Source organism: Malania oleifera, chromosome 7 (assembly GCF_029873635.1).
Source record: "Malania oleifera isolate guangnan ecotype guangnan chromosome 7, ASM2987363v1, whole genome shotgun sequence".
Lineage (NCBI taxonomy): Eukaryota > Viridiplantae > Streptophyta > Magnoliopsida > Santalales > Ximeniaceae > Malania > Malania oleifera.
The window spans coordinates 90,404,210-90,530,203 of NC_080423.1; the positions used below are offsets into that span (position 1 = coordinate 90,404,210).

The following is a 125,994-nucleotide window of genomic DNA, read 5'->3' on the forward strand; positions in this document are numbered from 1 at the left end:
CATAATAATAGCTGAAAACTTCCCTGGATGGATAACTGTATGTCATGATTTAACCCCTCACGACAGGGTTATCTGGCCCGTAGGCGGGATCTACCCTCACTGGCTGACCAGGATAAACCACTATACTCCATCAGTCTGATCAGCCCTCCTCAACCCATATCCAATGGGGAGCCTGTCCACTCGTGGGCATTTGATCGACCTACTTACCACGTATTATCTAAATAGGTGGTTGCACTTTATACTGTATGTAGCAACGGTACTGTGCTCCGTAATCTATAATGGTCCATCAGGGTCTAATACTATATAATACATCTCTATATACAACTATCTATTTTACCATGATTCTGTGATAACTGTATTAACCATGACGCTGTAATAAACTGTATCTATATCAATTGTATTTCTAAAATGAACTGAAAAATTGTATGTCATGGTACTAAAAATTGTATAATCATGGTATTTTGAAAATATTATAAAACATATTCACTATCTGTATATTCTGTAAAACATAACTCTGAAAAATATTGTAAAGCATGTTTCTGTACTATATCTATATTCTCAAGCCACACAATAATTTAAAACATATTATTCATAATCGATAAACTGTATAAAGTTCTGCTGTGAATAATAACCTGGTAAAAATACACATTTCATACTAAAAATCATTTTAAAACTTCCTAACATAGCATATTTCCCTTACCTGATTTCTACTAAAATCCCCCTACTGTGACGGGTCCTACACCCGCAGGGTCCTCCACTCAACACCCTGAAAATCATATATCCCAGAACAAAATATTACTATTTCTATGTCTAGAGCATTTCCTACAACTGTTAGAAAGTCAAATTTCAACAAAAAGGTCTTACCCTGAATCTAGGATGAAATCCAACTTCGTCCCACCGACAATCTGCTCCGACAGACTTGGAGAGAACTTTCCCAGGTGCATCGTGGTGGCCTCAGATCGTTGATCCAGCGACTAACGGGGCCGAAATCGAAGAGAGAAAAGGGAAAGACCGTAGAGAGAGGAGAGAGAGACAGAGAGAGTGTTTCTGCAAATTTGCTACGTAAAAATCCAAGTTTCAGCTATTTATAGAATCGGATTCGTCAACGAGATACGTCACCTCATCGACGAGTCCTGTAGAAAATTCGTCAATGAACCTGCACCCTCATCGATGAATTTCAGACTTCCAAAAATCCTCTCTTGGTATCTTCTCGTCGACGAAACTTGTCTTCGTCGATGAGGTCCTATTGCACCCTCTTCGGCGAATCCCCTGTGTTCGTCAACGAGGACCTGATAAATTCTCTTGGGTCATTACATCCCAAAGTGCAACATCATCAACGAACGTGCGTTCGTCGACGAAATCGACTGCCTCCGTCTGTTACTATTTCCATTTTCCTCCCTTTTTATTATTTAAATACCATTATTCTTCGAGTCAATACATTTATGATTTCCGCAATATATGAGAGTATAGATCATTATAAAATACACGTATATCCCTGTTTAGGGTGGATAGATATGTATGTTATCAGGATTTGTACAAATTATGTATGTATAGTAGCACTCTGGGGTCGTATTAAGGGTCGGGGCATTACAATTTGGTATCAAAGCCTATAGCCAACTGGAAGTGTGATATGAATTGCATTGCCTGGTTATGGATATACTATGATTTCAAAGGTTGTTTCAAAAACCGACCGTTCAAAAATGGATTTTATAAATATAGGATATATGATACGATATTTTGAATAAAATGAACAATGGAAATATACTATGAGGTACTGGTTGGTTATTTATGGATTATGTTTAAATACTGAAATCGTGTGGCAGGTGAATAATTGGTAAGGTTATTGTGTAACCAGATTTGGGGTATGGTTGTGAAAATATTAAACAGTTTGTGAAATATACTGGAACTGCCTTTGCAAAAGACTGGAATTTGATATGATGGTCGAGGGCCGGGTTTTATTTAACAGCTGGGGGCCAAGTTTTATTTAAAGGCTATGAGCCAGGTTTTATTTAATGGTCGAGGCCGAGTTTATTTAAATGGCAGGTTCTATATGAAATGAGATTTATATTACAGTTTTTATTACCAAAATTTCATGATATGGTTTAAGAACCCTGAGGACCAGTTGTATTGTGAGCATGGTACCGTTACTAGGGAATTATTATTGAGACCGTGTGCGCCCACACTATACTGAGAGGTGTAGGGTGGTCTCTTCCTTTTAGCCTACGTAAGGATGAAGTACCGTTCCTAAGGACCCGTGCTAGGAAATGGTAAGGCTAGCGAACCTGCAACTGAGTTGTAAATGCCTGCAAATGTACTTGCAGATGGTTACTTTGACTGTGTATGGGCTGATCCCCCAGGGTATAAGTCCAGCCTTCGGGCCGCACAACCTGTACCATGGGGGAAGTAAATAGTGTGTTAGTCTCAGGAAGTGTCTTCTATGCATATCTATTTATTTATCTAAATGATGTTATTATTTATTGAACTGGTTTATACTAAGAAAACAAAATGCATATTTTTTAACTGTAAAGGTGCGAGTGTAATGACCTGAATAATAATGGTATTTAAATAATAAAGGAAGGGAAATGGAAACCGAAAACATAAGGAGGCCATATACTTCATCGACGAACGCTCCGCATTCGTCAACGACATCACATTTTGGGGGATAACCATAATTTCAAGGAAATGGTCAGGACTCGTCAACGAGTGCATAAGAAAATTCATCGACGAACACAAGGCCTCGTCAACGAGAAAATACCGAGAGAGGTTCTGGGGCAGCCTAAATTTCGTCGACGAATACAGGGTCTCGTCGATGAATTTAATGAAGGACTCATCGCCGAGGTTACGTGTCTCGTCAACGAAATCCCCCGTCTATAAATAGAAAAATTCGGATTTTTAAGCTTCTCTAAGAAGCTAACTCTCTCTCTCTCTCTCTCTCTCTCTCTCTCTCTCTCTCTCTCTCTCTCTTCTTTAGTTCTCCCTCTTTCTTTCGTCGATTTCAGGCCAGATCTTCACCGGATGGACAATCCAAAGTCACCACGACGCTCCTGGGGAAGTTCTCTCCAAATCTGCTGAAGCGGATCATTGGTGAAAGTTAGGTGGAAACCATCCCAAATCCAGCGTAATGCCTTTTACTCAATATTTGGATTTGTGACAGTTGAGAAAAGTGTTATACACTTAGAAATACTAAACTTTAATACTGAGAGTTTTCATTTCCAGGGGTGTTGAATTGGGAACGTTGGAAATCATCCCTAAGTTGAGGTAAGGCTTTTTAAGCCGAATTTGACTAATGGCAGTTATAAGAAGTGTTATACATGTAGAAATATTGAAGTTTAATACTGGAGGTTTTCATTTTCAGGGTGTTGAGTTAGGAACCCTGCGGGTGCGGGGCAGTTTTATTAGGGGCTTTCCAGGAATCAGGTAAGGGGATAAACTAAGTTAGTTTTTTTTTTTAGAAAATACATGCATATATATATATATATATATATATTCCTGAAACCATATGCTATATATATATATATATATATATATATATATATATATATAGCATATGGTTTCAGGAAAAATAAATATATTTACATATATGATTTATATTTGGAAAATACTGTGAAAATGATCGTATGTTGAATATGTGAAAAATCTATTGTGTGGCATGAGTATAAAATGATAGGAAATACTGTTTCTGGGAATGTGATTATGATACTGATTTTTATGATGGAAAACCGGCGTACGGGCCGAGGTTTTTATATGTTTGCCGGCGTACGAGCCGTGCTATGTGATTGTGATTTGCTAGCGTACGGGCTGTGCTATGTTTGCCGACATACGGGTCGTGTTATGTGACTGTGATTTGTCAGCGTACGGGCTGTACTATGTTTGCCAGCGTACGGGCCGTGCTATATGACTGTGATTTGCCAGCGTACGAGCTGTGTTATGTTTTTGCCGGTGTACGGGCCGAGCTATGATAAAATGTGTAATACCTGCGCACGGGCCGATGATTTTCATGATATACGTATATGTGCAAAATGATATGATTGATGTGAGAATAAATTATATGAAATATCTATGTATCACAGTTTTATTATATACTATATGATATCAGAACCTGGTTGGCTTGGTCTAGGCTAGCACTTGCACGGTACCGTTGCTATGTGTCCATGGTTTTCGTGATCATGTTATCTGTGTTAACGCCGCTGTACAGAGTGGTGTGAGATTGGGTGGTCGATGTGGTTTTTAAGAAGTGTGCTGATTGCCCCTGGTATACGAACTAGGTCTGGCAGACCCATCGGACCTACAGACTACTGTTTGACTTGGCAGTGGTCAGCCAACCATTGTCAGGTCCCATCTTCGGGCCACACAACCCATTTATGTAGGGGTAATACATGACAACAGCCAGCTAACCTACCAGGAATGTTTTTATGTTATTACTATTATGATATGAGATGAGATATGCTTATAAAATGCAGTATGTTCTGCCATATTTTGACATACATATGTTTTCCCATATTTGATAAACAGTACTGAATATGTTATATATGATATATGTAGAACACAGAATACTCATGTGGCCACACACTGGTATTAGTTTATTTCCCTTACTGAGAGATGTCTCACCCCTAAATCTTATAAACTTTTCAGGAGCCCCAGATAGGAGAGCGGGAAAAGCCCCGCTGAGCTAGTGCTGTGTATCTGCCTTTTTTGAAGGGTAAGTTTTGTAGGGACAGTTAGATTTTGTGGGGAATATCCCTAAACATGATTTTTGGGATGTATATATTGAGATACAGTGATTGTAGTAACTCTGGTATTGTAATGCATGTTATCATGAGATGTATATGATTATATGCTTTCTGCTGCTTAGGCTTCTTCTAAGTATATTCTATTATATCCGTGGTACCCACGGGTCCAGGTGGATGGTGACCTGCTGAGCTGGAATATATGATGTTGATATTATTATTAAAAAAAATGTGGAAAAATGAGCAGGTAGTGATAGTGAGTATAAGTGATTTAAAATGCATAAATATTTATGGCAAAGTAAACTCTCTACCTGAGGGCTTGCTGAGAAATGTGAGTACCCTGATAAGTATCAGTTCTAGCCATACCAGGTTGCATAACGTGTTAGAGCATAGGGGAGCTACATGTATGGGCGTGTAATCTCCCCTATCCTCGGGAACTTTCGCCTATAAATAATTGTGTGTGTGTGTGTGTGTGTGTGTGTGTGTGTGTGTGTGTGTGTGAGTGAGTATGGTTTGGGGAATGATTTTTATAACTATGGTTAATTAACAACTTATGATATATTGTATACACAAAAATTCATGGTGACCACACACTGATATTAACTTAATCTGCCTTATTGAGAAGTGTCTCACCCCAATATACAAATCATCTTTTTAGGACCATCTCAAAATAGAGCTTAGCAAGCTCCAGGGTAGGGTGATAGCTAGTTTTAGTTTTTATGAGTATCTGTAAGAACTCTAATATATTTAAGTTATGTTTGAAGTCTCAGGATGTGTATGAAGGTGGTATGAACTTAGTTGGTTTTGTACTGTATTATGGTTTGTAATATGGATATTTGGAGACATTTATTTGTAAAGGTAGGTTAGAACTCTGGTAATGTATTTCAGAGAATGTATCATTTATTTCCGCTGCATTTATATAATGAATATAGTATCAAGTACATAGACGTCACTAAAGTAGCACCCCAAGCCCCATGTGGCGGGTCGGGGCATTACATTGTCAATCGGTCAACAACCACCCAAATGGCATTTTGCCCATACAATGCTGGTGGCAACCCTGTAACGAAGTCCATAGAGATGTGCTCCCACTTCCACTTAGGAATGTGAAGTGGTTACAATGGTCCTGCTGGTCCTGATGCTCAGCCTTCACTTGTTGACATGTCAAGCACTACTCCACTAACCGGGCAATTTCTCTCTTCATATTATTCCACCAGAAAGATTTTCATAGATCTCTATACATCTTAGTGCTTCCTAGATGCACTGTATAAAGAGAATGATGTACCTTTTCCAAAATGATTCTTTTAATCTCAATATCATCAGGTACACATAGTCTAGTGTGGAACCTCAAAACTCCATCATTTGAAATATTAATATCTGTCCTCAATCCACTCCACACTTTATCCATAATTTTCATTAGCTCTGTATCTTTCATATAAGCGGTCTTAATCCTCTCCAGTAGCATTGGTTGAATTATCAGATTAGCAATGAATGCTTGGTGAATCCCGTCCACCGATTTCACACCAAATCTTTTTAGATCTATCCTGATATGATGTTGAACTACCACTGTGATACTGATGCACTCACTGACTTTTGACTCAATGCATCATCTACCACATTAGCTTTCCTTGGGTGATAACTGATGGTACAGTCATAATCCTTTATTAGTTCCAGCTATCTCCTCTATCTCATATTCAGTTCCTTCTGCGTGAAGAAGTACTTAAGGCTTTTGTGGTTCGTAAAGATCTCGCACCTTCTACCGTATAGGTAGTGCCTCCAAATTTTTAACGCATATACCACTACTGCCAACTCCAAATCATGCGTGAGATAATTCTTCTCATACTCCTTGAGTTGTCGAGAAGCATATGCAATAACTTTCCCCTGTTGCATCAATACGTACCCAAGCCTTTCTAGGACGCATTACTATAGATCACGAATCCACCATCTTCTGATGGAATGGTCAAAACCGACGTAGTGACGAGTCGTTGTTTCAATTCTTGAAAACTCTACTCGCTATCATTAGTCCACTCATACTTCACATTTTTTCCTCGTCAACCGTGTCAAATGACCTGACCCCTCCACTAACCGATGATAATATCCTGCCAAGCCCAAGAAACTTCTAACTTTGTGAATATTCTTCGGTCTCGCCCAGTCCACCACCGCCTCTATTTTACTCGCGTTTACAAAAACACCATCCTCGGATATTACGTGCCCTAAGAATGCAACCTTCTCCAGCCAAAATTCACATTTCTTGAATTTAGTATAAAGCTTCTTTTCATGTAGCACCTGGAGTACCAACCTCAAATGATTCTCATGCTTCTCAAGACTCTTCGAATAAACTAGAATATCATCAATGAATACTACCACAAATTGTTCTAGATATTCATGGAAAACCCTATTCATGAGGTCCATAAATGTCGCAAGAGCATTTGTCAATCTGAATGGCATAACTAGAGCTCATAATGGCCATACCTGGTTTGGAAAGCAGTCTTTGGAACATCTTCTACCTTGATTTTCACCTGATAATACCCTAATCAAAGATCAATCTTAGAATAGACTTGTGTTCCCTAAAGCTGGTCAAACAGATCATCAATATAGGGAAGTGGATACTTATTTTTAACTATCACTGTTTTATCTCCTAGTAATCGATACACATTCTCATTGACTCATCTTTCTTTCTAACAAACAAAACTGGTGCTCCCCAAGATGATACATGGGGTTGGATAAATCCCCTGTCCAATAACTCTTGTAACAGTTCCTTTAACTCTTTCAACTCTGTTGGGACCATTCTGTAGGGAGCAGTAGAGATTAGTGTCGTCCCTGGGAGTATATCAATAGCGAACTTGATTTCACGGTCAGGAGGCAACCCGAGTAAATCCTCTAGGAATAAATCAAAGAATTCTCTCACTACTAGGATATCTTCAAACTTTAATTCTCTCTCATGTGCTTCCTTCACGCAAGCTAGGTACCCATGACATCCATCCAAGAGTAACATTTTTTCCTGTATAGTTGATAACATCTGTGGTGAGGAACGCACGCACGACCCAACAAACATATACTCCTGCTCCCCAGGAGGTTTGAACACTACCCCTTTCTTATAATAGTCAATACTGGCATGATTGGAAGCTAGCCAATCCATTCCCAAAATTACTTCAAATCTGTGCATATCAAAGATCACTAAATTGGCGGGTAGCATTCTCCCTTGAATACAGATTGGATAGTTTCTAAGTACTTTTCTATATACTACTATTGTTCCTGTTGGTGTGACTATTGATAAATTGACATTTAACAGTTGAGTTTCTACCCCTCAAAATTTGATATATTCCCGAGATATGAAAGAATTTGTTGCTCCTGAATCAAACAAAATAACAGCTTTAATTGAAAACATAGAAATAGTACCTGCCACTACATCACCTACATTCTCTACGTCTCCCGGTGTAAATGCATAAACCTGTGCCTAGGCGGTGTTCCTCTGCTGGGAACCTTGGGGTGTCTGGTTATTTCCCTGGTAATGATTAGGAGTGGGTGCATTGCCTAGCGGCATACAACAGTCTCGTGCAATATAGTTGGGTCTACCGCACCGATAACAAGAATTCACTCCAACTCGGCATTCCCCCATGTCTTTTGTTACATCTAGGACAAGTAGGGTATGATTAAGTATTATGATACTCTCGACTCCCCATCTCCTGTCTCTACCCCCCATTGTTATTATTTCTCCTCCATAGGCCCCAACTTGTACCTACTTGAAATCCAGGAGGCGTGGGCCTCTTCCCTTGACTCTACACCCCTACGCTTCTCTGTAGACTTGTCTCTATTATTGTGGTTTTATCCACTAACTCAGAGAAATCCTGCACCTGGAATGCCACTACCTACTCATAAATCCCCTGTCTTAAACCTCTCTCAAACCTTCTTGCCTTCTTTGCCTCATCTGGAACCATATACGGAGCGAAGTGGGACAACTCGACAAATTTAGCTGCATACTGCTGGACTGCCAAGTGCCCCTAAGTCAAGTTTAAGAATTCCTCTGCCTTAGTATCTCTAGTGGTAGCGGGGAAGTATCGATCGAAGAAAATTTCTTTAAAACGACTCCAGGTCAGAGCTACAAGTCCTAGTCTCTGACCCTCTAATAGCCTCACTAATCTCCACCAACGTTTAGCCTCCTTACTAGGGGTGTATACAGTTCGGTTTAGTTTGGTTTTTGCCAAAACCGCCAACTGAACCGAACTCCTCGATTTTCAAAATGACTGAACCAAAACCAAACCATATATCGTCGGTTTATGAACAAACCAAACCGTGAACTTTGCAGTTCGGTTTGGTTATTTTCGGTTTTACCGAATTTTGAATAATCAAAACAACACTAATACAGAGCCTGGGCTGCATCAACAGCCATAGCCCATTATGTCATTTTATAACTCTTAGGCCAAGGCTTTAGTTGCAAAGCCCAAAACATGAGATAAAATATATAAGGTGGGGATATAGTTCTCTTCCCATTTCCAACCGATGTGGGATGGCTACTTGGCTAGCATGTGGTTCCTGCATGTGCCTTGCCCTCTTTGTAGTTCGCCGGTGGCCTCTCTCTCTCTCTCTCTCTCTCTCTCTCTCTCTCTCTCTCTCTCTCTCTCTCTCTCTCTCTCTCTCTCTCTCTCTCTCTCTCTCTCTCTCTCTCGCAAACACACACACAGAGAGAGACAGAGATGGGACATGTGCACTACACACAAAGAAGACGATGAAGAAATCTCCTGCCACCATCGCTGTGCCGCCTCGCACGCCGGCTGCTTCCACCTCCGCCTCCACCTCCGCTGCCACCCTTGCCACTTGATGGATAGCTCTCGAATTCCCCTTTGTCGTACACTGGAGGCAGCTCCGTCTGCCATCTCTCTCTCACAAACACACACACACACAGAGACAGAGATGGGGCGTGTGCATTGCACAGTCTGCACACCAAGGCGATGAAGAAATCTCCCGCCGTTGTCGCTGTGCTGCCTCGCACACCGGCTGCTTCCACCTCCGCCTCCGCCGCCGCCCTTGCCGCTTGACGGATAGCTCTCAAATTCCCCCTTGTCGTACACCAGAGGCAGCTCCGTCTGCCATCTCTCCATGCTCCAGCTTCAACCTCAGCCCTTCCTCAGTTCCACACTTCCGTCCAAGCTCCACTTGTCCAAATTCCGCATATGTTACAGGCTCTCTCAATTGGGCCAAGATGTCCGGCCCGCTCGTTTTCGGTTTAATCATTATTATATTTTATTAATTCGATTTTCAGTTTTTTCGATTCGATTTTGGTCCAAAATCGAAACCCAAACCGAAACTGAATTTTTTTATATTTCAAAATCGAAATCGAAACGGCAAACCAAAAAACCGAACCGAAATGTGTTTCGGTCCGATTTTTGGTTTTTTGGTAAATTTTGTACACTCCTACTCCCTAGTCAATTTAAAGGTGGTATACTAGACTTTCTATTCATCAGTGCAGGGAAGGACTACTAGTATTTCCTCGATCTTCTAAACCCAGTTTTCTGCAATGAATGGGTCGGCTCCTCGTGAGAAAGTAGGGGGATTCATATGGGTAAATTTCTCTATAGTACATCCCTGGTCAGCAAGTGGTCAATTCTATTCTCTTGAGTTTCTCACAATCTCCGCCATGACCTACTGGGCTACACTACGCAGCATTGAAGTAGAATCAATGTCGTCCCCGCTGGAGGCTCCTACATTGTTACTACCTCCAGCATTTGCATTATTACCCCTAAGGTCCATCTTGAAAGTAGGATAGAAAACAATGTAAGAATCCTATATCATAACATGACCGGTACAATCATTTAACTAAAAAACAATATAAAATATATTATATCCTCATACAACCAACCAACTTAACGTCCATATTCCAAATTTAAGGTTCAGTCTTACCACACAGAAACAAAAATCGATGATGGTTTACCATGACTTTCCTGAAACCGTCGTGTTGACCCTATGGGTCATACCCTGTTTTGATTATGACAAATAATCAGGTACTTAATGTCTGTCGAGTTGATGTGCAGGTTTATCTTGGCAATGTCATAATAATGGCACAAGGAATTGAAGCGGAAGACCCAATAGATGTTGTACTTTATTTCAATATTATTTAAAGGGTCTATAATAGTAAATATGGCTTTAATTGTAATAACTGCATGCATCACCTGCATGATACGATAAATAAGCTCAAAATGAAAATGACCTTAGAAAGACCTTAGGGATTACCCTTCGGTTGACTGATGTTGGATTTTTTCGGTGTCTTCGAAAGGACCTAAAAAAAACCTTAGGACACTCACCATTGCACTCGTATGTATTAGGCACTTGAATAAGGTGAATGTGTATTGAAATAGGATTGAAATGCACAAGTTATGCACTTTCGGCCGACCAACCTGTACAAGTCATTTTGCCTCCGGTCAACCGAACCCGATCTGGCTCAACGGGTTGACTACTATCCGGTCAACTGAGCCATGATAGTTCATTTGACCCTGGTCAACTGAAACCCCTTGAAGTCAACAGTTTGACTTCCTGATCGATCGAGACATTTTTGTACTGCACCAATTTGGTCGACCAAGTTCCCATGTGTGGGATCGAATGGTCTGGTTGACCAACCAACTTAGTTCATTCTAGCCCTGGTCGACCGAACCGCGCTGATTTTGAAAAATCGCCTCAGACATACCATCCTGGCCGACCTACCCTGAAGTCCAAATTTGGCCCAGTCGACCGAAAGTCTTCTGGTCAACCAGTGCTCTCGAATTGCTCTGAATTTTTACCGTGGTTAAGTATTTTAAACGGGGTTAATTAGGGTTAAAATGATTTAAAACAAAATTAATAATACCCTACATGTCCTAATGACTAAAATTCTTCCTATTTCTATAAATAGCCCATCATTTGCAAAGATTAATACAAATTAGCTATTTTGATTAGGAGAGATTCTCTAAAATTCCAAAAATCTATAATACTCATTTCTAAGCCCCAACCACTCATACTTACCTTCTCTTATTTCCAAAAGTCTCTTGTAAGTTGATTGATTGATTGTTTTAAATAGGTTTGCTCTCATTGTTTGTGTGATTGAATCGATTTTCAACGAGAGTTAAACCTAAGTGCTCGTTGGAGGCTTTGCTCATAAGCCTATCCTGAGAAGACTTGTATTTAGCTTCTAAGTATTGCATTTGTATTGCAATATCTTAGGAAGCTTGTATTTGTTTTTGGGTTGCAAAACGTTTTCAAAACTTACTCAAATATCTTGTGGGATTTACATTGACATATTTGTGAAAAGATATTTATGTTTGTGATATTGATCTTTGTTGCAATATTTATTTGAATACATATCATTTGCTGAATACAAAGATTACATATCTTTTGCAAACCAAGCATATACACTATTTACGTGATTGATATATTCTGCTCTTTGGAATATTTGAAACCTGAGTGATATCTTTGTTTGAGCACCTTGATTGAGATTATCTTGATATACAAAGATTGCTTGCTGAATCTCTCACGCACTCATTACATAGATAGAAAATATATTTGAGAATTAAAATATTAGACCACACTGAGCTTACATATTAAATCACTTGTGGTGTATGTGACTGCACGCATTTGGGTACATATCTACCTTACACGAAGGCACAATCACTGTATTGATATTATTTGATTGTAAAATCTGTTGCATTTCCAGGCGTGGCCTGAAGAGGGAGACTAGCCCTTTGAAATAGTCCCGGTTAGGAAAGCTAGGTGCACCATCCTATTAAGGTGTAGGTCGAGGTCAGCCCTGCTAATTGACCTAGTTGTAAAGGTTGAGATCAGCCCTGTGCTAATTAACCTGGTTGTAATCGGTGCCGCTCCACCCGTTAAGTGAGCCTTTAGTGCAATCTTCAGGCTTGCGAGCTAGAGGCGGGGACGTAGACACAGTTGGCCAAACCCCGATAACATATCGTGTGCCTTGTTTATATTTCTGTACTTTATATTTACCACACATGTATGTTATGGTGTGAATGATGTGCTTAATTTAAATTTTTGCATGTTATATTATTGGCACATTTGGAACTGCTTAGAAAGACCCTAGGTTGTATTATACGGGTATTTCATTTAACCTAGGAGATAAATTTTAAAATTCCAATTCACCCCCTCCCCTCTTAGGAATACACCAATTCCAACACATCGTCTCAGGAAAATTGCTGAAGACCATCACAGAATTTCTACCTCCAGACTACGAGATAAAACCCGTAATTTCTATCTAATCTCCAATAATGACTTACTAAAATCCTGATCTACTGATTTCCTACCCTCATCAAAATTCATTCCTATACTCTAGTATTGTTATCCGCTAATGTCTATAGAACCTAGCAGTTTAGGCTCTTATATCACAATTGTGGCACCCCAAGCTCGGTGGGGTTCAGAGTTCTATTCTCCATACATATATCCCTGTGATAATCTCTAATACCATAACCATAACAACCGGAACCCGAAGTGGGGTACCGGGTACACCTGTCCATAATTCATTTAAAACATGCAGCAGAAATACTTTATACCACAAAAACTATACCAGAGTACTAAATCTTTTCATATTTACCCATGTATCTCCAAGCATCCATAATACATCACAAATAAAAAAAACGTATCTATAGACACATATACACACACACAACACACGCACGCACACACATGTACACGCGCACACGCGTGCACACACACACACACACACACACACACACACACACACACACACACATATATATATACATGCTAGTGTCTCACATGCACTTACTTTAAACAACACTATCTAATCCCCACACCCCCCCCCCCCCCAGAGCTCTCTAGGCTTGATTCCTTGTATTCCCTAAAATGTTGAAATTATTGGAGTGAGACACTTCTCAGTAAGACAGAATAGATTATCACCAATGTATGGTAACATGAGTTTTAATGAAGTAAAAACTTATTCATTAAATAATTAACTTTAACTGAGAAATCATGTAAAACTGTACTCACACCTATATATTTGAAAATACATACTTTCTTTTCAAAAACATGCTTTGTCGTAATAAATTTCTCTATGTATGTAAATCACCATACATATACATAAAGCATTTTCCCTGATTGGACATCATATATCATCATGTAATAACCCCACATGATCGGGTTATGCAATCCGAAGATTGGACTTAGTCATGCCTGGCCTACCACCAAGCTAAGTCAAACATAAAAGTCTTTAAGTACGATTGCCCTACCCAGCCTCGTTCGAACTCTAGGGGGTACTTTACTCTTCTTAGGCCCAATCGACTATCCATCTGCATCCACTCTTAGAATAGTGTGGTTGCACTAACATATCATACTAGCAACAGTACCGTGCTCTTAACATAATTGGCCAATCAAGGTTTGTATGTCATATAGTACTATTTATAACATAAAATAGTAACATGATCTCATTTCACAATTCAGTATAAAACATGCCTTATCCACAAGTTCGTATAAATCCTATCATAACTATCATTTCATATCTCAATAAAAAACTATTATATCATAATCAGTATGAAATTGTCATATCATAACTGTCATATCATAATTGGTATAAAATCGTCATATCATAATTGGTATAAAACTGTCATATCATAATCGGTATAAAACCATCATATCATAATTGTCATATTGTGTTTTAGAATAAAAATGTTGTATCATAATTATTCCTCATGCCACATAATTTGAGTGATAAATCATAATATAATTAACTGCTTAAGAAAAGCATATTTTTGCTGAAAACAAGGGTATGATAATCTCCATAATTTTATGTAACTTTAAAACACATGTTTAATAAGAAAAGTGAGATGTTTACCCTACTCACTTTAGTTTTCCCCAAATACATATATAATCATCCAAATCACCATATCCATATGTCTGAGTATTTAGAAAAATCATATATAATGTTCATGTAATCACATACACCTTTTTAAACGGTTAAATTTATAAAAGTAGCTGACATAATCTATTCCCCTTACCTTATCCTTAGAGTGATGCCTAGGATGTCCAAACAACAATTCCGCTCCGGTTAAAGTGCTGAGGATCGGAGCTAGGATCCTGAAATGGGGTTTGTTTTTCAATCTAGCCTAGAAATGGAGAAAAATTGAGGAGAGATAGAGAGAGGATTTAAAGCCCTAGGAAGAAGAGAGAGAATTTCCAAAAACAAAAGAACTAAAGCCCTATTTATAAGTTACTGTCCCAGACAAAATCGTCGATGGTTTCCCTAAAATCATCAATGGTTTGGTCTTTAACCAAACCATTTTTACCGTGCTTTTATTTTAACGGCTCTCGGTAAATCAAAATCGTTGACGATTTTCCTGAACTCCACCAAACTATCGACAGTTTCGTCTGCACCAAACCAAATATATATATATATATATATATATATATATATATATATATATGGATTTCGGTTCTATAAACTAAAAATGGCTTCAACTCCATCTGTGATGCACTTAATGTCCTAATTTTTTTTCATACACAGCTGGTCCCAAGCCAGGGTAAAGGAGGAGGGTTGCGTTAGGTAACTGACAGCCAGCGTAAAATTTGTTAGATCACTATGAAATAAATCCTTACCGAATATTTGTTAGGGCGTCCCCTATGATTGATGTGTTGCACTTGAACCACCCGGGTGTTGTGAAAAGTGGGCGAGCGTGGGCTAGGTCGTCGCCCCGAAGCGACGCACCGTGTCGATGCCCAGGTACGATTTCAAATATGCGAGGGTTCCTGCATCATTCTGGACGTGAGCAGGTAAAGACGTTAGTTCAGGAAATTAGGATTAGATTAGCAACTTAGAATATAGAGACACTTACAAGTAAAAGCACGGAAATTATGGATACAATGATCAGAAGAATAATTAATATAATTTGCCTTCAAGAAACTAAGTGGGTGGGGGAGTAAGTTAGAGAAATTGATAAATCGGGATTTAAATTTTGGTACACTAGAAAAGAAAAACATAAGAATGGAGTAGGCATTATTATAGACAAAAACTTAAAAGATAACGTTGTGGATGTAACTAGAGTAGGAAATAGAATTATAAAAATCAAGATGGTATTAGGACAAGAGATACTAAATATCATTAGTATTTATGCTCCTCAAGTCAACTTAGCAAAAATTCTTAAGAGACAATTTTGGGAAGATATGGATAGTATTATACAAGGCATACCTGGGACTGAGAAAATATTTATAGGAGGAAATTTGAACGGACACATTGGAAGAGATAATAAAAATAATGAGATGATACATAAAGGATATGGATATGGAGACAAAAATGAGTCTGAGGAGATGATCTTAGACTTCGCTATGTCATATGATTTTAGTATAATGAATAATTGCTTTAAGAAGAGAGAAAAACACTTAATAACCTTTATATATGGACAAAATAGAAGTCAAATAGATTTATTTTTAACTAGGAGGGTTGACGGTTTATCATGCAAGGATAGTAAAGTTATTTCAGGTGAAAACCTAATCACACAACGTAGAGTCTTAGTGTTAGATATATGTATTAAAAAATAGAAGAAAAAGGATAAAATAAATCAATGTAAAAGAACTAGATGGTGGAACCTAAAAGGAGAAAATATAATAAAATTTAAGGGATTGGACCATAAAGGATGGGATAGATATAAATACTCTTTAGAATACATTAGCTAGCTCTATTAAAAAGATAGTAAAAGAGATTTTAGGTGAATCAAGGGGAAGATTCTCGAATAGCAAAGAGAGTTGGTGGTGGGATAAAATGTACAAAAAATCATAAAGGTAAAAAGAATTTGGTATAAAACGTGGAAAAATTGTAGAAACGGAGATAACTTTGAAAAATAGAAGGAGGCAAGAAAAGATGCAAAAATTGTTGTTAGTAAAGTTAAATATAGATCATTTAATAGTTTGTATGATAGATTAGGTACAAAAGAAGGGGAAAGAGATATATTTAAACTTGCTAAAGCAAGAGAAAGGAATAGCAAGGACTTAGGAAATGTAAAATGTATAAAAAGTGAGGATGACATTGTCTTGGTTAAGGATGAAGACATTAAAGAAAGATGGCGAAGTTATTTTAGTAAGTTGTTTAATGAAAAACCAAATAGAAGGTTTAAACTTAGAATTGTCAAATGAGGAAAATACTAAAAATATAAGATTTATTTGCAAAACTAGAGTTAAAGAAGTTAAATTTGCACTAAAAAAAATGAAAAATGGGAAAGTTATGGGACTAGATAACATCTCAATTGAAGTTTGGAAATGCTTAGGTGATAACAGAATTATTTGGTTAACTAATTTATTTAATACGATTATAAAAACTAAGAAAATGTTAGATGAATGGAGGAAAAGTACTTTAATATCTATATATAAAAATAAAGGAGATATTCAAAATTGTAATAACTATCGTGGAATTAAACTTATGAGTCATACAATGAAACTATGGGAAATGGTAGTTGAACAAATATTAAGGTTAGAAACAAAGATCTCAAAAAATCAATTTGATTTTATGCCTGGGAGATCTACCACTAAAACTATTTATCTTTTAAGAAGATTAATGGAAAAGTTTAAGGAAAAGAAGAGGGACATGCATATGATATTTATTGACATTGAGAAAGCATATGATAGGATATCTAGGGAAGTTCTATGGTAGGTTTTAGAAAGAAAAAAAAATGGTGTATGTAATAGGTATACTGATGTCATTAAGGATATGTACGATGAAGTAATGACTAGTGTAAGGACTATAGATGAAGAAACTAGAGAATTTCTAGTCACCATAAGTGTATATCAAGGATCTACTTTGAGTCCTTATTTTTTTGCTTTAATGATGAACCAATTGACTAAGAGTATTCAAAAGGAGGTTCCATGGTGTAAGTTGTTTGCAGATGATATTATATTAATTGATGAAACTAGGGACGGAGTAGAGGCTAAGTTAGAATTATGGAGAGAAGCTTTTGAATCTAAAGGCTTTAGGATAAGTAGAAATAAGACATAATATATGAAATGTAATTTTAGTAATGATAGGAGGAATATTGGAGATAAAGTCAAACTTGATGATAAAGAAATAAATAGCAATTGTAGATTTCGATACCTTGGATCTATTATGCAAGCTGAAGGAGAAATTGAAGATTATGTAATGCATAGAGTTAAAGCATATTGGATAAAATAGAGAAGTGCTTTAAGTGTGCTCTGTGATTGTAGAATACTCTTAAAATTGAAAGGGAAGTTTTATAGGACAGCTATAAGATCAACTATATTATATGGATTGAAATGTTAAATGACAAAGAAACATAATATCCAAAAAGTAAAAGTTTCCGAAATGAGAATGCTTAGATGGATGAGTGGTATAACATTGAAGGATAAATTAAGGAATGAACATATTCGTGGTAAGTTAGGTGTAGCTCCTATAGAAAATAAGATGAGAGAGGAATGACTCAGATGGTATAGACACTTGCAACGTAGGCTACATAGTGCACCTGTAAAGAAGAGTGACTTAATTACTATGGAGGGTAGTAGAAGGGATAGGGATACATCTAAAATAATTTGGGAGGAGATAATGAGTAAGGATTTAATATTCTTGAATCTATCAAAAGAAATGGTTCATGATTGCATAAATTGACGAAAATGAATTTATATAACCGACCCACTTAGTGGGACTAAGGCTTGATTTTATTGTTATTGTTGTTCTTGTACTCTAATAATGGCTTCATTGCCAACAAAATTTAATATAATTGCATTGCCTACAACACCATCATTGTCCATATTTTTCCTTCCCTACAATTTTATATTTTTATAAAATTCAAATTAAGTTGAATGTTGGACGTTGCAGAATATTAAAATTAAAAGATTGTAATTATAATTGATGGTCCTATTTTGTATTGAACTTTGTGTACCAATGCAGTTAAATTAATGTGGGTCTTATGAGCACGTGGATAATGGTTAGTAGGATTTCACTTAGAACTCTTTATAAATACAAGAAGTCCCTACCCTCATCCTTGCACTATAGTAGTTTTCCATAAATCATGACTGAAGGAAAGAGAATAGTCCACTCTCTACAAACATAGAGAATCTCAAGCTCAAGACAAGCACGTTTAATTGTATATTTGGTGTTCATATGTCTATGAATTAATAGAGATATCAATATTGATGCTTATTAGGTATAATGGAAGTTCATCATATATAGCTTAAATATTAATTTGCCAATGAGGTCTACTAAGAGATAGTGAAATTCTTTCTTTCCAAGGGAAAAAAAAAATTTAATTCTTTACAATTAATTAAACTATCAAATAAGAAATATGTAACAATTTATGAGAAATATTTAAATGATCAAATGTTTGGTCTAATAAAGAAGTTGAGTAGTATATTTTTAACCTTATGTTTTGAAGTCTAGGATTTATATTTAGACAAAAAGCAACATAAAAATGTAAAAAATAAAATAAATAAAATAAACTTCTGCAACTTGTTAAAGTATCAAATAAGAAATATGTAGATATTTATCACAAAAATTTAATTATTTAATATATGAAATGATAAAAAAGTTTATCAATTGTTGCAGACAAAAATTGAACTACTTTTACGATCCTTGATCACAACCACCTGAAAAAAGATAAATAAGTAAGGCTTGGAGGCTCGAGGTGTATTCCGGGGAATCTCTCATATGTCTAAGTCAGGGATTGACTTGAGAGATTTTTATGTAACAGTAAAGTAGAGTTTAAAATAAGATATCTTAACCTCCTCTTCGAGTTCCTATTTATAGGAGTTTGACCCGAGGGTGATACACCATTTATTGGTGAGTTATGGCGTGGGCGTGAATCGCTTCGGTTATTACCCCGTTACGTGGATCGTTCTGGCCATTATAAGGTGGGCGTCAATCGTTCCGGCATGGCGGTTGACTTGGACGGTAACTTCCTTCCTTCATTAATGTTGCGCTCTGGTCTCCTCTAGGTAGGTGATATATTTTAGATATATCAGTAATATTTTTTTAACTTTTCTCTTTAGAGTTCAACTTGAATTAAAATTTAGATAAAAAGAGTGCAATGTAAAATTACATTAAGCTATATATAAATACACATATATCTGAATTTCATATTCAAAATCCATGACCAAACCCAATATGATGAATAATTTGTTGAAATAATGAGCAAACTATAATGAAAATGAGGCCAAATTTTGTGACTTTGGTGATCCCAATGTCACAGGTTTGATTTTCCCTTGAGAGTTTATTTAAGTAAATTACCAAGAGTGCGTTAATGGACAAAAGATTTTCATTTCCCGGATTTGGTGTTGCACCATAATATCCAAAGTAACGCAATATTGGTTGGAGCCCCGAATTATCAACAAAAAAAAAAAAAGAATTAGGTTGCATTAAATGTGTCATGGCTGATTACAGAATTTTTATCTTCAGATCATCAATAATTGAAATAAATATTAAATGAAAGCTGGTTCGGTAGGCAATAATGAGCAGTGCATAGGCATTATAATTAATTTGTACTCATTCCCTTCCACACTCCGACAGCGGATGGCTTTTTAAAAGAAATTTAAAAAAAGAAAAGTTGACCACGCAAATGTTGCACGTCCCTTTGAATTTTTTGTTTGGATCAAAATTTTTCTTGAGAAAATAAAGAGGGAAAATTAAATTTTCTCTTTCAAAGTAAATGAAATATTTTTTTATATTTTTTGACGTTAATGTTCTATTTGGATCAAGGGTTTTATTTGTAAAAAGGAAAAAATAAAAATAAAATCTATTTTTCTTGATATTAAGACCTAATGTTGAATTATGTTCTAAAATTATAAATTGGAATTAGAATGGAAGTAAACCTTTATGAATAATTTAGGTCATTTTGATAATAAAAAATTATGGATATTTATATACATTCTTTTTATCATTTTAATTCCTAGGACATTTTTGTGAGAACTGAATGTATATTTAATATATTTCTTATTAGGTAACCTTATTTGATTCTCTGAAAATTAAAAAAGATACCTGAAATTTTGTAATCTCATATGAATACTTGACAACATAAATATATATATATATATAAAACAGAAAACCAATATGAATGAACAAAAAAAATGCATTTTATATATTCCAAAACAAAAAGGAAAATATAAAAGAAATATAGAGAAAAATATATCCTAGAAACCATTGGAAAATTTGATTTTCCTAGATCATAACAAAAAAATAAATGTCACACTTCTTTTTGTGTATTGGAGGAACCCAAGACAATAGAGAAAAAAATAAACAAAAAAAATAAAATTTCAAACTATTTTACCACCCATTGCCCCAAAAAACAATTAGAAAATTGAGGTCCTTTATCTTTTTTCTTCTTCAATCAAGTTATGGAAAAATAAAAATAAAGCAAAAAAAGTTCTAGAAATGGTCATAACAAAGTTCTTCATTGAGAGAGAGAGAGAGAGAGAGAGAGAGAGAGAGAGAGAGAGAGAGAGAGAGAGAGAGAGAGAGAGAGAGAGAGAGAGAGAGAGAGAGAGAGAGAGAGAGAGATGAACAAAGGAAAGAAGTAGACATTGTCAAATATGACTCTATGTTGAACTGGTCCTAAAAGGAGAGGGGAAGTTATACCTAGTTCTTGTGTGGGTGATTATTAAGAGAGAAGTGGAGAGAGATGAACATCAGAGATAAGTAAGAAAAAAGAATTATATGAACAAAGGGTTATTGACCTTATAGGTTACACCTAGTTTTGATAATGACAAATACTCAGGTATTTGATGTCGCTTTCAAGTGTATGTGCAGGTTTATTTTAGCAGATCAAGTAATGGCACATGAAAGTAAAGCATAAAGACCCCGAAGTTTAGTTTCATATTGTAAATTCAATTTATGTAATATGGGTCTGTAATAGTAAATAGAAATATGGTCTGTAATAATCTCTGCATGTCATGCATGTAGATTGTGTAAACTCAACATGACCATAGTATGATCATAGGGACTGAATGACCTTAGGGCACCCTTCGGTCGATCAACGCCTAATTTTTGAGACTATCTCAAAACGGCCTTCGAAAAGACCCTAGTATGACTATAGGTCCCAACACTCATGCACATATATCATACAAAATACAAGAGTATTAAATCTGTGCTTAATCGAACACTATTAAGAAAGTTGAGAGAGCTCGGGCGACCAAACCCTTGGAGTTCAAAACTCCTAGGGCGCTCGAACTATTGCCAAGTCAACAGTTGACCATGCTTCGGGCGACCGAACATATTTTGAGCGTGTCTCCTCAAGCACCCGAACCTGTGTCAAGTTCCTTTTCAACTACCCGGGTGCCTGAACGATCACATTCAAAATAGGAGTCAAACAACCAAATTGGCTAGTTCGGTTAACCGAACCTAGGACCGGGCACCCGAACCTACGAACAAATGCTACTGACTTTGATTCGGGCTGCCGAACCAAGACACGGGCGACCGAACTCATTTAAATTACTTTTATCACTGTGTCTGTTCGGGCGACCGAACCTCGGTTCAGCCACCCGAACCTCGGCAGGTTAAAATTAATTTAACCGCGGTAAAATCAAGTTAATTTGGGTTAAATGTACTTAAGCGTTTTTGAACATTTCTAATAATACCCAATAGGTCCCACACGATTATATTTTTTACCTAGCCTATAAATATGGGTTCATTTGTGTGGATTAGAAATAGATGAAGGAAAAATCATTAGCCAAAATTCTCTCAAACCCAAAATCCCATTGTGCCTATAATACTTCCAAACACTCTCACACCTTCACTCCATTGATTAATCTTGGCTTTGTGAGAGTTCTTGCTTGGGTTATTGCCTAGTAGTATTGCTAATACTCCCAATGTGCTTGTGTGATTGAGATATTATTTTTGGGGAGTTTAGTTTAGCTTTATCCCACATATTTCCATTCTATAAATCTTGTGTTGGGATAACCTAGTAAGGTTAAGATATTTGCATTATTATTGTAAGTGTCCAATAGTTTAGATTTTTGTTGTGCAAATATTTTTCAAACAAGTAAAACATTTTCAAACTAGTATTGTGCATATTTCATTGAGGAAAACTCTTTTGAACTGGTTTGATTATCTGATTCATGTCTTTGGAATATTAATCTGCTATTGAAGTACTTTGTTTAAATTCCAAGATACTGCTTGTTTTGAACACTCTTGAGCGTATCACTGATTATACCATATTGAGTGTTAATAGCACAACTACTTGCATCACTAAGCTTACATGACATACATTGTTAATGTGTATGTGATTGATTAAGTATACTGTGCGTATTAGGGTACATATCTGCTTTACTTGAGAAGCATAATCACTGTACCATTTAAGTGAATATATTGTTGTATTTCCAGGCGTGGCCTGAGGGAACGGTAATCCAACCCAGAAGGATTGTGTAAAGGTTGGGGTCAACCCTGTGAATTTGACCTAGGGCCTTCTCCACCCCACAAGGAGAGTTTGTAAAGGTTGAGGTCAGCTCTATGCTAATTGACCTGGTTGTATTAGGTGCCGCTCCACCCGTTAAGTGAGCAATTAATGGAATCCTCTGACTTGCAAGCTAGCGGCGGGGACGTAAGCATAGTTGGCCGAACCCCGATAACATATCTTGTGTGCACTGTTTATCTTTCTGCAATTTACATTCCTGCACATGTATGTTATAGTTGGTGAATGCTGCGTATGATTTAAATTTTGCATATTATACTTATCTGCGCATTTCGGTAGATAGTCCTAGGTTGTGAATGTACTGCTGCTATTTAGGTCAAACCTAGGAAAAAGTTTCAAATTCCAATTCACCTCCCCCCCCCCCCCCCTCCCCCCTATTGGGAATACACCAAAGCTCACAAGGGTATTACCTTGGAATGATATTAAGCATCATTCTTGATGTTCACCATTTTGGAGGCAATGAAAGAAGAAGATTGTATGTCCAATCAAACATAATCAATCTCTTAATAGAAAATTTATTCAGTAAATCAACTATTTATAGTTCTCTCAATGCAAACAAACACCTCCTAAAACTAGATTCTTCTCTTCTTTTAAATAAACACTACACAAATATAATCCCTAAATCCAAATATCTTGTCAAATGGGAATCAAACACCAAAAAAGTAAGCCACCAAGTTTTTATCATACAATTTGTGCTTCGGATCATAACAGAATGAAATATTTGTCATATTAGAAGACTAATGTACAGAAGAAAAGATGATATTATTCTAAAATAAACTTCAAAGAAATGATCATTTTCAAATCTCACCTGAAAAAGCAACAAAAGGGAAGAAGAATTGACTAATAAAAGTTTATTACCTTACCTTGGTACTTCTCTTTCAACCCTGTACGAGGTTGTATTAGGTAATCTTTTGAATCACACTATTATGCTTGGTGTCTAGATGGAACCTTTATGATCACTCATTTACGAGCTTCTTTGGGCTTCTTTAGAACTTCAACCTTCACACAATAGTGTTTAAGTGGAATAAAATACTTAAAGAGAGAGAAGTTTGGAACTGAATAAAATTTCTATTAATGTATCATAATTTTTCTTCCCCGAACAAAGGATCGGAGGTTCCTTTAAATAGACTTCAAGGGATAAGCACAAGCACTTTGCTTTCTCCTTGATAGACATAAAGAAAAAGAAAAGACAGATGGCATCAAAATGATTATCCACCTTTTGACTAAGTTGCTAAAAAAACAAAACACCAACAACTTTATCAAAAGTAACTTAAATAAAAGCAACTTTAATAAAGTGTAATAATACTGATATGACCCAATGAATTGTCTGTTTGTCAAGGCCTGGGATATGACATAGTTTAGGACAAACGTCTGCATCTCATATTTGGCAAAGATGTCGTCCATCTTTAGAGATCTTTTAATGCTTCGATGATTTCTTCATCATGTTCCTTTCTTGCTAGCTTGCTAGAACAATCTAGAGATCACTTTTGATAGTCTGTGTTGAAGGAAGATGACACTCTCAATTTTTAATTTGATTAATTAATTTATTTGCCTCAATCGCAAGTTTTGCTAGACTAGCTTCTTCAAATTTATGGAGGTATTTTCCTTCAATAGCAATCAGAGTTTCATGATCTACAAAGAAAATACAATATAAAGTCATTCTTGCTTCAAGAAGATAAATTCCTCATAAATTTTGAACCAATTCATTGAATTTCCTTTGTTTCTAGAAATCTTCCCAATCTAGTTCTTCTTAATGAAATTCTAATACTACTCCTTCTTTCTAATCTTCTAGAAAAAATTCCTAAACAAAACTTTTCATGTTTTCAATTCAATTGGTTCAATGTACCCAATCCACCATAACCTTCCTGGATTAGTGAAATTTAATACATATTTTACCACTAATGGCAGGAAATTAAAAGTCTGCCCTATTTTGCTGAATCCAAAAAACTGAATATCACATATTCTTAAAGCTTTTCTAAATTGAAATTACATACTCAAGGTTTATATTCCCGAGAATATGTAGTTTTGGAATACACAATCTGCTTCTCATCCAAAACTGTTTTAATTCTAGGTACTCCGAAATTACAATTACTACTCGGGTAGTAAATTTGTATTTTTGAAGTTGAATATCCATCTCTACCTTGAGCTTGATCTGCTGATGAATGAGTTATGTTATATTTTCCCTGTTAACTACTCTGAAGTTTTCTAAAATACTAGCTTCAAATTCCTCCATTATTTCAATTACTTCTTTTAAACAGACTGAAAAATATACATTTGCTAGAATTGTTGGATTATTAATTATCCCTTCTAGCAAATTTCTATTTTCTTTAGAGATTTCTAGAGTCCTTCTGTAACGACCCGAAGAACAATGGTATTTAAATAATAAAGAGGGAGGGAAATGGAAACAAAAACAAAAGGAGGCGGCAGACTTCAGCGTTCGTCGACGACGTTGCACTTTGGGATGTAATAACCCAAGGAATTAACTCATGGCCTTGTCAACGAACACAGGGGATTCACCAACCAGGGAACAAGAGGGCCTCGTCGACGAAGACAAGTTTCGTCGATGAGAAGATACTGAGAGACTGTGTTCAAGTTCTAAATTTCATCGATGAGATGATGGTGTTTGTCGACGAACCATCTTCTTGGCCTCATCGATGAGGTGACGCGGCCCGTCGATGAAGCTCGCAATATAAATAGTGTTAAACGAATATTTTTACACAGAAAATTCGCCGACACTCTCTCTCTCTTCTCTCCTATGGTTCTTCCTCCTCCTTTCTTCGATTTCAGCCCCGTCGACCACCAAATCGATGATCTGAGGCCACCACGATGCTCCTGGAGAAGCTCTCCCTAAGTCTGTCGGAGCGGATCGTAGGTGGGACGAAGTTGGATTTCATTCTAGATTCAGGGTAAGACTTTTTTGTTGAAATTTGACTTTCCAACAATTGTAGGAAATGCTGTAGACGTAGAAATAGTAATATTTTGTTTTGGAATATAAGGTTTTCAGGGTGTTGAGTGGAGAACCCTGCGGGTGTAGGACCCGTCATAGTAGGGGATTTTTAGCAGGAATCAGGTAAGGGAAATATGTTATGTTAGGCAACTCTAGTATGTTTTCAGTATAAATTATACGTTATTACCAGATTAATATTCACAACAGAAATTTATACAGTTTATCAAGTATGTTTAATATGTTTCAAATTACTATGTGCCTTGGGAATATAGATATAGTACAGAAACATGTTTTACAGTATTTTTTTAGAGTTATATTATACAGAATATACAGACAGTAAATATGTTTTGCAGCATTTTCATAATACTATGATTATACAGTTTTACAATACCATGACATACAGATTTACAGTTAATCTCAAAAACACAGTTGATATAGATACAGTTTACTACAGCGTCATGGTTAATACAGTTATTACATAATCATGGTAAAACAGATAGTTGTATATAAATATGTATTATATAATATCAGACCCTAATGGACCATTACAAATACAGTTTACAGAGCACGGTATATACAGCATAGAGTGCAACCACCTATTTAGATAATACGTGGTAGATAAGTCGATCGTGCCCACGTGTGGACAGGCTCCCCATCAGATATGAGTTGAAGAAAGCCGATCTAACTGACGGAGTATTGTGGTTTGCCCTGGTCGCCCAGCTAGGATAGATCCCACCTACAAGCAACACAACCCTGTCATGAGGGGTTAAATCATGACATACAGTTATCCATCCAAGGAAGTTTTTAGTTATTATTATGTATGTACAGTTTCACAGAAATAGGGAATATACTTATATATATTAAAAGTATTATGTATAGAAACCTAAAATATAGATATGTTAAGCAACATGGGAGATGGTGGTGGTTTATATTACTTGTACTGCATTTACAGATTCAGCTATACATAATTATATAAAAACAGATTTCCATAGTATTGTAACTCATTTGCCACACACTAGCAATAGCATATTTCGTCTTATTGAGCGTCGTCTCATCCCATTAAATTAATATTTTTCAGGTGATCTAGCCAAGCGAGCAGATCAGGCTTGTAGGTAGAGGGGCTTCAGTACTACCCTGTTAGTAAAGTGAGTATTTTTTGGAGTATTTTTGTATAGCCCTAGCCCAGTTGAGGGTATTTTGAGAAACAGTTATATATGTATAGTTTGGGAACATTGTAGCTTTCTGGTATTGTATATATTTATATATGGTGGTGGTTATGTGATTTTAGCTTCCTACTGCTTAGGTGGATGGTTAGTTTTATATATGGAAATATCAAAGCAATGGGATTTCACCATAATTATTATTAGAAAGAGGGGAAAAAAGCCCATTAATTTAGCAGGTCTTTACACCTTCCTAGAAAATCTTCAATAACAAAATCAACTTCGATTATTTCTCTATCCTTACTGGATTCTAAAAATTTCTTGTTGATAACAACTGAGTCAATTTCTGTTTTTCTTCGATTGCCAACATGTTTTCTCCTTTTACCCTCTTGGTTCTAGGATTCTGGATATATTGTGTGTTGTAATGACCATACTGGCTACAAATAAAACATTGAATATGACTCTTGTCACTAGATTTTTCATCTTTTCTAGATAAGCTTCCTTTCTTTGTTTGGCTTTGTTCTAGAATTGGAACTGGACGTTCTCTCTTCTGAGAAACACTTCATCTTCCTTTGTTACTTCCTTCTCCCTTTCTGAGGTGAGAAGTTAACTGTCTCTATTTGTCAACAAATTTTACAACTGGGCAATCTACCACCTTATGTCTTTCTTGACAAATTGTAAAATTTAGTTGGTTGCTACTGCTACTACTTGCCATTAGTTTTGCAAGAATTCAAATATCTGGTTAGAGTATCAGCAATAATATTATCTCTTCCTTTAATTTGTTCTACATTAAATGAGTAATATTGTAATTCATTTCTCTATCTTAAGTACATCGTTTTAACTTAATTCCCATGAAGTGCTTTACATAGCAACTATTGTCCTAACGATGAATGGTTTACCCAAGAAAAGTTCATTAGCCCCAATTCCTTTAGCTTTAAGGACTGCCAATAATTCTTTTTCATGAACTAGGTAATTTAATTCTGTTCCATTAAAACATCCACTCCAATACCTGCTAAGGTGTTATGTGTTGTTAATTTTTCTAATTTTTAAAACACAACCCCATGCAATATCTGAAGCATCAGTTTTCAGAATTATATCTAACTCTGTACCATCTAGATATTCTAATTTTGGTAGATTCTGAACTTCTTTTTTCAAGGCTTTTACTACTTCGGTATCTTCTAAAGTCCAATTCCAAGGATTCTTTACTAAAACCTTTTTCTGAATTAGTGCTGCCTTTTATGCTAAATTCTTAATAAATTTCCTAATGTAATTTAATATTCCTAGAAAGTATTGACACTGCCTTCTGTTTTCAAATTCATTAGGAAAATCACATAGCCTTTCTGCTATAGGAGGCTGAAGTTCCTATTCACTTCCCCGAATTTTTAATCCTAAAAATTTGATCTGAGGCTACATCCATATGGTTTTTATTTTTGAATGAACCATTCCCTCTTTTTTGAACACTTGCGCTACCTGCTTCAAATGTTCTAAATGGTCCTTAATATTTTTACTAAATATTAGGACATCATCAATATAAACTACAACAAATCTAGTCATTCCTTCAAAAGCCCTATTCATCCTTCTTTGGAAAATTCCTAGGGCATTTTTCAATCCAAATTTTCAATCCAAATGGCATAACTAACCATTCAAAAAGTCCAATTGGTGTAGTGAAGGTTGTGAGAGCTAGTGCTCTTTCTTTGACTTTTATTTGCCAATATCTTTATTTGAAATCGAATTTAGAATAAATCAAGGATTTCTCCCTTCTTATTCTATTTCTAAGAGATTCTTGATTAGGTAAATTGTACCCATCATCTCTTGTTTTTTTATTCAGATCTCTATAATCTATTACCATCCTAGCTTTACCTCGCACTTGTTCGGCATGATTTGTTAACATAAACACAACACTTCTGTGCTCACTTTTACTATACCTAATGAGCCCCAAATTTAATAGTTCGGGAATTTGTTTCTCAAATTCCTTAATCATTTCATTTGGATAAGCAATCTCTTTGCTTCTTATAATTGTATCAGGATTTTTGAGCACAATATCTACTTCTGGCATAGCTTTCTGCCATAATGCTTGTGGGTTCTCTAACCAATTATCTGAAAGTAGCTTCTTGATTTCTTCAAGATTACTTTCTTCTTTTGATTGATTTACTTTTAGGATACTTCCTGACACCAATTCTTTCCAATTATCAAGTTTCTCCTGATAATCAAATTTTCTTTCTTCTATTATATAATTCTTTATAGTTCCTGAAGATTTTAGAGTAAAATGATTATCTAAGATTATTCCTTCTGAGAATATCGTAAATGGTTGATATTTCTTAAGGAATTTATTTCCCAAAAGCAAATCATCTGGTAACCCTGGGATTAAGCAAAGAATTTGTTCTTCAAAGTCTTTTCCATTTATCGATATTCTTATATTTCTTGCAATTTCTCCTATCTGAAGAATTGCACTATTCCCCACTGTTACCTGAAGATTATCATGTTCCCATGTCACTTCTGGAAAACGAATCTTCATACAAGACCATGTACATCCTGTATCTATTAGCGCAATACAATCTATCTTACTAATAGAAATATTGATGAGTGTTGCTCATTCTTCTAACTTAGCACTCAGGATTGACGTTCCCATGTATGTTACATGAGTCTGATCTTCATCTTCATCAGAGTACATAGGAATTCGAATAGTTCTATGGCCCACTATTCTCCTATTACTTGATGAACCAATTTTAGATAATCTTTCTATCCTTATTTTTGAATTATATTCGTTGGATAAACTTACGCTACTGGTAGTAATATCTTTAGGAGGGTCAGAAATAATCAATCTATTTGCCTCTTGTCTTACTGACTCTGACAAAAGTGATTTTAACCTCTTCTGATCTAGGTGTAACCCAAATCTGTGGCCAACTCAGGTCTCTGGGATTAACTATTTCTGGTTGTATCACTCTAACTGAGTCAATCGCTTGACTTGTCTCGAAGAGTCGTGTGAATCTACTGATTCCCCTTCGTAATGCAGGTCTGCATGTATTGTAAAATTTTAAATACAGTCTGGCCATGATTCTAACACATCTCCTTTATGGACTACAATTTAACATGTTTTGCCAATCTCTAGTATTTATTTTTACCTGCAAAGTCTTTTCTACACTTTTATCATGTAAGTCTACATGTAAATCTAGTATTACCTTAATCCAAGTTACTCCTGAATGAAGATTTGCCCTAGCTCCTCCAAGTAAGGCTCTGCTGAAATTTTCAATGCTTCCATCCATAGCTGCAATAAGGATGGCTAAATCCTATCCTTTCCTTACCAATGGATCTATCCCTATCTGGATAATTCCAAAATGAATATATCTAGCCTTTTTATCCATTGCCTTATGGATTTCTTGTGTAGAAAGCAGTAGTAAAATGAAAGTTCCTGCATCTGTTTTTGATACTTCTGCAGTTACTTCTTTCTCTATTACCTTTACAATTTCTCTGTAAGGTATCCATGATGTCTGATATGCTTCGGCCCAACTTGCTCGAGGCATTCTCCATTCTTGACAATCCCTACTTTCTGACAGGATCTTCATATCTGCCGTTTGCACTACATTTTCTTCTTCTCCTAATAGAGAAACTAAATCTGGTGCTTTGTCAGATACTTTCATCATTGCTAATCTTAACTGATTTAGCTTGAGATAATAAGGAGATTCTTCTTCTGAATTATCTTCTCCATCTTCCGATTCAGAGTATTCTGAGAAAATAGAGTAAATACTTTCATTATCTGAATCTATTTCCTCTCCCCAAATCGGCTCATATAATAATTCTAAGGAATCTTCCATTAAAATCTTTTTAAGGCTTCCTTTCCTTTTTTCCACTTCCGGACCATTATTAGCTTTATGGCCCTTCTTGCCACAAAACCAACAGCAATCACAATTTTCTAGGAATTTCCCTTACGGACATTTAGGATATCATCCATACTTTCTTTTGAACAATTCGATGACATCTTCTCTAACCCTACTGGGTCTAAGATATCTTTTTTCTAGATTTTTCTGTCCTTTTTTAGAGCTTTTCCTTTTTCCAAATCTTTTCTAGGTTTTTCCTTTGAATTTGGATGATTTAATCTTTTTATGGCAAACACCTCCTGCACAACTAGTTTCTACTCTTTCTAAGTGTCTAGTTGAGCTCTGGTTACAATTGTATCTCCCTGCTACCCCACTCGTCTTAGGGCAACAGTCAGGATTCATATAAGGCATGTTTCGTACATCCTGAAACATATGTCGCTGCATACAATAGAGTCTTATCATTTCTCTTACTCTTTCAGCTCTGACTCCAAGAGTATCTTATACTTCTGTATCTCTCTCAAGTCTCTGCTTAACAGCTTGCTTTACCACTTCTGGCCAATTACCCGGTAATTTGTTTATAAAGACTTCCTTAGCGTATGCTTTATTTTGCGGTTCGAGCTTATAGTACCAATATAGGAATTCACAAAGATATTCTTCAAAGTAACACATATCACAAATCTGGATCTTTGTGAGAGCCATTCTGGCATTTTCAACCAGCTCGTCACCTCTATCAACTAGCAAATATCCTACAAACTCTTGTTTGAAGAAATCTGCTATAATAGCTATTACTTCTTCTAGAGTTTTGATGGTATTCAAAATAATGGTACTCACATCTGAGGTTTTTTTTTTTTTTTTTTTTTTTTATACCTAAAGAGGACGGCACCTCCATTTATTTATTAATATACCCTCACTTTTGGAGGAGGAATATCATGGTTACAAGATAAAACAAAAGGGAGAGTACATAAAAACCCTCCCAAAAAAAAAAAACCAACACCAGCAATCAACCAAATTAGGACAACAAAACTAAACATAACTAACAAAGAAGATAAAAACATAAACACAATCAAAATCAAATCAAAATACACCAAACGAAATTCTACAGTTGAACTAACGACGAACAGAAACGAGACCCCACCTATCCATTCGAAGAATACCTTTCAAATAACGTGGTAAAAGATGTTGTTTTTCGTAGATTACATTGTTTCCCATTTCTCCTTCTTTAGCAAGAAATTCAGCCGCATTATTGTCTTCCCTATATTGATGCATCACCATGATGTTCACTCCTTCTAGCTCCACCACGAATTCCTCCCAAAATTCCCAAACTACCACAAAGTACATCTACCTTTCTAAAACCAATCAATTACAATTCGCGAGTCACTTTCAATAATCACATAAAAATAATACAAACGTTTACACAAACGAATTCCTTCCCTAATTTCTTTTAATTCCGTACTATTATTCGTATCATTGTTAAAATAACTTGAAAAAAACGCTTTTATCATGTCATGGCAATCCCGAATAATTCCTTCACCTCCTGAAGTACCTGAATTGCCCCTACAACTCCCATCACAATTAAGTTTTATCCACCCTACTGGAGGTTTAACCCACAAAATAATTTTTCCAAACCTGTCGCAAACTCCCTGATGCTTAATTTGAAACTCATTCAAAATTTAATGTCCGACTTCTTCAATTTTTGAAAAGAATTGGTGCTCTCAACAATAAAACTAACCCAGAATCAAACACTTCTCCACATCTAATCTACACTTTGATAAACTCCTTCCATTCTCTCTTTACATCTTCGATTCCAGAGGCACCATGTAATCAAACACGGAATTAGCCTGATTAAAATACCTTTAATAGACAATTTTTTAGCATAGTGGAACCAATTTGCCATTTTGTTTTCCAGGGAAGAGATCGTCGAAAAGGAATCCCCAACGCCACACTAGTCTGATGCCAAACCTCTGAAGCCACCTCACCTAAAGAAAGAATATAATCAATGCTTTCCTAGCTTCTCTGAACGCAACAATCACAAGCCGAAGTCATCGATATTCCTTTGATCTGAATTCTATCATCTACAGCCAAGCATATAAACCAAGCTCTCCATAAACACATTGAGATTCTTTTGGGCAATAAAGAATGTCAAAACCAATCATTCCACACAAAATTATCACTTATACTCCTCACTGCCTCCCAAGCCGTTTTTGTAAAAAAATTACCGTTAGGGGCAGGCTTCCAAACAAAAATATTCTGTCCACTTTTACCCGCCAACACCTGGTGCAAAATTTCCATTGTTTTATCGGCACCAACCAATTCTAGTACTAAATCGAAGTACCAATTATTATTCAGCCAACAAACCTTAATACACAGTTTCTTGTTCAAAATATCCTCAATGCTCATAGATAACAGGCCTGATGACACCATTTCCCAAAAATCTCCAGCATTTCCTCTTAATGTGGCTACTGCAAATTTATATGATTGCTCCACCGACCAATTTTCAATTCCTCGACTAAGGATATGATATCTGATATCCATAGCTCAATCATCAATTGCAACATTGGAATCTTTCTCACAATTGAGCCTGAGAATTGTTCCATTCTGGGGTACTCCTTCCGGAACACTTTTCTTTGGTCTAAATTCTTCCTGGATAATTCAAAACAGACTCCTGCTGTTTTGCCATTGTTTGGAGCATTTCCTTGAAAGATAATTTCTTTCGCTCTCATGGGTGTGGTTCCATTCTTAGAGGCTGTCATACTGGCTTGGCATCCTAAGATGAAACTTATGGAAAACTCACTTGTATTGTTTCTCTGTGACTTGATGGTCTTGCTCCTGCAAGTCCACCTATTTCAGATCCTTTATTGGTTTCTGCAAGAATTTTTTCAGCATTGGCTAATTTCTTAGCTTTGAGATCTTCTACCCCATTTAACCGATAATTGATTCCTTTTTGAATCTCTAAAACTTCATTATCTGTCCATTTTTTTCTATGTAAAAGCTTATCCAACTCATCCTGAGCTTTCTGAATATCCTCTATTATATCTTATAGGACTTTAGTTTCATCTATCTTTGAGGGCACTCTAAACTTCCTGTTCTTGTGTTTCCTCATAGTTTCTAACTATATATCTTCCTAATATACTGCTTCTAACTTCCTGAGACGAATGTCCTCTTCTATTAAGAGTTTCTAAATCAACTATCCTATATTCATAACTTCATAACTTCTCATTATTTCTCTAATTTTATCTGTAATGGACTTATTTTCAGTCATCTTTGAAGATTAATGAGATCTTGGTCGTCTGATTCTAATATTAAAGTTCTGTGAAGTTGTTCTAACTGTCACTCACACTGCCCAATTCTAGATTGATAGAGATTTATCTGCTCCTCAATCCCTAGTAGTTGTGATTCTAGACCTATTTTTACTCTTTTTAGATCTGTCACTATAGGATCTGACTCGAAATTGGCTCTAGAAAAAGGTAGTTTAAAATATAGTTTTCTCGACACCTCTTCTATTAAGTTCTCATAAAACCTTATATTCGACTTTATTGAAGCCCTTTGATAAATTAAAAAAAAATGACCCTTGTTCTCTTGCTCTTCTACTGTTCATAATCCAAGCATTTTCATATTTTGAGCAATGGATATGTCATGCTATAGCTATTTGCAACGGACAAGCCACCAAGCTTTTATCGTACAATTTGAGCTTTGGATCATAATAGAATGAAATATTTGTCATATTAGAATACTAATGTACAGAAGAAATCATGATATTATTCTAAAATAACTTCAAAGAAATGATCATTTTCAAATCTCACCCGATATATATATATACTCCCAAATCCTGTTCCAAATCAATTGAAAAAATATCAAATACTTTTATGATTTATTTAGTACGTGATAATGAAATAAAATATAATAAAATTGATCTTTAAAAGTTTATATCATTATATCCCATTCTAGCATACTGAACATTGAGTTATATCTTATTCCAAATTGATTGAGAGGTGATACCAACCTTTTTGCTTGGTCGGTTGTTTAAAATTATTTTTTAAAAAAAATAATGATAAAATATTAAATCCTTATGCATAATAACCACACTATTTTTCTTCCAAATTCATTCTACAAACCAAGTATAATATTATTAAAGAAAGAAAAGAACAATGTTACTTGTCACAGGCCTCACAAGCTGACCTGACGAGCAAGCAAAGCTTAAGCCTCAGCAAGTCTCACGCCCTGCCTGCACATGGCATTAATCCATATAGTATCATAAGCCCATAACAAGCAGGGTCTCTTGGAGGGATGGATACGAGTCTAATGAAGGGGAAGAGATGTACTATATAATTAAGAAAAAAGAAAACAACACTACTACCCAAAACGCACTAAAGCTTTTGTTATAAAATAAAATTTTAAAAAAATAAAAATAAATAAATAAAAGGTAGGCAATAAACAGCATCACTCCAGCTGCAAAAAGAACATACATTTTCAAATATTAAGTTACATCAGGCATCAGCAACAATGCACCGTGTTTTCTAACTTACAACTACAGAAGAAGAAAATGGAGTGGGGTGCACAATGGTGACCCAAGAAGGGCCTGCTGGATGAGAGCCATCATTTAAACATCCTATATATAAACAACTCGATTTAAGGCAAAAATATCAGAGTTAGGGTAAAAATAATTAGCAAAATGTACACAATGCCTCAGAACCATATCAGGAAAAAGGAAACCCTTTAAACAAGCTTCAAAATGATTGGGCTGGAGCTATATTGGCCAAAAGTTCAGGCTCGGGCTGTCTTGTTAGAGCATTTATCATTCCATTTGTTTATATCTCAAAACCATCAATATAAACAACCGGTCCCACTGCAGTCATGCTGATAAAGGTGGGAAATCATCTTCATCTTTCAAACGGTATGACCGTGCTGCAATCCTACATGTCAATGATCGAGAGATCGTAAGAATCCAGAAAATATTCATCGGTAGCAACTCAAGCGGTTTTAGAGTTGTGAAATAATCTTACCTATCCTCAAGCGTACCCAATACCGGTTTTGTCCTTTGTGTGCCTGGTGTCGAAGGGCTTAGACTGGAATTTTGTGTGGAGGAAGTGCCAGGGTTTGGTAACCTGCTGCTCCCAATGGGTGGTGGCCCTAATTGTAATTTGCTAATAGACCCAAATTCAACTAATTTCTCAGTCGAGAGCAATAAACCGTTGGGGCTAGGGTGATCGTTCCTGCCGGGGGAAAGAGAGTGGTAGAAATCAGAAGACCCAAAATTTCCACTGCCTTGATGAACCAGAAATTGTGCTTGTGGCACCTCACGGCTGCTTCTATCTAGCAAATTTTCCTCTGGGGGAGTAGCAGCCCGACTATTGTTACGAGGAGACCTCACAGGTACATGATTCCTCCCTCTTGCTGATGAAAATCTTGGCCTACTGAATTGATGGTTCTGCAAAAGCACTTAGATTACACAACCAGCCAACTGAACAAATTTGACCCAAAAAATGCAGCAACATGAAACCAAGATTGATTGAGATGCGGACCCACAAGATAATTACAAGATAAATTTGAATGTGGATAAATTCAGCAGGCTCAGAATGAGCATACCGTGTTGGGAAAATAGGTCCCTGTTCCTCGCGGCTTTGGTAACTCCTCCATGCCATAGGCTGAACCAGGTATCATAGGTAGAGTCAGGGGGTAGAATGCCGGTCTTGGAACAATACCGTTAGTATTCATACGAGAAAACACACCCCGCCTGAATTGCGGTGGTCTTTGCATCGAATTCCATGAATTTTTGCTGTGAAACTGTGAAGGCATCGGTAAGGACATTGGAGAAACAGGAGCGCCAACAGCATACTCATGGCACCACCGACCATATTGCAGACTATTAAAGTGAGCATCATACTCTCCACTGAGATCCGAGATGGAGTTTAAAGCTTCAGAAGTTGCAAGTGTGCCAACTGAGGCCCTGTCCTGTTGACCATGATATAAATCTTTTGGGGAACAAGCAACTGGACTCAAAATTGGAGGACTATCGATTGATCCAGCAGAGGTCAGAAACTCATTATTTCGTACCAACTGGTTCTCATCTAGCTCACAACTTACTAAAACTCCTGTCTTCTCATAAGGCATTTGTCGTAGATCAGAAGATGCTTTGTTGTATGCATCATCAGAGCTCTCTTCCTGTTTGTAATCAGGGTTTCCATTACTCAGTTTTGCATCTCCCATCAGTGAGGGAGAGAAATAGAGATGGGGTGCATGATGAGCTTTACCCAGCAGAGAAATGCTCTCCTCACCACCCAGAGGGGAATACTTAGGTGCATCATCTGAAATTCCAAGACTTCTCACCCTGGAGGTAGCAAGGTCCTTCGCATCCCCAGAGAGACGGCAGCCTGAGACAGCAGTCCCATTTGCAAAATAGTCAGCTTCAGACCAAACTGTTGAGGGAAGCACTTCCTTAGAGCCTTTCTGTAGTTCATTAAAGGTTTTGGAGACTTTCATTTTCATCAGAGACATCCTATTATCATCGACTCCATTTTGCAATAATCCCTCAGGAGCAAACCTATATTCTCTAGTTGTGCCACCTGAATCAGCAAACTTTGATATGGAAAGTGTCTTATCTTCTTGACATGCCTCAATAGAGGTTGCAGGGCCAAATCCATTGAAACCAGACATTGGTAGTGGATCTTGGACATCAGGCCTCTGTCCACTCCCATGCCTATCCAAAGTGTTCATGAAAAATTTTTGGAGTTCATCAGCTATGTTCTCTTCGGGTTGCAGGAGGATCCGTCCCAATTTTCTAGCACCATATGTGAAAGCACTGCGAATTCGATAAAAGTTCCCTGTGAAAAGATGGATTGTTTTTAGCTGATTTACAATAAAGATGAGGAATATTCCACTTAATTTCTCAATATTGAGTTTTTATTAAATGTCAAGCACAGCAGGTCCCAACAAACAATGATTGCTTACAATTATGAATTCACAAATTATAAACCTAAATTTATTTTCTCCAAAAAGAGTCTTTGTTGAAAATTTTTCAAGATTTTCACAAGCTTTGAAAAAGCAATATATGATAATTTCTAATACATCATTTTATTTCGTTCCTTCAATTTCACAAAAAATTTGTCAAAATCTAGTTGTTTCTCCAGAAATTCCTAACCTCTATGCCAAAGGTTTAAATTCTTTAGACAGTTTATCAACCATATTTTTTGTTAGACTGAATTAAAAAAAAAAAAATGACTGATTAACTGTCGAAAAATTTAAAATGCTTATCAACCATGAGACTTTGCAAATACAAAGATCAAGAGTATTGACCTATGCAGCTGCTTCATAACCAACATAATTACAAATTCTCAGGAATCAATACATGCTAGACGAAATATTTGAGAGAGAGAGAGAGGAAGAGGATGCCATAACCCAAACAGGGATAAACTTTGCACCTAGGAATGCTATTTGTCAAGCTCTGAACCAAATGTCGATATTGGCATGACCTCACTAGTCCTAGATCTGTCTTGTTAAATATTAGGCCTTTAACTTGATATTTTAGTGAAAAAAAAAAAATTTTGAACAAACTAGATTACAGATCCCACCAGTCAAAAACAGGTCTGCCAGGCTCTAAAGGTGAATAGGTACATTTCTACCCCTACTTTTACCTTTGCTGACACTGCGACCAAGGTTGTTATTTTCTTTAAGAGGATCAACTATGTTGAGATGCTTTTGGAGAAATGTTCGTGAACTTGTCTCATGTACTCTTGATGGTACTGAGAACATGTCCACACATTCCCTGAGGAAGTCTTTAGTAAGCAACAAATCAAGGCCACCATTATCAGGTCTCTCGGCTGCAAAAAGGATAAAAATTATTGGCATTTCAAGTAAATAACAGATGACCAAGCAAAAAAACAGAACAAAAGTAAATGAAAAATGAACCCATATAGTGTGGCACAAAATGCAAGACAGATGCTGCTCACCCACGATTTCTGGCAGTGAGGATATGCGGACTGGACCATTTACGCTGATGCAGTAGTTGTCCCAATCAAATTTACTAAAATAGTCCAAAAATCTATATAAAACCTACAAAAAGCAACTTCACTGTTAATAAGCTGAAAGCAAGTTATGCAAGCCATACCAACATTGGTTCCAGCAAACACTCACCGCTAAAGGACCATTCAAGGATGAGTGAAAAAGATGGAAAATATACAGAACCAACGTCTCCAAAGCATATGTAGAAATCAAACCATGATGAGCACCCAGAATACGGCTTTCATAATAACACCAAGCCTTGATCAATATAATACTGCGTTTGAAAAGATGATCTTTGCCGATGAGGCAATCAACCTGTATGGTAAGCAGCACCAGAAACTTCAGAAGAAAAGGCATAACAACCTTCTTGCTTCAAGGAACAAAATATAACATAAAGCATATCCAAAATTCATTTATGTAATTTTGTTAACTCCATTCTGAAGTTCTATGCTAAATCAACATATACTGCAACTCAAATACCCGATGAAAACATTCCCTAGCATGTAAATGCGTATGTGTGCGTGCTTTGCAATGATAGATAACCCTATGCAATTTTTGGAATTAGGGATTATTCTGTGCCATGACACCATAGCACAGCAGTGAGCAGTCCTGCAATCCATATTAATGGTTTAAGATGAGGTACTATTGGCATTTGATTATAGCCTATGTGCTTGCCCTTGGGGATCTCAATAACACTTTGTGCATTGAAATTCAGGTTCGGGTTGAGAGACAAAAGCGTGACAATTTAAGCAGCTTTAAAATTTCAGATAAGGTACTAATTCTCTCCTCCTCCATGAACATAGGCACAGTGGTCGAGCCTTTTGTGGCCCTAATCTTTTAAATAGGGGACTAGTTCTCTCTTTACTGCATCATTTTTTATCCTGTGGCTCTGCAACAAAATGCCGCACATGCATGCATGTAGGAGAGAGAGGGAGCTTCAGATCAGAATCTTGAGAAATCCCAACAGTTTGTGAGAAAGATCAGCAAAAAGTAGAAGACAAATGTACCACTAAGCTGGTCATGAAGCATACTTGAGAGGCTCCTGTCAGAATGTTAATTGTCATCAAAGGGGGGAAAAAATGAGGCTCATAATCACAACTAATGAATTAGACCTGTTAAACCTTTATATATATATGCCAGAAGACTTTCTGATGGAATTGTTTATGTACAAAGAAAATACACGCAAAAACAATGTTCAAAGAAAAATACACACAAAAACAAATATTTTAAAAAAAAAAATCAGCTTTAATTTGAAATTCTAATAGGAAGCTTACCTGTTCAAGAAAGCATAGCGTACAAAGCCCCCCCAACTGATTGAAGGAAATATCTACTACAATGTTCTGCACTAGGCATTTCACAAGCTTAACCTGCCATCAGAAATCCAATTTGAAAAGACCAAATCAGATGAACTGTGGATGAGTTTCCCAGGTGGTGCGCCATTACATAAACAAAATTTTCTCTAAATCATCATCCGTAATGTTGATACATCTTTAAAAATTAACACCAAGTGCAATAATCACAGGTAGTACATGACAAGAAGTAAACCTCAGGCAAGCATATCTGGAACTTAAAAGCATTTTTCATTTAAAAAACAGTCAAAAATCAAAAGTCACTAAATCGTAACTCTACGTCAATATACTTTTGTAAAAATAAAGGAAAAATGCAACAATCATAGTTGAGTAGATGACGTACAAGAAAATCTCAGCCAAGCATGTGTGCACAACTTACAAGAATTTACGTTTTATAAACATTGTGTGTTGTGAGTTGGGAGGGCTTCATCAGAAAAAGCAAAGCAATATGTTTAGGTAAACAATTTATAACATAAGAGGCTATCTCCAAATTATATGTGCTAGGTGCACATTAAAAGGCAAAGAAGACAACCTTTCAGACTGAAATGAGAGCATGGACATGAACATATATACATCTGTACAGCAACTTAACAACCTCACCATTATGTATGTTGTGACGCTTTTTACGTATACAGCATGCGCTGATAGGATGAAGAGTGTTTGCAAGTCATAGCCTATAAACTATGAACTGGGTTCTAGGAGGCTGCATCTAACAACATACTTAAAACATAGTAGCTCCATCCATAGCTAAGTTCAGAACCAATAAAAACATGGAGCTGTCACAGACATGAGGACTTGTGCAGAATATAAAGAGAAACATGGGCACATTTCTTGATATAGGTGGAATAAATTAAAGTTTTCTACCAAGGTGTTCCTTTAGGCAGTAATCCTAGAGCATTTTGATGGTTGTCAAGAAAGTGTTGGAGACACATTAGGGGTCATATTACATTAACGCAAGCTTGTTTACTTTCTATTTCCTTTCATGTTCATGTCTAGGATACCTGTTCCGGTTGCTCGTAAGTTGGAGAAGTTGATGAGTTTATTTTGTGGTATGGAGTGGGTAATATTTAAAAAGATGATCATCAAGGTTTGTAGGGCCAAGTGTGAGGGTCTAGGTCTGGTGAACTAGGCATTCAAGAACATTGCTTTAGTAGACATAAGGCTATAGCAGTTTCCTTCAGAGCCCGAGTCTCTTTGGCATAAGGTGATCCAGAGTAAAATGGAGTCCATCAAACTAGCTGGTATGATAAAGCAAGTGTTAGCGCCACTTATTGACAAGTGCACACCCTTGAAAATATATACTGCAGGTCTATCATCTTTTCCTTCCCTGGGTGAAGTTTCACACTAGCAATGGGGGTAATATTCATTTTTGAACCACAGGATAAGAGGAGCACCTTTTTCGGTATATCCTTGCCTTTATCACCTCTCAAATTACCATAATGCTTACATTTCCAGTATTTTTTTTTTTAAGGATTTGAAGGGAGCACTGGAACAGCTTTAGTGTGATTTTTAATGATACAAGCAATCATGTTTCCTTGTTAAGTGCTCTTGACTTTTCCATTTTTCTTAAACAAAGATATTTTGGTTTTTTTAATTCTTTCCTCAATCATTTAACTTGTAAGTCTAATGGCGATCATTTCCCTATGCATTCTCTTATTAAAAAAGCTCAAACCCCTTCAGGAATCAAGGATTTCACCTGGTTTGTCGTCCTTAATAGATGAATGTTACAGGTAAGAACAAATAAAGCTGTCTCCAGTTGTTTGGGTTCTTTGCATAGTGGTAGTGAAAGAAATGCTCATTATCTTGTCACTTCATGCTTTCTCTTGACGAACCTAGAATAAGTTGTTTGGAGCCTTTGGAGAGTGTTGGGTTTTCCATTTTTTCCTTTGGGGTATATTCTTCAAAACTTCAAGGCTTTTGGTAGTAAAAAGGAGAATAATTTGGTTGTATAATGTAGTTGGTTGGAGTGAAATGCTATACTCTTCGAGGGGCAAAGGACTTCTCTGGTCCTGGTTGGAGTATAGTTACTTTTCTGGATCCTTATTCATCCTTTTGCAGTCAAAAGGAGCGTCTTTGTTAATATACAATGAGATTAGTGGCTGATTTCATTAGTAGTTTCTCTAGTTTTATCCATTCATTTTTTTTTGTTTGAGAAGGATAAAATGTCCCCCTTTCCAAATATCTCTGTGCTCTTTATTCTTTTTCTTTCTTAATAACTTTATTTTTTTATGAAAAATATTAAAGCTTTCATAAATTAACATAATAATTTCAGTTGCGAACTTGCTATGGGGAAAGGAGGCTTGAAAATAAGCTCGTCAAGGATTGACATGTACCCAAATTAATAATTTATAAATGTGATGGACATATACCCATAATTAAGGAACAACCAAACAACTTCATGGATTGACTAAGTGGAGAGTGGGTTGTACTTTACTTTTTAAAAACAGAGAGTTTCTTAATGCCAGAGGCATTATCTTTTTAAAAAAAAAATAAATATTAAAATTGTACTTTCTTGGAATCAAATTCTTCCTAGTTAAGTTGACATATTTTTACTAAATAGTTGACTCCCACATTCTACCTCCTCTAAAAAATTACTACACTAGTTTATTTGCATTCAGAAAATAATCTTCAGTTTCATCTTCAATTTTTTTTCTTTAAGCATTTCTTTGCCTTTTTAACTATATCAGAGAAAATTTTTTTGTCAAAATTATTTCTATACATATTTTACAAGCATTTGGCTGGTTTTTCTTCTTTTAAACCATTTTGATATTTTAGCTAATCTGCAGCATTTGGTAAACTATGATGAAAGGGGTTAAAAATGGGTCTTCTTAATTAGTTTCTTCGCTCCTTTGTTTTCTTTACTGTTTCTTATCTACACACACATAGGAGAGCAAAAAGGAAGCAAAGATAAGGAAGAGTATTACTCATAAGAAAAGAAAAGTAAACATGTTACAAACTGACAATAGACAAGGTGAAATGAAAAGTATACCAGCCCCTTCCCCACATTTCCCTGTAAAAGAGATGTTCGCTTCAACATAATCTTCCTGATTCGAAATGCTACTCATGACCAATTTCTACTTCCAATTAATCAGAAGAAACCAAAGTGCTAAAGAAATCAACTCCTTTTAACCAATACTCACAAGGGAAAGAAACAAAAAGGAAAAACTAAGAGTCCTCACAATTCCAACAGTTGCCTTTCCAACCATAATAAAATTTACCCCACATTCCATCTATCCCCTTAAGCAAGGAGACTAGGTGTACGATGTATCCCATCCTCATCATCACCCAAAAGAAAGACACCAATCTCAGCCTTTTCTAGATAAAGGAAGAAATATTATCAAGCGAAAGGAGAAATTATAAACATTGGAGGAAAGAATTTCTCCTACGAATACAAATAAAAGCAAGAAAATAGCCAAAAGACAACAAGGAGCAAAGCCCAAGCCCTCTAGTCCCACAGCACATCAATCAGCAGCATCCCCCCTCACCCCAAAAAAGGGCCAAACACAAGAGTGATGGCAGAAAATGAGCCCTGTTCCTCCAATCTTTGAATAAAAAAAAAATCAAAACTCTCCAAAGTAGAAAGGCACAACCATTTCTCCCAAAACACACTAAAAAGCTACACCAAAAGGCCGAAGCCCCCCCCTCCCCTCGCCAACCCCAAAAAATAAAAAACACCATGGTTGATGGTGTCCCAGATTGATGGGGATTGGGATTCAGATCACCAAAAATTGCGACCCAGATTTGTGAGGGTAGAGGGCTGCAAAGCATGCAATTGTGAAAGAAGTGGGGTGCAAGGCCTGCAATAGTAAGAGAGGAAGGCTTCAAAGCCTGCAATGGTGAGAGAAGAGGGTTTCCTGCTACTGGATGAGACTCCAGCGAGGGGTTCATCAAAATATTAACACATTAATTAACATAAAAAAAAATTAATTTACGAATTAATCGTTTTTAGTTATAATTTGTACAATTTTAACTAAGAATAATAGGGATGTTTTTCTACATTCTATATTTCATCCTACAAAAATAATTCATAACTTACCACAATCCAACATAGTGCACCGACTAATTGACCAAAGTAAGTGGTTCAAGCCTACCACAACCCAATATGGCGTACTGACTCTGCCTCCCACCAAGAATCATATACCTCTTAAGTAGCATGCCCCATTCCCATAACCATACCACAGCCCAAAACGCACTGCCTTCCGGGCAACTACGAGGATGACAATGCAAGCAATAATAAATACGAATTTCTTTTGCTTCTTTGATAACTGAAAACACAAATATTGGAAGCAAAGCTTTAAAGGATCCGGCCTAGGCAAATCATTAGCATTAATCTTATTAAGAGCAGCAAACCACAAAAAAGCCCTATTTTGGAAGCAGTTTCAGTTTCCCAAATCATATATTGTAAAGGAAACTAAATATTAAGTATGAACATGAGTAAGGTGCCAAAATATAGGTTTGCATGAAAACTCTCTAGAGCCATCCAAAGTCCAAGCCCTATGGCCATGCCTCGAAGAAGGATGAAAACACATCGAGTTCCCTAAACAACTATGCAAGATCAGTCCCTTCTCTCTCGCTCAGATTTCTTCGGAAATAAACCAACAAACAAGGTCCGTAAAAAATCCAAAAGGTAAAAGTGGATATGGGAACATTATGACAATTGGAAAGACAATACAAGAGAGAGTAAGCAATAGAAAAAGAAGCTTTCCCCATCCAAAGATAATCCCAGAAACAAATTCTTTCCCCTTCCCAACAAAAAAACTGACGCACAAAAGAAAGAGGTGGAGGAACTGAGAAATGAACTTTCAACAACTCACATGAGTGGCATTAAAAAAAATTAATATAAAAAGAAGAGATTACATTGAAGAAAAAAGAATATACAAAAGGAGCATAAGAAATCCCCCTTAGACAAGATAAGAACAAAGAAAAATAATATAAAATCAAACCAACACAGCCAGCCAATCACGCTGCAAATTCCAACCATTCTATTCGATCTCAAATTTGTCATAGATGACCTTAAAAGGATATTCCAGCTCCAAACAAAAGCACCATATCCATTTATCCACCAAAGCAATTTTTTTGGATACCAAGTTTCCCATACCCAAACCACCCTCACACTTTGGTTTGCAATCCCAATCCCATCTAACCAAGAGCTCTCTCTTATCCCCACCACCCTAGATCATGGTTTTAAATAACGGCCACGACCGTTACGTAACGTCGTTGCATAACAGTCTTTTGGGTTCCCAATACCGTTACACACCTCAAAATCGGTGGGAAGAAAAGTCATGGTCATAGTGGTCGTTACAAACCCCGATCGTTATGCCGCTACGGCCATTAACAGCTATAAGACTATTATGCCAAAAAAAATTTAAATTTTATTTTTTACTTTTCTTCTCACTTTTTTTTCCCCCCCCCCCCCCCCCCTTTTTCATAGATATGTGGCTAGAGGGGGAAAAGATAATAATGAGGATGATAATGATACAAAATTTTCTTTTTTTTTTTTACATACTCATAAGAGATGCATTAATTAACACAAAATACTAACTTATTAGGATTTATTTTGGTAATATTAGCAATTTGAAATCTATGTTCTATATTTTTCAACTTCAACCTTTTTTTCTTTTCTAGTTATTGTATATTTGTATTATTCGTATGTCTTATGTGTCTAACAAATTAATGGAGTATATAATGTATTTTTCTTTATTAATTAATTTATCAAAAATAAGAAGTTATCACGCATAAGAACAATGAGAAAGTATAAATATCCGTACACACATAATTTTTCTGTCAATGGTGGTTGAAAACAAAAGTAAATTTGTTGCCCCTTACCAAACAACTTAGTTATTTGAACTATAGGATCCAAAATACACTAAAACTCTTTCCAAGAAGGCTTAAAAGCTTAAAGCATGCAAATACACTAATATGCACAAGGTTGTGCCTGCTTCAAAAAAATTCACGGTCATTACACCCGCTTCCCATTACGTAACATCCACTACTCCTGCTTCCCATTACACCCGCTATTGTTATATTACACTATCCGCTATCGCAACTTAAAACCATGCCCCAGATCACAAAAGATCTCTAATTAACTTCCCTAATCTTTGAGCAATCTAAATGAGACTTTGAAGGGGAACCAAAAGCAATAAAGGGAATAAGGTACAAAGAAAGCAAAAACAAGATAATATGACAATCAGGGTAATCCCCACCCCTGACACCAACCCCACATGCATCCAATCTCCTAGGCACCTTCTGAACAAGAAGATTCCACGAAAACTCAGGTCTAAGGCTGTCCACCCCTCCCCACCCACCATCTGCCCCAAAAAATAAGGAACTATAAAAAAAGGAATGGTCTACCTATGGGAATGGGGTATAGACCCTACCATGTACACAAACTGGGCAAGAACTCCCTCCTCTAAGTTGATACCCCCCAACCCACTTCTAGAAAGATTAATCGTAAGCCCTAAACCACTCTCAAAAACTTGTGAAAGAGTAAGCACATCAGCAAACAGCCTATATCATCAAAAAAGAAACAATATATTATCATCAATGCATAGTAAATGAGACGGTCACATCCTCCAAACACAGCCTGATACCCCCCATGTCACCCCTCTCCATGCCTAGACTAATCATCCTATTAAGAATATCCATCAAAATAGTGAAAAGCAATTTAGGCTCACCATTAACAATAACTACAAAAGCAACTAACGACATGCCAAATCTACTACCTCTCTAGATCCAAGACCATTCATCTCTTCCTCAAGAATAAAATCAGTCATAGGCCTTTTCAAACTCAAGCTTAAAAAACCCTTTCTACATTTACACATAACCTCCCCCATAACTTCATTAGCAGCCACAGCAACATTCAAAGTTGGCACAAAATACTATAGGCACTACGAAAAAGAAGCAATAATGTCACCCAAGACCTCCTCATTTTATCTTATTCACCAACACTTTTGCTAAGATTACCACACTCGTCACCAAATTTATAGGTTAGAAATCCTTCACCTAAATATACTTATGTGCACCCAAGTGACAAGCATGAGGTGCATAAAGTGCAATATCTGTAACACTAATAACATTAAACATAAAAAAAAAAAAAAAAAAGGCCATACCCAATGCACAAGGCTCCCACTTTGAGTGGGGTCTAGGAGAGGTGGATGTCGGCAAGCCTTACCCCCATTTTTGGAGAGGCCGCTCCCAAGTCTCAAACCCGAGACCACTCATACCAAGGCGGAGGCACTTGCCATCGCACCAAGGCACGACCTCTAATATGAAATTATAAATGAAATCCATAATCAAATATTAGTTATTATGCAAATACAGCTTTTTTCTACATAAAAGGTCAAATGAAATGTTGTGGCTGTGGCTGTGGCTAATATCTAAGTTTTTGCATAAAATTTTGAAAATCTAAAAGTTATTATGCATATCCTTTTCTTAATAATCTTTATTTTCAATAACATAGAAGAATTATTAAGAGAAAATTTTCAATTTGGGATTTCCTTTTTTTTAATAATAAAAAAAGTTATATTATATAAAGAGAAACGACAACAAAAGCAGACAAGAAGTCCACCCCATAAAAATAAAATAAATAAATAAAATAAAAAATTAACAATTAACCAAGGAACCCCTCTTCAATCCTTTTCCTTCACCAATAAAAACTTACTTCATTTCCTCTAGGATCACAAAACTTTAAATCCAACGTATCCACAAGATCTTGAACTTCTAAATCTTTCCTTGAAATCTCCTCCACTAGTGTTGAATCCCAAATTCCAATTTGAAGGAAAATTTTCTCCACAATAAATTTTAACCAAAAAAAAAATCAAAAATAGCTGAAATTTAAAGATTTCAATAAATTTGGGTTGATTCATGGAAACAATGATGAAAATTATGTATACCAGAACTTTACTGCCATTTCGGTGTCGAAGGCGATGGAAATTTAAGGCCATGTCCCTGAGCATCCTGCCTTCACCACCAAAATAGGACAAAAATCCAGCAATCCAATGATCTATCATGACTGAACTAGCATCTGGACTGTGGTTCATGGTTGATGCTTCAGGTTTAAGACAATTTCCTTCATGTCAAGCTCTCAATTTTAATACTGAAGGATTATTAGTTACTCATTTCATTATCAGATCAATTAATAATCAATCTTTTTCTTCATGCCAAGCTCTCAGTTTTTAATACTGAAGGATTATTAGTTACTTATTTCATTATCAGATCAATTAATAGTCGACCTTTCAGTAAAGACTAGATATAGAAAAGCCCACACATCAAGGGAAAGTGCTTTATTTGGTCTTTCCCTTCAAAGAAAATCATCCACAAGGATCATATTAAAGACTGCATTCCAAGTGCACATAGAATCTTAGTTTAAAAAGGAAAATGAAAGAGAAACGGAATAGCATTAGCGACAGAAATTGAGTAAGTGAAATAACAATGCAAAGAAAACTTCTGAGATGCATCCAAAGCTCAACTCCTTTTAGAACACAACACAAACAACAAAGGGATTAAATCATTTTTCCCCCATGCTCAGATTCCCCAGGAAAAAGATATCCCACAACTCCACCCTCCTGTCTGTTAGAAGACACTAGACATAGAAGTACAATAAATGGTGATTTAAAAAAAAAAATGGAGGATATGATGAAATCAAGGAAGCATCCTCAATGCACAGATCCTCCCAAATATAAACCCTTTTGCTCATTTCTATAACGAACATGAAAACAAAAAAATGAAATATCTGTGAAAAAATTTTCAAAAGAGCCACACAAGTTTTCTCCAACTTTAGCATCCAACCCATCCTATTGAAGACCATTATTCCGAATTACCATTTTTTGTTCTAAAGAAGAAATTTCATTAAGGGAAATATGATATGCAAAGTATACAACAATCCTCCTTAACAAACAAAAGAAAAATGTATATATGGAAACAGCATCAAATCAATAGTTGACACTCATGTTGGAAGTCCAAAAAACAAGTCCTCCTACAACAACCAGCAGAGGAAGCCCAAAGAGAAGCAAAGAAATGGATTCCATCCCAGAGAAATGGTAAAGCCAAAGAATACAACAATAACAACAAACCAAGCTTAACTCCCGCTAGCTAGGGTCGGCTACATGAATCATTTTCTGCCAATTTGCGCAATCATGACAATTTCCTCTAACGAATTCGGGGTTATTAAATCCTTAGTGACTATCTCATTCCATGTTATTTTAGATTTATCTCTACCCCTTCTACTGCCCCTCATAGTAAGACCGGCACACTATTTAGCCTATGTTGTAGGTACTCAAACCATCTAAGTCATCCTTCCCTCATCTTTTCTTCTTTAGGAGCGACACCTTACTACAAATATGTTTATCCCTCAATTTATCTTTTAGTGTTATACCACTCATCCATTTTAGCCTTCTCATCTCGACAATTTCTACATTTTGGATATGTTGTTTCTTAGTCACCCAATAGTATGATCCATATAACATAGTTGGTCTTACAGTTGTCCTATAGAACTTCCCTTGTAGTTTTAAGGGTATTCTATGATCACACAACATGCTCAAAGCACTTTTCCATTTTGCCCAACTTGCTTTAACTCTATGTGTTACATCTTCTTTAATTTCTCCTTCAACTTGCATAATAGATCCAAGGTACCAAAATCTACTAGTGTTATTGATTTCTTGACCATCAAGTTTAACCTTTTCTCCAATATTTCTCCTACTATGACTAAAATCACATTTCATATATTCTGTCTTAATTTTACTTATCCTAAAACCTCTAGATTCTAAAACTTCTCTCCTTAATTCTAACTTAGATTCTATTTCTCCCCTAGTTTAATCAATCAAGACAATATCATCTAAAAATAATTTACACTACTAAACCTCATTTTGGATACTCCAAGTAAGTTCATCCATCACTAAATTAAGAAGATAAGGCGTCAAAACAAATCATTGATGTACACCTATTCTGATTGGGAATTCCCTAGCCCCTCCACTAGTAGTCCTAACGCTAGTCATTACTCACATACTGCATAAACCTTTTTTTCCAAAAACCCACATAGAACTTCCCTAGGTACTCTTATCATATGCTTTCTCTAAGTCAATAAATACCATATGTAAGTCCCTCTTCTTTTATCTAAACTTTTCCATCAATCTTCTTAAAAGATATATAGCATCAATAGTAGGTCTCACTGGCATAAAACCAAATTAATTTTTTGTGACGTTCATTTCTAACCTTAATCTTTGTTTAACTACCTTTCCCATAGTTTCATTGTATGACTCAAAGTTTAATTCCTCGATAGTCATTCCAATTTTGAATATCTTCTTTATTTTTGTATATAGTCATTAAAGTTTTTTTCCTTCATTCATCTGACATTCTCTTAGTTTTTGTAATTGTGTTAAATAAATTAGTAAACCATATAGTTATCATCTTGGAATTTCCAAACTTTAATTGGGATGTTATCCGGTCCTATAGCTTTTCAATTTTTCATTTTTTTAATGCAAACTTAACTTCCTTAACTCTAATTTTGCAAATAAATCTCATATTTTTAGCCTTTTTCTTCATCTGTCAATTCTAAGTTTAAATCTCTACTTGGTTTTCATTATATAGCTTGCTAAAGCAACTTCGCCATCTTTCTTTTGTGTCTTCTTCCTTAACCAAAACAATATCATTCTCACTTTTTATATATTTTACATTACCTAAGTCCTTGCTCTTTCTTTCTCTAGCTTTAGTAAGTTTAAATATGCCTTTTTCTAACATATAAATTATTAAATAATCAATGTTTAGCTTCACTAATGGCCTTTTCTTACATCTTTTCTGGCCTCTTTATACTTTCAAAGTTGTCCATGTTTCTACATTTTTGTCATGTTTTATACCAAATTCATTTTGTCTTTACAGTTTCTTGGACATCTTGATCCACCACCAACTTTCTCTACTATCCAAGAATCTTCCTCTTGATTCACCTAAAGTCTCTTTGCTATCTTTTAATAGAGCTAGCTATCCTACTCCAAAGAGTGTTTGTGTCTACACCACCCCTATTGTCCAATAACCATCTTTGATCAATTTATCTTTAAATTTTATTATATTTTCTCCCTTTAGGTTCCACAACCTCATTCTCTTGCACTGATTTATATTCTCATTTCTCTTCCATTTCTTAATACATATATCTAACATTAAAACTCTATGTTGTGCAATTAAGCCTTCACCTAAGATAACTTTACAATCCTTACATTATAAACGACCTACCCACCTAGTCAAGAAAAAATATATTTGACTTTTATTTTGTCCACTTTGACTTTTATTTTGTCCACTCTTGAAGGTTACTAATAGTTCTTCTCTCTTCTTAAAGCAAGTATTCATTATAATAAAAATGCGAAGTCTAAGCATATTCCCAGACTCATTTTTATCTCCATATCCATATCCTCCATGTATCCTCATAAACTTTATTATGCTTGCCAATGTATCCATTCATATCTACTCCTATGAATATTTTCAGAGTCCTTGATATCCCTTTGTATAATACTATCCACATCTTTCCAAAATTGTCTCTTATTGTCTGTTTGGGAACAAGAATTTGAACATGTGTATTTGAATTTGGAAACCTCAAATACTAATTCCTTGTTTGTACACTTGAAAGAGTGTATTTGCATTTAAGTGAAATTGAGGGTGAGTTTCATTCCCCCAAATCCATGTATTTGAAACTCATTCCTTACCCATGTATTTGAGCTTCCAATCCAAATCTTAATCCTCTCCTCTATCCCTCAAAAATCCTCAAAGCAGAGCTGCTCTTCCCCCTCCCTTGAAACTCCCTTGGCGTAGAGTTGCTCTCCCTCCACTCCCTCAACACAGAGCCAGTCTCCCTCATCCCTTGAAGCTCCATCAATGCAGAGCTGCTCTTCCTCCCTCCCTTGAAGCTCCCTTGATGTAGAGAAGCCCTCACAACTTGAGGCACCCCTAATCACAACTAGAGGCACCTCTAATCTCTCTCTCTCTCTCTCTCTCTCTCACACACACTCACACTTACGGGAGTGATTCATTTACAAGGAATTGCCTCTATATGAACTTTGGGGATTTAAAAAATTTGAAAAGGACTCAAGAAGTAAAACATCTTTTGTGATACTTGAACCAACCGTTTATTCATGTAATGAAGCTATCTCCATTCTTCTTACAAAGTTTTACATTTCTAAGCCTGGTCGCAATGAGGCATGTTTATTTGTCAAGGTCAAATGGCACTGTTCCACTTTAACATGTCTACCTACGCAAACCTAATTTTATGTCTCCAATATATTTATCACTTGTATTGGTTGATTGCGTCCCTTTGTAAGATGAACAATCTAAACTCAATGCAGTTTTTAGTAAAGTGGAGGAGATATCATTTATAATGTTTTTTGGAAGCAAACTATCCTGAGAGTTTATAGCGTGTGCCAGTCACTGCAATGTTAGGAGATGGCAATTGAGTCAAAGGTAAAGCAAGACACGCTATTCCAAAGCATCTGCTTTTGGGTTGGTTCCTCTTCTGGAAAGGGAAAAATTGTAATTCAAAAAGCATTGTTGTCATTAGTTTTTTGATACTATTGATTTAGGCATTAGGCATGCTTTGGTTCTGTTTGATTTGATGCCCAAGTCACAGCATGTTGTGATCTGGGTTTGGCTGATGCAGGTTCTTCATCTTTATGTAGTGAAAGAATTTAGCCTCATGTTTTCTACAAGCATGAGTATTCTTTCTAAAAATAGTTTCTCACCCAATATTCTTTTGCACTCATTTCATATTTACAAACCATCAATCAACCAACCACTGGTTAGGTTCAAATAGATTATGGTTTACATGAACATATTTAACCTTTTATTCTTTGATAGGTTATGCACAAGAAATTCTAAAAATATCTTCCAGGAGCACTAGTTTGATTATTATTTTACAATTCCTTGTTTAGAAACATAATCTGTTTGGGTTATTATTATTGTTTTTTTATGGGTCACAGGTCAAACTGAAACACCATCATTACAAATTTTAGCAATGACACTGAGTAAAGGATTTATTTTTTCCCCCTTGTTTTTCAAAATTTTTTTCCATATTTCTTAAGAATAAAACTTTTGGTTAATCTATCGACCTCCATCTATTTTTTTCCCCAATTTTAATTTTTAGTAATATTAGTAATTTAGGTATTCTGCTCGATAAGCTTTCTCGGTTGAGATTGATTGGCTTGCATGCAGATTTTTAGCAGTCAATGTTATTGCCACAACAGCCTTGGCTATTTTTCCACATTTTTTGTGCTGCCAATGGCTGTTGCAAGATAGTGTATTAGCACATGATAGCACCACAATTTTAGCTTCAGGACTAACCTTAGCCCTTTGAAGCCCCTTGCTGTTTGTTTGATTGTGCCTGGTCTTCTGGAATTCTAATCTTATTTGGAGTTGCAGTCTGGTCTGGAGTGAAAAGAGCATCAAAATTCATTATGAATGGGCTGGCAAGCAGGGAGAAACCTGCTGGTGCATCATGCGTGTACGCGCATGTGCTTTTTGTTTATTTGTCCTGCAAGCCTTTACTATGAGCTGCAATTCACCAAGGGTCATCTGAGCTCACTTTCCCTTTTTTCCCTTTTTTTTATTCTTCTTTGTTCAATATCAAGTTTAAAAATAGGGTTTAATTATTTTGGCACTGGAGGTTTTATTCACAGGTTTCTCTCTTCCAAATGATGGATTTCTTTATCATTTATGTGGGTTTTATTTATTTGTTTGCTAATATTTACGGATGCAGATGACTGCCACAGCCTCTTGCTTTCCTCAGGTTTTGAGGGCCATCATCAAAAAGGGTTTTCATCAGTTTCATCACAGCAGAACCCTAAGGCTCAGTAGGAGTGAAGGTTTCAAGCATATTTTCACATAGCTAAACAAACTTTACGTGAGACCTTCTCCTCTGGCAAACCAAAACAATGCACCTGAAGAATCTAAACCCCCATGGCTATCACCCTTGCACAAGATCAATCCCAGCATCAACTTATTTTCTAGTGCTGAAAACATAGCACCTATGTTTTTTTTTTGACTTTCCTTAGTTGGGATTGTAAAACAAAATTATTTTAAATTTTTAGTTCAAGTACTTAGTTGATGAATAATGTACATCTCTCTCACTGTATTTGATAACTTTAATGTTAAAATTTTTTTAATCATTTGAGGCAATTTCAAATTTCATAATTTTTTAGAAAAATTAAATTCAAATTCAAATACATAGGTTCTTAAGGTATCAAAACAATGAATCTATAAATACATGCTTTTCAAATTCATAGCTTTTAAGAATTACTCAAACAATGAATTTGTAAATGCATGTATTTCAAATTCTTGAATTTAAAAGACATGTAGTTATTGCCTCAAATTTCATAATTTTTTAGAAAAATTAAATTCAAATTCAAATACATAGGTTCTTAAGGTATCAAAACAATGAATCTATAAATACATGCTTTTCAAATTCATAGCTTTTAAGAATTACTCAAACAATGAATTTGTAAATGCATGTATTTCAAATTCTTGAATTTAAAAGACATGTAGTTAAAACAAACATGTTAAAATGAAATTTGCGTTCCCAAACGCAACCTTAAGGTTTTCTGCTAAGCCTACTTAAAGGAGCATAAGCACTAACGACATTTATTATCTCTTGGCCTTAGACTATCTTGATTTTTGTAATTCTATTTCCTACTCTTTTAACATCTACAACACTATCTTTTTAAGTCTATGTACAATAATTCCTACCCCATTCTTATGTTTTTCTTTTCCAACGGACAAAAGTTTGAATCCAGATTTTTCAATCTCTCTAGCTTTCTCCCCTGCCATTTAGTTTCTTGAAGGCTAATTAAATTAATTGTTTTTCTAATCAGTGTCTGCACTACCTCCATGATTTTACCCTTAAGTGTCCCTATATTCCAAGTCGCTAATCTAATCCTAGTCTCCTCAACTAACTTCTTTGCCCACCCATGTATAGAATGATGCGGGAGCCCTTGCATATTTAACACCGTACATGGGCATTGACACGGCACATCGCTGCAGGGCAATGACCAAGCCCACCCTCGCCCACTTTTTGAGACACTCCGGTGGTGTAAGTGCAATGCGTTGCTCATAGGGGACATCCTTGCAAATAATCGATAAGCATTCATATCATAATGATCTGGCAAGTTTTACATGGCTTGTCAACTACCTAACGCAACCTTCCTCCTTTACACTGGCTTAGGACTGATTGTATGTGAAATGATTAGGACATTAAGTGCATCACAGGTGGAGTTGGTAAAGCCAAAGAATGGCCTTTAAAAATGTGTGCATTCCTTTCTGACCAAATACCCTGTTCAACAATCCATGAGCATCTTTTCCCTTCCATAACCTCTAAAATAAGCAAGCAAGAAAGCCTCCATCGAATTTGGGCAATCCCAAGTCTCCCCAAACATGCCAAAAAAATCTGTTCCACTAATTCCAGGCAGAAGAATGAAGCAAGAAAAGGTGGGAGTGGATCTCAACAATATCATAATGCACAATACAAACATCAAAGGATAAAGCCTCAAGGGGCCTCCTACAAAATAATAATTTTTTGGAATTAATTCTATGAAAAACAGCTAACAAAATAAATGCCATAACTTTAGAAGGGGCACTAGCTTTCCAAATATGATTTCTTTGTTTTTTTTTTGGGGGGGGGGGGGGGGAAGTGGTGGAACATGGATGGCTAAGTCAAATGATCAAGGAAAGAATTACAAGAAAACCTAAAGAAAAATAGAATCTAGAAAAATAAGTAAATAAGGAATCTCACCTGCTTCCCAATCATTAAGATTTCTCCAAAAAATTATAGTCCTGAGAAACATATTCCGGGTCTACAATCATATAAAAAGACATAAGACCACTATGTAAACAAAGGATCACCCGACACCAACCAACACCTACACTAACCACCAAAGCCCTCCAACTAACTCAATAATAAGCTTTTTCAGACTCAGAATCCATCTTAAAGATAAAACCCTGTATCCCTCCTTCTATGCACATCCTCAAACACCTCATTCGCCACCATCCAAAATTTGCCTGCCTCCTGTCAACCTATCTTCAAGAACCTTGGCAATAATCTTACACACACAAATTACAAAATTAATAAGGCATAAAATCCTTCATGTTACACACCAAGGTAGAAAGAACATCACATTAAAGCCATCACCTCCATCCCAAGCATCATCTCCTAACCTCCTCCATTAAAGATCACTCCAAGAAACTGAATGCTCAGAAATAGGACAATAATCCAACGCCTTTAACATAGGACTGCACCAGATTCAAGTCCTTTAATCATGTTCATTGAATAGCTTGATATACACAGTCATTTGATATGGTATCAAAGCTTTGATTCCAGGTCATGAGTTCAAGTCTTGTTATTTGGCAGCCCCTATTGTATTTTTGACAGTGGTCTTCCTTTGTTGGCCCACCATCTAACAGCTTAAGATTTTAGGTAAAAGTGATGATGGTAACCTTATGAAAATGACTAGAATCAAAATCTCCTTCCCTATAGCACATAAATCTTGTCTTTTGCCCCCAGCTCTTTTCTTCCTTAAAAGTCATATCATCCAAAATCATTCTTAAGAGAAACACATCTTCAACAACAAACAACCCCACAGAATCCCCCCCCCCCCCCCTCCAATCCAAAGACTAAGTCCCACACAAGATACCAATTTTCCTAACTCTAACATCCCGAAAAACATCTATGTTTTATTCTTTTCAATGCCGCCTTCAAATGTTTCAGCTTCTTCATAGACTTAAAGGTGTTTCAGCTTCTTCATAAACTTAAAACCCTCCCACTCCATCCACAAAACCCTCCCACTCCATCCACAAAATAATCCTGCAAAGTCTATTTAACCAAAGAATGGAAGGAACAATGAGTGAGCCACATATTTTCAAAACTAAAAGGCCTCAAGACCCACCTGACATTACTAGACTAATAAAATATGAATGTCATCAAACACCAGCCCAAAAAGCACCCCCAAGGACGGTAGGTAACTCATCCTTCCAATCCCCAAAGGGAAAAGGGGGAAAAAAAAAAGGAAAGAAACCTGTCTGCACGACTAGCCAATAGACACAAAAAACCTCCTCTAACCAACCAAGTAAAGGTGGCATTATCCAGCAACATATCGCCCTTCCAAACTCCTTAATAAACCTATTACAAATCTGCATGGTGGAAGTCAAACTCAAACCCCTCTTTTTTTAGGAAACTAAGAATATTAAATCTCAACACTAAAATCCACCGAGATGATCAAAAACATAGACCCCATACAACTCATCCCAAAGGAAAGACCTAACATGGCAACAATGGCATTTGGTTTGCAAAATCAGGGAATCAGAAACCAAGTCCCCATTCTGCATTAGGCTCACATATAAGGCAAAATCACAGTCCCCTGTTTAATGGAATTTCTGCATTTCCGGCTCTCATCCATATGAATCACCATCCCATTCTAGTGTATTATTTATAAGACCAATATGACCCCAAACAATTGATATTATTCCAAAACTATCACAAACTTCCAAATGCCCTAATCCATCCTCAGTCCCTCTCTTTACATGATCACCATCTCAAAATACCTGCTGATCTCTAAAGCTAGAGAAAAACATTTATCAAAAAGTGGACAAGCCACTAACAGTACGGTGCCAATCATTGTCATGGGTGATAGCGGTTTGGGCTACAATGACTGGGAGATATGGGGCTGCAATGGAAGCTAATCATTGATCATGGGGATTTATAGAGATGATGAAGAAGTCACCATGGATGCCAATGACCATGGGGTTGCTTACTTCCATGGAGAAGAAAAAAAATAAATAAAAGCCTTTTTGTTAGAAATCTATACAAAAGGCTCTATGTAAAATTGTCAATTTGTGAAAAAATTTACATACAGAGTACTCATGGACCTCACTGACCATGGAGTCACCACCAGAAAATAGGAATTTCTTTCAGATCCATAATTGAGGTCATTATAAAATAGCAAACTTGTGAAAAAAAAAATTGTGAAAAAAGACGATGAATGAGTGGTGGGTACATGGAATCAAAAATTTTCAATCATGCCTTCAATTTCCATCTCTCTTTTTTTATCAGCAAATGTGTGAACAATACAACTCTTGCAAATTTTAATTTTATTTAAATTTTTTTGGCGAATTGAAGTTCTGGTTAAATGTAACATCAATCAATGCACAAGGCTCCCATGGCATTCGGGGTGTTGAAGGGCAAGATGTATGATCTTACCTCCATGCTTTGAAAGATTGTGTGTCATATTGTTTATGTGATTTGAACCCCTTACATTCAAGCTAGGATGTAACACCCTTACATCAATTTCATTCCCCATTTTGTTTCAATAGGCATTCTTATCTACACCCAAATGCTAGTCTATTCTAACATCCATTCCATTGTTATTCCAATTCCATTCCCATCTCATTATCATTCTGAAGTAAATTTCATTCCGGCAATCAAACATAGTGCAAGAATTAGCCCAAAAGGACCATAGACCAAGGTCAACCACCACCGCAAATATCTTACTTAATTAAAACATCCTTGGAAAAATCCTATGAGAGGGGAAGTTCTCAATCTTTAAAGCACATATATCAAATGCCCCTGATCACCAATCCATCCACACAATCTAGCTTAGCTTCGTGCAAAAGAATGCAATACAAGCACACCTAACCAAAACCTACCTTGCCACCCTTTGCTTCCTAAGATCACCTATCCTATGAAATTCCAACAAAATAATCCTCATATAAGTCATAATTCACACTTTTACCCCCTTACATATCCCAGGCACAACATTGCCTGAATACATATATTTAAATGTATATATATATATATATATATATATATATATAAATCTAAGTATAAATGAACATTAAAAGTCAACTCAATATGAAAATAAGCTAATACAACAATACCATGGACCTTCAAGTTGGTATTATTCACCCAAGCAATTTTGCAAGTATCGGGATGTGTGGTTCAACCACCAAATTTAACTTCTTCACAACTTCAAAAACGACATTTGTACAACTATCAATCAAAAACCAAAGTACAAAGCTGCTTATATGACAAATCATTTGGGTCTAAAAGATGCTGGCTCATTTCCAAACTTCACTTTCTTCAAACTTGGGGAAGAGTACAGGTTGAAGTACTAAATAGTTCTTCACATTGCCATCATCATCTAAATCCCTCGGCACTTCTCTCTCACCTTCAATCACTTGGATGGCATCGTCATCTTCTTTTCCTGCAATTGCCATGACTTTGTTAGGACATTGTGCAGCTCAATACCCAAAACCCTGAGATTTGAAGCACTTGATCGATGGTTGGACCTTAGATGTTGTTCTCAAGTGCTTTGGATTCTTCCAAGGAGTAGTAATCTAACTCCTTCACCCAACTGCTCAACTGACTTCTCACGCACAACTTCACTAATAGTCTGCTCAAACCAAATGATCGACATAGCTCTAAGAGAATTTCACAGCATAATCTCCTCTATTTAAGTGGTAACATGTATAGCATCTCCAATTGTAATGAGATGACATACAGCAAGCTTAGAGGCAATAGCTGGCTACAACCCTTCTCTACGCAAAGAAATCATCACATCCTCTTTCCACTCTAAGCTGGCACGATTAGCCAAATGATAGAACCTATTATTAGTGTAATCTGCCAGTGTCTTCCCTTCTTGCTTCAAACCAAAGAGTTGCACGTGAACGCTCTGCTGGTAATTGGAAGGTACATATTGCTACAGCATGGCTCACTTAATCTCACCCCATATTTTGATCTTACCAAATATCCTTCTTTTGAAGATCTCATGTTGTCTAACCCACCATTTTTCAAGCAGTTCCTTCAATTCTGGTTCAGCCAAATACAACTTTCGAACCTCATTCATGTCATACCATCAGAAATAGCACTCAAGAGAATATAGTCATCAAATTCATCAGGAGAACCATACCATCACCATTAAAATCTGAAACTTCCAATTTAATTCCCTTATGATCATTTTGGCCTTCATGCCACTCAAAATTATGAGGAGCAATGGCAGCTGTACTACTTTCCTGCTTCGTGGAAAATTCAGTGCTCTTTTTTATCCAAGGCTGCAACTTCAGTTGTTAGCCTATTCCAAGCATTAGTAATAGTGACAGAGGACTGCCTAGGTCTCTTAGACCACATATTTAGGAAACTATGATTGTATTAGACTTTTTATGTCGTGTCATTCATGTTATGTTGGTGTTAATACGTAATTTTGTGTTTTAGTTGGTTGGGGGCATTAATACTTGGCTTATGAGTTGTATGAGACAGCTTCAGGTTTGAATCAAAACTCAAGATAGTTTCTCTTTCTTATGTTGTGTCATTTCATGCCATGTTGGTGTTTTTATGTAATTTTGTGTTTTAGTTAGTTGTAGGTATTTACTTGGTTTGTGAGTTTTATAAGACAGTTTCAGATTTGATTCAGCATACAAACTTTAAGCGTAGAATTAGGAAGCTACGATTGTGTTAGATTTTTTTATGTCGTGTATTTTCATGTTTTTAGTTGTCTCTCTCTCTCTCCCTCTTGTCCTACATCAAATAGTCTCCAAAGCACTCTCCATATTCTGTACCCTACCAAATAACAACTCCACTTTTGCAGACAACTAAACATTAATCACCATGCTCATGATTTTAGTTTATTATATATGCTGCAACTATATATCACTAAGGACCCTTAATGCAATTTGCCAACAATTCTCAATCTATTCATGCAAATCCACAAACTTGACCCTGAACTTCTCAAGAACTATCCTCAATTTTTCCAATATTGTATATTATCTCACATAACCCATAAATAACTAAAAAATTGCATCAATATGGTCCAATTCTGACGCTGGCAGTATTGATGGATTCTGCAAAATGTGTAACAAACTCAAGTAATCAACTTCCTACCAAACAGAAAAAATTTGCAGGTTTTTTTGCAGGGAAAACCAAAATACTGTGGCTGAAAGCAAATGCCTTTTAGTAGTCGCAGAGCATGGGGGAAATTTTGACTTGCGTGTCGCTGGCAATATTACAGTGATGAAAATTGGAGCAAAGGTAGATCATAGGGTGACGAATTCGGTGGATGTGGTGGTGGTGTGATGAGAAAAATGAAGGAAATGGAGGATATAGGAAGGGGCGACGGCTGGAGATTATTTTGCTAGCACATTGGACCACACAAATGGTTGGATAGCGATGTCATTTTGAGATCTTCTGGTCAGCATTTCCTATGATGGTAGTGGTGATGTTTCAAAAGGATACTTGTAAAGTGGTCTAAAAATAATGAAGGGCAGCAGCTGTAATTTTATGGTTTTTTTTCTGGTGTGATGAACATAGAAATGTAGAATGAAGAAGGAAAAGGAAAGGAGGAGAGAAGGAAGAAAATCAGAGAAGGAGAAGAAAAGTTGGTTCAAGAGTTCTGCAGAAATCGCTGGAATTTAATAGAAAACAGGGGAAGAAGAATGAGGAAAAAATGGGGAATTGGAAGGAAAGAATTCAGATGATTGTGTTTGGGGTCTGATACCAAATGATGCAGTAGCAGCAGTGAGAATGAGGAAGAAACAGCAGTAAAGGTACTGCCAGGGGAATATTGGGAGAGGAATAGAGAGGAGGAAGGAAGAAGAGATGAGGAAGGAAGACACATTCACTTCAATTCAAATTCAACAAAAGCAAACTCTTACATGGCTTTCACACCTCATTTATAAGAAAGCCTAAATTACAAGAAATCACACATAAACCCTAAAGATACATGAAATTACAAATGAAACTCTAAAAAGACACATCTATTACAAACAAACCCCCAAATACAAATAAGCCCACTATAGATAAACTAAACACATTTGGGTTTAAGACCAACAATCCCTTGGCCCTATTCTTTGAAATTGGTCTCCTAAATAGGGCAAAATAATCCAACAAATTACCCACGTCCCATCCTACATCAGATGTTTAAGTATACCATTCAGTTGAACAAAGCCCTTCTTTGGAAGTGGATTTGGAGATTAATGGTTTAGGAACACTTTATTGTTGCTAACGAGTACGAATAGAAATGAGTGGATCACTATAAGGGAAAGGAATACGGAATGTCTATGGACTACGGCTTTGGAAAAGAATTAAAAATGGTTGGATGGACTTGCAGTCGCATGTGGAGTCTATGATAGGCAATAGTAAGTTGATGTCTTTAGGTTCAACAAGTGATGTGGGGAAGTTCCCTTAAAACTGTAATATATAGATTTGTACGAGCCGGCAATGGAAAAATGCTCCCGTGGAAAGGGAAAACAAATGTGCCCTTTACATGTGATGAAGTGGTGTCAAATGTATTCTGAAAGGCCAAAAAAACAAAACAAAAAAAAAAAGACTAGGTTATGGAATCTTTCTGAACCGTATGCAAATATGATTGATGTTGGTGGGGGGAGGGGGGGGGGGGTATACTTTAAAGTGGATTAATTACAAAAAGAGATTACAAAGGAAGACAGGAGTCATAATCAACCACACTTTCACCAAGTTTTTTTTTTTTGTTGTTGTGCTTGGGAAACAGCTTGGGAGAAAATTCTGGCTGTAGAAAATCTTTAGAAGGGAAAGTCTTGGTGAACAGGTGTTTCTTGTTGAGGTTGAAACTCTTCACCCCATCTCCTTCATGACCATAACCGAAAAAAGGAATTCTCGGGCATGACTCTCATAACATAGGGCCTCTTGTGGGTGATGGCATACTCAATTCAACAGTAAAACCCATTTCTTAATACTTTTTGCCTCAAACAATTGGTTGATAAAAGTGCATATTTGCAACATAGGATGAGCCTCGAATCTTGACAAGTTTGCTTTACAAGCGCCACACACCTTAAGGCCTAAGGCTCCTACAGTTAAGCCTCAAGATTGCACATGGTATGTATGGTGTTTGGGGTTTGAATAATCCAAGTGTCTTCTGTTGCAAATCGCACTATGCACATCAAAACAGGACTTTTCATTATTTTCCTCCTGCCAATAGATTGTGGAGTGCTAAGCATAAAAGTAAACATGAGTCAAGCAGTAAACCATAAATTCATTTATTACATCTCCGTACGCAACATATATTTAGCAAGGAAAGCAAGTAGGCTAAACACGTTTCCAATAGCTAGTGAGTTTACAATGATTGATGTTCACCCTCTCTAAAGATCTTTCTACGCAATTCCTACTCTAGCACAAAGAAACATCAATATGACCAAGGTATCATACTCCCCCTTTCCACCAAAGCCTTACTCTACCCAGAGAATAAAACCAACACTAGTATTTACACGATGGTTACCCACCCAATGTGCACAACACGAACAACTACGCAGGAAAGCATAAGGCCCTGAAAAAGCTTGGCTCGTCACATAAAGGTTCAAAACTACCTTAAAACAGACGATAGTGCAAAAAATGTGAAGTGAATAAATGGTCCTAATTTTATGCAATTATAACCTAAACAGTGTGAATGGATACTTTTAAGAAGTTAATAGTATCTTATTTTACTACTCCCAATCTTTTAAACCCATTAAAAAGTAGATAGCTGCGTGGTGCTTCATAATATACACAAGCACGGATGAATACATACATCTATACTATATATAAAAAGCACAAATAGTGAAAATCATTTTGTGGAAAAAAACATCCTTATATTTTAAAAGTAAGACAAAACATTCTAAAACAAAGAACATTCAACCAAAACAAGATAAAATAACATTTAGAAAGTTTATTTTACATAAGTTAAAAGATGAAATATCATATGTAAAAGTACGAAGATGTAAATCATTTTTAAACAATAAGACAACATTTATAAAAGAAACTAAATTTAATAAAAACAACAACAACAATAACAAAACCAAGCCTTAATTCCCCCTAGGTGGAGTCGGCCATATGAATCCTTTTTCACCAATTTATGCGATCATGAACCATTTCTTTTGATAGATTTAAGGCTATTAAATTCTTACTCACTATCTCCTTCCAAGTTATTTTAAGTCTACCCCTACCCCTTCTATTGCCCCCTACAGTAACTAATTCTTCCTCACTGGCGCACTATGTGGCCTACGTTGCAAGTGTCCATACCATCTGAGTCGTTTCTCCCTTAGCTTATCTTCTATAGGAGCTACACCTAACTTACCGCGAATATGTTCATTCCTTAATTTATCTTTCAATATTATACCATTCATCCATCTAAGCATTTTCATCTTGGCAACTTTTACTTTTTGGATATTCTGCTTCTTCGTCGCCCAACATTCCGATCCATATAACATAGTTGATCTTATAGCTGTCCTATAAAACTTCCCTTTCAATTTTAAGAGTATTCTACAATCATAGAGCACACTTGAAGCACTTCTCCATTTTATCCAACATGTTTTAACTCTATGCATTACATCATCTTCAATTTCTCCTTCAACTTGCATGACAGATCCAAGTATCAAAATCTACAAGTGCTATTTATTTCTTCATCATCAAGTTTGACTTTGTCTCCAACATTCCCCCAATTATTACTGAAATTACATTTCATATATTCTCTTTTATTTCTACTTATCCTAAAGCCTCTAGATTCCAAAGCTTCTCTCCATAATTCTAACTCAGCCTCTACTCCTCCCCTAATTTCATCAATTAATACAATATCATCTGCAAACAACATACATCATGGAACCTCATTTTGAATACTCTTAGTCAGTTGGTCTATCGCTAAAGCAAAAAGATAAGGGCTCAAAGGAGATCTTTCATGTACACCTATGGTGATTGGAAATTTTCTACTTTCTCCATCTATAGTCCTTACACTAGTCATTACTCCATCATACATATCCTTAATGACATTAGTATACCTACTACATACACCCTTTTTTTCTAAAACCACCATAGAACTTTCCTAGGTATCGTATCATATGTTTTCTCTAGGTCAATAAATACCATATGCAAGTCTTTCTTCTTTTCCCCAAACTTTTCCATTAATCTTCTTAAAATATATATAGCTTTTGTGGTAGATCTCCCAAGCATAAAACCAAATTGATTTTTTGAGACCTTTGTTTCTAACCTTAATCTTTATTCAACTACCCTTTCCCATAGTTTCATCGTATGACTCATAAGTTTAACACTACAATAGTTATTACAATTTTGAATATCTCCTTTATTTTTGTATACAGGTATTAAAGTATTTTTCCTCCATTCATCTAGTATTTTCTTAGTTTTTATAATTGTATTAAATAAATTAGTTAACCATATAATTCCGTTATCACCTAAGTATCCAAACTTTAATTGGGATGTTAGCTGGCACTATAGCTTTCCCATTTTTCATTTTTTTAGTGCAAACTTAACTTCGTTAACTATAATTTTGCGAATAAATCTCATATTGTTAGTCTTTTCCTCATTTTTCAAATTTATGTTTAAGCCTTCTATTTGGTTTTCATTAAAGAACTTACTAAAGTAACTTCGCCATCTTTCTTTAATGTCTTCGTCCTTAACCAAGACAATATCATCCTCACTTTTTATACATTTTACATTTCCTAAGTCCTTACTCTTCTTTTCTCTAGCATTAGCAAGTTTAGATATATCTCTTTCCCCTTCTTTTGTATCTAATCTATCATACAAATTATTAAATAATCTGTATTTAGCTTCACTGACGGTCTTTTTTGCAACTTTCTTTGCCTCCTTATACTTTTCAAAGTTCTCCATGTTTCTACATTTTTGGCACGTTTTATACCAAATTCTTTTTGTCTTTACGGCCTTTTGGACATCTTTATCCCACCACCAACTTTCTTTACTATTCAAGAATCTTCCCATTGATTCACCTAAAATCTCTTTTACTATCTTTTTAATAGAGCTAGCTAATCTACTCCAAAGAGTATTTGTATCTATCCCAACCTCTATAGTTCAATCCTCATCTTTGATCATTTTATCTTTTTATTATATTTTTTCCCTTTAGGTTTCACCACCTAGTTCTCTTAAACTAGTTTATTTTATCCTTTTTCTTCCATTTTTTAATACATATATCTAACACTAAGACTCTATGTTGTGTGGTTAGGCTTTCACCAGGAATAACTTTACAATCTTGGCATGATAAACAATTTACCCTCCTAGTTAAAAAAAAAAATCTATTTGACTTATATTTTGTCCACTTTTAAAGGTTATTAAGGGTTCTTCTCTCTTCTTAAAGCAAGTATTCATTATACTAAAATCATATGACATAGCGATGTCTAAGATCATCTCCCTAGACTTATTTTTGTCTCCATATCCATATCCTCTATGTATTCAATCATAACTTTTATTATCCCTTCGAACGTGTCCATTCAGATCTCCTCCTATAAATATTTTCTCAGTCCCTGGTATGCCTTGTATAATACTATCTATATCTTCCCAAAATTGTCTCTTCAAATTTTCTGCTAAGCCCACTTGAGGAGCATAAGCACTAATGATATTTATTATCTCTTGCCCAAATTCTATATTGATTTTTATAATTCTATCCCCTACTCTGTTTACATCAACAACGCTATTTTTTAAGTTTTTGTCTAAAATAATTCCTACTCCATTCTTATGTTTTTCTTTTCCAGTGTACCAAAGTTAAAATCCTGATTTATCAATTTCTCTAGCTTTCTCCCCCACCCACTTAGTTTCTTGAAGGAAAATTATATTAATTCTTCTTCTAATCATTGTGTCCACAATTTCCATGTTTTTACCCTTAAGTGTCCCTATATTCTAAGTTGCTAATCTAATCCTAGTTTCTTGAACTAACTTCTTTACCTGCCTACGTCCAGAATGATGCAGGAACCCACGCTCAGATCAAGAATAATCTATCTTCTAAAATCATCCAAATAATAAAATTTTGATTTATTATTTTTTTTTATAAAAAAACATTAATTGGTCATTCAGTAAACAAAAAATAACAACTACAAATCTTTTAGACAGCAACCATACTAAAGAGAGTGCAATAAACTTATTGATATTTTATTGGACAAAGTCATATATATTGAGATTTTTTACCAAATAAAAAATGAAAAATGCATATGAATTTATTAAAATTGCTATATATAATGTTATATAAATATTAAAATTTGATATTCTGCAAAAAATAAAATCAATTAAAGCATTTCTATCATATCATATATGATATTTTTTAAGATTTCCCATGCCTTTTATTTACATGGTATCATAATAGTATATCCAGTCTATGTTTGTATTTTATTTTTCTTAAAAAATACATACCTTTTGATAAATAACTTTGGGTATTCATTTTAAGATTTGTGAACTTAATAATGAAGATACATTATTAATTTGTTCTAAAAAATATCCAAATTAAAATAAGAATTATAAAAATATTTTAAACAAGATTATTCACACACAATTACGTACAATGCACGCAACATATTTACTACCGCATACAAATGTATATACCACCATAGCATGATCTCTCAACAAAATTAGACAGTGGAACAGTAAATAAGGTATCATTTTATCCGGAGCCAGATTGTTATTGGTTCAAGTGGTAAATTTTTTATGTGGTAGAACTACTGGCCTATTACATGCAGTGTGTGTGTGTGTGTGTGCGTGTGTGTGTGTGTAATTACGGATAAGAAAGCAGCACAAAAATAGAAGGGCCAATGAAACAGTTAATTTTAAATTTGACAAAAAAATAAGGAACAGAGGATGGCTAGGTCCATCTTGGACCAATGCCATTCAGGTCCACACCTTTGAATATAAAAGGTTAAGAAATAAGTTGATCCCAAGACACGGGATCGTTTGCAACCACTTAAAGAGAAGTGTTTTTTTTTTTTTTTAAATTACCAAATTTAATGACTGCCAATAATAAGTGTTAAACTATAAAAGTGTTGAACTGTTTTGGTTGTACCTAAATAGAAGCGCTAATTAATATGAAATAAGTGATGTTTGGATACTCTTTTTTATTATTAAAAAAAGTTCTACATGAATTTATATTTTATATATGACTATTTTAATTAATATTTTTAATTAATATTATTAATATTTTCTAGTTTAATTAATTTAATTAAGATTTATGTAAAATAATCTTTTTAACTAACATTTAAATATCTTCTATTACATAAAATAATATATTATTTTTCTTTTTAGTTAACAATAATTTCATTATTTGTTTATATTTATGTCAACAACTTTTTAATTAACAATAATTTACAAAAGGGAGGGTTCGGGGGGAGAAGCGACAGAGCGAAGAGGGGGAGGAGACAGCGGTAGTGGCCTATGATTTGCGAAGTAGAAGGTTTTAGGCGGGGAAGCGACAGTGTGAAAAGGGGGGCTGAGGAGGTGACGGACTGTGATTTGCAAGAGAGTTCAGGGGAGAGGCAAGAGATCTGGTTTGTCGAAGTCAAAACCACTAGCCAGCACAGTGCACCACCAGATCCAACAGCAGTCACTCCAACTTGCGAAGCAGAGGGCTTGGGGAGGGAGGGAGGCAGGGAGTGAGTGTGTGAAAAGGGAGCTGCACAGTGCGCATGATCTGTCCAGAGAGAAGGGAGAGGAATTTCTGAAAGTAACAAAATTGCCAGTGTAGTTCATTATAATTATGGAACAGCCACTGCCTCTCTTCAATACCCACTTTTAAGTGGCCAAAAAGCTATCCTAGATTGCTTCTTCAAACCCACATAAAAAGTTCTTTAAAAAGTGGTTCAAAAAGTGCTTTTTGCATTAAGTACTCATTTTTGTTCAACCCAAACATCACTTTTTCTAGAAGTACTCAGAACTATAAGCACTTTTTTTAGGTAATTCCAAGATGAGGCACAATCCATCTCATTCTATTTTTCCTCCTGACATCACTCTGGCATTGAATAATTTTGTATCAGAAATCAAAAGGTTGTCCAACACACACCAGCATCATCCACGGGCAGCCAATTCCTAGACAACTGCATCCATGGCCATTCACTGTTAAGTTAATGCAGTTTTGCATAAAATGTTGGACCTCCGCTGCACCCACCCAATTTCACACACAGACATTGGAAAAGTTTTCTTTTATAGAACACAAACTGAAAACAATAACCAACCCAAACCTCCTTGAACATCAATGTGTAACTAAACTAATAACGGAGAAGAAAGAGAAAGAGAGAGAGTCCAGTTTGAAGCAATTTTAAAAGAACAAAGAATGGCAATGTGAGTGTTCAGGAATCCTTACACAACAGGAACTCTAGTAAGTCACTACACATAAACTGCTTTTTGGGATCCAGGATTCAATAATGAAGAGGGAAATTGAAATCCCATAGGTAGTCAGCCAGGGTTAAGTGCAATTAATGCAAAGCATTGTAGATTCATTTCTAAATACAAACAATCAACAAGAGGTCAGTGGAATACTAACATTGACCAGACTTCAACAACATTCACACTTCAAAAAAGAGAAAATATTCTTAGAAAGACCAAAAAAAGTCCCAACTCAGATATCCTTCTAAAGGAAATGAAGCAGGAAAGAGGCTACAAAAAAAAAAAGTATACACCACTACTAAACAATTATTGTGCACAGAATGCTTGCAGGAGACAAGACAGAGACTGCTTGTGGGCGTTAGGGGTTGTAAATACATGTAAATCTTATGATATCAGATATAGTATGCTTCATATTCAAACACAATCAAAGCAAAAAAAGAAGGATAAAAACCTCCGCATTAATAATTTGGACATCCTTTACTACAAACTCTGCATCACTATTCTGATCTTCTCCTTCAAGGACAGAAGACACATCACTGGCCAAAGCATCTTCAACATTTGGAACCCCAAAGGCAGTCAGATCAATATCTCCATCAGGAAGATAGGTCTTAAGTGGTACTGAACCAAATGGGAATACCTGCAAAGTTTTAAATGTAAAAATACATGAATCTACATTTGTCTAAACCATATCCCAATTAAAGTAACAAATGCAAGAGAGTACACACACATGCACATATGAATACAAAGACACAAATAATTCACCAAGACAAAAAAACTATTTGGAAGCACACATATATAAATTTCATCACTTAACCAGTAACAACTCTGTCTAGACTCATACTTAAAATGCAACATCCAGTACACAAAACTCAAGACAAACAATAATAACATAGCTCAAAAAACAAACTTATTTTCTCCACAAAAAAAATAAAGATATATATTAAATAATAGTTCGAACGTCAGTAAGTCATGGAAACTGTTAGACCGCTATTTTAACTCAAAAACTTAGGTTGTTTAAATTAGGCCAAACAATGAATTTTAAGCTATTCAACATTCTCCCACCACATGCAACCATCTCACTGGTGGACGTGCGAAGAGTTCAAACCAGAACAGATGCACAATACTAACACAATTAAGTTCTTGAACCTCACACCTCTTGGAACCAAAGCCCTAAACCATCTTACATCACCAATTATCAAACTCCATGGTTTTTAAATAGCAGCCATAACCATTATGTAACATGAATTAAGTAAAGGATTTTTAGGGTCCATACACTATAACATGCCACTATAAGAGTAGGAATAAAAATCACAACCACAGTGCCTGCTATAGACTGCCACTAATAAAATAATGTACCTTGATTAATTTATTGTATGTTTTTAAGTGCCTAATAGATTAAAAAAATATATACCACATTTCAAGCTAATGTATTTTGTTTCGTTAATTTATTTATCACATATATGGCTAATGAAAAAGTGAAAAATGAATAGTACGTATATCATATTTCTGTCAATAGCTCTTATCAAAATAATATATTTCTATCAACACAATTTTAAAACCAATGTAAATTACCTTTTAGATCAAAATACATTCAAAATATTTTTTAGGAAGAAAGGCTTAAAACATGCAAAAATACCAAGTAAAGACAAAGTCGAGCATGTGTGAGAAAAAATCCATATTCATTACATCCACTTCATGACATTTAACATCTTCGATTTCTCTGCTACCCCTATTATCTTTACGTTATACTACCTGTTATGGCTATTTAAAACCATGTCAAACTCTCCAACAAAAATAGCCTCATCACATGCCAAGGTAAGAATGCATTCATATGACCCTTTCTAAAGCCCCATTTGGCAGAAGCCTCATGCACTAGGCTGCAGGCTGAAATGGGCAAAAATTTCTATATATTGAGTTCCAGGTCATAATCAAAAGGATGGCATGCTTCAGGTCCATAAATAAGTGAGACTATGAGAGATCTTGCAATTCAATGTGGAACAGGGTGTAGTGTCATTATATTGTTTATATGAGAGTATTTCAAGGTTCTTCCACATGAGGCTATATGTGCATATACTTGTTAAAGTTTTGTGTAAATTGAAAGACCTACTCACAATTCTAGATCTTCCCCCCCCCCCCCCTATTTATAATATATGTCAAGTACATAACAATGACCATAACAACCATACTAACTCATGCTTACCCCCCTCAAGTTGAAGCATAGATACCATATGCTACTAGCATGTTACAAATGGATATGACACAAGCATCCCTCGGGTTTTGGTGAATAAATCAGCAAGTTGGAACTCAGACTTCAGTTAATGGTTGTAATAAGCTTTCAAGACAAGTTTCTGCCAAACATAATGACAATCAACTTCAATATGTTTTTTTCCTCTCTGGAATGACTGGGTTGAGGCAATATGAGTAGCAGCTTGATTATCACACATCAACTCCATAGCCAAAAATGCAGAAAACCAAGCTCTTCCAATCATACTTGTTAGAACCGTGTGATTCTCAATTGAATCATACTATTTGTACCAAGAAAGGCATAAATCACTTTGAATCACATGGGAGAATTGCAGAAGGCTGTGAATCAAGGTGAATGAATCAGTGAATTGAATCAAATAGCATGAATTGTAAGATTCGGATACAAGTCCTCCAGAACCCAACTTAAAGATTTTTAAACTTGTTTATTTTTATTTTTTTTTCAAGATGACCTTCTATTTACTATTTACATGAGTTATGTCCACCAGAAGAGAAGAAAGAGTACGTTGGCCCTCTCATTTTGCACCTTTCTTTTTTCCATTATATAAGATTAGAAGAAAACCAGATTTAGAGAAGGAAACCAGTCTTGAGAAGAAAACCAAAGTCGACTAGTGGGTGAGCTTTTGGTTGGCACGTTGCCCTCTCCACTCTCTAGATTTAAAGATCTGATTTTATTAGTTTTTATATTTTAATAAATTTTGCTTATGTTTTTTGTTTACCATTTTTTTATTGTTTTATTGTTAGAGCAAGCCCATGCATTAAAGACAAATATTTTTTAATTAAACACCATTAAAAAAAATTTTTGATTTTTATTGAAACATTCCATTAAAAACCATAAAGTTCATTTTTTCATTAAGTTTTTCTTGATTCTTCTCTTTTTTTTTTAAAAGAAAGCGTACACATGAACTTTTTATTGTTAAACATGTGAACTAATACCATAAACACAAACATAGTGTTTGGGAGCATGGCTTTTGAGGCTTTTTGATTTTGATTTGTGTGGATTTGGAAGAAAATCAATACAATTTTGTACTTATCCAAATCCACATAAATCCAAATCCAAGGTCTCAATTCCATGCTCACAAACGTAGGGAACATTTATTTTTAAAAAATATTTTGCGGGTCTTTGTTTTATTTTTTTGTGTATTGAACTCTTAGGCTGAGTCACACGAAACATATGTTATAGTTTCATAGAAACTAGCTTAAACTAATACGTGGTAGAGGTGGAATGATTAGATGATGGTATATCTTGTTTACATGGCTAGTTTTCCCTTTTATATCAGTATATGTATGCATCAAATAGATCATGGCAAGATTTAGACCTACAAAACTTGCTTCAAAGGCAAGTATCATTCCAATTATCAACATGGTTGATCCATATTTGTTGAAATTTCAATGTATTTTACTGTTTTACTTCTTGTACACATATGCAAGGTATTTGGAATCAATTTTTCAAATTTTGTACCAAACCTTAAGATTCAATTCAATTATAAATTCATGAAATTGGGATTTCGATTCACAATCCAGATCTCGATTTGACAACTTTCGTTAGCCACACAAGTTTACATGTGGGCCATGGCCTAAAACTCTAACTCAGCACTCAATCAGGCCACAACAATTTGTTTCTTTTATTTTCAAGATACCAAGTTACCACCAACAAAGCACAGTACCCAATTGTGGATCTTCTATTGGAAGGTGACCCAACCTAAAAGTAAATGTGACCCTAATCCTAATAGAAGGGACCTCTCCTAGGTACACCTTTGAGGTATCCTAAGATGTGAAGTGACTTGTTCTAGTAGAATCAAGAAACTAACTCACAACACTTGTTGCAAAAGATATAGATGGTTGAATGACTGTGAGATAGTTCAACCTTCCAACAAGTCTATGGTTTCATCCAAGGTGAGCCAACAAATCACCCACATCTAACACTAACTTGCTATTAGGATGTTGTTTTGTTTGGATCCCAATAGCCTAGGTCTCATCAAAAAGGTCTAGAACATACTCCTATGAAAAAACCCCTTTATGACAAAATGGTCCCTATACAAGATCTAGATACTTCTATACCTTCAATGGCCCTAAAACTTTGGCCTGAAATTTAGCATATAGAAAATGCTTCTGCACTAGATACCTTGACCATAACCACAAGTAATCACAAAATCACCCATATATACAACAAGAAATATCCTACCAGAATTTCTTTCCATCCAACTTCTCGGTTGTTATCAGTAGCAATGATGAAGAGAAAATACTTCTAGGCTTATAGGACTCCGTCCCAAAACTCACAAAAGAGACAAACAAGGAACAAGGTTGTTACCAGCAGCAACAATGAACAGAATATACTTTTGGGCTTATGGACTTCATCCCAACACTCAAAAACGAGAGGAACAAGGAACAAGGTAAAGGAAACAATTGGAACAACCACAAGCAAGGTGAACAACTTAAACAACCACAAACAAGTCACAAACACACTAGCATAACACTGCCATGTCTTCAAGGAAAAACTGATATGCAACTTCAAACAACCATTAACAAAGCGCTGCGAGTGAATGACCTGGAAAACGTTGGATCTTTGAACAAGAGACATGACCCACAACTTAATATTATGGAGTATAGAGGGATTCAAAGCATTATAAAAGAAATCAGAGCAAAAGTAATGCTCAATAAAGTCTCACAGGCCTGCGCATGGTGTTAAAACTGTCAACCTCTGACCGGTGTGTGTGGGCGTGTGTCCTCTGATGAAATTTGAAGTGGTTACAAATTAGCAATGTGACTATCTATAGGATCAAGTTTGCAAAATCTAAAAGGATTCTTGAGATTTCAAAATTTAGTGACATCCAGTAGTTTTCCAGCAAGTTGCTACTGTGTTATTCGGCGACTCCTACAGATATTTCTCATCTTCTATGGTGTGGATGATCCTCCTCCAGTGGCAAATTTGCATGGATTATGAGGTTTAGGATTTGGGTTTGGCAGTGGCTACGACACCAAGGGTTTAAGTTGGATCATGCTTTGATACCATCTTGAACTATTGTGTAAATTGGAAGACCTAATCACAATGACACGAATCTCCCTTTATATAACATATGCCAAGTACACAACAATGACCATTACACCCTTACTACTTATGCTTACTAACACAGAAATAATTCTAATAACCAAAGATAACCAATAACACTTGTAATTGATGGTTCAATCCCAAGGCAGTTTTCTTTGGTAGTATAGAGGAAGCTCCGCAAACATAGGTACATTGCAAAACCACATAGATTGTTGTGTGCTTCTCATTTTCCTTGCACTTTTCTTTCGATTTGCTGTGCACGTATGCATAACCCTATAGCACATTCAAAATTCTATCAATATGAAACAGATACATAAACACGAATACGCTATGACAAGAGAAAATTGACAAACACACACTCCTACTCATTTAATCAAAACAAAATTGACACACACACACACACGCAGTCCTACTCTTTTAATATAAAATCAAAATAAAAGCCCAAATATAAGGACAACATAAAGATATAAATTTATATTCTATGGAACCTAGCTGATCAACCTCCATTACTTTAACCTCTTCTATCAAAAACAAAAAACAAAAAAAAAAAAATTTTAAAAAAAAAAACTATAATTATTGATCTGCAAAGCCACAAACCACACAATGTTCAATTACATGCCACATCTTCAGTTTGAAGGCATCTGCATTCACCCCATTGGCTACTAACGGTGCTATAAAACTAAATTGTCCATTAGCCATTCACACATATTCTTGCAGATTTGAGTTGGCCTGACTGCTCCCGATTAAATTAGATTATTGAATCAACCAACACCAAAAAAACCAGCCTAGCCACTAAATAGATTTGAAAACCCAACGGTAAACCAAATTAAGCCAAACTGCTGCCTATAAAAATCCATAATTAGAACACAAAATATGCACGCAGACAAAAATTTACAAGATACCATCACAAAATAAATGCATATACAGAGCAAACTGCACACTGGCAGCCATGCACAAAAACAAATTTTTCTACTAATAAAATAATTTAGCTGCACAAATCAACTATTACATGCAACTATAAATCAACCATGATTAACCATATTTTGAAAAAAGATGTGAAAAACAATAAGGATTGTGAAAGTAATGAAAAGTTGAATTTTTTTTTTAGCACTCCAAGATTTGTGATTCACACTCCATAGTCTTTCCCACAAGAGCAGTGGAGTAGAGAACAAAAATAAGCACCCTCAGGAAAATTACTGAAGAAATTGAAGGCCTTAAAAAAGGATTTCTATGATTGCTAGTCAAAAGTCACACATATAGGAGTACTTCCAAGCTCCACAAGAAAATGTATTCACTATTACACCTCATTCTATGATACCTTCTACAAATAGTAAATATAGGAACTGGATCCTGAGCTTCATGTATCAAACCAACATTCCAAAGCAGGTTTAAGGTACCAAAATGCTTCAACTAAACAAAACAACAGACAATAAATTAGAAGTATTAAACCATGCCTATATCTACAACTTTGTATAAAGCGAATGCCAGTTGCCTTCATCAATTTAAACCCATCATACCAAACTGCTGATACAACTTGAAGAGGTTGAAAACTAGACCATTGAATTCAATACTGATAATCATATAGTTAAAACAAGAGAATAAAAGCAAATTCATATTCTCACCTCGCAACCCACATAAACTCTGAGCAGCCTCTGCACATAATCTATGACTGCCCTTCTCCTCACCTCCGACACAACAGTGGGCTGAACCTGGCAGATGATCCCCTGCGTCGCCTGCTCGGCTACCCGCCACCGCTCTGCACCAATCGACGCCGGGCTTGGGTTGGGGTTGGCGTTGGGGTTGGGGTTGGGGTTGGGGCTCGGGTTGGGCGAAAGAGACAACGCCGACGACAACGGGACCGGCCTCTCTTCGATCAAGGCACCGTTTGGTTCAGGCAACCAATCTCGAATATCGCCCATTAAAGAACCCAATATCCCCAATGCAAAACCAGAATCCCTCACCAACCCAACACCCCAGAGACGGTTTCAGGAGCCGCCGGGGCACGAATCAGGAACCCGAGCATGGCGTCCACGGCCGATATCCGGCGATGCAAGATTCGAAAAACACACGATCGCAGGCGATCGGGACCCAAGAGACGCGGCGGATTGAAGGCGCGGACAAAACGACAGAGAAATTGCAGCAAAACGACGTTGTGCGGGATTGCAATCAATCGCAGAGAATGAACAAAACTAAAAAAACGTCGGAGAAGAATCAAATCATCAAACCCACCGCCACTTAATACTCACTGGATTCTCTCTCTCTCTCTCTGATTCTGCCTCCGACCCTTCTCTCTCTCCCCTCCACGCCTGTTTGCGAAATTGAAGACGGCGTGGCAAATACAGGTTAATACTTTGCTGCGGCTTTGTTTGTTGCATTGGAGGAAAGGTCCGCCGCGGTAATTTTATGGATTTTTTTTACCTGTGCATGTCAATACGGTCATTGAATTTCACCCAGTGGGGTTGATAGCGTTTTAGTATGGCAATTTAGGGCATGGTGGATTGGTAGATGGGGACTACTGATGGCGACAACGTGCCACATCGTAAATAGCCATTTTATAGGGAATTTACCCTTAGCAAATGTTGGGAGGTACGTGCGAAAATTAACCTTTTGTAGGGCAAAAGTAAAATCCCTCCTGCTTGCCTTGATGGTCTAATTTGACCACTTTGCATGTATAGTCCATCCTACAATTGTACCTCTTTGAAGGGAACCTTTGGCTGTAAATTTGGCAAATTTTTGTTGAAGTGATCCAATATTTTGGTTTGGGAAGAGCCGAGAAAGGAGCATTGATTTTTAATGCCCTAAATTTGTCGAATATCACTACCTCATGTTTTGTAAGTTTTTTGCATTTTGTTTGATTAATACATCTTTTTATATAGATTTTTCAATGACTTTTTACTTTGGTGATTTTTAATTTATTCATTTATTTATTTTGATCGACTGATAGAAGTTGTTTTGTGAATGTTAAAGAGTTTAAGGCGTTTGCTTGCATTAAATAACTTTTAAATAGAGGTTAGAATCTCGTTGACTTATCATTGAATGAATTGGGATTATTCAACTAACCTATAAATGGTTGCTTACACCTTTTAACAAAACCACAAATTCTTCTAGAGCTGATTCAATCATCGTGTAATTTATAAGTTATTTCAAATAATTTTGTCCTTAAAAAACCACAAAATACAAAAACTTTCCCATATCTCCAACAATTGTGCTCACACCCTAACTCTTCTGCTCATATAACAACTCTTATGTCTCTCCTAATTAGCTCGCAAAGACTCTAAGTATCATTTCCTATCAAGTATAAAACAGCATTCTTGGGCAGCAAAATTTGACAAAAGACCAACACTTTCGGAGGGGAAAAAATGCATAGAAAAAAAAAAAAAAAAGGAAGGAAGAAGAAACAGAAGGAAGCAGGAGGGGTTTGGCTATCATCAACCCCACACAATCGACTCCCATCCCACATCTCTCTCTGATCTATAAAACCAAAATGTTTTTGCCACTATAGTTGTCACACCCCAAACCTGTTAAGTGGGGCCCGGGATGTGATGAGACCAATCACTGTCTCCGATACCATTCACATAGCAGAAAAATAATGAACAATCTCAAATAAAATATCAAAATACTATATACAACCCAAAAAGGAGTATCCATCCACATATATTATATAACCAGAAATTCTAAAACATAATTATACATATTTCAGTTCTTACTACCACTTACAAGTCACCAAAATTCTAAACCTTGCCCCGGAGCTTTCTAAACTCGATCACCTAAAGGATTTGAAAAGATAATAATTCGCTGGGGTAAGACACCTCTCAGTAAGGAAAAAATAAACTATAGCAGTGTGTGGCAGAAGAGTTTTAATATATATATATATATAATAAACTCATCAATTAATCCACATACAACTCGTAAGGCACATACAAACTATAGTCACATAAACAAAACCAATATTTATAGCGAAAGTTCCCGAGGAATGGAAAGATTACACGCTCATACATGTACCTTCCATCTGCTTTGATACTATTTGTAATCGTACCCTTTGATTCAGGTATGGTTATAACTGATATCGATTAGGGCACTCATCTTTCACAAAAAGCCCTCGGGCGGAGAGATTTACTTTGCCATAAATATTTATGCATTTAAGTTCACATACCAATATACACACACATTCACATCAACCATCCACATGGTCTGCAAACATACACACCACAGTTCATTCACATAGGATACAATACAACTCATTGAATTCAATATGTGGCCCACCTAGGGCAGTTGCATGCCCTGCATTACGTGGCCCACATAGGGTTACTACGTACAACCCAGTACGTGGTCCACATAGGACAGTTGTGTACTACACCATACGTGACCCACGTAGGGCAATTACGTATTTCATTTTACGTTTATGTACATGGCCCACATAGGACTACTGTATACCATCTCAATACGTGGCCCACATACGACTACTACGTACTACCCAGTACGTGACCCACATAAGACAGTTACGTACTTCACTATACGTGGCCCACATAGGGCAGTTACGTATCTCATAGCACGTTTATGTTCACAATAGACAGTATTTACAATCAACTCATATTCACCATCAAATAATGTTCACAGTCAAACAGTACTCACAACTAGACAGTACCCACAACCAATTTGTGTTTACAACCAAATAATTAAGAAGGATTATTTTCATGTCACACGATTTTTCCCAATTATGATTTATAATCAAAATCATTATTTTCAATTGCCTAAATTGTTCAGAAAAATCATACTAAAATTATATGGTTCCTATACTAAAAAATAACCAATTCAAATTTAATAAAAAACCTGGTATAATTTAATTCCCCTTACGTGTTCCTCGAAGCTCTACTTAAAACGAACGAAAAACGAAATCATGTATTCCAAAAATCCTTACTTAATCAATTCAACCCCAGAATATGTATCATTTAACATCTCCTAGACTCATACATTCCCAATAATTATTTAATATTAAAAATATCTTACTTACCCTAATTTTAGAGTGGTGCTCAATAACTACAAATCAAGTTTCTGCTCCAACTAACTTGGAGATAAACACGCCTAGAAACTCATGGTGGTTTTCGATCATCGAATCGGGCTATATCCGAGCCAAAATCGAAGAAAGAAGGTGGTAGGGCCAAACCCTAAAGAGAGAGAGCGAGAAAGGAGAGAGAATTCACGGAAGAAAATAATCCAGAGCCTCTTTATAATCTGGCATTTGCCGATGAGTCTAAAAGGTTCGTCGACGAGCTGAAGAAGGACATTCATCAATGAGAACATCAGGTTCATCGACGAAGTGTTTAAAAACTAAATTTTCTCTACTCTCGAAAATTACTCGTCGATGAGACACGGGTATTCGTTGACGAGACCAAGAAGGACGTTCGTCGACTAAGAAAATGAGTTCGTCGACGAGTCCCTCATTATACCCCTTTTTATATTTATTTTCTATTTATTTATTTTCCTTTTTATTTTTTTTTATTTTCTAGGTTTGAGTTATTACATTCTCCACCCTTTACAAAATTTCATCCTCGAAATTCGTTAATCAACATATATTCTATCACGCATTTCACACATTTCAATCTATTCTAGCATGTGAACCATTGCATTACCTAAAATTAAATGAAACTTATTATTTATCTCAAACATAAACATGTTATCTGCGCCTCTAGCAGTGTCTGTTGGGGAATAAAACCTGGAGCAACAATCACACATGAAGAAAAATCACAGACACATCCACACTGGAACACCGGATTTACGTGGTTTAGTCGAATCTGACCTACGTCCACGAGAGCACACACCACTACACTATACTAGAGAAAAAATACAAAGAGGAGCCACTACTCAACTCTCTCTGTCTCTTTCCTCTCTCTCTCTCTCTCTCTCTCTCTCTCTCTCTGCAACTCTCTGCACACACTCTCACTTCATGCAACACACTTACACCTCTCTCTGCACACTGCACAACTCCACACAGCTCTCTGCTCACTGCATACATAGCTCACTACGCTCACAGCATACACACAGCACACTCTGCAACACACATACACAGCTATATATACATAAGAGGGGAGTAAAATCAAAGAAAGTGGCTGCAGATTTCAACAAAATCTACAGAGTAGGTGCCCGCCAGTCTTCATTTCAACATAAGCTGCATGGGGAGGTGCTGCTGCCGACAGTTCCACACCAGCAATCCCAACAGTGTCTGTCCCTAGTGGGGCAAATGTGTAAATATGCACTGGCCCGCCATATGGCACCGAATTATTACCCCGATTTCGATTTGGAGCGGGTGCGTTGCTTATGACAATCCCGAGCTATGTGGTCGTACTTGCCACACCGATAACATATAGGACCCCTACCCCAGCATTCTCCCCAATGCCTCAATCACACCTCGCGCAATAAGAGGGTGTTGAGTTACCCCGATAGCTTTGATCACTCGTAACTGGCCTCTGACCCCCAATGTCTCTGTCTCCCCTCCATGGATCCTGTTTGACATTAGCATGGGAGCAGGGAGATATGGGTCTCTTTCTCTGCTCTGACATCCCTACACTTCCCTACAGGCTTGACTCTGCAACGGTGACTTTATCCACAAATTCTGAAAAGTTCTGTATCTGTAAGCATGCCACATGCTCGTGGATTATTTGTTTCAAGCCCCTCTCAAACCACCACAACTATCGATATTCATCTAGGACCATGAAAGGGGCAAAGCGAGAAAGCTCCATGAACCAAACAGCATACTACTACACAGTGAGTTACCCCTGAGTCAAATTGAAGAATTCCTCCGCCTTCACATTCTTGGTGGTGGCGGGAAAATATTGGTCGTAGAAGACCTCCTTGAAATGCTTCCATGTCATAACAGTAGGTACTGCCTGCTGCTCTTCCAATAGCTTCACTGTCAACCACCACTGCTCGGTCTCTTCTGTCAGTTTGAAAGTGGTGAAGAGAACCTTCTGTTTCTTAGTGCAATGCAGCACTATTAGTATCTTCTCCATCTCCTATACCCAATTCTCAGCTATGATTGGGTCAGCTCCTCCCACAAAAGAAGAAGGTTTCAAGCGAGTGAATTGATCGATCAAACAGCCCTAGTTCACAGGTGGGCAACTCGATCCCTCAGGGTCCCGCCTCATCTCTTCCCTGACCTACCGAGTTATACCTTGCAGTAGTTTGGAGGTTTCAATCTCATCTCCGCTGGAAGGCCCCAACTCATTCTCCCCTCTAGCATCCATGACTTTACCTTTGGTATCCATCCTAAAAATAGGACAGAGGCAAGTTTAAAATCTCCACATCTTAACATAACTGGCGCAGTTATAAAACAAGAAACCAGATTAATATTCAAATCCTTAAATTAAACATCCAACACCCAATTAACCTCAATCATTTTAACCTTAAAATTCAAATTCCAAGTTTCAGTCTCCTAGCTTGGAAACATCACCGTCGATGGATTTACCGTAGTTTTCTAAAATTGTCAACTGATTTCGAAAATCACAGAAGTTTGTCAAGGGATTTCTGCCTCCAAACTATAAAACAATACTCAAATTCCTATCAATATCTTAATCTACCCGTTTTTACCCTAATCCTAACTCGAACCTATACTCTAGTATTAATCCTCCTAAAGTTGGTAGAATCTATAACCTAAAGCTCCAATACCACTTTATCACGCCCTGAACCCTCCAGGTGGGGTCCAGGGTGTGATGAGACCAATCACCATCTCTTATACCATTCACGCAGCAGAAAAATAATGAACAACCTCAAATAAAATACCAAAGTACTATATATAACCCAAAAAGGAGTATACATCCACATATATTACGTAACGAGAAATTCTAAAACATAATTATACATATTTCAGTTCTTACTACCACTCACAAGTGACCAAAATTCTAAACCCTGCCCCGGTGCTTTCTAAGCTCAATCACCTGAAGGACCAGAAAAGATAATAATTTGCTGGGGTGAGACACCTCTCAATAAGGAAGAAAAAAACTATAGTAGTGTGAGGCAAAAGAGTTTTAATATATATATATATATATATATATATATAAAATAAACTCATCAATTAATCCACGTACAACTAGTAAGGCACAAACAGACTGTAGTCACACAAACAAAACCAATATTTATAGCGAAATTTCCCAAGGATTGGGAAGATTACACGCTCATACATGTACCTTTCCTCTACTCTGATATCGTTTGTAATCATACTCTTTGATTCGGGTATGACTACAAGCGATATCGATTAGGGCACTCACCTTTCACAGTAAGCCCTCGGGTGGTGAGATTTTCTTTGTTGTAAATATTTATGCATTTAAGTTCACATACTAGTATACACACACACATTCACATCAATAATCCTCATAGTCTGCAAACATATACACCACAGTTCATTCACACATGACACAATACAATCCATTGAACTCAATGCGTGGCCCACCTATGGTAGTTGCATACCCTGCAGTACGTCGCCCACATAGGGCTATTACGTACAACCCAGTATATGGCCCACATAAGACAATAGTGTACTACACCGTATATGGCCCATGTAGGGCAGTTACGTATTTCACTGTATGTTTATGTACATGGCCCTTATAGGACTACTGCATACCATCTCAATACGTGGCCCACATAGGACTAATATGCACTACCCACTACGTGGCCCACATAGGACAACTGCGTACTTCACTATACGTGGCCCACGTAGGGCAGTTACGTATCTCATTGCACATTTATGTTCACAACAAATAGTATTCACAATCAACTCACATTCACCATCAAACAATGTTCACAGCGAAGCAGTATTCACAACCAGATAGTATCCACAACCAATCAATATTCACATCTCTGCAAAACAAGAGACAATTTATGCAAACAATGGTCAAAAGATGTACCAAAAACTAAAAAGTCATCCATGAAAATTTCCATTATCTCTTCCATCATATCAGAAAAAAAAAAAAATAGCCACCATGCAACGTTGAAATGTCGCTGGGCCATTGCACAATCCGAAGGGCAACCTCCTAAAAGCAAATGTTCCATAGGGGCATGTGGATGTAGTTTTCTCTTGATCTTTGGGGGCTATGGCAATCTGGTTATACCCCAAATAACCATCTAAGAAGCAATAATAGGAATATCGAGCCAATTGATCCAGCGTTTGATTAATGAAGGGAAGTGGAAAATGATCCTTCCTTGTTGCCTTATTCAACTTGCGGTATTCCATACATACACGCCACCCCGTGACTGCTCTTGTAGGAATAAACTCATTGTTGTCATTTTTTACCACCGTCATTCCACCTTTCTTTGGTACAACCTGCACTGGACTTACCTATGAGCCATATGAAATAGCATAAATAATTCTAGCATTAAGGAGTTTCAAAATTTCAGCTCTCACAACTTCCTTCATTGCTGGATTTAATCTTCTTTGGTGCTCGATCGACGGTTTGTAAAGTTCCTCCAATAAAATATTGTGCATACAAGTTGAAGGACTTATACCTTTTATGTCAAAAATAGTCCATCCCAAGGCTATTATATACTCCCTTAACACACGCAGCAGCTTTTCCACTTCTTCAGATGTGAGTGATGCCGCGACAATCACTGGAAAGGTGTCACTATCTCCTAAGAATGCATAGCAAAGATGCTCAAGTAATTCCTTCAACTCTGAAGTTGTAGTTTGCTGCATCTTTTCTTTAGAAATTACAGAATCCATCTTCTCTACCATAGGTTCTATCCTCGCCACTTCATTGCTAAGTGTTGTACTCTGCTGCAAGGCTCCCAAGGCAAATACATAGTGGAGAAACTCCTCACTAATAAAAGGTAAATAAGATTCACAAACATAAAAATTATTAAAATCATAAGCATGAGATAAAGTGGTGATACATCGTTCTAGATGATTGGCTAGTACAAGTTCTTGAAAAGCTTCTTCTACACATTGTTGAGTGACATCTACCCGAAAGCAAGTGCTTGGATCTTCTAGGAATCTCATGACTTGGTAGATGTTGAACATGACCTCTTCCTTGTTTACTCTCAATGTTAACTCGCCCTTTTGAACATCAATTAAAGCCCTTCTAGTGGCCAAGAATGGTAGGCCAAGAATTAGTGGGACTTCTTGATCTTCCTCCATATCTAACACCATAAAATCAGCAAGAAAAAGTAAATTTATCCACCTTTACCAATACGTCTTTTATGATTCCATGTGGATACTTGATGGATCGGTCTGCTAGTTGCAAAGAAATGGTTGTTTGTTTCATCTCTCCAAGTCCCAATTTCCTGCAAACAGAAAGTCGCATAAGATTAATGCTAGCACCAAGGTCGTATAAAACTTTATCAAAAAATGAATTTCCAATAGTGCAAGGCAAAGTGAAACTCCCTGGATCTTTTAATTTTTGAGGCGATTTCTTTTGAAGAATAGCACTACACTCTTCAGTAAGTTTTTACTATTTCGAACTCCTCCAACCTTATTTTCTTGGAAATGATATCCTTCAAGAATTTGACATAGTTTGGCATTTGTTCCAAGGCATCTGCAAAATGAATGTTTATATGAATTTTTTTTAAAATATCCAAAAAATTAGAAAATTGCTTACCTAATTTTTGTTTTTGAAAACGTTAAGGATAAAGAAGTGTAGTAGAGAGAATAGGAAGATTGTTAGGAAATGAAATTGTTGGAGGTGTGTCCGTATCTCCTAGTATATCATCCACAATCTCCTCTTCTCTCACTTTATTCTTACTTTGGCCATTATTTTTAGTTGTAGGGGTGGACATGGTTTCCGTTGCTGGTGACTTCTCAATTTCTCATCCGCTCCTAAGTGTGATGGCCTTGCATTGTTCCTTTGGATTCATTTCTGTGTTGCTAGGAAAAGTTCCTCTTTGTTGGGCATTTATGGTCGTGGCTAGTTACCCAATTTGCATTTCAAGATTCTTCATAGTGGCTCCTATATTGCTACAATGAGTCTCAATGTTATCCAACTGTGAATCAATCTTTTTAAACCTTGCTTTAGTCTCCTCAACAAATGATACCATGGCTTCCTAAAGTGACATCTTTTTTCTCGTTTTGTTGACTATAAAGTCTTGGAGGAGGTTGTAGCGCATTCCTTGTATTTCCATAAAACAAATTCTCATGATTTCGAAGCCCTAGATGGTAATATTGTGGCACAGGATTACCCTGATAGTTGTAGTTCCGATTGTTGATGTATTGAACCTATTATTGACTCGCTTCATTGCTCGGATTTGTCCTACTTATAGCTGCCACATATTCTGCACTTTGTGGTATTCTCTGGGTTGTCAAAGCTTAAATCTGATGGGATAAAGAAGCAACTTGAACTGAAAGGACAACAAACAGCTCCAATTCATGAATCCCAGCAACTTTCTTAGCCATAGTTCTTTCAGTTGGCAATTGATAGTTATTTGAGGTCATTTCTTCCAAAACAGAAGTAGCACCCTCAAGTGTCTTTGACATCAAAGTTCCCCCAAATGCAGCATCAACTAAAGTCTAAGTTTGTCCATTTAACCCATTATAGAACATTTGAATTTGCAACCAATCCGGCAATCCATGTTGAGGGCAGTGTCAAATCAAATCTTTATACCTTTCCCATGCTTCATAGAGTGATTCAAAATCATTTTGCTTGAATTGACCAATCTCACTCCTGAGTTGGGCTGTTTTTGCAGGTGGAAAGAATTTAGCAATAAACTTTTTTATCATATTCTGCCAACTAGTGATACTTCCTGGTTGTAGAGATTGTAGCCAACCTTTTGTCTTGTCCCTCAAAGAAAAAGGGAACAATCTCAGTCTTATGGTGTCTTCAGTAATACCATTGATCTTTACAGTGTCGCAAATCTCCTGAAACATTGTCAAATGAACATTGGGATCATCAAGTGGTGATCCGCTAAATTGCGCTTGTTGCACCATATTGATCAAGGCGGGTTTGAGCTCAAAATTGTTGGCATTAATGGGTTGCATCTTATACCCGAGTAGTTGTCATTCACAACTGGCCATACATAATCCTTCAAGGCGCGTGGCTACGCATCTTGTTGTCCGTTCTCCATGGCTAGTACCTTCTTCTTTCTTAGCACTCTGAGAGTTCTTTCAATATCTGGATCAAAAGGAGTAATGTCACGGGTTCTAGCACGACACATCCAACATAAAAAACACACCTAAAATAAAAAATAAAAAATAAAAATAAAATAAAATAAAATAAAATAAAATATAAAAAAGTAAAATTCTAAATTAAAACCAAGATTACTTTGTATTGATATTGGCAAAATTAAGAAAAACTCAATTTCCGGCAACGGCGCCAAAATCTTGATCAGTGCAAAATTGCAAGTGCACAGTATTATAGTTTTATAATAAAGTGATGAGAAGAGTATCGTCCTTAGAGATTGGTGACTTACTTTTGTCAAGTACCAAAATTATACTAATCTTGAGTTTATTTAGAAAAGAAATTTAGATTTTTGTAAGTTTAAAAATTAAAGTAAACTCAATTTAAAGAAAATATTCAAAACAGAATGAAATTGTTTGCTCAAGTATCAAATTAATGAGAAAGAAAACTTTTAGGAAATCAATTTTACCTTGTTTTTCACTATGCTTTACTAATCTCACTAATAGGAATTAATTTTCTCTATTTGTTAGCAAATCTCAAATTCATCCAAAAGCCTCTTTCGATAGTCAATTGGAAACTATTCTTGTTTATTATTTAACATAAGAGTATACAAATCAATAAAGCAAAAACGCATTAAGACCCACGATTTTAATACTACATAGGTTCATACAAGTCTTTCGATCTCTATATTTACCTATGCTGAAATATCCTATATCTATCCTATAATTTCCCCTTTCGGTAGCAAATCACAAGATCAAGATCATTTAATTAATGGTCAATTAATTAAAAGCAATAAACTTAGAATAAATCAAACAAACTTAGATAAAAATTACTTCAGATTAGCATAGAAAAGAAAGCATAGTTTGAAACCAGATTACATCATTTTCCTAGAAATAATAAAATTAGTTCATGCTGAAAATAAAATCCCGCATAAACGAATTCACCATACTTTCTTTTCTTATGGGAGTGGAAGAAAAATCACAAACAGCCTTGTCGAAGCCTGCTGCATTCGTGCTTCAAGAAAACACCAAGAGCTACTGCCTTTGTTCCTTCGTCTTCTCCAACGCCGCCCCTCAAAACTAAAAAGAAAGCCTTCCTCTTTTCTTTTCCAACCTAGCGCAGCCTCCCAAAAGTCCCCTTGTGCGGCCTCCTATGTGTGTCTCCCCAAAAGAAGCCTCTCCCAAAAGCCTTCCTTTATTCCCCATTTTTTAAAACCCTAAGCAGCAGCCGTGCATGGCTGGGTCAAATCACCCCAGTGCATGCCCCCTTTTTGCAAGCCTAGCCTTCTCTTTTTTAATTCAAAGCCCATGTGCAATTCAGCCCTTAGCCTCCTCCAAATCCACATGGCCACATGCATACCCAACCCACTCATTTTAACTTTTCCACTTTAATCTTCCCAGCAAAAGCCACAAAACACCAAGCCACTAATTTCCTTGACATGGCATTATTCACTTGGGTTTTTTATTTTTTTTAAAGCCCAGCTTTCCACAATTTTTCCATTCAATTTCCAGCTCACATGTTGAAGCCCACTTACCTTCCTCACGTGCACACATAGTTTTCTTCATGCACACTTGTTTTTCATGCATGGATTGCTTATTATTATTATTTTTCTTTTAAAACCGCGCACAGGTCCGCGATTATTTAACAGCTCATGACTCTCCACTTGTATTTCATGCTTGGCTTGTACATGACTTCTCTCCATGAGTGTGCATGGCACTTGATTCAGATTCCAGCTCATGTACGCAACACCTCTTTATGCTCGCGACCCGCATAGTGCATGCGGTGTCTCCTTGTGTAGTGCACGACTTCTCCAACATTTTTATTTCCAGATTTAATTTCCAAATTTTTTTTTTCTTTTCTTCAAATCTGCAATAAAATTAAATGACCACACTAAGACCTAAAATCGGTGAAAATAAAATAAAATTAGGCCAAAGTTTAAAGTTAAAGAGTGATAAATTATTCTAATTTATGTCACTCATCAGCGTGGCACCAGATTATTCCCTCGATTCCGATCTGGAGTGGGTGCGTTGCTCGATGGTCCTGATTTTGACCCAGCGGCTTATGATAATCTCGAGCTATGTGGTCGTACTTGTCACACCGGTAGCACATAGGACCCCTACCACGACATTCTCCCCAATGCCCTTGATTACACCTTGCGTTGTAAGAGGGTGTTGAGTTACCCCGATGACTTTGATCACTCCTAACTAGCCTATGACTTCCAATGTATCTGTTTCCCCTCCATGGACCCTGTCTGACATTAGCTTGGGAGTTAGGAGACATGGGTCTCTTTCTCTACTCTGACATCCCTACACTTCCCTGCAGGCTTGACTTTGCAACAGTGGCTTTATCTACCAATTCTGAAAAGTTATATATCCGTAAGCATGCCACGTGCTTGTGGATTCTTTGTTTCAAGCTCCTCTCAAACCACCTCGCCTTTTGATATTCATCTAAGATCATGAAAGGAGCGAAGCGAGAAAGCTCCATGAACCTAGCAGCATACTACTGCACAGTGAGTTGCCCCTGAGTCAAATTAAAGAAGTCCTCCGCCTTCGCATTCCTAGTGGTAGCGGGAAAATATCGGTCGTGGAAGACCTCCTTGAAATGATTCCATGTCATAACAGTAGGTACTGCCTGATGCTCTTCCAACAGCTTCACTACCAGCCACCACCGCTCGACCTCTCATGTCAATTTGAAAGTGGCGAAGAGAACCTTTGGTTTCTTAGTGCAATTCAGCATTGCCAGTATCTTCTCCATCTCCTACACCAAATTCTCAGTTATGATTGAGTCAGCTCCTCCCACAAAAGAAGAGGGTTTCAAGTGAGTGAATTGATTGATCGAACAACCCTGGTTCACAAGTGGGTAGCTCGATCCCTCTAGGTCCCGCCTCATCTCTTCTCTTACCTACCGAGCTATACCTCATAGAAGTTTGGAGGTTTCGATCTCATCTCCGCTGGAAGCCCCTTGTAGAGACCTGGGAAATAAAATAATAAATATATAGGAAAAAAAAGATTTTTGGCTGGAAAAGAAGGAAACCAGCGACTGTTTTTTGGAGATGCCAGAAAATTAGCAACGATTTTGGTTTTACCATGGAGCGGTAACAGGTAAACGGTTAAAACCAGGCTGGTTAAATAGAAAACCAACGATGATTTTCTGAGGGTCAGAGAAGTGAGGGTTATATGAGGGATCCTGCAAGTGTTTTGTAAAACAAAATAAATTCTCTCTCTCTCTCTCTCTCTCTCTCTCTCTCTCTCTCTCTCTCTCTCTCTCTCTTATACCCACGAACCTCTTTCTCTCTCTCTTTATTCTATTTCGGCTCCGTTGAAACCCAGATTGACGATCAAGAACCACCACGGGATTCCTGGAAGATTCTCTACAACGTACGCAGAGCATATTTTCAAGTTGAGGTTCCGGGGCACCATCCCAAAACTAGGGTAAGTGGTGTATTTTGGGGTTTTTAAGTTATTTTGGAGTATATGAAATGTAGGAGGTGTTAAATGGAAGTTATTCTGGGAGTTGTGTTAAATAATTTGGGAAAAATGTGTATTGTAGGTTTTTGGGCTACGAACGCCGAAAGACGCAGAAAATTAGGTGTTTAGTGGAATCTCAGTAAGCCAGGTAAGGGGAATAAATTATAACAGTATTTTTATGAAAATTATGGGTTGAGAAATATGTAAAAATGGCGTATGTTATTTTACCAAAAATTTATTATGATATAAATATCAGATGAAATTTGTGTGGCATATGATTTATATTAAGAAATGTTTAAATTGGGTTAAATGATTTACCCTGTGAAATATGTGATACTGAAATGTGTTTTGATATGAGATTTGAAATGGGGAAAAATGAGGAAAGTGAAATGTACTGAAATATATATATCTTTTGAGAAATGTGAATTATGTGAAATGAGATATGTATATGTATTTATGAGATGACATGAGTATTGAATTGATGGAATATCATTGAAATGATGAAATGAGTTGTGAATAATGAGAATGTGAACATTGCAATGATAATGCTGTAATGAGAATATGATATGTGAATATTGGTATGAGAATACGAAATTGAGAATATAAGAAATGAGAATATTGCAATGTAAAATTCTGCAATACTGATATTGAAATATGAATATGAAAAATCGTAAATATTGCACCATTAATTCTGCAATATGAATACTGAATGATGAGAATTGAAATATGAAGTTCTGAAATATGAATACAGACATGTGATTGATGAATTGTCAATACCACATAATGATTGTTAGTATATGCTAGTGATAACTCTGATGAATGGATATGGAAACCCTAATGATGAGTAGTGATATTGAGCACGGTACCATTGCTAGTGGAGTTAGTGCAACGACATTGGCTCGTGGAGCATGTGGTATGACAATCGACTGAGCTGTATAGTAAAGTTGTTGTGCCCCCTGAGTTTGGATAAGGGCTATTGGTTGGCCAGTCATACTATAGATACAAGATATATGAAGATATTTGACTTAACTGTGTCAGCCAACCACAGTTAGGTCCAGCCTTCAGGCCGCACAACCCTATTCATAGGGGGAAGCATGACGTGGAGAGATATCCTCATGGTAGCCATGAGTATAGACACTAATGTATTAGTAACTAGTGACACTCACGAGTTAGATATGGAAATGAAATGAAAGTGGAAATGAAACGAAAATGGAAATGTAATGAGAATGGAAATGAGAAAGAAAATGAGAAATGAACAACGCAAGTTAATAAATAATTAAAGTGAAGTAAAACACACCGCCTGGGGGCTTACTGAGTAAGGTGAGTGCTTTGATAAGTATCAGTTGTAGTTAAACCCGAGTTAATTGGGTTAGGATGCAAACGATATCAGGGCAGAGGGAAGCTACTAGTATGAGCGGGTAAGCTTCCCTATTCTCAAGTACTTCACCGGCAAACTTGGGTTACGAATGAATGATTTTGGAAATGGAAGTAAAAGCTTATGAAAACTTGTGTTGTGTATTTATATGATTATGATTGTGAAAATGATATATTTTCTCAGAAGATATTATTACAGAATTGAATATTTGCTATGATATAATGAATCTCATATTACCACACACTATACATAACTTATTCTGTCTTACTGAGATGTGTCTCACCCAATCATTTAAATATTTCAGGAAACCGAGATAGACCTGGTGATAGAGCTCCAAGATAGAGGGGAGCAGATACCTTGGGCAGACAAGGTGAGTATTTTGATCTAGGAAGGTTTGATTCCCCTAGAGGTTTTGTATTAGACTTGTATTTATGGATGGTATGGTACTCTAGCATGTGTATTCGCTGTGGTATGTACATATAAATATATATATATATATATATCTATATATATATGAAATGACTTCCACTGTTAGGATTGTGTTTATTAGTATAATTGTATACCCGGTACCCACTTTCAGGTTGGGTTATATATTATGGTATCAGTGGTTGACGTGCCCGATATGTGGTGTATATACTAATTATGTGGGGAAAAAATGGTATGAAAAATCGGGGCGTCACACCCCCAACTCGTTCTCCCCTCCAACATCCACGCCTTTACCTCTGGGATCCACCCTAAAGATAGGATAAAGGCAAGTTTAAAATCTCCACATCTTAACATAACTTGTACGATTATAAAACAAGAAACCAAATTAATATTCAAATCCTCAATTAAACATACAACACCCAATTAACCTTAATCATCTTAACCTTCAAATTATAATTCCAAGTTTCAGTATCCTTGCTTGGAAACATCACCGTCGATGGATTTACCGTGATTTTTTGAAACTGTCAACTAATTTAGAAAATCACAGAAGTCTGTAAAGGGATTTTTGCCTCCAAGCTATGAAATAATACTCAAATTCCTATCAATACCTTAATCTACTTGTTTTTACCCTCATCCTAACTCGAACCTATACTATGGTATTAATCCTCCTAAAGTCTGTAGAATCTATAACCTAAAACTTTGATACAACCTTGTCATGCACCGGACCCGCCAGGTGGGGCTTGGGGTGTGATGAGACCAATCACCATCTCAGATACCATTCAGCAGCAGAAAAATAATGAACAACCTGAAATAAAATACCAGAGTACTATATACAACCCAAAAAGGAGTATTCATCCACATATATTACATAACAAGAAATTCTAAAATATAATATACATATTTCAATTCTTACTACCACTCACAAGTCACCAAAATTCTAAACCCTACTTTGGAGCTTTCTAAGCTCGATTATCTGAAGGAACTGAAAAAAAATAATTCCCTGGGGTGAGACACCTCTCAGTAAGGAAGAAATAAACTATAACAATGTGCGGTAGAAGAGTTTAAACTCATCAATTAATCCACACACAACTGGTAAGGCACATACAGACTGTAGTCACACAAACAAGACCAATATTTATAGCAAAAGTTCCCAAGGATTGAGAAGATTACACACCCATACATGTACCTTCCCTCTGCTTGGAAACCATTTGTAATTGTACCCTTTGATTTGGGTATGGCTACCACTGATACTGATCAAGGCACTCAAGTTTCATAGTAAGCCCTCAGGCGGAGAGATTTACTTTGCCATAATATATTTATGTATTTAAGTTCACATACCAGTATACACACACATTCACATCAATCATCCACATAGTCTGCAAACATATATACCATAGTTCATTCACACAGGATACAATACAATCCATTGAACTCAGTATGTGGCCCACCTAGGGCAACTACATACCTTGCAGTACGTGGCCCATATAGGGCTGCTGTGTACAACCCAGTACGTGACCCACATAGGAAAGCTATGTACTACACCATACGTGGCCCACGTAAGGCAACTACGTATTTCACTGTACGTTATGTACGTGGCCCACATAGGACTAATACGTACCATCTCATTACATGGCCCACATAGGACTACTACGTACTACCTAGTATGTGGCCCACATAGGACAGTTGTGTGCTTCACCATACGTGACCCACGTAGGGCAGCTACATATCTCATTCCATGTTTATATTCACAACAGACAGTACTCACAATCAACTCATATTCACCATTAAACAATGTTCACATCGAAGCAGTATTCATAACCAGAAAGTATCCACAACCAATCAGTATTTACAACAAAATAATTAAGAATGATTATTTTCATACCACACAGTTTTTCCTAACTATGATTTATAATCAAAATCATTATTTTCAATTGCCTAAACCCTTTAGAAAATCATACTAAAATTATATAGTTCCTATAATAAAAAATAGCTGATTCAAATTTAATAAAAAGCCTGGCATAATTTTATTCCCCTTACCTGTTCCTCAAAGCTCTGCCTAAAACAAACGTAAAACGGAACCCTATATTGCAAAATTCCTTACTTAATCAATTCAACCCTAGAATATTTATCATTTAACATCTCCTAGGCTCGCACATTCTCAATAATTAATTCAATATTAAAAATATCTTACTTACCCTAATTTTGGAGTGGTGCCCAAGAACTCCAAATCAAGTTTCTGCTTCGGCTAACTTGGAGAGAAACACCCCAGGCACCTCTTGGTGGTTTTCGATCATCAAATTGAGCTAAATCCGGGCCAGAATCGTAGAAAGAATGTGGTAGGGCCGAACCCTAAAGAGAGAGAGAGAGTGAGAGAGGAGAGAGAATTCATGGAAGAAAATGATCCTGGGCCTCATTATAATCTGGAGTTCGTCGCCATGTCTAAAAGGTTCGTCGACGAGCCGAAGAAGCACATTCGTCGATGAGAACATCGGGTTCGTCGAAGATATGTTTAAAAACCTAAATTTTCTCTGCTCTTGGTAATTACTCGTCGATGAGACACAGGCATTCGTCAATGAGACTAATTGAATTTTCTTAGTACGTAATTCCTGTTCCTTTCTATCTAAGATATGCTCTAGTGCTTTCTCATATGCCAATGAATCTTCAAGCTCTACCCCTACATAGCTGATCACGTGGGAAGGGTTTGGATGCATTTCCTCAACATAGAAACATGAAATACGTCGTGAATTCTAAATAGGGCTGATGGTAGAGCTAACCTGTAAGCAACTAACTCCATTCTCTCAAGTATTTCGAATGTGCGAGTGTACCTAGGGCTCAGCTTACCCTTCTTTCCAAATCTCATAACTCCCTTCATTGGTGCTATTTTCAAAAATAAGTGATCACCCACTTCAAATTCCAATTCCCGACAGTGATTATCTGTGTAGCTTTTCTACTGACTCTAAGCTGTACTAATCCTATCTCGAATAAGTCGAACTTTATCGTATGCCTGCTGCACCATTTTTTGCCACAAAACTCGCCTCTCACCCAACTCATCCCAGTACAAAGGAGAATGACACCTCCTACCATAAAGTGCCTCGTATCGCGTCATGCCAATGCTAGTTTGATTGTTGTTATTGTAGGCAAATTCAACCAGTGGCAAATATTGGGTCCAGCTACCCCCAAAGTCTAATACATACACTCGCAGCATATCCTCAAGTACTTGAATCGTTCTCTCTATCTGACCATCTTTCTGAGGATGAAATGCTGTTTTGAATGCTAACTGAGACCTCAAAGCCTCCTGCAAGCTCTTTCAAAATCGTAATGTAAAGCGTGGATCATGGTCTGAGACTATAGACACTGGCACTCCATGGGATCAAACCATCTCCCGAATGTAAATCTTTGTCAATCTGTTCATAGAGTAGCTAACTTTAATAGGTAGGGAATGAGCCATCTTCGTTAGACGATCAATAACTACCCAGATGGCATTTTGATCATGCGGTGCTGGCGATAGTCCAGTGACGATGTCCATGGATATGTGGTCCCACTTTCATTCAAGCATGAAAAGTGGTTGTAACTGCCCTACAGGTCTCTGGTGCTTAGCCTTAACCTGCTGGCACGTCAAGCATTGCTACACAAATTCAGCAATCTCCCTCTTCATGCCACTCCACCAGAAATACTCTCGCACATCCCTATACATTTTAATACTGCTAGGATGAACCATGTATAAAGATCTGTGAGCCTCCTCTAGAATCGTTCTCCTAATATCATCATCTGCAGGCACACACAATCTGGTGCGAAACCTCAGAGCTCCATCATTAGAGATACTGAACTCCTCTTCCTGACCATCCTATACTCTGACTATTACCTCTGCTAATTTTATGTCATCTCCCTAAGTGACTTTAATATTTTCATATAGCGTAGGTTGCATAACTAGGCTGGTAATAAATGCCTAAGGATTACTCTCTACCAACTCTACACCAAGTCTCTCCAGATCCCTTTGGATCAAATGCTGAACCTCCATAGTTGCCAGTGCTGGTGTAACGCCCTGAACCACTAAACCCGGGTCCTGTGCGTTATAACTGATCTTATCTTGTTAAATCATAACCCATAACATACATACGCAGTGAAAAACATAAATATAATCTCCATAGAACATAATACCATAAAACCGTAATATACCATAGTTTTCTATTTCTTATCTAGAATCCATAATACTCATTCATCACCTACATTTCCATATATACAAACATCTCCAAAACATTCAGTGTGTTCACAACCATTCCGTTCTCAATAAACCTAAAAACGTAATAACATAAAACAAAAACATTTCCATTCCTAAAATATTATCAACATATACCTTGTTTTCTATAGTCCTCAAAAACGCTAATAATATCCTCGAGCTCCTAGACTCGTCCTCGAGGATGTCTTGAAAAGAAACATTCATTTTCGGGTGAGACATATCTCAGTAAGGGAAGAAAAACATACATATTAAAACAGCGTATGGCAAACATGAGGTGTATAGATATCATTTTTATTTCATTTGCAAATCTCATATAATATTGAAATTGTTTTCTGAACCTACATAATCACATGCAAATAGTTAACCCACGAGATTTCTTAAGGATAAGGGTAATTACCCACCCATACAAGTAGCACTCCTCTGCTCTGATACTTAGGTAACCCTAAGGTCACAACTAAAGCATACCAGGACACTCACCTTACTCAGTAAGCTCTCAAGTGTTAGATTAATTTCGTACTCACACATTCAACAATAGTTTACTAGCAAAGGCCTTAAGGATAGGGAAATCTACCCGCCCATACAAATAGGTTCCCTTTGCCCTAGTATGTTATGTAGCTACTGTCACATCTGAAGCTACTAGTGCACTCGTCTTTCTCAGTAAACCCTCAGGCGAAGAGTTCGCCTTGCCCAATCGTAACATGTTCTACGTACATACATACTTCTAATATCGTAATACATCATTCTTTTCTGTCATTATACATTCATACACATTCATTCATGTTTATAACTTAACTTCACATTTCGTTTCACTTTAAGTGACTCTTTCCCATTCGTATCGTTTACGTTTCACATTTCTTTTTATTGCATTGTCATTTCATTGCATAACATTTCATTTCATTACTTCGTAGTACAGCTGGTTTTTAGGCATCATCAGTTAGTTTCCACATAAATATGCGCTAGAATCTGCTAACATGGTTGTCTTTTAGCTGTCATACATTTACATGGTTGCCTTTAACATACACAAGCATCATTGTCCATATCACATTTTATTCATAACCTTTACTTACTTAACATGCATCTCATATATCTAACATATATTTGCACAAAATCTCATGCCACATAGTTTTAGCAGTATAATCCATATACATTTCTCACAAAATAAGCCAACCCATAGTTAACATTGATATATTGAATATACATTTCATTTCTTAATTAATTTCTTAGAAAAATTCCTTTCCACTTTCATTCATTCATTTTCACATATACATGACTATATAAACATTCTTAGGCTCAGAAAACATAATTTCATGGCTAGCATTTTACCCACATATAAACATATACACAAAAATAACGCATAATTCATTTTAATTCATGAAAAACCTGATTTAATATATAAGTTTCCCCCTTACCTGACTTTCAAACTGCGTTGGTAGGATCCCCGAGCTGATACCCGCAGCGTTCATTTGGACCCTGAATCCAAAAAATCCTTACTTAAATACAATAAATTCCAATTAACTTAAATCTTAAGTAAAATACTTATTTACTAGTTCCTAGACTCCAAATATCAACATTCCTTAAGAAAATCCCAAAATAAATCACTTACCCTAATTTTGGGATTTTTCCCAAACCTCACAACCCAATGATCAGCTCCTACAGCCTTGAAGAGAATGATCCCATGAACCTCCTGGTGATTCCGGATCATCAAACTGGGTCAAAATCGGCCCAAAATAGAAGAGAGAAGGCTGGGAGGTCGTTTTCTAGAGAGAGAGAGGAGAATTGGCCGAGTTTTCACTTTGAAAAATGAAGAAAAACCCTTTTATAGGTAGGGCTTCGTCAATGAGACACGTCAATTTGTCGACGAGGCGCTATAGAGTCTTTGTTAATGAGAAGATACCCTCGTCGACAAAATTCAAGGTTTCCAAAATTCTCTCTTGGGATTTCTTCGTCGACGAGCTTAGAAGGACACTCGTCGATGAATACAGGACATTCGTCGACGAGACCTGCTTTTCCTTCTAATTTCTTTCCTTTTACCTTCATTATCCATTAATCCATTTCATTTAGCATATATTCTACTTATTTAAATTCTCGGGTCATTACAGATGGTCCCACTGATTTCATGCTCAGAGCATCTGCTACCACAGTCGCTTTCCGTGGGTGGTAACTAATAGTGCAGTCATAATCTTTAATGAGTTCTAGCCACCTTCTTTGCCTCATATTCAGCTCATCCTAGGTAAAGAAATACTTTAAGCTTTTGTGCTCCGTGAAGATTTCGCATTTCCCACAATATAGATAATGCCTCCAAAATTTTAAAGCATAAACCACTGTAGCTGATTCTAAATCATGCACAAGATAGTTCTTCTCATATTCTTTAAGTTATCGCGTAGGCAATAACTCTTCCATGCTGCATTAACACACATCCAAGACACTTCAATGATGCATCACTGTATATCACAAATCCAAACTCCCCTAATGAGATAGCCAGTACCGGTGCTGAAACCAACCACCGCTTTAACTCCTGGAAGCTCTACTCACAATCATTGGTCCAATCAAACTTCACATTTTTTCTCGTGAGTTGTGTTAGTGGTCCTGATAATATGGAGAAACCATATATGAAGTGTCGGTAGTAGCCTGTCAAATCCATAAAACTCCTGACCTCTTAGACATTTCTTGGCCTTACCCCACTCACCACTGTCTCTATCTTACTCGGGTTAACTAATATACCGTCCTCGAAGATCACATGCCTGAGGAAAGTAACATGCCTTAATAAGAATTCACATTTCTTGAATTTTGCGTATAACTTTCTTTCTCTCAATATCTGCAACACCAGCCTCAAATGATGTTTGTGCTCCTCAAAACTTCTCGAGTAGACCAGTATGTCATCAATGAAAACCATAACAAACTGGTTCAGGTAATGATGGAACACCCGATTCATTAAATCCATAATACTGCTGGTGAATTAGTCAACCCAAACAGCACCAAAAATTCGTAATGCCCATATTTGGTTCAGAATGCTGTTTTCGAAATATCCTTTGCTCTAACTTTCACCTGATGGTAACCCAACCACAAGTCAATTTTAGAATAGACCTGGGTCCCCTAAAGTTGATCAAATAAGTCGTCAATGTCACGACCTGCTCATTTCCACACATTTTTTTTTATAATAATATCATCATAAAATCAATACTACATATCTCACATTTCAGCTCAGCAGGTCACAATCCACCTGGACCCGTGGGTACCAGGGATATATTAGAACATACAGCAGAAGCCTACGCAGCAGAAAATGTACAATCATATTCATACCATCATATCATACATCACAATGTACCAGAGTTACTACAATCATTGTACTTCCATATATACATCTCAAAAATGAAATCTAGGGATAATTCCCACAAAACCATACTATCCCTACCAAAAACTTATCCTTCAAAAAGGGCAGATAAACCACACTATGTCAGCGAGCTTTTCCCGCTCTCCTATCTGGGACTCCTAAAAAGTTAATGAAATTTAGGGGTGAGACACCTCTCAGTAAGGGAAATAAACTAATACTAGTATGTGGCAACATGAGTATTCTGTGTTCTACATATACCATACATAACATATTCAATACTATTTATCAAATCTGGGAAAACATAAGTACATCAAAACATGGCAGAACATACTGCATTTCATAAACATATCTCATCTCATATCATAATAATAATATCATAAAACAATCCTGGTAGGTTAGCTGACTATTGTCATGTATTACCCCCACATGACTGGATTGTGTGGCCCGAAGGCGGGACTTGACAATAGTTGGCTGACCACTGCCAAGTCAATAGTCTAATCTGTAGGTCCGATGGGTCTACCTAGACTGGTCCGTAGACCAGGGGCGATAACAGCACACTTCTTGAAAATAACCACATCGACCATCCAATCTCACACCACTCTGTACAGCGGCGTTAACACAAATATCATGATCACGAAGACCATGGACACATAGCAACGGTACCATGCAAATGCTAGCCTAGACCAAGCCAACCAGGTTCTGATATCATATAATATATACTAAAACTATGATACATAGATATCTTATATCATTTATTTTCACATCAATCATATCATTTCACATATATACGTGTATCATGAAAATCATCGGCCCTTATGCCGGTATTACACATTTTATCATAGCACGGTCCGTACGCCGGCAAATCACATAGCATAGCCCGTACGCTAGAAAATCACATAGCTTGGCCCGTACGCCGGTAAATTACATAACACAGCCCGTAGCTGGCAAATCTCATCCACATAGCACGGCCCATATGTCGGCAAACATATCCACATAGCACGACCTGTACGCCGGCAAACATATCCATATAGCACGGCCTGTATGCCGGCAAATCACATATATATATAAAAAAATATCTTGGCCTGTACGCCGGTTTTCCATCATAAAAGTCCATACTATCCACATTCCCTGAAAACAGTATTTCCCAACATTTTACTCATGCCACACAACAGATTTTCCACATATTCAACATACGATCATTTCCACAGTATTTTGCAAATATAGAACATATATATAAACTTATACATTTTCCATAAATCAAATGATAAATATATATATATATATATATATATATATAAGCATTTTCCCAAGGATAGAAACTAACTTAGTTTATCCCCTTACCTGATTCCTGAACAGCCCCTAAGAAACTCTTCCCTGCACCCGCAGGGTTTCCGAATCAATACCCTGAAAATAAAATTCACCAGAACTAAAGTTCAGTATTTTCGTACGTACAACATTTCCTATAACTATCACTAAGTCAAATTTAGCTTAAAATCCTTACTTCAACTTAGGGAGGATTCCCAACGTTCCCAAACACCCCTGGAAACAAAAACTCCTAGTATTAAACTTTAATATTTTAACACATACAACACTTCTCTCAATTGACACAAATCCAAAAATTGAGTAAAAAGCCTTACCCTAGATTTAGAATGGAATCCAACTTCGTTTCCCTGACGATCTGCCCCAGCGGATTTGTAGAGAACTCCGCCAGGATCGTCGTGGTAGCTTCGGATCGTTGATCCAACGACTGGTGAAGCCGAAAACGAAGAGAGAAGGGAGAGAGAGTCATAGAGAGAGAGAGAGAGAGGAGAGAGAGAGATTTCTTAAAAAATGAAATAATTCCCAGATTTTTCATATTTATAAAACAGAGAATTTCGTCAATGAGGGCGTCCTTCGTCGACGAGTCCTTCACAAATTTCATCGATGAAATTCACTCCTCGTCGATGAGCCCCCTGTGTTCACCGACAAATTCTCTTAAGCCTTCGTCGACGAATCTCCTGTATTTGTCGACGAAGTCCTGCTGAACCCCTTTTCTAAGCCTTTCCAAAATTTCGCGTTCGTCGATGAAGTTGACTGCTTCCTTCTGTTTCCGGTCTCCATTTCCCTCTCTTTATTATTTAAATACCATTCTAAATTCGGGTCGTTACAGTCAATCCTGGGAAGAGGATATCTATTCTTGACTGTTAATTTGTTTATCTCCTTATAATCTATGCACAACCTTATAGTCCCATCTTTCTTTTTAACAAATAGGACTGGGGCCCTCCACGACGACACATTGAGCCTGATAAATCTTTTATCCAGTAGCTCCTGCAACTTATCTTTCAATTCCTTCAATTCAATTGGAGCCATACGATATGGTGCTTTAGATACCAGTGCCGATCCCAATAGTAGATCCGTGGTAAATTCAATCTCTCGGTCTGGTGGTAAGCCAGGCAATTCTTTTGGAAAAACATCTGGAAATTCTCTAACTATTGAAATATCAACCTATTTTAGTTCTTCTTTTGGCAATTCCTTTATGTAGGCAACATACCCCTAGCAACCACCCTGTAGTAGTCTTCTCACCTGAATAGCTGACACCAGCTGTGGCGAGGCATGCACACGTGAACCCACAAATCTGTATTCTTGCTCACCCGAGGGTCTGAAAATCATTTTTTTTATGGCAATCTATGCTGCCATGATTAGCTACTAGTCAATCCATACCCAGTATTACATCAAACCCCTGCATATGTAGTACCACAAGATCAGCTAGTAGTACTTTCTCTTGAATGCTTACTGGAAAGTTTTGAAGTACCTTCCTACACCTCACCATAGATCTTGTCGGCGTGACTACAGATAGCTCAACATCTAATAGCTCTGCCTCTACCTCAGTTACTTTAACATACCTCGCCGATATAAAAGAATGGGTGGCACTTGTGTCAAAAAAAATAATAACTTTATATGATAATACAATAAGTGTACCTGTGACAATGTCTCCAGCAGTCTCGGCGTCTCCCAGCGTCAATGCATAGACTCTCGTCGGCGCCGTATTCCTCTACTGGCCTCCACGGGGCACTCGATGACCACCCTATTTCGGTCTGGGAGCTGGTGCATAAATTAGCTGTCCCTAACATGATCGAGCCATATGGTCGAGCCTTCCACAATAGTAGCAGACATTCTCCCCCAACTGACACTCACTTGGATGTCTCCGTCCACATCTGGGGCAGGTGGGATAAGACTGCCCACCCTGAAATCCACTGTGCTCTATCGTCTGCCTCTGACCCCCATCAGATCTACCTCCTCTCCAAGGGCCTTGGCTGGAACCCATCAGAAAACTCGAAGGTGCGGCCCTCTTCGTCTAGCTCTATATCTTAGTCTCTCTCGGCAAACCCTCCTTTGATATTATGGCCCTGTCAACCAGCTCTGAGAAATCCTGTATCCTCAATACTACCATATGTCCATAAATGTCTCACTTCAAATTTATCTCAAACATCCTGGCCTTCTTAGCCTCATCTGGAAAAATATAAGGGCAGAAATGCGACAACTCGATGAATTTCTCCGTGTACTGCTGGATTGTCATCGATCCCTCGGACAAGCTCAGAAACTCCTGTACTCTAGCTTCTCTGACCAAGGCAGGATAGTATCTATCAAAGAATATGTCCCTGAATCGGACCCAGGTCATCGACACTGAAATTGATCTCTGCTCCTCCAATAATCTAGTAGTCGTCCACCATCTCTCAGCCTCCCCTGTTAGCTTATACGTGGCATAGAGGACCCTCTGCTCATTGGTGTAGTGAAGCACCATCAAAATCTTCTTTATCTCCTACATCTAGTTCTCTGCAACTGCAGGATCAATCGCTCCTGAAAATGCTGGTGGGTTCATCTTTGTAGATTTTTCTATCGTGCACCCCTGAGCTGTAGATAGACCTCCTTGCTCCCTGGAGCTTCGGGCAATCTTAGCCATGACCTGCTGAGTCACACTACGTAATATAGTATCTGAATCCCTGCCTCGTGCACTAGAAGGCCCTGTTCCGTCATCGCCACTAGCGTGAGCGCTACTACCTCCTAGGTCCATCCTGCGATATACCAAATTATTCTGAGAATCCGAACCTTACAATACTATACTAACTAAAATACCCCTTACCTCTTATCACACTAATTTAAGGTCTGGCCCTACCATATGGAAATAGAAATCGTCGATAGTTTACTATGGTTTTCCTGAAATTGTCACCTCAGGAAAAACATAGAAACCACCCTGAAACTCTACCTCCAAACTGCAGAACAGAACCCTAAATTCTCATCCTAATTCCTCAATATTAACTCACTATCATCTTGTTCCACTCTACTTAAGATTCCATTCCTATATTCTGGTATTGTTTTTCACTGTACTCTAGAGTTTACCGAACCTAGCAACCAAAGCTCTGATACCAATTTGTGATGACCCAAAAATTACACCATTATATATATATATATATATATATATTATTTACTCCGATATCCCTCTAATACCTACTATAACATCTTGGGGCCCAGATGGCCCTGAGGTATCCCTGTACATAAATTGACACACCTATGCAGCAGAAAACATAAAGTCATGCACTCATAATTACAATACCAGAATTCAGTGTTTCCAAACCATACATACATATTTACACGTCACCCCAGTTTCATCTACTAAAAAATACAATCCCCTAAATACAATTATCCTTTAAATAGAACAGTACAAAAGACCTCTCTATCTGCGAGCCTGATCTGCTCGCCTAGCTGGATCACCTGAAAAATGTTAAACCATTAGGATGAGATAACGCTCAGTAAGAGGAAATATACTATTACTAGTGTGTGGGAACTAAGTTTTATAAATTATATTGACAACATCTATAATTGTAAAAACTGGTAAATCAAAAAACAATATAACTTGCATTTATTATAGTTTAAAGTATAACTGTAATATCTGAGTTTTCTACTTTTTTATACTTCTAGTATCGTACTATATTTGCTGATATTTTGTAAATCTGTAAACATATACATAACTGAGATGTTTACCTTGAAAAACTGTACGTCATTATTTAACCCCTTATGACAGGGTTGTGCGGCCCGTAGGTGGGACTTAGTCCTGGTTGGCGTAGTAGGTAAGTCAATTGTACTCTACCAATCCTCAATCCGGCCAAACTGTAACCTCTCCTAGGTTCGGAACTAGTAACTACCTCATCAAACCGACCTCCTCAACCCAGAATACTGGGGAGACTGCAATCTCTCCATAGACACGGTTGAAGGAATCCACATACTATCTGAGATATGTGGTTGCACTCTGATATAAAAATAGCAACAGTACCGTACTCTGCTAACTGAACGTAACTTGATTCATCAAGGTCTGATACTGTATATACTATTTCTATAAATATCTTACTGTTTTCATCATGATTCCAAAATAGCCATAACACTATAAATCTGATATGAAAATACTATAATATCTAACTAAAATAACTGTGATATCTGACTGTAATAATTGACTGTCATATCTGACTGAATAATCTATAATGTCTGAGTGTTATGGTTTTGGAAAGCATGACATTCTAAAAATACTGTAAAATACTTGTCTATACAATATTTGTAAAATATATCTATCTATATATACACTGTAAATCATGATATTTTGAAAAACTATATAAATTATGTATCAAGCAAATATCTACTCAGGCCACACAATTAATACAACTCATGTTTTGAAATCTATTAAACTGTATAATTATACCTTATACCTTAATAAACAAATACTATAATTTACTAATAATATTTCTGAATTTCCTAGCATAGCATATTTCCCTTACCTAACTGGTTGGGAGGCTCGCTTCCAACTTTATCCTTACGGTCACGGCACTATCCCCAAAATCCTGAAATAATACATATATACATATTTTTAATAAATCAACTATATTTCCCCGAACCTAAATACTCGTAAATTTTATGAATTATAATTTACCTGGGCTCTTGAAAATATTCACTGGGTCCTCAACTCATGCATGCAGGGTCCCAAAAACACCCTAGTCCTGAAATCATAACATCCTAATTTTATTCCACAAAACCCCAATATATTCCCATATAACTTAAATCTAAACTCAAATAAACCTGATACAACTGAAAATACCCAAATATTCAACTTACCCAAATTTTGGGATGGTGCCTAAGTTGGCCAAACCAACAATTTATAGCATATATACTAAATAGGGTGCCAAGCAAGGTAGTAGCTAAAACTCCTTATGAACTTTGGACTGGCAAAAAGCCAAGTATTAGGCATTTACACATTTGGGATTGTCCAGTTGAGGTTAGGCATTATAGGCCTAATGAAAAGAAAATGGACTTAAGGACAATAAGATGTTACTTTGTTGGGTACGCTGAAAGGTCAAGGGGTTATAAATTTTATGATTTCTCGACAAGGACCTTCTTTTAGATGGGAAACACAGGGTTTCTTGAGGAAGTTGAGTTTGTGGGGGTAGATAAGGTTAGGGATATTGTCTTTGAGGAGGAATTTATTTCTTTTCCTAGTATTGCTATTGAATCTATTCAAGAAACAATACAAGACAATATCATTGTACTCCCTACACAAAATGAGGATCCAGAAGAGCAAACTCAACAACCTCAAGAAGTGATGCCATTAAGGAGATCCACTAGAGAAAGGAGAAGTGTGATTTCGAATGATTATATTATCTTTCTCCAAGAACATGAGTTTGACATAAGTGTGGTGAAAGATGATCAATCAACTTCCCTCAAGTTAAACAAAAGTTCTAATTCTCAGAAGTGAATTGATGCCATAAATGATGTGATGAATTCCATGAAAGCAAATAACATTTGGGATCTCGTCAAATTACCGGAAGGTGTGAAGCCCATTGGTTGCAAATGGATATTTAAGACCAAGAAGGATTCAATGGGTAATATTCAGAGATATGTGACACGTGTAGTTGCTAAGTGATTCACTCAGAAGGAAGGCATTGATTATAAAGAGACTTTCTCTCTAGTTTCATCGAAAGACTCTTTCAGGATTATAATGGCATTGGTGGGTCATTTGGACTTAGAGCTTCATCAAATGGATATAAATACAGCGTTTCTTAATTGTGACATTGATGAAACGATTTATATGGTGCAGCTTGAAAATTTTATTTCTAGAAATCTAGATAATATAGTCTGCAAATTAAAGAAATCCATCTATGGGCTCAAGCAGGCTTCTCATCAATGGTATCACAAGTTTCATCAAGTAATCACATCATATGATTTTAAGGTAAATTCGGTTTATGATTGTGTGTACCATAAGATCAGTGGGAGTAAGGTTATATTCCTGGTTTTGTATGTCAATGACATATTGCTAACGAGTAGTGATATAGGCTTATTGCATGAAACCAAGAGATTTATGACCAAAAATTTTTGAGATGAAAGATCTTGGGGACGCCTCTTTCGTATTAGGAATTCAGATACATCGAGATCGCTCTCGAGGTATACTTGGGTGATCACAAAAGAGCTATATTGAAAGGGTACTTGTTAGATTTGGCATGAAAGAGTGTCACCCGGAAGATATACCCACAGCTAAGGGAGAAAGGTTCAGTCTCAGTCAATGCCCCAAGAATGAGGTTGAAAAGAAGGAAATGCAGAAGATTCCTTATGCATGAGCTGTAGGGAGTCTTATGTAGGCTCAGGTATGTACATGTCCGGATTTGGCGTACATATTTGGAATTTTAGGCAAATATTTGAGTAACTTTGGATTGGATCATTGGAAGGCATCCAAAAGGGTTATGAGGTATCTTCAGAGAACAAAAGACTACATGCTTACCTACATGAAATCAGATAAACTTAAGAACATTAAGCATTCTGATTATGATTTCGTTGGATGCCAAGATAGCAAGAGATCCACTTCGGGCTATATCTATCTACTAGTTGGAGGTGCTATTTCCTGGAAGAGTATTAAGCAGACTCTCATAGCTCCTTCGACTATGGCAACAGAATTTATAGCATGCTACGAGGCATCTAATCAAGGAATTTGGTTGTGAAATTTTTTCACTGGGCTGCATATCTTGGATGGGGTTGAAAAATCACTCAAGATCTATTGTGACAATAAGTCTGCAGTGTTGTATTCAAACAACAACAGAAGCTTTACCAAGTCAAAGCATGTTGACATCAAGTTTCTAGTGGTTAAGGAAAGGGTTCAGAGTCGTCAAGTCTCGATAGAACATATTGGGACAAACTCCATGGTTGCAAATCCACTCACCAAGGGTTTACCACCTAAGGTGTTTCATGAGCACACTACTCGTATGGGTGTCATCTTATTTGACGATGTTGCAGTATAGTGGGAGTTTGTATTTGGTTTTGATGTTCTTTCTTGTAGACACTTATTTCAGATTATTTTATGTAGAAATAAAGTAATAAAGGAATGCATTTTTTATGTATTTGTGACTCTCAATGTTATCTTCCTTTTGGAAGAGCTGAGGACTAAGGAGCTAAAGTTGATCTCATAAGGAATAAGGAAGGACCAGTTGGGATAAGCATGTTAAGGTTAAGGAGCATGCATATTACTATGCTACACATCCATACTCGATTTATGCCATTGAGTGTATTGGTGTAGTAACCATTGATGGGTTTAGTTACGAATATGAGTGTAACGAATGCCGCTTTGATCCCATATTAGTATATGAGATGAACAAGATTGAATTAAAGAGATGTTATAAGGATAATAGTCATATTGTGCACACTTAAGTTTTGGGTGACATAATTGTTTTCGATATTTATGTGTCCCCCAAGTGGGAGATTGTTAGGAAATTTTAAATTTCCTATTGTGGGCTCACATATTTAAGAACAATTATTTTATTGGGCTATTTTAATGTCTATTGGGTATGAGTTTTGCAATGTGTAGAAGCCCAATACTAAGTTAATTTAGGACTGATGGGCATCTAAACTTAAACTAGTATATAAAGAAAAGATAATAGGGTTATGGTCCCCAAGTCAAATCAGAAACAGTTTTCACGTTCTTGTTTTCCCCCACTAAAGAGAAGAACACAAGTGAGACACTTAGGGGTTTGACTGTGGAAGATCAAAACTGTAACAACTCGAAGAATAATGATATTTAAATAGTAAAGAGGAAGGAAAATGGAAAAAGTAACAGAAGGAGGCAGTTGACTTAGTCGACAAGGGTTCTACAAGACCTCGTCGATGAGGTCCCGTCTTGTTAACGAGAAGATACCGAGAGAAGATTTTTGGGAAGTCTGAAATTCGTCAACGAGGGTGCAGATTTGTCGACAAACTTTCTATAGGACTCGTCGACGAGGTGACGTGGCTCGTCGACGAATCCCGCAATATAAATAGTGCAAAACTTCGGATTAATTCATAAATCCAGTGTTGCTCTCTCTCCTCTCCCTCTCACACGACCCCTCTTCTATCCCTCTTCGATTTCGGTCCTGTCAGTCGCTGGATCGACCATCTAAGGCCACCATAATGCTCCTGGAAGAGTTCTCTTCAAGTCTGTTGGGGCAGATCGTCAGTGGGATCAAGTCGAATTTCTTCCCAAAATCATTGTAAGGCCTTTTAGTCAATTTTTGGCCTTCTGGCAATTGTAGGAAATGATGTAGGCAAAAAAATATTGATATTTTGTTCTATCAAATGTTGCTTTCAGGGTGTTGAGTGGAGAGCCCTATGGGTGTAAGACTCGCTACAATAAGGGGTTTTAGTAAAAAACAGGTAAGAGAAATATGTTATGCTAGGTAGTTCTAAAATGATTTCCAGTATGAAATGTATATTTTTACCAGTTTATTATTCACAACAGGATATTATACAGATTATTAATTATGAATATTATGTATTAAATCACTGCGTGGCTTGAGAATATAAATATAGTACAGAAGCATGTTTTACAGTATTTTCAGGGTATGTTTTACAGAATATACAGCTAGTGGATATGTTTTATAGTAATTACAGAATACCATGATTATATAGTTTTTAGTACCATGATTATAAAGTTTCCAGTACCATGACTTACAGATTACAGTTCAGTTCAGAAATACAGTTGACACAGTTACAGTTTATTTCATTATCATGGTTAATGTAGTTATTTCATAATCATGATAAATCAGATAATTGTATATAGAGATGTATTATATAGTATTAGACCCTGTTGGACCATACAGCTTATAGAGCATGGTACCATAGCTACAGATATTTCAGGTCAGAGTGTAACCACCTATTTAGATAATACGTGGTAGTAGGTGGATCGTGCCCAGACGTGGACAGGCTCCCCATTAGATATGGGTTGTGGAGTGGCCGATCTGACTGAGGGAGTATAGTGGTTTACCCTGGTCGGCCAGCCAGGGTAGATCCCGCCTACAGGTCGCACAACCCTGTCATGAGGGGTTAAATCACGGCACACAGTTATCCACAGGGAAGTTTTCAATTATTATTATGTATATACAGATTTACCGAGACAGAAAATATACTTATCTATATTAAAAGTATTTTGAGTAGAAACCTAAAATATAGATTTGTTAAGCAACATGGAAATGGTGGTGGTTTCTATTACTTGAACTGTATTTACAAATTTCAGTTATACATGATTATAGCAACAAATTTTCATAATTTTGTAACTCATTTGCCACACACTAGTAATAACATATTTTGTCTTACTAAGCGTTGGCTCATCCCATTACTTTAACATTTTTTAAGTGACTCAGGTAGGCTCACAGACCAGGCTCGCAGATAAAGGGGCTTCAGTACTGCTCTGTTAGTAGACAGTGAGTATGTTTTTGGAGTATTTTTGTATAGCCCTAGCCAGTTGGGAATATTTTGAGGAACAGTCGTACATGTATATTTTGGGAAATATTTTAGCACTCTGGTATTGTATATAATTATATGTGGTTATGTTTATTTGATTTCCACTTCTTGCTGCTTAGGTTGATGGTTGGGTTTAATTCAGTTTGGTATCAGAGTATTATAGTTGTTATAGTATAAAAAAAACTCCAAATAAATGTCAGGTCGTTACAAAAACTCTCTAGTAAAAGCTATTGGATAATCAAATTAGACACATTTATGAATCCAGGTATTTATTATGCATTCAGTATGAATCTAGATATTTATTCCGCGTTTAGTTTTCTTAATTGAATAACATGATGATCATTGGGTTGTTAGATTTATAGACTAAAGATATATTCCAACAGGGGGATCTACATGAAACTCCCATTTCTTTAACACGCCTGGATAGAATTTGGTGTCAACACTTATGATTCATATTGGTTGTTATATCCTGGGGGAGATAAGTCAATAAGAGTTTTACTACACTTATTCGTGGGCTAAGCCAAAAGTTGTTGAAGGTTTGAATCTCCTTAAAGAAAGTGAGATATACGTATCTCATCCTAATTGTGAATCATTTTTGTATTTTGTTTTGTGTTTAATTTATTATTATGTTTGTACTAAGGGTCCCAAAAATTTTAAGGAAACCAAAATATAAAGCCTATAGTTGACAAACCCAATAAAAATATTGGAGATCTCAACAAACCCTTTTAGTTAAAAGGAGCCCAATTCAAGAGATGGAAAAGTAATGTGCTTTTCTACCCTTAGTCTCCTAGAGGTTGCTATATACTCATCGGAAAATATTCAAAAAAAAATCAATATCGACGACGTAAATGAAGAGGAGTTGGTTGATCACTATGAAAAGATGAAACAAATATGAAAAAAATGAGTACAAATGTTGATATTATATTTTAAATTATTTTACTAACTATTTTTATGATTATTATGATACTACTTACTCTTTTACAAGGATAATATGAAAGACTTATTACAGTATGATGTTAAGGAGGTAGGCGTAAAGAAAAATGCAACTAGTTCATTTTTTGGTATCAAATGGTGGACAAAAACTTAGTTGTGGAGCAAGCACGAGATATCTAAATAATAATAGAGAAACTTACATTTGAACGTATTGACACCCTATTTTGTCCAAGGTCTCCTAAAGCAAAACTTAAATTACTTAATTTCCTTTTTCAAAATACAAAAAGGGATTATTGTGCAATGAAGGAAGATGGGAGTTTTTTTTTTTTTTTTAATTCTTTTTAAAATAATAATAGTAAAAAAAAAAAAAAAAACAAGTGAAAGGTACTAAATGGTAAACAAGGATGTTCTTCTTAGTGGTCATGTGTCTACTTCTTAACCATTGAGATTAAGAAAACCAAGGGAAAAGATCATAATCCAAGTTCCTTTGTGTGACCTAATTAAAAGTTGCCATGTGTTCCCTTAAATTTTTTTTTATTATTTCCTTTGCTTTGTTTTCTTTTCATTAAAAATCAAAATAAATATGAAAAAAATCCAAAATATAAAAAATTTCAGAAAATTACAAAAAATATAGAAATCCATAAAATAAAAATAAATATAATTTGCATTTTTCGTAACTACAAAAAAACCAAAAAAAAAAAGAAAAATCTTTTTAAAATATTTTTTAATAAAAATAGGAAATTGCCAAAAAGGGGGGAAAATTATAGTAAAACTCTAAAAAAAATGGGTGGTCAAAAATTTAAAAATAAAGTAAAAATTACCAAAAAAAAAAAATTCAAAAGAAAAAAGAGAAAATCCTTGAAAAATCCATGACAATCTTGAAAAAGCCCAGAAAAATATTAAAAAAAAAAACCATGAAAAATTTTTGTAAGGTCTTTGACCCTCTAGGACCTCCTTTTTATGCTTTTTGAGCATTGAAACCTCTAATTTCATTTTAGTTAGTTAGTTACATATGATTTATTTTCATTGCATGTTTTTAGTGTTTGTCTTACATGTTGTATGTTTCTCTGTCATGCATGTGCGCGTTCGTGTGTGTGTGCGTGTGCGTGTGTGCCCACCCTTAAAATTCAAAATGAGGTTATGTAATCCTTAACCATTTCTTGAGGGATGAAAAGTCTAAAAAAATCATTTTGAGCTCACTTGAAGTGATTTTATTACACTGTCTGATTTTAGTGCACACAACATGTTCACTTGTATGTATTTCTTGTCTTAACATGTATTTATGTACTTTCTTCATTAAATTAAATGAACATTCATAATGAACCTTTTTTTAGAACTCAAGGGTTATGTCTTCACATACCTTTGAGAATTTGGAAATAAGAGAGGTTTTTGTCCTATGCAAGACCTCCCAATATTTAAAGGCAAAGTAAAGGATATAAAAAGAATGAAAAATTAGAAAATCATTCAATAAAGAATAAGTCCTCTTGGGGATTCTTGGGGGTTATGTCTGTGCATACTGTAGACACCCCAATTTTAACTAGGTCATTCTAAGAGAACCCGGCACTCCAGGAAGTCGAATGAGCCCTTTAAATCGAGTCCTGGTCTTTTAATTGAGTCCCAAGTCTTCAAAAATGAGTATGGCATTTTTAATTTAAATCTCAGTGTTTTAAATGAGTCCTAGTATTTTTAAATCAAATCCTAGTGTTTCGAGTTTTGTCATGTTAAAATAGAGTCGCCATATTTTTTAGATCAAGTCTTTTATTTTATAAAAAATTTATTGAGTCTCAGATTTATTTTTATGTAGGTTGAGTGTTTTTAGGCCTTATTTTGGTGATTTAAAAAAATATAATAATAATAATAATATAAAAAAAAGAGAAAAGGAGTTTTTTTTTTAGGAGTCGTGCAAGGCACATGCAAAGAGAGGCTATGGGATGACTTTAGGGTTTATTGTTTTTTCTATAAAGGCATGGCAAACATACGACAAAGGGGGGGGGGGGGAAGACATGCAAAAAGAAAAACCATCTTCTTTATCTTCCTTGGTAGCCCACACAGCCGAGGGCAACCCTATCCTCCCTCTCTTTCAGTCTCCCTCTCTTCTCCTTCCCTAAACTCTTCTCAGCCCCTCAGCCTTCTCCCTCAATCTCACTCACCCTCCGCTCATACCCTATACATAGCCACACAGAGCCTCCATCCCAGCAACCTCCAAGCAGTGCCTGAAACCCCAAACCATTTGCCATCCATCGCCTATACCACTCCCCTCTCCCAACTCCCTCACGACTGCTCTCGACCAACCTCCACGCACAACTGTGAAGACCCCTGTTCTAGCAACGCAACTCTTGAGCACCACAACAACCACAGCAGACTCGAGACCCTCCTCGGCAACTCCCTTGCGGCCACCATCCAAAGGCCTTCTCTGCAACCTAGTCATAGCCTCCAACAGAGGTATTATTATTACTATAGACTTGTTCTTCTATCTTGCTCCATACCAAGCCAACATCCTTCGACCACCCTCCTGCAGTCGCCTTCCACCCTCATGACCAGCAGCCGCACCACCTTCACAGCAGCAAACAAGGGTGCACGTTGTAGAATCTCCAGCCATGACGCTGCAACAATCATCTCCTTAGATACACAGCCCCATCCTGCAGCCCCGGTGACCTCTCATCACTCAGGTAGCCGCCTCTGCACCACCCCAGCCTGCTACACGCACCCATGCACATACCTGCACACACACTAACACCCATAGCAACACACACACACACACACACACACACACACACTATAATGACCCGAAGAATAATGATATTTAAATAATAAGAGAAACAGAAATGGGAACAGCAACAGAAGGAGGCAGCAACCTTTGTCGACGAACGCGAATAACGACATTATATATTAAGCTCGTCAACGAATGTGTGCTTCGTCAACGAGAAGATACCGAGAGGAGGTTTTGGGCAACTCTGAATTTCATCAACGAAGGAGAGAGTTTGTCAACAAATTGCCTCTTGACATCGTCGACGAGGTGACGTGGCTTGTCGACAAAGGCCCTAGTATAAATAGCCCAAACCTCAGATTTTACGCAGAAAAATTGGCAGAAATCTTTCTCTCTCTCTCTCTCTCCTCCCTACGATTTCTCTCTCCTCTCTCTTCGATTTCAGCTCCGTCATTCACCGGATCAACGATCTGAGGCCACCACGATGCTCCTAGGGAAGTTCTCTCTAAATCTACCGGAGTGAATAGTTGGTGGGGTAGAGTTGAAATTCATCCTTGGTTTCAGGTAAGGTTTTTTTAAGCAAATTTTGGTCTTACCATAGTTATAGGAAATGTTATTCACGTAAAAATGTCAAACTTTAGTTCTGGGAATTATTGGATTCAGGGTGTCGAATGGGGAACCCTACGGGTGCAGGACGAGTGTGTTTTTAGGGGGTTTCTTTTCAGTATCAGGTAAGGAAATAAACTAAAGAAGTTATTTTCTATGCAAACTATAGTATTATTATTTATCAGCAAATTTATTTTCAGGAAACATGTATAATATATATGAAGAGATTGGTAATAATACATGTTTGGGAAAATACTACTATTATGTTAAAACGTATATATATATATTAGTATGAAATGCCAGGAAATATGATTTTTAGAATGGAATGTACGGTTTATTCAGCATTGTGTGACATGAATATTATTTTACCTGAAAAGTATTATGTTATGGAAATTTTACGAATAAAGCATATTTTTACAGATTATGAGATAATGCAGTACATTATGGTTTCAAATACATGATAAATGAATTATTTATTCAGAACAATATTTATGAAATGTTCGGCGCAAGGTCGTGATTGATAGCCAACGCAAGGCCGTGTATGATATATGATTTCAGCGTAAGGTCGTATGTATGATTTTGCCGCAAGGCCACATATATGAAAGTAAACGGCTTAAGGCCGTATGTTTTTATGTTATTATAGAACATGCTATCAATCTATTTATGTTAAACTGTATATTATCATGTATTATGTATTATCAGAACCTAGATGATAGTTCAGTTCAGTTACAAGGGCACGATGCCGTTGCTATACAGATCAAATATTTATGCTCGGACTTGTGCTAACCACCCCACAAGGGGGTGGGAGATGGATAGTCGATGTGGCTTTCAGTGTAGAATTGTAGACGTCCACCTAGCAGTCCGAACCAGGGTGTGGCGGGCCCATTGTACTTACAAACATTTTTGATTCTGCAGTGGTTAGCCAGCCATTGTCGGGTCCTGCCTTTAGGCTGCACAACCCGTCATGGGGGTTAATACATGACATCAGCTAGCTATATGTTAACTCTACGAGTCCAATCTTGTTTTGATAATGACAAATCACTTGATATCTGATCTGTGCATTGAGTTTGTGAATAGGATTTACACTAAGCATGCACGGAAAGTCAACAAATCTTGGCAAGATCCATGGAACTCAAAGAGTACGGGAATCAAGATGCAAGCGGCAAAGTTCAAGAATATCTTGGGAAAGGGTATTTAGAACTCATGTACTTACATTTTCATATGATTTAATTTGAGGCTCATTATAACTTATATTGGTTTTAGGATTCATGCATTTCATGTACATCATTAGGAAACTCTCATGGACCTTGAAATGTTTTCAAAATCATGAAAAATATGTTTTATGAAAGACCCACGAAAAGGAGTCGAGCAGATTTTTAGTTAGATATGAAAATTTGAGAAAATGGGGACTTCGGTCGCCTGAACTCAAACCTTAGTAGCTTGAAGAATTTCTTCTGTTGCCTAAAGATTAAGTTCAGTCGCTTGAAGAATTAAATGGAGAAGATAGAACCTGGCCGAGGCTCTTCGGTCGCCTGACCTTGGAACCTCAGGTGCCTGAAGTTGACACTTCAGGAGCCTGAAGTCAAGTTCGGTTGCCTACACTCGCGGGAAAGCCTAAAAATCAATTCTTTATTAAAAAGACACGCGAAGTATCTTATTGATCCAATGGCTGAGATTAATTCTAAGGGTAATATACTATATATTATGAATATCGAAACCCTAGAATAATAGACATGACACACAACAAGAAAAATATACATCTCATTGCAAGACTTGAACCCTAGAGCTGATTTTCTGCACTTCAATCTTCTTCCATCTTCTTTGGGCAAATCTCTACTGAAATCAAAAGGGCATTCATTCATCCAACTAAACTTTAATCCAGTATTAAGGTTTGATCTTTCAAGTTATTACTTTTCAAGAACCTCTCATCTCTTTACGTGTTTATCGTTAGAAAGAGGTTTTGATCTTGAGTGTGTATTCACATATAAAAACTGATTTTTGAAAAAATCATGTCTTGAGAAAAACTTGTTAGCTTGGTTGATTGATTTGTGATTCAAGAAGTATATAAACACACATATATATATTGTTCATAGGGCTTCTTATTGAAAAACCTACGTTGATTAAAATATTGGAACTTAAAGGAAAACTTTGTGTTTTTTTGTTAAGTTGTATTCAAGGCAAAGTTTTGTTAAATAGCTTACTTCAAATATACTTGTGCATCTTTACAAAGTGAATCAAGAACCCTAGTTAACTCCAAAGCATTCCAAATATATTTTCACTTGGGAGTTTTGATTAAAAAAAAAAGGATTTGTGTGTCGAGGCATATCATACATAAAACGAGTTTATCGTTTTCATACATTCACAAGCTTCAAGTTATATCATATGTTAATGTGCTAGGAAATTGAATTGTACTCACAGGCTTTTGTTAGAAGCATTGCTTTGAGTGTTATTTTCAGATTTCATTGTAAACATGGTTCGGGTTGTGAACCGGGTGTGAGAAGGAAGTTGTACCTCTTGTGAGTAGTGGATAAGGAGGGAACTGTACCTCTTGTAAGTAGTGGTTTGTAAGGGAAGCTCCGTCCCACTTTAAGGAGCAGAGTTTTTAGTGAATCCTTGAGTGGTGGCTCAAGGCGAGGACGTAGGCCAAGTCGGCCGAACCTCGTAAAATCGCGTTTGTCTTCTCTCTTCTTTTTACTCTTTATTTTCTGCGTTATATTTAAATTGAGTATATTGCATGCATAGATAGGATTACCACACACATACATAATTGAGCAACAAGAAATAGTTGGCAAATTGATAAGAAGTGTGTAAAAGAAAATTAAGTGGCTTAATTTTTTTATATCCAATTCACCCCCCTCTTGGGATTACACCTTAATCAACACTATACAGCCTGGGTAAATTTTCAGTATTATCAGTTATATCAGACATTTTATGAATTGTATGATTTATTAGAAAATACGAAAGTATATGATTATTCAGTATACTATGATGAATGTTTTTAGGTATATGAAATGTGTTATATATGTATAATTACATCAAATATACATGTTGCCACACAGATGTATTTAGTTTATTTCCCTTACTGAGAAGTGTCTCACTCCCAAACTTAAATAATGTTCAAAAAACTTAGAAAGACCGGCGGATCGAGACCGCCATTGAGATAGTGTGGTACTACCCTGCTAAGAGGGTAAGTCTAAACTAGGATCAGGAGATTTTGTTGTAAGATCCTAGAGATATTTTTTTGTATTTTTGGGAGATTGTATATAAACACAATATTTTGGGATTTAGTTGACTCTGTTATTATGTATTTTATGGTTTGCGAATGTGATTTATATTTACCGCTGCTTAGGTTTCTGCTGTGAATGTCAGGTGTGTCCCCGTTACCCACGAGTTCAGGTTGACTTTATTATTGATTATGTTTTGTTATATGATAAGATAAGCAAGTTGTTACACACACACACACATTGAAACACACAGTAACATGCACACACAGTATATGGATAGATATTTATATATATATATATATATATTTGGTTTTACCTGGCCTTTAAAGTTTAATTTTTTTTTATTGTATGTACTGTGCTTAATAGAAATTGTTGTCTTATTTCGTATCTAATGCCAATTTTTTTTTTCTTTTTGCAAGATTTTTCTTCTTTTGGTAATAATATTTATTCAGGCTTATATATATTACGTCAATTTATTTTTTTGCATGATTTTTTTCCTCTTTCTAATATTTACTTAGGTTTTAATGTTTATGGTATTTACTATGCCTGTTAAATAAACTAGAGTACAATAGTTAACAATAGATGTTGAGCAAGTATTCTTCATGCTTGAGGTTGTATTTATTTAGGTACTACTTAATATGGTATCTTTAGGAAATTTAGTATTACCTATTAGGGTATTTTTAGTATTTTAATATATAGGGTATTACTTTTTATAGTATCTTTACTATTGTAATGTATATGGTATTTTATTACCTATTTTGACATTTGTAATATTTTAGTAGATACGTATTATTATTAATGTTATATGCATTGTGACAGTTTAATATCTAAACTTATTATCCTATTAATATATATTAAAACCTCCCATACTAGTATTTTCCTATAAAAATTTTCTATACAATTTCAAAATTTGGGAGTGTATTTTCCTAAATATTTTCTTGATTTTTTTCCCTATGATTGCAATTAAAAAGGGTTCAAGCTTTTTAAAATTTCACGTACCTCAGTTCTGAGGGAATATATGTATATATTACATATATTTTTGTATAATTTGTTTATTTATTTTATTTCCTCGTATATTTTGTAAATTCACAAAAGTAGTAATTTTAAAGACGTTTGTAAATTTACTTTGGGATAATTTTATAATTAATTAGGTACCGTTCGTAAGAAACGGGCGCGTAGGGGGTGCTCATACCTTTCTCTCGCGTAACCGAACTCCTGATTCTAGCTTTGGTAACGCAGACCAATTCTACCCTTAATTGGGTAGTAATTAAGTGTTTTAACCACACTAAAAGGTTAGTGGCAACTCAATTCATATTTTTCCTGAAAATTTAAACCACAATTTTTTATTTCACCACCCCAGGGCACACGCGCACCGAGACGTCACGATAGCTTGGTGACTCTGCTGGGGACATAGAGAGTCTAGCTAGTAATTAATTAGAAATTATCCCGAACTCAAATTTAATAAATTCTTTAGTTGCTCTTCATTTTGTGAATATTAATTGTAAAAATTTTCTTTCCAATTTTTTTAAAGATAAGAATACTAATTGTAAATATTTTCTTTCCAAATTTTTTAGATAAGAATATTAATTGTAATTATTTTATTTCCAACATTTTAGATTAAATGCGTTAATTGTAAATATCTTGTTTCCATATTTTGAATAAGCATGTGATTGATTGTAAACACTTTATTTCCATGGATGTTTAAATAAGCGTGTGATTAATCATGATTAAGCGTGTGGCATACATGTGGGGATGGAGGGATTAGACTAAACTTATAAATCCACACACTTTCACTAGCCTTCTACTCGAGCTTCACCCTCTAGGAGTAGAAAGGAGCACAGTACCGTTAGCCCTCATGGGACAAGGTCCTTGGGGGCGCGTGAACCACTCCACTCAGTTTGAACTTTGTCTAAATCCTTTTAGTGGAGATAGGGTTCAGGTTGGGAGCCTATTGTCAATAGGGTTAGAGCCTAACCACACGTGATCACCCCTAAAATTCCGTCCATAAGGATAGAGCCTTGAAGAACCCTGGGTCAGGTCTGGAGCCACATCCTTCTCCATGTGACTTAATCCGTGTCTTTTGTATATATATGTTTTCGTGTTGTACGTGTCACACATCTTGCATCCATTTGAGATATGCATACTACTTAACCATTATTTTGGAAAAGCCCAATAATTAGACTGTAAGAACCCGAACCGTGATAAATAGGTTTAAATTAATCAGAGAAGGATAAAATTGGAATTTGAACAGGCTTCGTCGACGAAGGCCATGCATCTCACGTCGACGAAGTTCAGAGGCTCGTCGACGAGAAGAAGCCGAGGAGTTTTGGGAAACCGGTGATATCATGATTCGTCGACGAATCCATCGTCTCGTCAACAAGAAGACCATAGAGCCTCGTCCACGAGGACACCATCTCGTCGACAAGTTTGCATGAGTCAAAGGACTATAAATAGCATTTTTCATTGCTTAACCATTAAGAAAACTAAATCTTATCTCTCTCTCTCTCTCTCTAGAACTCTCCCTACTCTCTATCTCTCTAGATTTCTTCGTTGTTCATTGCTGGAATCGTAAATCTGAAGTTATCACGAGGATCGTGGAAGGATTTTCTATAAGTTCTACGGATCGGAATCCCGTAGATTTTCAGATTTTGGCAAAAAATCGAGGTAAGACTCGATTTTCAATTATGATTCAGTAGTTTTGAAGGGAACAGTCTTGTGAGTATATTTTGTACTGTGATTTGTAGGTTTTGGAACTCGGTTCATTGTTTAGGGGCCTTAGAGTTCAGGATTTGCTATTCGGGGGAAAGGTAAGAGGAATTGTGTTTATATCGGTTATTTTTGAAATCGGACTTGATGGAACTGTGGTCCATGGTCATGTGTATGTTTTGGCTACTCATTTGGGGGGATCTAATGGGAAAAACTATGGGTTTTTCATGATTACAATTTTGGGAAAAAGGGGGGGCGACGGGCTGCATCCCTTGTTTTGTTGAAAACCAAGCGTATATGTTGATTTATACTGTGTTATAGGGATAGTTATGCCTTGACTTGTTTAAACTGTATTTGTTTGGAAAATCATGATTTGAGATTACCAAATGAGTGTGGTTTGTTTGGTTATATGAGCATGCATGTGTGTGTGTGTGTGATTGGTTGAAATGCTAGTAGGAACACGATTCTGAATTGTTCTAGGTACTGAGAGTGTCTAACTCTATATCCAAGGGTGTATGAAATCGCTGACCATAGATTGGTAGAGTATCCAACTCTATATCAGAGGGCGTGAGCCTATTTCGATAGATCAGGCCAAAGGGTGTGGATCCACCAGTTAGCGCTGGTACGATGCCATGGCAATCGGGGACTGACCATGTGCCGGTGGCGCCGTGTTACGCTGGTTGGCTATAGGCCAACGCCGTTTGTCGCAGGCTAGCTTTGGGCCGATGGGTGTGATGACATTGGGATTCGCTGATCATGTGTGTGTGTGCTTGTAGGCACTATGTGAAATTAGTACTGGAACTGCATTTAACTGCGTGTATGTTGTATCATGATAACACTCAAATGTCACACACCAATATAACCTATGTTTTTCCTTACTGAGAGGTGTCTCACCCCTACTGTACGTACATTTTTACAGGTCCTTCAAATAACCGGAACTAGCTCCTTGATGTAGGGAGCGTAGTGGCCGGTATACTACGGTTAGCACTTGGGTAAGTGCTAGGACTGTGTTTTGATGGGTTGCCATTTTGTAATGTGTTGGGCACCCAATTGTATGTTATTTGATGGAACCTTGATTCTGTCCTTGTATAGACTCTGATATGATACTGCATATTTGTATATAGTAAGACTTTTTTCACTGCGTATATGATTGTGTTTGGATGTGTTTAGGGTGCCTGGGAACGCCACGAGGTCGGACCCTCATCCATTGTACTGTATCTATGGATGGTTTGTATGATATAGGGACAGGTTAGATTACATTTTCACCCCTGGGTCCCATTTCCGGGTTCGGGGTGTGACATAGACCATGGCCCATCCTTTAAAAAAAAATAAAAAATAAAGCACTTGGCCCAAGCATTTTGAAATATGGGTCGACCCAACCCTTTTCAAATAACTTGGGGCCAATTTTTTTAAAAACAAAACTTGGCCCGACTTTTTTCTAAGCAAAAACTCGGCCCAGACCTGATTTTCAAAAAGGGCCAAACCTAGATTTCAAAAGTGAGCCTCGGCCCTATTACCTAAAAATCCAAGCCAACATTTTTAAGCAATCCAAACCCAACTCCTTTTAAACTAGGGCCTGATCCCATCTTAAAGTAGCTTGAAGCCCATATTTTACAATACTCGAGGTCCAAGTGCACATTAAAGTCCACATGCCTGCATTGAATAAACCCAATGGGTTGACTCGCCTGGGTCGACCCAGATCATAACCTGATCCTTCGTAGGATCTAAGGTACGTGGACCATCATTAAAGAAAGGAATGGTTGAGGGAGGAATTGAATTAAATTAGTGGTCCACCAATGGTTGGCTTAATCATGAAACCTTTTCATTAGTCGATAGGTATTTTTCCAGAATTCTGGAAAAGTAGTTATTTAGGTTACATTGCATTCATGCATAATTTCATGCATAGCCAAGCACGATAGGCTGCATGCATGTTCATATCCCTATTTGTATATATTTGTGCACTAGTTACACCCATGCATAAACACCAATTGCATAACATAATCATGCATTCCATGTTCAATTCCATAGTCATGCATGCATAGTCATCTCCAATAAGTCGGTAATCATATCCTAATTTTCTGTAAAACCATGGTCCAAGGTGGTAGAATTGAGATCCGGGGTTCTAGTATTGAGCAGAGCAAGACGATCTCTCTACAAAGAAAGGTTAGGATCATGGGGACCCATTGCGTGATCACAGTAGGAATGTAATAAATGTCATCAGATTGGAAGATTGATTGGTATTCAACTTCAGAAGTGAGCTCACATGATATAGAAATGATATGCTTGATCACCTAAGGGTGATAACAAGAGGAATGCATCAATGTTTTTTATTTAAATCATTTTGAAATTGAATGAAATAAGAATGTCTTTCAGTCTCATCTCATCCCACCCTTCTCGAATCATCACCTTGTACATGCCCAATTTTGTCTATTTTTGCTTACATTTTGTGTAAGTGACGTAGGAAATGGTTTTGCCAAGATAAAGAATTTGGAGCTATTAGTTGGTTTTAGGAGTCTATTCAATGGGGCAAAAAAAAAGGGGGGGGGGATGATGAAGGAAAAGCCTCCGAGCTAGAAGACCTCCACTTCAAAACGTTGTTAAGGAACCTCATTGGGATGTGGATTTCAAAATGATGGAGAGTCGTAGGAGAAATATACAGAAATGACTTATCAAGCTTTGTCTTATATGCGTTTGAAGAAATCAATGAATAAAGTCTCTTGTCTTTGTTATCTAAGTTATGATTGGTGTCTTAAAAGTATAATGATTATATATTCTGATCAAATGAGGGGTGGTCATCTTTGGCCGACCAGTATTCCTATAAAAAATGGACCAAACAATGAGTCACCAATTGTTAACCAAGTTGAGCTTGAATGTTACACCAGTCTTTTCTTAAAAGTCAGTTCATCAGAAATTCAACTTGGGTTTGGGTCTCCTGGTGTTTGACAAATCATTTGAGGCAATGGTCACTACCAAAGTGATGGCAGACCATTTTTCTGCTACTCAAAAGAAAGTCAAAGAAGAAATCCCTTGCAAGCCCTTTTTTAGTTTGAAAAAATTCAGTTCTTAATTAATCCGTCAAAGGATCACACCTCACACTATATTTGTCCCTATCAGTATAGTTGTCCCTATAGACCAAATATGCATCATAAAAGTGTATATTAAGGCATGCAATAGTGTTCATGACCCAAGAACATTTCATATCAAAACATAAGCCTTTAAGCGCTAGATATAATGTTTTGGGTATTCTCAAGAGCCTCGTTATTCAATAAATGAAAGTGATGCATATGGATCATTTATGTGCTTCCTATAGGGATGGATCTGAGCCTTTCTAAACAATTGATGATCATGATAGGATGAAGATTAATTATCTACTTGAGTTTTCACTCATCCTTTCAAAAAATATTTTAAAGTTAATTTCATCATAATCATCTCTAACACAAGGTTTTGGTTTGGGAAAAATCTTGTCGAAGTTTCGGCAGCATGCCGTCTGTAAATCAGACATTTCCCAAATTTTTCATACACCAAAACCTGATAAATTCAAGCAATCAATTCAAAATAGTAATTTGAGCATGCGAGAACCTATAATCCACTACCAGCATGCAATTCTCATCAACTGCATCCGCCATGCAAGAGGCTTTCAACACAGGCATGCAATCTAGTAGTATAATCAATAGATGATATTAAAGGATAAACTATCCGTTATAAGATATACTCATTTAACGCATAATGAATAGTAGGAATTCAGTACTTTTCATATGAAGGCATATGGGCATGAAAGACAAAAATTCATGAGAGCATTTAATGTATATATATTTATGAAGAGAAATGCTTCCCCTGAGTTATGCACTTATTCAATTTATGCCTTTTTCATTTTCTAGTTCTTTAGCCAAGAGTTTTAGGATTTTCAATGAATTTAGACTTGGCATGAATTCTTAGGCTTAACGAACCAGAAGGTTACAATGATTATTTCTTTGAGAGTTCTAAGCCTATATTGCCTCTTTTCTTATGATTTACAATACGTGAGAGGCACCGAGTTGGAATAGCTTTTGATTTAAACTGCATGAGCATAGGTCTACTTGTATATTCATTTAGATTGAGACCTAGGCAACCAATTTGGTCATTCAACTCATTTCTAAGTATATAAAGCTCTAAAGGATATGACTTAACGTTTTGAGAGCTATGTGTGTGAAGTAAATTAAATACTCTCAAGGATTAAAATTTATGTTAAGTTTCAAGAGTATTCATTATGAGTGGACATTTTCAAAAATGTTATCGTGCTTAGCAATGATGTTCAGGTATGTGCAAAGAGCGTCTAGGGGAGTACGAATTTTGAAAACAACTTTTTGAATGGTGGAATGTATCATTTAGATATAATTATAATTATGAAGCAAAAATACAACTAGTGAGAGAAGGGACCTTACCGTATATGAACGTGGTTTTGTAAGGATTTCCTATGGATGGGATGGTGAACCAAAATTAGAGGATTTACAATTTAAACTCAAAGGGACCAATCCCCTAGTGGATACCTCTAATTTGGTTATAGTTATGAGAAGCACTCAATATATATTAGTCATTTATGATCAATAGTGCTTTAAGCCTAGAGTTATTTGGCATTTTAGGCTTTTAAGATGAGTTTAGGACAAGATGTTTAAATAAAAGAATTTATTTCCTAAAACTCAAACTTGTGCAATGGACAGAATATGCTTAACTTTAGATATTCATATTTAAGCGTGAGTCAAACAATTTGAATTATTTACCAGGCAAATAATACTTTGTCCATTTGGAAGTAGATTTCATTCAATTATGCTACAGCCAATGTTTTCATATTTTATCCAATCATCATGATATTTCTTCATTAAGTGATTAGATTGGATATTTTTCATGACTTTTCGTATTGGCTAAATTTTCAAAGAATTTTAAGTACGCACCACTTCCCGAGTCGATAATCATCACTACCCCCTAAACTTAATCCTAAGATCTAAGGAAGAATTAACTAATTTGATAATCTTAATTTAAATCCATTTTTCCTTAGGTCCTATGGGGTTTGCTTTCATGATCACCCATATCATTTCTTTGCTTAAACCTCTAGCACTTCTAGATGAATAAATGTACATGATGTGCCCTTTTCTTTTACCGTATAAGCATATTTTATGTGCATGTGAAAAACTTTGCTTATTTACACTAGATGAGGCATGCAGACAAATATGGGTTTTAAAAGATGAACCATTTTTGAAAGAAATAATTTTTTTTACTCCAAAAGGTTTTACATGATTATTCTTTTCATTTT

At 36.4% G+C, this 125,994-nt stretch overlaps 1 protein-coding gene and 1 non-coding gene across 2 annotated transcripts; one reads left to right on the forward strand and one right to left on the reverse strand.

Annotated features, from left to right (window-relative positions):
* Window positions 1-35,464: 35,464 nt before the first annotated feature.
* Window positions 35,465-77,278, reverse strand: LOC131161015 (uncharacterized). Its single transcript, XM_058116876.1, has 9 exons — window positions 76,444-77,278; window positions 69,962-70,147; window positions 40,311-40,403; window positions 39,169-39,351; window positions 38,985-39,087; window positions 38,670-38,855; window positions 36,625-37,859; window positions 36,042-36,466; window positions 35,465-35,951 (listed from the first exon to the last, which is right to left on the reverse strand). Exons 1-9 carry the CDS (start codon window positions 76,738-76,740, stop codon window positions 35,891-35,893), a joined length of 2,769 nt encoding a protein of 922 aa, XP_057972859.1. The 5' UTR covers window positions 76,741-77,278; the 3' UTR covers window positions 35,465-35,890.
* Window positions 77,279-86,364: 9,086 nt separating this feature from the next.
* LOC131161034 (small nucleolar RNA R71) lies at window positions 86,365-86,471 on the forward strand. The gene has a single exon (XR_009138197.1). It is a non-coding gene; the product is annotated as a small nucleolar RNA R71 (small nucleolar RNA).
* The last annotated feature ends 39,523 nt before the right edge of the window (window positions 86,472-125,994 follow it).

Coding starts and splice junctions, on each gene's coding strand:
- LOC131161015 (XM_058116876.1), bottom strand. CDS start 76,740: ATGGGCGATATTCGAGATTGGTTGCCTGAACCAAACGGTGCCTTGATC. Junction 39,088..39,168: donor CCTTGAATGGTCCTTTAGCG/GTGAGTGTTTGC, acceptor TGCTTTTTGTAG/GTTTTATATAGATTTTTGGA. Junction 37,860..38,669: donor TGGTCGCAGTGTCAGCAAAG/GTAAAAGTAGGG, acceptor ATCTTTTCACAG/GGAACTTTTATCGAATTCGC.